Raw genomic sequence first — 144,179 nt, 5'->3', positions numbered from 1 at the left:
AAAATGATTTTAATAAACAAGTTTTTTAATATAAGTATAAATTATCTAAATAAACAAATATTTTAATATAAATTATTGAATTAAAATATTTATTAGGTTTTTTTATTATTTCCGCAGTCCTTAGGTCAGGAGCATTAATATTTTTGTATTGATGGATTAACATATGTAGATTAATAGGACTATAGAAGTCTGGGTATTTACATGGCTATGGTGTTATATGGTGACGTCATATGGTAACGTCACATGGTGGTTTGGGTGATCACTTAATACATGTATAATATTCACCATTTTACCCATGATTGACAAGATAAGGCAACCAAATTCAGCAGGGGAAACAAGTTCGTCCAAGAAAAAGGGCCGAAAAGAAAATAGGAGAGATCTATAACCTGAGGACAAAGAGAGCTGACCCTAACCGTCTACAAAGACGATAAGTTGGAATGGAGCCAATAAGAAGAGGAAGAAAATCCAAGATTTACAACCACACTACTCAATATTTTGAAGTTGCATATATCCTATAATTGGCACCTTTTTTCACATGTGAGTTTTTGGCACCGTCTACGGTTGAGTTGAGTTATTTCAGCATAGATCTTCATGACATATATGTTAAATTCTTCCTGAATTATTTAATATATTAGGAGATGCCTGATAACGTGATTTTCAATTTTTATTTTAGATTTAGATTAGATTTTCTTCAGCTTTGTTTAGATGTCAATATAAATAACTCCTTAGTTGACAAATCCAGATTTGTGACCAAAGATTTGGACATACTTAAAATCATCTTCTTTGTGTGTCATGTCAGGTCTCCCCTAGTCGACTATCAGAGGGGTAGGCAGAGAGGATGGAATGTCACACTCTTCAGTCCTAACATCCACTCCTAGCTTCCTTCACATACATACATCTAGTCATACATGCCCTCCGATTACGCAGACTTTTGACACCACCAGATTTTAGGTTCTGATTGATCCGGTCGTACCAAGTCTGTTTTGGCCGTCCTAATTCTGTTCTCCCAGTCACATTCGCCATATGTATTTTGTTAGTCATTCTCTCGTTATGCATTCGCTCCACATGTCTGATCCCACTTTTTTTTATTTGAAATATTTATTTTTTACTCTCAATATTATTCATATTTAAAGCATTTTCTTTGTGGTTAGTCATTTTAACTTTTATTTTTTTTGTTTTAATTTTTTTGTTTTGAGTCATAAATTAAACCCTGAAGAGGGCAACAGGTTGTTGCCGAAACTAGTTGGTTAATAAAAATGTGAGTGGATCAAAACACAAAGTCTTTTTATTTCTCAAAATAATATATTATTTTTTTTACAAAAATGTTAATAATATTAGTATACTCACCGATTTTTTTATTTATTTTTTACTAAGCTCGGTGTCAATGTTAGATTTGAATAACGGGACATTCACTAAGAGATGTATCATTGAGTGGAAAGCGGAATGTTTGTGGGAAATTGCATGATTGGAAATATTATTGATGACCGTGTCTGTATAAGTTGGCTTGCGAAAAATATTAAATTATTATTAAAATATTAAATGTGTTATTTTATACTGTTAAATTTAAGTTTAAGAAATTTAGTTTATGGTCTTTTTCATGTTTTAAAAGTAATTTTAATAATATCGTTTAAGGTGTTAATAAATTTAAAAAATGAAGTTAGTTGTCGTTCTGTTCCTGTCTATATACTAAAATTCCTGTCCATATTCGGTGAGTGGTTATATACTAATATTATTAACATTTTTGTAAAAAAAAATATGTATAAGTATATTATTTTTTCATCCAATACAAGTCATCGTTCATCATCTTCAAGGGAAAACCCCGTAAACGTGTTGCGAATATTATAACTGACGTCAAAATATAAAACATAAAATAAAAATATGTGAAAAGTCGGGGGGAATTACAGAATTCACACTTATGTGCTCGTATATTACATATATAGAAACATAATCGAACATTAAATAAATTTATGATCTTAGTACAGAGTGATTCCTTTTGAATTTTCAAAATTTCTAACTTTTTTTGTAAAATACAATATAACAATCTTATTTGTCAATTTTTTAGAAGCATGTTATAGGTTTTTCACTTAAAATTTACCGTTTTTTCAACCAAATTGGACGGTATATTGTATTTTATGAAAGAAATTAGAATTTTGTAAAATATTTTCAAAGTAGTACTTACGATTCAAAGATGTATTGAAAATTTTGTCTGAAAACTTCAGAACACATCGCGCACACAGACTATGACAGCGCGACGCGCAGGCTTGCCAACTTGACGACTAATGCACTTGTTAGTCTTAAGAATAAAAAAAACGTGGGCAGGTATTCACTTTGACGGTTTATTTAGTACTAACATGAATATATTTTTTTTTAAATTGACAGTTTTCATAAAATATAATACAACATAACGTCCAATTTATTTTTTTAATGTCCAATTTGATTTGTTAATCGTCCAATTTGAAATGAAAAACCTGTTTCAGAATAACTGAGTTTGTAATGAATCGACGATGAACAGCATTCTACATAACTTTTTTTTTCTTTCTTTAGCTTAGATGCCAATATTAAGGGTATATTCGCAAACAAAGAATTGATTCCACCGGAAACCATCTTAGAGGTAATATGTCGTAGACTTTTTAAATAATGTATATTGGATATTTTCGTTTTTGTTTTTTAGAACAAATATAGAAAAAAAAAAAAAAATTTTTACCTTTCATTGACTTTTTTATTTTATAAATCATATGATTATGTCGAAAAAAAACTTATTTATTCAATGCACAAACAGTGTTTTAAGTAAAAAATCAAATACTCAAAATATTGCCTGGATTTATAGAAAATTAAGTTGCGACTTAACAAATACTGGGCCTTAAAGTTCACCTTCGATATGCTCACAAAATCTTCATTTCATTGTTTTATTTCTATTTGTATAATTACTACTAGCAAGTTAATAATATTTATTTATGAGAAAACTAATAATTCTCGCTATCATGTGACATTTTGATGTCATCAGCCAAGAAGACATTAGGATTTTTGTTAGCAAATCCATACCGCGGGAAAATCCCCAGAATTCAATTATCTTATACCAAAACAAGGATTATATTTAATTACATAAATAATACATCCTCAGTTTTATTGCTTCTCATACGTCATTCGGTCATTGAATGCAGTCCAAATTATTCAAAATCACTCTAAAAAAATTCTTCTTCCTTTTACTCCTCATTACTGAGGATTGTGACCCATGTGGAAGCAATGACTCTTCTCCAGTTATCCCTTGACTGCGCTGCACGTAGCGCTCCAACCACCGAGGTACCTGCTGCTGCCTTAACTTGATCGGTCCATCGTATGCGGATCTTCCTCTCCCTCTCTTTCCTTCTAGGCTACCAATCACAACCAGTCTTTCCAGGCTATCCTCATTTCCACGTGTCCAAAGAACTGAATAATCCATCGTGTACAGACATTGGCCAGAGTCAAGCCATCCAAGTGTACTAACTCCTGACGAATGGACTCGTTGGTGCGTCTAGCTGTCCATGGGATTCGGAGCATACGAATTGACGATTACTCAAAAATTACTTCAAAATATCAAATAAGGAAAAATCACAAAGCTGAGATAAGCACTATCGACACAATTGAGAAATGTGTGTTGAGATGGTTTAGACATATGGAACGAATGAGTGAGGAAAGAACGGTAAAAGTAATATAACATATGAGGATAAAATAGATGGAAATATAAGCATAGGAAAACTTAGTATGATCAAGTATGTACTTTAAAGTGAAATGAAAGTGGACAGGTTAGGAGTCGAAATAGGAGACACAAAGAATGTTTCCAATGATAGAGTGGTGTTGCGTTCAATCCCTTCTGCCTACCCGAGCGGTGAAGCTTCGTGATTGTTTGTAAAAAATGATTTTCAAAAACAGTTTTATAAATGTGTAATTACATAATGCATATGTATAAAATTTTGAGTTTTAATTTTGATTCACTAAGGTGTTATTTACACTTATCAATATTTTAAAATAAATTAATATCTCAATATAGATGAAGAAGAATACGGCAGTCTGGGTATTTACTGTGTAAACCAGACTTCGACAGTTCGTAATCCCTGTAAATGTCCAGTCATTCTAATTCTTCTGCATCTTTTTGAAAATTATTTTTTTTATATATAGAAGTAATAGAAGTGAAACAGGTTTTTGAAAAAAATAAGAATAAGGGAGATTCAGTGTGAGAGACAGAGAGAAGAGAGAGCACATCAAACATACAACAATAAAAAAATTGTATTAAACCTAAATAATCACAAAACACAGCGTTAAATATTACTTACACAACGTGTGTTAACTCACTGTTCATATTTAGCGTCTGACGTCTGACACTATCTTATATCGCTTTGTAACGTTGGATATACATCGCTTTCTTTTGGTTCATCCCCGTGGCGTCGGAATGTAAAACTATTTTTTTCCTTCTCTCTACGTTACTTTCATTCTTCTCTCTCGTGTAACGACATGTGCCTTACAAACGTGACACGTCCTTGAAATTTCACACTCAATTCTCTACCTTATATCGATTATCAAATCTCCGCCTAAGAAGTTTTATTTCTTAAAATCTTGACACGCATTTAATTATCGCTATACGAAAAACGTATTATATATAAGTATGTTTCATTTGTCCTTTACGCATATATTCTTATTGTACGAGTATGTGTACTTACTTAGGTATTTTGTAAGTTTTGGGTCGTTTATCTTAAATAATGCTGCATCCTCTAACCTCGCACCGTTCTTTGTAATCTAAAAAAAATACTAAGTATTGTCACAATATACCGTGGAAAATATTTACCTTTCGCGCAAACATCCTACGGAGAAAACCAAGGATTCAATTATTTATTTAATATTTAACATACATACGTGTCGTAAGATGGCAAGAATCACTGTGAAAATACATCCCAGATAACATATAAAAGTAATTACATTTCGCTCACTCCTTTCAAGAACGTCATAAATCAAAACTTGAAATTTTTCACTTGTGCATGTTTTCGGAATCCCCAAAAAATGTACTATATCCCAGCAAAAGAGGCATATTTTTAATTTACTATTTACCCACTACAGGGCAGAAAATGTTGTTTTAGCATTTTGAAGTTTTAATTATTTTCTTAAATTTACTAAATATTTTTAAAATGGAGAAAAAACCTTCAGGTTTACCGAAAAAGATCTGTTGCATAGTAAAAAGTTCAATAAGTGGCTTGATATTTATTTTTAATACATTGTGTTATATTTTTAAACTTTTAAGACGTTCTCCTGAAAAAACAAGTTTTTTTTTTATTTTATTTATGACGTTCTTGAAAAGAGTGAGCGATTTGTACGAGTATATACATTTATTTATGTGTGGTCATTTTCTCTAAGTATTACCTACAAGGACATTTAATCATTGTATTATTATTTAAGCTCATATTTCCGAAATCTATTATGTCCATCCTCAATCAACTTCCATTTCAGGACATTTAGAGTATGTATTAAATTTAATATACTTATTCATTCCAAACCTTGAGGTAAAATCAACAGTTTTAAGGCCAAGTATTTGTTAAGTTGCAACTTAATTTTCTCTAAATCCAGGTAATTACACGTATTTTTTTTTCTTATAACATCGTTGAAAATATAAGTTTTAATTCGAAATAATATTTTATGGTTTTGAAAAGAAAAGATATATTGAAGGTAAGGAGTTGAAAAATTATAACTTAAAATAATAAAACCATTATCCGCACCCCAATGGTGCATAGGGCACTGCGGTATGGATTTGCTAACAAAAATCCTAATGTCATATAAACGCAGTGTCATCTTGATCGTTTACACATGAAGGAAAGGTGATCAGCCCTCCGCTTCAAGCACCAGTCCAGGGTAGTATTGAATAAATATGACGATGAAAAAATCACTTATATTTATTTTACCCCCCTTGGGAATCGTTCTTAAAAAAAATATATGAAAATATTTTGTTCTATATATATTTATATATAAATATATATATATATATATATATATATATATATATATATATATATATATATATATATATATATATATATATATATATATATATATATATATATATATATATATATATATATATATATATATATATATATATATATATATATATATATTATATATATATATATATATATATATATATATATATATATATATATATATATATATATATATATATATTTGTACATATATATATGTATATATATATATATATATATATATATATATATATATACATATATATATATATATACATATTTATATATGTATATATATGTATGTATATAATTTTTAATTTCAATTTTTAATTTTAATTTTACCCGTTTTGAAATGAAAATTTTGTCAAAAAATGTTGGTCAAAAAGTGGAAAAAATCTAGATTTCTGAACAAGTATTTGGACACCTGAAAATGTGAATAAAATAGCTGGTTAAATGATTAGCTGCATAAATCATGTATCACTCAATTTTGGGTGCAAGAAAAAATAGCTACATAAAAATATTAAGTTATATGTACATAATAACTGTCCGCCTCCGTAGTGTAATGGTCAGCATGCTCGCCTACCGTTCTGGAGGTCCCGGGTTCGATTCCCAGGGGGGTTTAATAATATAAGTGATTTTTTCACTGTAATATTTATTCAATATTACACTGGACTGGTACCTGAAGTGGAGGGCTGATCACCTTTCCTTCATGTGTAATCTATCGAGATAACACTGCGTTTATATGAAGCAGTGCCCTATGCACCATTGGAGTGCGGAAAGGGATTATTATTTTATTATTATATATACAAGTTTTCAGTTTCGGATCTTGCATACATTTAAAAAAATGTATGTATGTAATGTATGCTTAATAAAAGCTTTCTCAAAGTAACCATATTAACGATAAATGTAGTAGATCCAAATTTTTGAGTAGTGTGGTTAATCTGTGTAGAATGTTAAATGATGTATAAAGTAATCACTTAACCAGCCTATGACAATCATAAGCTCAGTAAATACCCAGACTTCCATATTCTTCTTCATATTTATTAAGGTGTTAATATATTATTATTATTTTCAACAAAGACCATTTTATATGACACATAATTTAATATGTTTCTTTTCAGCTGCATACCACATTCAATGATGAATGTTACACGTGCTTACATAAAGTGATCACTTAAATCTACCTTTGACAGATCGTAAATCCTGTAAATACCCCAACATTCAAAATCTTCTTCATCTTTGTTAATATGCCAAAATGTTATTATTATTTTCACCGCAGAACATTTTATACGACCCGTAATTTAATTTTTTTTTCAGCTTCATATCACATCCCATTTCTAAAAAAAGTGTGACAAGTGATCCGAATCACTTGCTACATAATTATGCAAATGATACTCTGTAAAATTATAGCCCGACAATCGACTGTGACCGCATTTATTTCATGTTTTATTTTTGAATTTGGGATAAAGAAAGTCGTCGAGTGAGTAATTAAACCCTCTTTCGCCCGTTTTTTTAACTCTTAAAATATAACTTACTCGTAAAAACTATCTACCTATGTATATAAGAGCACTCTTTACTAGACAAAGGGATCGAATTAATCCAACTTGATTAACCTACGAGTAACGTTGTTACTAAACATTCGTAAAAAATACGACATACAGGTAGCGCAAAATGAAACACCTTATCAGAAGATGTCATAATTTTTGCAAACGGCGTCGTACGTCAATCGTGTTCAAAATTTGTAAACTAGACAGCTGTAGTATACAAAATAATTCAACACTGGTGGCAGCCACATGAAGGATTTCATTTTTTCCACTTAAAAGAAAATTTTATAAAGGTCCAAATAAAGATTTTTATTGCTTAAAATCTTCATTTTTATTTAGTAAAAAAGTTATTCATAGACATAATTGGATGATTGATTTTGCACCACCTTTGATTTGTTTGTGTACTGCAGCTGTTTAGTTTACAAATGAAAAATATAACATGTTTTGACGTACGAAACCATTTGCAAAAATTAATATCTGAAAGGGTGATAAATTTTACGCCATCCTGTATAAACGGGAATACACAAGAAAATCAAAAACTTTTATTTCTATTTTAGAAGTAATTCACGCAAGCATTATTTCATTATTTCATACAAACATTTAACATACATCGTTTTCCCGCATATTTGTCTGAGAGATCGAATTTGGACTGCATTCATTCTACTTTCATCCCACTTTACTTTATCACTCATTACTCATAAACTCATCAACTCCACTTTTTATATATTATTTTTAGTTATTTAGGTTTAGTACAAAAATATTTGATTATGTATTAGTATCTACAATTCTTAGTAAACGAATATTGGATTAAACGCAAGAATAGTCAAAGAATGTGTGGAAAATCATTGTGTGATATAATTAAAAACGAAGATATAAGAAAGGAATGTAAGGCTGAACTAGGAATACTTGAAAATATCAAAAAGTGTTATTTAAGGTGTTATGGACATTTGGAGCTAATGGATAACAAGAGAATGACTAAGAAAATATACGTGGCGAATGTGAGCGGAAAAACAGAACGAGGACGGCCGAAAAAGACTTGGCACGATCAGATCAATCAGAACTTAAAATCTGGTGGTGTCTACAGTCTGTATGACTAGATGTATGGATGTGAAGGAGGCGAGGAGTGTATGTCAGGACAGAAGATCTTTGCTGGCTACCCCTGCGGGGAAACGGCATGATGGTAGTAGAAGTAGTAGTAGTAGTAGTCGAAGAACGTTTTTGGAATGGGAAAGAAAGTCATGTAATCCGAGTATAGGAATTGATGATGGCATAAAACATGATACCATGAAAAACAAATACCGATCTACTTTTTTAATCAGTAAAAAAGCCTTACAATACTTCTTTAGGTAGGAACTGGAGTATGATCTTTTTTTTTTTTAATATTTAAAGTTTGAAACGAACAACTCGACAGTAAAGTGTTAAAAGGCGCTTAATATGTACCAGTATGTAAATAGTTTTTACTCTTAAACGAAAACAAAAGCAAAAGAAATAAACTCGAGAGTTGTTTAATTGATTCTGCATAATAACATACGTGGGTTGCTTCTTATATCGCTCACTCCTTTCAAGAACGTCATAAATCAAAAATCGTCAATTTTCAGTTGTGCATGTTTACGGAATGCCCAAAAAATGTACTATATCCCAGCAAAAGAGGCATGTTTTTAACTTAATATTTACCCGCTACAGGGCAGAAAATGTTGTTTTTGCATTTTGAAGAAAAGGTATTGTTTAATTATTTTTTTTCAATATACTTAATATTTTTTAAACGGAGAAAAGCCTTTAAGTTTTACCTAAAAAGATTTGTTGCACAGTAAAAAGATCAATAAGTGGTTTGATAATTATTTTTAATACATTGTGTTATATTTTTAAACTTTAAAAACGTTCTCCTGAAAAATCAAGTTTTTGATTTATGACGTTCTTGAAAGGAGTGAGCGATATGTATTCTTAGAATGAGATAAATAAGTCGGACGATTTTTTATACTCGTGCTCCTATTTCTTTTCCTAATTACCTAACGTCCAAGTAACTCTGAAATCTTGCTACGTCCTATGCAACACCGCTTATCGTGACCCTCCTTAGGCTTCGACTTTTTAAGTTTTATGGACTATGCCTACTCGTGAGTGGATTTACTCTTTTTGTTTAAAGTTACTATAATTTCATGTAATTCATTAGTGAAAATTCTAGGCAAAAACACTATTTATAGTTATTTTAAAACAAAGTTACATTTTAATTATAAAATGCATTTTGATTTACTCTACAGAAATACATTTCAGCATTTACAGTTATGTATTTTTTTTTCAAGGAAGGATGAAAGTAGACTGAATGCAGTCGAAATGCGATCTCTTAGAAGAATGTGCGACAAAACTATGTATGATAGATGTACGAATAGTGAAATAAGGAAGGAATGCAAAGCCGAGATAAGCATTATCGATAAAATTAAGAAAGGTGTGTTGAGATGGTTTGGACATGTAGAACAAATGAGTGAAGAAAGAACGCTAAAATAAATATATGAGGCGAACGTTAGCGGGAAAAGAAGCAGAGGAAGACCGAGAAAAACATGGCACGATCAGGTATGCCAAATACTTGAAAGTGGTCAGGTTAGGAGTCGTAACAATCGGCGGGTATGTATGAGGAGATGCATGAACGTGGAAGAGGCGAAGAATGTTTGCAAGGACAGAGTGGTGTGGCGCTCTATTCTCTCTGCCTACCCCTGCGGGGAAGCGGTGTGATGGTTAGTTAGTTTTTTTTTTTTCACCTGTCTCATATTTGGTTCCTACTATCCCATCAAATATGACAATCCATTCACCTTTTTGTAATCTAGCTTCTATGTTTATATGTCAATATTACTTATTCTAATCTTTGTTAATATGCAGTGGCTCGCTTGCCGAAATAATTGATGATCGTGGTAGAAGATTAATTACTGTTCTCAATAAATTTGAGATCTGTTACAGCGATGAACCGTAGGTGAATGGAACGTGTTTGCATTTTGTTCCACGTAACGTTTAGTCGATTAAAAATGTAAACGGAAGAAATAACGGAACTAACTACAGTCAGTAAATTATAATAACTTTAGAAGAGTTATTTAACTAAATAACTAACCATCACGCCGCTTTCCGCAGGGGCAGGCAGAGAGAATAGGACGCCACACCATTTTTTACAAATCATACTTACTTATAACCCTTATCCGCACCCAATGGTGCATAGGGCACTGCATCGAATTGACGCAGTGTTTTCAAGATCATTACTTACATGAAGGGAAGGTGATCACACTTGCGCTTCAGGAACCATTCCAGGGTAATATTAAATAAATATTACAGTGTAAAATCACTAATATTTATTTTCAACCCCCCTGGGAATCGAACCCGGGACCTCCAGCACGGTAGCTAAACACGCTGACCATTTCACACAATTCACAATGACGAATATTATTATTTTTAACATCTCGACATAGATGAAGAAGAATATGGTAGTCTGGGTATTTACAGGGCTTATGACCTGTCGTAGGCTGGTTAAGAGTTCACCTTACACACGTGCCATTCGCCATTCTACCCATTGTTGACAATCCCACTACTCAATTTTTTTGAACTCCTAAATATGTGATTAATCTCATGATTCTGTATATATGTATGTAAGTTTACTAGAGTCATCTATGATTGAATTGAAAAAGTTTTCATTTAGCTCAGACCCTTTTATTTGGATGTATGAAATATGCTGGATTATTTTACATACTGGGAAACGCCTACAAACATGATTTACACTTTTTTATGAAGCTTATAATTTGACCAGTTATTTTATTCACAATATTTGAAGTGTGACCAAATACTTGTTCACAAATTTGGGTATCAAGTACTTCAATATTGAAATGTCAAAAATATAAAAATAAAAGTGGTGAAAACCCAGTATAGGTATTTGGACACACAAAAAATGTTCATCTTTAAAATAGTCTAAAGGGTAGTTCAAATTAAACGTCTTTCTGTCATATACCCAATGCAATTCAGAAATGGCAGTAATTATTTTAAAATATTAAAGTGAAAGGTCTTTTCGGCAATAAAAATGGACCGATGCGACCACAGATACCGCCGTAAAATGACCTACATAATCTTATATTCAAAAATATATTAAAATACCAGTTTACGTACCATCTTAACGTATAGGGACATATAAATTATTTTTTCTGTTGTACCTATAAATCGATCGAAGAATAAATGATTTTTATTGATATTTCTTTATGGAACTCCATCGTAAAGATATTTATTTCTACTTCTGCACGAATTCATTAAAATACTTGGCACACTTTTAATGAGAAAAAAAGGACGCCATTTTGTGGATTATCACGAAAGGTTTGCTTAATTTTTAGTACTGAGAATCGATAAATTGACTCTGGGGTACTTAACCGAAAACACAACCGTCGATATATAGAGGATGATGCTAGTGTGTTAGGGTGGTCTAGCTGGGATGTTGGGTAGCAGCGTGAGTGACTAAAGTTTTGATTCGTCAAAAATATTCACAAATCGCTCACTCCTTTCAACAACGTCATAAATCAAAATCGTCAATTTTAGTTGTGCATGTTTTCGGAATGCCCAGAAAATGTACTATATCCCAGGAAAAGCGGCATATTTTTAACTTAATATTTACCCGCTACAGGGCAGAGAGTGTTGTTTTAGCATTTTGAAGAAAAAGTATTGTTTAATTATTTTTTTAAATATACTAGAGATATTATATATTTTTTAAATATTTTTCAAATGAAGAAAAAACATTCAGGTTTTACCTAAAAATATCTGTTGCGCAGTAAAAAGTTTAATAAGTGGCTTGATATTTATTTTTAATACATTTCATTATATCTTTGAACTTTAAAAACGATCTCCTGAAAAATCAATTTTTTTGATATATGACATTGTTGAAAGGAGTGAGCGAAATAAATAATTAATTCTTAGTGAAAATTTGATTTTTTTTTAATAATCTATTGTTTTCGCCATAAAAAAATGTCTACTTAATTTGAAATGGACCATTTTTGCAAAAGAGCTTTGAGTAATTTTAGCATTGATATGTATAAGAAAAAACCCTCGGCACTAAAACGATTAAATACTAATCCAATTTTATTCATCTTACGTTGTAAATTTTTCACAGTTTTGTTTTAAAATATTCCGCAACATTTGGTTGGTAGACTTAATTGTATGTATGTATGTTAACGATAAAACAGGGTGAAAACGAAAAATTCATCTACACCCGTATTCAAAAATCACATTTAAATTTTACCTTGATCGAGGCCTAAGTCTTAAAATATTACAAAAGCATGATTTGATCATTATTAAATCAACGGCCCATACGTAAAGTACTCAAATCTGTTACTTTACAGGAGAGAGGTTAGAAGATTTTTTCAACGTATTTTTTTTTCTACTCATTAACGACTTTATATGAAATTCTAAACTAATATTATAAATTTAAAAACACCATAAAATAATGTATTAAATCGTGTTAAAACTTTATGCTTTGTCAAAATTAAGAAGTTAGCATTTTAGAAGTTCAGTTCATTTCAAAAATTCGATGTAGATAGCGTCTTATACGCCTGAAAACTAGGCGTAATGTATTTTTTATTTATTCATATTTGTACATAACGGTATGTTGAAAACGTACACCAAATATCTCAAAATTGTAGTTAGAGCACTTTACGTAGGGTACTTCGAAATATTCTTGATTATTTTTAAGCATTATGTAGTGTGGTCAGGTGCAGTAAAATTATCAGTAAAAAATTGCTAGTTCCTTTACTTGGGTTTTTTTCTATTGTATATTTAAGTTACTAGAAGCTCTAAGTGAGTGGCTGCTTTTAAGAACAGACTAATCTAGAATGACCCTTGCCAGACTACGTGGGCATTCACACGGTTGCGGGATGTTCTTGTCACCACTGTGTCACCAAAATACCTACATTCAATACATATGACAATACACTTTATTTAACCATTTCAATTTGATTTAAAGTAGTCATCTGGGACAAGTTTTTTAACAACATTTTGAGTGTGTCCAAATATTTGTATACAAATCTGGATAACCTCCAATTAAATGAGCTATTTACCATTTAATTTCTTTGGCATCTCAACATACATAAAATTCTAGTGATTCTTTTACAATATTTCGAAATCGGATCATATATATAGAACTTCCAATGATTTGAGTAGTGTGGTTGTCAATCATGAGTAGACTTGGTGAATGTTACACGTGTGTAAAGCGATCACTTAGACCAACCTATGACGGTCGTAAGTCCCGACTTCCATATTCTCCTTCATCTTTGTTGAGATGTCAAATAAAATATTACGATTGTTGAATTGATTAAATAAATTGAACTGATTTTAAATCAATTTGTTCTTTTTTTTATTATTATGCCGCCTGGTTGAAATCTGCCCGCGGCACTGCATCTGTGCAGTTGTCCGAATATCGGACACTTTTAACGACTACTCTAGTTTCTATTTATTTTTTTCTTAAACGAATAGCGGAGATCCACTTTTGTATATTAATTACATGACCCAGCTATTTCTGGGTACCGGTTACACAGACGCGATTACTACCGACTCCACCCAAAGTTACTTTCACTCCGAGTTGCTTGATCTCTGCTCTTGACAATGGACCATCAATTATGAATCTGGCAGCTTTTATCATTGTACGCGTTCGGTGTGCCAATTTGTGATACCAATTTAAAATTAAACTCGTAAATAATACCGAGATGCGTAATTATTTATTTTTTTCGGATTTGTATAAAAAGTAAAGGGTCCGCCAAATAACATTTTTTTTTTGAAAATGGGGCGCAAAACATCGAGTGTAGCTTCGGCTGTGTGGCACGTAGCGCCGTCTTGTTGAAACCAAATGTTGCCAATATCCTCTTCTTCAATTTTTGTGAACAAAAATTCGTTCAACATGGCCCGATAACGATCGCCATTGACTAACGGCCACTCCTTGCTCATTTTCAAAGAAAAATGGCCCAATTATGCCTCTGGACCAAAATCCGCACCAAACAGTGACTCGTTTTGGGTGTACCGGCTTTTCAATGTATGCGTGCTGGTTTTCTGTGCCCCAAATATGACAATTTTGCTTGTTTACATACCCGCCAAGATCAAAATGAGCTTCATCCGAAAAGATGATTTTTTTGGCAAAATCGGCATCTTCTGTAAGTCGAATGTCGCAATATTTCCCAGCGTTGTTCAAGCGTATACACAACCATATTCGCTCAGCGGAAAAATAAAACTAATTATCTGTCAAATCAGACATGAGTTAAGTGTTACCATTCACGAAATAAGCACTAGTTGAAAAAAAAAACTTTAGATGGCAGACCCTATACTTACCTACCATCAACAAGGTTATTGATATTATCTATCTCAATGGTTCCCAAATACCTTAAGGAGATATAGGCTGTCCAAACTTAAAACACAGTAACGGACATTTTTTTGTAATACGTTTTTTTTTTAATAATCACAGAATTTATTCCACCGGAGACCACCGGAGAGGTCACATGTCTGTTGACGCCGATTTAAATAAAAGTGGATATTGGATTTTTTTTGTTTTTTTAAATATACATGGAAAAATACTTTTTATAATTTTTTTAAACTCCTTACCTATCAAAAACACTTTTCTTTTCAAAACCATGTAATTATTTCAAAGGAAAAATATTTTTTCAATGCTTAAACGGTGTTTTAAGAAAAAAATTCATTACGTAAAATGTTACCTGGATTAAGGGAACATTAAGTTGCGACTTTACGAATATTATAAATAATATAATAAATATTATAAATAAAAAATAAAAAAATGAAATCCGTTATTTAATTAATTTTATCATTTACTACCATCAAATCACAAGCTAGGAGATGCCTGACAAAATGTAATTCAATTTTTATTTTCATGGGTAGAATGGTAAATGTTACACGTGCGTAAAGTGATCACTAAAAACAGCCTACGACAGGTCGTAAGCCCTGTAAATACCCATACTTTCATATTGTTCTTCATCTATCTTGAGATGTCAAATATGAAAAAAACTCCTAGGTGGAGAAACCCAGATTTGTGAATAAGGATTTAGACGCACTTAATCACTGATCTATATAATTTCCTTTTTTTATCCAACCCGATAAATTACTCAATTTACCATATGATTTTTAAGAAATATTTTTACAATGTGTTATTTTTACAACCTTGTTTTACATTGTATTAAATTATAAGATTGGACATATTAAGTAGAAATGTATGGAAATTATATAAAAAATGTTACTAAATTAAATAATGAATAATAAAAAAATCAAATCAAATTTTTCCCTGAGAATCACCAAGCTACCTAGTGTGGTTCGTCAGTGGAATTATTTTTTTTATATATTTTTTATTTTATTTGTAATATGACCATTAAATATAAACCCAAGAAGAAATAATACACTTTTATAAATTTCTTAACATATTTATTTCAACACTAACATAATTCATCTTCTAACGCCTAATAATGCATAGGGCACTGTATCGTATTGACTCAATGCTATCTTGATCGTTACTTACATGAAGGCAAGTTGATCACTCTTGTACTTCATGGACCAGTCCGTGGTAATATAAAATATATGTTTCAGAGGAAAATCACGTGTATTTATTTTCACCACCCCCCCCCCTGGGAATCGAACCCGAGTCTTCCAGCACGGTAGCTAAACACGCTAACCTAAATTACAATAATGTGCCCTTACTGACTTTTACCGTGCCGATTTATATTTATTTATAAAATTATAATAAAATCTGTTAATCCGATCAAATACGACATGGCCGATATGATCTATTTCGATTAATATAAATTTATTATGCTATGCAGCCTTCCATATGAAAATAGAGACATCTATTGTTGATACCTTAAAACTCTCAGTAGCAATCCATGTTTCAAACCAATGAAATGAAGAAACCTTCTATTGTTCGAAACAACATTTATAATTTAATTCTTGGATTCAAACAGAGATGGCTCTGCCGTACAACTTGTAACAAACAAAATTATGCATCACAAGAATGCTGAGATATGACTGCGTGAATTCCATCACTCAAATTTCTTAGTAATTTATTTTTACTGTGAAGTTATGAGCATCAAACCTTGATTCAAATTATTTTTACTTGTGTTACATACAACTTCTTCGTTTTTATCACTTCAATTGATCAATTGTTCATTTGCCTAAATTTTATGAAAGTTCTCCAATGCGAAAATAATTTTTTCACACATTTTTTTTATCATAATTATAAATATTAATAATTTTGTGGAATGTCTCGTACATATTAGCTGAGTGCAATATGTACAAGGAACAAGGTAATATAGGTATGCAACCCCAGGTGCCCTTGTCATTCCATTCCTGTCATTGAGTATTTATTTTTCTCCACCATTTCTTTTCCAATATGGCAGTCATGTTATTCACCCCGACCTCCTTTACTTACGTATTCTATCTCATCAAACATATTCCAGTCCTGTATCCAAAAATATGATCACCCTGCGTTTACAGCTTTTAAGTATACACCGCATCAACCCGATGTGGTGACCTATACACCACTTGGAACCGGATAGGGGAAAGATGACAAAATTTTAAAAATATTAAAATGGAGTCACCGTTATGCACCAAGTAAACGAATTTAAGTTATGATTGTCTAATTTTCTCTATTCGAAAGAAAAAATCTCCAATGTTATAATTTTTTTCAAAATCGTTTATAATTCTAAAATCACCGTAATTATGTTTTTTTTAATGCAAGTATTTTTTACAGATATATTGTAAAAGGGAAAGTTATACAATATGTAAAAAAAATAAAAATCAGATACCGTATATACGTACATTTTCAATTAAAAATCCAATCTAGAGATTTAAGAAAAGATTCAGACATTTGGGGAATTATTTTATTTTTAAACACAAGAAATATTTAAAGCTAATTTATAATTTATATTGCAAATATTTTTTAACCCTTTCAATACCAGTGTTTTTTTTTGTTGTGTTGTAACATACAAAGCATTTCAGAGTTAATCAAAATTAAAACACTAAAATCTTAAAATTTACGAAATATTTACTTTTACCATATATTTAAGGGTAGGTACCTAGTAAATTAATGCTGAATTGCCTTTTTATCATGATTCAAAAATTATAATAATAATATTTTTTTTTTAAATACAATTTATTGTAAACGTTATAAAATAAAATTAAAACTTTATTTTTAATCACTTATATTTTAAGATTTATTTTCCAACCGGTTTCGACAAAGCACCTGTACATTTTCAGGGATGGAAATGTACTTTATCTATCCCTGAAGATGACAAGGTGCTTGTCGAAAGCGGTTGGAGATAAATGCCAAAAATTAAAGTGGTTAAAATCAAAGTCTTAGTTTTATTTTTAAAAGTTTATAAAATGTGCAACAAAGTATCAGCAAAAAACATTTGATTTTATTTATATTTATAACTTTTGTTCTATACAGATTAACAAACCCACTTATTTTCTTTATATGTCTATCATAATCATTTTCATTATAAAAACGTATAATATCTTTTGTTATCTATGCTAAAGGTTGACAAAAAATATATATTTATCATTACAAAATTAAAACTTTGATGTTTATAAATAGTATTTTCATTACAAAATTATAACTTTGATGTTTATAAATAGTATTTTCATTACAAAATTATAACTTTGATGTTTATAAATAGTATTTTCATTACAAAATTATAACTTTGATGTTTTCTACCAATATCAGAAAGAAATACTAAATATTTGAGAAAAATATCGATTTTGTACAAACTAATAAAAACGACCATTTTTTGCAAAAAAGTATATACTTACCTAAGAAAAAATCTCGGTACTAAAAAGATAATGTTTTTTAATGTTTCTGCATTCACTTTGTGGTAAGACATGTTTAAATTAAAAATAAAACATTTGTTTTTTACTACTTATATTGTATTTAAACGACTAGTTTCGGAAGCCACAGAAGCTTCGATCTACGAGTTTGAATAAGATGTTAACTTTTTGTTTATATTCAATCCCGCAGATAGAAGCATCTATAGCTTCCGAAACTAGTCGTTAAAATATAATATTTAAGTCGTGAAAAACAAGTGTTTTATTTATAATATAATATAGTGAAAATCGAGTTATTTTACCTAATCTATTTTGTCCAATTCCTTATCTTCGCGTAAACTGGCATTACGTTATAATTTTCTGACAGCAAGAATTGATGTATTATGAAATATGTTAGCATAGTACTTGAATTATACTTGTACCTATTGAATTTTAATTATATTATACTTGTAAAAACCCTCCGGGCGTTTATGTAAATAAAAATAAAAATAAAACAAAATTAAATGAAAGTGAAACAAAATATAGATAAATACACGCTCTCAAATAAAATTATAGGTTATGTACCAATAATAATAAGCGAATTTAGGCAGATCAGCCACTTATATCTGGCACTAAAACTATACAATGTTGCGCTACATAAAATAAAATAAAAAATAAAAATAAAACATTGTTTCAAAAAATATGTTGAAAAGTGGTTTCTAGATACGGGGCACAAGAGCTACCAAAAGTTCATGGCAATTTTCACTACAGACATCTATTGGTGATATAAAGAAGGTTTTTTATTCACTTCTATCACCAATAGATATCTCTAGTGAAAATTCCAGTGATTGTTGTTCAATGTTTCAAAATTGGGTCATAAATATAGAACTTCTAAGAACTTGAGTACTGTGGTTGTCAATTACGGGTAGAATCGGTGAATGTTACACGTGTGTAAAGTGATCACATAAACCAGCCTATGAAGTTCGTAAGCCCCGTAAGTGCCCAGACTTTATTCTTCTTCATCTATGTTGAAATGTCAAAAAATAATATGAAAAATAACTCATTTAATTGACGATAATCCAGATCTGTAAACAAGATTTTTATCATACTAAAAATTCTTTAAACATTTATTCTAACTAATTTATTTTGAACATTAAACACTTCATTTCTATTTTATGATTTAATATTTATAATTTTAAAATAATTATTCATTTATAATGAAAATGAACGTCTCGTCACGGGTTCTGCCTAGTGAAACGTTCATCAAAATAAAATAAAAACACGTATTGTAAAAATAAATAACAAATAAATAAATATAAAAAGGTTAAATGAAGTTTCGCAAAAAGGTTTGCGTCCAGAACCGTACTGTGCGTAGATTCCAGAACAATTTCAACATAACAAACATACATTTCGGCTGTCCAAACTCAAAACACAGTAAGGGACATTTTTTGTAGTACGTTTTTTTGCATTTTTGGATATTCTAGTATATTCTACTTAGTCCAAAAATGCAAAAAAAAAACGTACTACAAAAAAAAATGTCCCTTACTGTGTTTTAAGTTTGGACATCCGATTTGTTTTACGACCACATTCCTGTTCTTTCTTTACATTCATATTTTTAACCTGTACTTTTACTTGTTTCTGTAAGTTTGTGTTGTCCTCATCAATTGATGAAAACATTAATAGTTAAATTTATATTTGGAGCAATAACTTTGTTATTTTCCATTTTTGAATAAAAATGTAACTTTGTTTTAAAATCAGTATAAATACTTTATTATAATCTAATTATAATGTCTACCAGTTTCGAAGCTAACCGCTTCTTTTACAAAACTGGTTTATACTATATTTATAATATAATTATAGCACTATAATACTGTAATTAATACTATAGTATTAATCAGTCTTGAAAAAAAGCGGTAAGCTTTGATACGGTAGACATTATAATAATGTTAAAATTAAATATTTTAAATGATTTAAAGACAAAGTTATATTTTAATTATGTAAACATTTATTTATTTTATATTGCACTCTATTTCATTTCATTTTATGTGTTTTTCATTGTTTGCTAACCGTAAGTAAATAATGTTGTAAATAAATCTTAGCACAAAAAGATTAAAGAACTTTCGCAAAAAGGTTCGCGTCCACTGCGCGTAGATTCCAGAACGATTTTTTAACGTACCAGCGCCACCCATACCATAACCTTTTCTATCATATCGTATACTCCATTCTCTCTCCATTCCAGTTTCGGCGTCCGCGTAGCGTGTCGCGTGTAGTGTGAGCCCGTCCTAATTTCGGGCACCGGCAGCAAGCCACCATGTTGACGCTTTGAGTGGATCCGACGGTTTTTATTGGTGTTTAAAATACAAATCGCTCTTGTGTAATATCCACGCGAGTTGCACGTGCATTTGCTACAGTTTTCTGCAGGCTGCTTGTCAAGGTCAGGGTGTAATACTTCCTCCAAACCGGTTTTTGGTAAGTTTTTTTTCTACATCCGATTGTCAAATGTTACGCCTCTATTTTGTTTACGCTATGAACACCTACCTACGTACAAACTATTATAATTTCAAGTATACCCACGTTTAAATCATTTCACCAAGTTATCTTAAAACCATAAGCGTTTGATTTTTATATTCTTTTATACAAAATATATCCTTCTTGATGCATAGGGCACTGTATCGAATCGACGCTGTGTTATGTTGGTCATTTTTAATTTAAGTTTTACATTGTAAATACCACTATTTATACCGTATTTACCAAATAAAACTTTAATTTAAATGGATATATATTACCACAAAGTGACTGCCGAATCAATTAATGTAGTTATTTTAATCGTTAATTCTATCTATACGAAGGCAATGTTCAATCCTTCGTTTCAAGCATCAATCCAGGATAATACAATTTTTTTATAATAATATTTATGTTGACTTCTTCAGGGATCGAACCAGGAATCTCACGCACTATAGCCACAAAATACAGCATTTAGAATCTAATAACTGAAAACAAATTGCTGTAATTTTACGCTTTATAAAAACGATTAAATTTAGTCTTACCATGTGGCTGTTTAGTAAGCTATTTCCACCTTTGTCATAGTGTCGTGGTAAGCGTGCTAGAATAATGTATTGGAGTTCCCTGGTTCAATTCCCAAAAGGATCAAAATAAATATTAGCGATTTTTCACTGCAATATTAATCAAATAAAAGTACCAGAATTGTACCTGTCGCAGGACTGGATCACATTCAGTTTGATTATTTAATGATCAAGATAACGCTGATTATATACAACGCAGTGCCCTATGCACCATTGGGTAAAGACAAGGGCTGAAAGGAGAATAAACTATGTATAAAAAATTCTCCTTCGATTTAAGGCGTAGTCAATCATAAATATAAAACGGCTATTATTTAACATTTTATTTTATTGTTTCTTATTATGGTAATCCTGGATGGTTTTCGTAGCTATTGCACTGTATTTTGGTTATGTACATAATATACGACTGCATCACTCCAATACAGTGTTATATGAACTATTTGGTATACGTTATCTAGAAGTTAATATCATGTTGACATTAGGCTTGACAGATCAGTAATACCGTTGTATTTACTTGGATTAAGATAGGTCTCAATAACTCAACATACGAGTACATATCGCTCACTCCTTTCAAGAACTTCATAAATCAAAAATCGTCAATTTTTAGTTGTGCATGTTTTCGGAATGCCCAGAAAATGTACTATATCCTAGAAAAAGCGGCATATTTTTAACTTAATATTTACCCGCTACAGTGCAGAAAGTATTGGTTTTGCATTTTGAAGAAAAGGTATTGTTTAATTATTTTTTTACTAAATATTTTTCAAATGGAGAAAAAACCTTCAGGTTTTACCTAAAAAGATCTGTTGCACAGTAAAAAGTTCAATAAGTGGCTTGATATTTATTTTTAAAACATTGAATTATATTTTTAAACTTTAAAAACGTTCTGCTGAAAAATCAAGTTTTTTTTATTTATGACGTTCTTGAAAGGAGTGTGTCTGCGAGTTAGACCGATTTATTGTCCGGTGAGTTGAAAACAGTTCTATCTAACTAACTAGCTTACCATCACCCCGCTTCTTTGCGGGGCAGGAAGAGAGAATAGAACGCCACACCAATCTGACAATATTCGCCTCTTCCTCATACATACCCGCCGAATACTTCGACTCCTGACCTAACGATTTTCAAGTACTTGAAATACTTAATCATACGAGTCCAAAATTTCCCCATTCACTACTATCTTACACCCAGGTCTACATTCATCTCTTTCAAAAACCATGACTTTGGACTTGTCAATATTAATCAACAAATCACTTTCCTTGCACACATTGTTACCAACATCAAAGTAAAATATAAAATCTGTCTTCTGGCAGATCCTGTGAGGCTTTTCTTGACAGTGTATGCCTCAACATGCTACCCGATCCTCAGATCGAGTGGCATATATCCAATCAAAACCTGAGCTGAAACTAGGGAGATTTTCCTGTAACCTTTGCATGACCTGATGGCTATATGGCTATGGTCTTTGCATGTAGTCCAGTTTCTTTCTGATGACTTTCTTTCGAACAGCTTCCATGCACACGCTCGAGGCATAAGTTATCAGAGGTTCTACAGCGCTTACATATATTTGCTGCAAGTCTTCTCTACTATCGGCAAGAAATACACCATCGTCAGGAAACAAAATCCAACAGGCACTCAAATCCATAGGGTCCTATCAATACAGGTAGAGACTATATTGATAGAACCCCTTAAACTAATATTACGTTATGACGCGAGTCGACAGCTGTTGACTTCGACGCTAAAAAATACCAATTATCTGTGTTATCATGGACAATATTTAAAATTCGGTAGATTAGAATAGGCAAGGTATTGATTTAGGTTGAAAATAATTTAATGTTGATATTATTTAGCTACTTTTAATGGATTTCGTGGGTCGTGTGCCTTTTACTCGTGAACTAGCGCTAAAAAGATCGTTAAATCCTCTTTTTTATTTATTTTCCTAAATCATGCAGCGAATGATAAAAAAAATTATTTAATAATGTAGTTACATGTTTTTTTCCCTTTATGATAAACACAATCGATTATATAAAGAAAGGTGTGTTGAGATGGTTCGGACATGTGCAACGAATGAGTGAAGGAAGATCGGTGAATACAAATTTACGATGTGAATTGAATTGGAAAATAGATCAGAAGAAGAACGAGGAAAACTTGGCATGATCAGATTCGTCAAATAATTCAAAGCGGTCCGGTCAGGAGTTGGAATAATCGGCGGGTATGTACGAGGAGATGTTTAAATACAGAAGTGTCTAAGAATGTTTTCCAGAGTACTTTGGCGTTCTATTCTCTCTGTCTATCCCTGCGGAGAAGCGGTGTGATAGTTTGTTAGTTAAATTAAAGATTGTATGGAATGGATGGTAAAGATGTATCTATGAGGAAATAAATGTATATGAATAACGTTTCGAGAATGACTGTGGAAGATTGTTTAAATTAAACTCTTAATTCCAAAAATGGTATCTGAATCGTCAACGTTTTCATATTTGAAAAAGACACCCACGATTCTAGAAATGTCCATTTCTAACGCTAGAATCAAGGGACTTTCAAGTATGAAAATATTGACCATTTAGATACTATTTTGGAATAAAGAGTTTTTTTTGCGTTGTGGTCCTTTTGCATTTAACCAGCGACATACTCGTATACCAAAAGTTGAATGATTTTATGCCTAGAGTCAAAAAAACATTTTGAAACGTGTACGCAGCAGACGATGTCAAGGTTGAAAGTAAACAAAAATATTATGAAAGAGTTGAATGGAGTTTTTGTTGTTGTTAAGTACCTACCTACCTAATCGGAGTCGAGTGTTACCTTAGCATTATCTAAGGTTCTCCCAAATTGTACGATGATGTCATCACACGCACTGAATACTAGACCAGAGTGTACTGGTCCGAATCTAAAGACGGCTTTGGTCGGAGACTGGCGTAGGTTGCTTGCACGATGAAAATAACACCACTAATTCAAAAGGTGTTTCTCTGGTCCCTTTCCGCATCAAATGGAGCTTAAGGCACCAGAACTACTTGGTGTTCGATCGATTGTTCCTTATATGAAGGCATGGTGATGAATCCTGTTCTTTTAATAAAATTGTAAATATTACAGGATGCTCAGACCTCCATCTTCTTTTATATGTAAATATACGTTTGGTTGGCTTTAGCGGTCACTTTAACAGTCATATTGTATTAGTTTTTAGAACTTGTATATATGCAATTGTATTGGATTATGGATGATTTGGAAGCATGGATGATCCTTTCAAATATATGAAGAAACAAAACGATAGATATTTCATCTGTATACCTGTAGTATTCATATACAATCCGTAGAGCGAATAATCCAGTGTCTGATGGAATAAATACTTATAGTAAAAAAGTACATACAATTTAATTTTTTTAATGCGACTGAATGAGAAAAGACATCAGAAACATAATCACTCTCATGTTTCCTCTACTTCTCCCCTCAACTTCTTACTTGATCTTACTCCCTTTTTATCCTTATTTTCATAATTTAACAATTTCCTAAATACTTATGCAATATTGCAATTATATCGCTCACTCTTTCAAGAACGTCATAAATAAAAAATCGTCAATTTTCAGTTGTGCATGTTTTCGGAATGCCCAGAAAATGTACTATATCCCAGCAAAAACTACATATTTTAAACTTAATATTTACCCGCTACAGGGCAGAAAGTGTTGTTTTTGCATTTTGAAGAAAAGATATTGTTTAATTATTTTTTTAAATATACTAACAATTTTTTAAATGGTGAAAAAACCTTCAGATTTTACCTAAAAAGATCTGTTGCACAGTAAAAATTTCAAAAAGTGGCTTGATATTTATTTTTAATACATTGTATTATATTTTTAAACTTTAAAAACGTTCTCCTGAATAATCACGTTTTTTTTATTTCGACGTTCTTGAAAGGAGTGAGCGATATGAGTATTCATACTGCAACACTTTTATTCGTTTCCACTCACTTACAAGCACTATCTGCCCATAAATTTGTCCAGTATTACCAGCCTGTTGTAGTTGGTTGTAAGATATTGCTTCTTGTCAACATACCCACCAATTCATTGTGTACAAGAAAATTTAATAAAAATGTCACAACCTGTTTCCTAACAGACTATAATTTTCTAAACTATGACCGATTACGGTGATGTTAACACATACCAAACACATAAAAAGGCGTCACTTACGCTCTTGTTACATAGTGTGGTCGTAGCTCGTGGTCAATAACACATGTCATGTCCGCCGGTGCACATGTCGATGGTGTCTAGATAACAATATCACCCAGATGTTACGTCATACCACCAAACAGCAATACCAATCATTCATTTATTGATTTGGCGTTTAATTTGTAGAACTCCATTTTAATTTATGTATTAATTGTATTAAGCTTTAAAATATTAATTCTCCAAAATATGGCCATGTCAATAAATTCTTCCTTTCCCAGAAAATAAATATAAGGGTACATACCTACATCCCCCATTAGCTACTGTTGTCTCCCATAAATTATTGCTGCACGTGTTAAAACTGTCACTTAGAATTGTATAGCTACATAAGGACCGTAGTCCATTTGATCTTCACATTCGTTTGATAATGCCCTAAAAGGCGAAACAATTGTCACAATATAATTTTTTATGTGTTTTTGTTAATAAAATACAACTAAGTAGACTCAAAAATCTGTGTTTGATTTAAAATTAATACATAAATACCAATCATGATTGCAACAATTTCATTGGTTATTTAGTGGTTGTGTTGTCTTAGTACTAGTATCACGTTAAAAATTATGTTTTTTCAGTATTTTAATACAATAGTTTTCAAAAAATGCATTAAAAGGTTAAGAAAAATGTTCTCAATTTATCTTCACCGTCATTTTTAGTCCGTTGTATGTTTTTTTTTCAATTTTAAGTCCGTTTTGACTTTTTTAGTCGGTTTTTTGTCGATTTTATCAATTTTTAGATAGATAGATTTTTAGATAGTTTTCTGTTTTTCGTCCGTTTGTTTTTTGTCACTTTTAAGTTAGTTTGGTTTTTAAGTATTCCATATTATTTTTTGACATCTCATCAAAGATGAAGAAGAATATGGAAGTCTGGGCATTTACGAGGCTGACGACATTCACCAATTCTACCCATTATTGACAACCAAACTTCTCAAAATCTTGGAAGTTCTATATCTATGAACCAATTTAGATACCTTGTATAATACAAATAATTTAGATACCTTGTATCTAAATTGGTTCATATATACAACTTCCAAGAATTTGAGCAATGTGGTTGTCAATAATGGGTAGAATTGGAGAATGTTACACGTGTGTAAAGTGATCACTTAAACCAGCCTATGACGGTCGTCAGCCCCGTAAATGCCCAGACTTCCATATTCTTCTTCATCTTTGATGAGATGTCAAAAAATAATATGAAAATAACTCTGTAATTGAAGATAATCAAGATTTTGTATAGTATTTTGACACACTCAAAATGTTTTAAGTATTTCGCTAATTTAAGTCAGTTTCCCCAATTCTCTACAAGAAACTACTGTTAAGTTAGCTTTCATTGTATTTTGAATGTTTTTAATCGTTTAAATTTTAAATTCTTTTTTCTGTTTTGAATATTGAAAGCATTAACTTTGTGGATCATATTGATATATTATTTCGAGAAATAAAAATACTTTGTGTTCTGATCCACTCACATTTTTATTAACCAACTGGTTTCGGCAACAACCTGTTGCCCTCTTCAGGGTTTCATTTATTACTAAATGAAACCCTGAAGAGGGCAACAGGTTGTTGCCGAAACTAGTTGGTTAATAAAAATGTGAGTGGATCAGAACACAAAGTATTTTTATTTCTCGAAATAATACATTTTGTCTGTTTTTAGTCAATTTTATCTTTTGACCCCATTTTCTTTTCAGTTCATTTTATCATTTTTCATACAGTTTTTTTCCAGTTTATATTCAATTGTGTCAGTTTTTAGTCGTGTTTTACCTATTTCTATTCACCTTTAATCAGTTTCTTCTACTTATTCTCTACAAGTCCAACGTCACGAATACAATCATGTCTATAAACCAAACGGAGCTAATTTTATTAATATATTTCTATAAATAGCTCGCACCATCTTCTTGCGCTCGTTCCTTCACCAGATCTTTCCAATTTGTATGATTGGCTCATTTATCAAATCGCTTAAGGCCCAACATACGTTGAACTTTCTTTAAACCCAGGTTTTTGATATTTTTTTCTTGAAACACTGTTTTTGCATTCACAAAATAAGCTTTTTTTCTAAATATGGTTTTGAAAAGAAAAGAGTTTTTGAAAGGTAAGTAGGTAAATACCACTATTTCTTAAAATCTATTGTGATACGTGTTTCGATGCATTCTGAACATCATTTTCGAACATCGTGTATGCACTGAAACACGTGTCACAAAAGATAAAATAAAATAACAATACCTCAATTGAAAATGTTTACATTTTACCACAAAATGACTGCCGAATCAATTAATGAAAAATAAAATATAAGGTGTTAAAAATGATCCAAAACATGTATTTTCAATAAATAAATTAATATTCTATAAAAATCTAATTCTGATATGTATTCTAAAAAAATATTTGCCGACAAAATGTTTGGATTCTCGCACAGCCGATTGCGTACTGACTTTTCATTTTTGAGAGTGTACCTTTAACATAATGAAGTATCACATTGTAGCTGTTTTCGACTCCGTTTGTCAAGAGCCCAGAACGGCTACCGCAAATACACCTGTAAACATTAGGATAACACATTTATTACGTTTTGCTTGCATAAAAATTAAGCTGTATTTTATTAACAACATAAAATTATGTATGGCCTCGCGTCAACATAACAATGCCAGCGTTGTGCTTACGTCATATTCTCACCGAGCGAAGTTTTTGACCTCGAAATGAAATTTGACCTTGTAACGAAAAGTCGTTTTAAAAGGTCGATCCTCACCCCCTATATCTTACCCTCATCTAGTCAAAACCGCTTTACTCCCTCTGCCAAAAGTCTGCGTAATCGGAGGGCATGTATGATTAGATAGATGTATGGATGTGAAGGAAGCAAGGAGTGTATGTCAGGAGAGAAGAGTGCAGCGTTTCATCCTCTCTGCCTATCCCTACGGGTAAATGGCGTTATGGTAGTAGTAATAGCTTATTACTTTATGCAAAATATATTATTGTAGTTAGAAACGTATGAGTATATATTATACATACCTGTATACAAATACGTGCGACAAATTTGTAGCTTGATTGGCGTTGAATGATCAAAGCCAAAACTAAATTATGTAACGACATTTTGTGAAGAAGTCGTTACGTCATCGCCCATCACAATACATCTACATTCACCTACAATTGTGGACGTCCTCACCAAAACGTTACATTTTCATTATAAATGATTTTAAATAATAAGGAATTCTAGCTCGTAAAACTGTTACGTTTTGGTGGGATTTAATGAAATCATATTGGTTAAGCACAGAATTGTTCAGGTTTTGTCACAACTTTAATTAAGATTTCGATAGAATACAGTAAACAGAACAGATTTGCAATTAAATTATGTTTTTGTGCAATATTGGAAATGTGACTTTTTGGCGAGGACCTCCACAGTTCATCTACGTTCCTCTCTCTCTTTCCTGGACCAACAAAACAGCGTTGAATGAGGACCTCTTAAATTCCTTTATTTGGTCGGTCCATCTTATGGAAGACCAGTCTTTTCTCACTAAGTATCGCTTGCAAAGTAAAATAACAAAAACGTTCTCCTGCGTATACCTTTTGGGATCATGTTTCAGAGAGCGATTTTCCTTTTTAGACGATTGGTATCCCATCAAAAATCATGTGTGTAATTTTTACCCGAATTATTCCCGAAACTGGCACTCCTATCTCTAGTTATCCCGAGGTGCGCCTGATCGCCCCACCTGCCTACACAAACACAATTATTATTAATGTATTGTTCGATTATTTCCGTCCCGTGTAGTGAACATAAGTTCACGATGATATGTTGGTTTCTCTCGTAAAACTACCAATAAATCCCACTCATAAACTTCACCTGTGGCGATCGGTGGATACATATAACGAAAAACAGCGTAGGCGAGTCTTTAAAGTTTTTTTATAGTTCATTCAGCTTCATAATTCGATTATGTAATGTAAAATGTGTGCAACTTTGAACTAACAAACAAGGACAGAAGACATTTCCTTTGCATTCTATCATTACATCAATCAAAACGTTTTTTAACCTTTAATCATACCGTCGAAAAATACCGCACTGGGTTTTTCGCGACAGCTTTTTTGGACTTCTCACTCTTTTCGTCTATTCTAAGTAGGTACCTACTCATAATCCTATTAGGCAATGTATGCAACTTTGGATGGATCAAACGAGGCTAAAAAGATATTTTCTTTGCATTTTTTCTCAGTTTGTCGACCTGTTCTTGTCATAATACCGATTGGTATTGTCAAAACATTTTTAAACCTCCATTCATACTGTCGAAAAATACCCCACTGGGTTTTGCGCGATAGTTTTAGACTTCTTTTGGGCCTCTCACTCTATTCGTCTACTCTAAGCACACATAATCGTACTATGAAGTGCAAAAAGTATGCTACTTTGAACGAATGTAAAATCAAGGAAAGAAGATATTTTCTTTATATTATATCGTTAGTTTGTTAGCTTATTATTGTCATAATACCAATTGGTATTTGTCAAAACATTTTTAAATCTTTAATCGTAGTGTCAAAAATTCTGTACTAGGTTTTTAATGACAATTTTTGACTTCTTTTAGGCTCTTTCTCACTTTTTTCATCAACTGTAACAACATAAAACCGCTCACTCCTTTCAACAACGTCATATATCAAAAACCTTGATTTTTCAGGAGATCGATTGTATATTTTAAAAAAATAATAAAACAATACCTTTTCTTCCAAATGCAAAAACAACACTTTCTGCCCTGTAGCGGGTAAATATTAAGTTGAAAATATACCGCTTTAGCTGGGATAAAGTACATTTTCTGGGCATTCCGAAAATATGTACAACTGAAAATTGACGATTTTTGATATATGACGTTGTTGAAAGGAGTGAGCGATATGTTTGTTATACATATCGCTCACTCCTTTCAAGAACGTCATAAATAAAAAAACTGCATTTTTCAGTATAACGTTTTTAATGTTTAAAAATATATTACAATGTATTCAAAATAAATATCAAGCCACTTGGTAAACTTTTTACTGTGCACCAGATCTTTTAAGGTAGAAATAGAAGGTTTTTTCTCAATTTGAAAAATATTTAGTACATTTAAAAAAATAATTAAACAATACTTTTTCTTCAAAATGCAAAAACAACACTTTTTGCCCTGTAGTGGGTAAATATTAAGCTAAAAATATGCCTCTTTTTCTGGGATATAGTACATTTGTTGGGCATTCCGAAAACATGCACAACTGAAAAAAAGACGATTTTTGATTTATGACGTTCTTGAAAGGAGTGAGCGATATGTTAGTTTGTAATGATTTTAATTTGAAATTCTGATTTTAAGCTGTTGGCGCTAGCACAGTTATACGATGTTATCAATTCATAGAAACAGCTGTCATACACTAATTTAAAAGAATATTTAGTCGACTTATGGATCTCGGCGTGAAACGCGTTATTCGCACTTTTTCCTAGAATATGTTCATTAAAAACTATTAATTGATTTTTAATTTTAATTTCATCTGATTAGCAGTTTAAGGATGGGAAAGGTATTTCTACCCGTTCAGTCGATTGATGCTTAAGTTCGGGAAGGGTATTTTTACCTTCTGCGCCGGCATCATTTCAAAGGTAGAAAAAAAGAACTAACTTACCATCACGCCGCTTTTCCTTTGGGGTAGGCAGAGAGAATAGAACGCCACATCACTCTGTCTTTGCAAACATTCTTCGTATCCTCCACGTTCATGCATCTCCTCATACATACCCGCCGATTATTTCAACTCCTAACGTGACCACTTTCAAGTATTTGGCATACCTGATCGTGCCAAGTTTTTTTCGGTTTTCCTCTGCTCCTTTTTCCAACGACGTTCGCCTCATAAATTTGTTTTACCGTCTTTCCTCACTCATTCGTCCCACATGTCCAAACCATCTCAACACACCTTTCTTAATTTTATCGATAATGCTTATCTCAGATTTGCATTATTTTTATTATTTCACCATTCGAACATCTATCATAAATCGTTTTGCCGCACATTCGTCTGAGAGACCGCATTTTGTCATTTTGCTAACTTCATGTCTTACTTCCACACATAAGGGTTGGGATCAGGATTCTGTTGTATGCCGTTATTTTTCAATTTTTTTCTGTTCATAACAAAAGTATGTGATTTTTTGATAAAAAAAATCATGTTGTAACTATGGTATAAAATAAGCCCCATTTAGCAAGTTATCAGGGGTATGCAACGTGTGGCTCGCGAGCCTCATGTGGCTCTTTAAGCAATTTTTGTGGCTCTTTCTTTGTCAAATTCAAAATGACATTATTCACAGATTAAAAAAAATATATATTCTGTGCATATTCATTTTTGGTTCAGTTTAGTTTAGTTTAAATCTTGGTCACAACTGTCGTCAAGAAAAGGCGATTCAGTTGGCTTGGCCATGTACTCCGCATGCCTCCCGAGAGCCGCCATCAAGCTTGCCTCTTTTACAAGGCATCAGGTTCGCGCCGCCCAGGGCGACCACTGCTGACAATCCGTCGGCAGTGGACCTGACTTTGGAGGATGCAAGGGAGCTGGCGGACGACAGAATAGCCTGGAGACAGTTTATGGACTCCATATGCTCCACATAGGGAGCGGATATGGTTTAATTTATATAATAATATTAGCTCAGATTAGGTTAGGAGGGATGGTGCCGTTTAAGCACAAATTAACCCTCATGAAACCTTATTCTTGTTATTTTTGTCATCTCAACATAGATGAAGAAGAATATGGAAGTCTCTGCATTTACGGGGCTTATGACCGTCTAGGCATGCATAAGTGATCACATAAACTAGCCTATGACGGCCGAAAATGCCCAGACTTTCATATCATTCTTCATTTTGTTCAGATGCCAAAAAATAATATGAAAAATAACTCCTAAAATTGGAGATAATCCAAATTTGTGAACAAGTATTCGGAGATCTCAAATTTGGAGATCTTCGAGATTTGAGTTTCTCTTCGCTTACTTAATTTTTATAAATCTATTTCACACTGAAATTGCACACCTTAACTGATTTTCGAGATTTTTGAGATCGCCTTAAATTGGCAATGCTGAAAAGCGTGCGAACGTATATTCACTGTTTTTTATAATAACATCCATGACTTGGCTCATAGATAATGCTTGAGGGCATATCGCTCACTCCTTTCAAGAACGTCATAAATCAAAAATCGTCAATTTTCAGTTGTGCATGTTTTCGGAATGCCCAGAAAATGTACTATATCCCAGCAAAAGAGGGATATTTTTTAATTCAATATTTACCCGCTGCAGCGTAAAAAGTGTTGTTTTTGCGTTTTGAAGAAAATGTATTGTTTAATTATTTTTTTAAATATCCTACATATTTTTCAAGTGGTGAAAAAACCTTCAGGTTTTACCTAAAAAGATCTGTTGCACAGTAAAAAGTTCATTAAGTGGCTTGATATTTATTTTTAATACATTGTATTATATTTTTAAACTTTAAAAACGTTCTCCTGAAAAATCAAGTTTTTTGATTTATGACGTTCTTGAAAGGAGTGAGCGATATATGATATCACAAATATATCACTGGTTTAGAAATATGTATATTCTTCATAAATGACCGCAAGCCGCGGGTTGGCTACCCGTGATATAATGAATAGGGCTTTGTTTCATCGGCTTACATTGAAATTTTACATCAAGGTCAAAGTTACTAGTATGTACGGCTTGGGGTTATCGTTTGTTATTATGTTTGTACGCGAACCAAGTAATCATAGCCAACAAATTACAAACGTGAAAATGGTAGGTACATAATATAATGCCCATAATAGACAAAGTATATAAATGAATGTATGCAAAAGTAGCAAACAAGTTTTGAAAGGAAACTTCTAAGATTTATCGATCAATTGGACGAGATTTAAGAGTGAAAGATAGACTTATTATTAAACGATAAATAACAACATTTTGAGTGTGTCCAAATACTTGTTCACAAAATCTGGATTATCTTCAAGTACAGCAGTTATTTTTATAAAAAAAATTGACATACAAATAAAAGAGTTTCTGCTCAATAAAAAGCGTCTTTTCATCTCACCAATTGATGTCTCTAGTGAAGTTTTAGTGATTCAAGAATAATGTTTCAAAATTGGTTCATATATATAGAACTTCCAAGAATTTGAGTAATGTCATCATCTTATCGAAACCGGTTGGATAAAGTGTACCAATAAAAAAGTGGTTAAAACAACGTTGTTTATTTTATAAAGTTTATAAAATGTGCCACAAAATATCTGCGAAAAACATTCAAGAAATGAACGAATTTACGCGCAACGTGTTCACGCACCGATCCGAGGAAAGATGGACAAGAGCTTAAGCCAATCCAAGCCAATCATCGTTTTAAAACGCTGATTGGCTTGGAAGTGACGTGCCGGACGGTAAAATTCCGTGCAATTCCGTGTAGTGCACAAACGCCCTAACCGTTGCCCAAGCTTCAGGTTGAGATGTTTCTTTCATGTTTTTTGTTTACTTTCGTCTTTCCCAGAACTAAATACACATTTAATTGGCAGATTCAGTGAAGATTGACACGTGTCAAACGAGATCCACACGTACACATACCGCCAACCATTCATTAAGTAAAGATTAAAGGCGATCGCAGACTGAAATTGACAGGAGATTTAGATTTAGATTTAGATTTCGAGAAAATAATAGTGTAAAAGAATTTTTTTTTAAAAACATTGATGGAAAAGACAGCCTGTCTATAATATCATGAACGTTAGCTTCATTATTTCATAACAGGTGCTCAATTTGAGATAAAACTTTTCATTAATTGATTCGGCAGTCACTTTGTGGTAAAATCCATCCATTTTTAATTAATGTTTTACTTAGTAAATACCACTATTTCCTTAGTAAATAGTGGTATTTACTAAGTAAAAATTTTAATAAAAATTTAAATAAAACACTTATCGTTTCCTTTACACGAAGAAATAAGGAAGTCTGAGTATTCCAGGGCTTACGGCCTAGCATTTATCTGGCTTAAGTGATCTTAAATGCTTACAACAGATGGCACCACAATCAGCCATGCTTCCAAAATGCACCAGCTTTGCATATATAGATGTTTCATAAATTAATGCGATATGGATTTTCAATCATGGTAAAAATTACACAAGTTTAAAAAGTAATCACTTAAGCCAGCCAAATGCCAGGTTGTAAACTATATTTAATGGAATATGCATTCATTTACATGTGTGTATTAAAAACATAAACGAAAAATCCCATATTAGTATAACCTGCACGGGGGTGTACAAGATAATACAATATACACTTAGGTATGAAGCTAATTGTCTTCCAACCCTTATCCGCACCCATTGGTGCATAGGACACTGCATCGAGTTGACGCAGTGTTATCTTGAGCATTACCTGTATAAAGGCAAGGTGATCACTCCTGCATTTCAGGCACCAGTCCCTGATCACAAATATTTATTATCACCCCCCTGGGAATCGAACCCGGGACCTCCAGCACGGTAGCTAAACACGCTAACCATTATACCACGGAGGCGGAAAATTTTTAACCAGAAAATAGAAAAACAGGATAAAGAGTTTTGAAAAATTAGGAAATATTAGTTGAAATATGTAAAATAGAAAAAAAAAATATATAAATATATAAAATAGAAAAGGCGAAATAAAAATAAATTTTGTTAGAAAAGTTTGAAAAATGAACGCGAAATTACCGAGTCATGTGAATTTGAATTTCCTCAAGAAATTAATTTATTCTTCGGACTACCCATCGGATAAACGTCTATGACCTCCTCCTGCTAACCTGTGATAAAAAGATTAACGAATCAATCGTCTTGTCAGTTCAACAAGTCACAATCTACAAGAAGAGATCACTCAAATCTAATACAATAATAATAATAATAAAACCCTTATCCGCACCGAATGGTGCATAGGGCACTGCTTCATATAAATGCAGTGTTATCTTGATCGTTTACATATGAAGGAAAGGTGATCAGCCCTCCGCCTCAGGTACCAGTTAAGGGTAATATTGAATAAATATTACAGTGAAAAAATCACTTATATTTATTTGACCCCCCCTGGGAATCACCTCCAGTACGGTAGCCGAGCTTGCTGACCATTACACTACGGAGGCGGACTAATCTAATACAATACAAAGGAGTTGTTTATTATTTTAAGAGTTACATTGTTTTCGTTGATGCCTATTTTAATACTGCCGTAACCTTTAATTTCGTCACAATGAATCATCCTCCATTACATCATTTTAGTTTAGTGTTTAAAACTAATTCATCAAAAATTATATTAATCGACGGAAGTATAGAATTTATATTTGTTTTTTTTTCGTCTTTCCTGTTCGCTAGTCACTTATTCATTCATTTGATATTATGTTTATGCTAGCTCATGAGTTGGTAACGTGTGGTCGACTATCGCACACCCAATCTTCTTTAAACATTACCGCACTGTTTGAGTTATACACACATGCCTAATACCTATGTTGACACAGTCTGCATCATGTTCGTATATGAAGCGAAAGCCTAGCGTTTCTGTTGATTTATTATCTGGCCTGAATGTCATGCTAAATCCCGAGTCTTGTTTTTGGGGTCTTCGACCTCTCAGGATTATCTTCTTTCTTCTTATTCTGAAGTTCAGCAATTCTTATTTTGTCTGTGACCTCTCTAAACAGCGACTTAAACCACTCTCCAAAGGTTTTTTTAGTCCAGTTTATAATTCATCACTCAACAAGTATCTGGTCTGACACATATGTACCATATATGACAAACTGCCATGGGCAAAATGATCTTACCAGCTCGCAACCAGCGCACTAATTTGGAGAGCGTGCTTTTGCTGTTGCTTGATGGTGTGCAATGCTCTTAATGGCGTGGAATGCTCTTCCACCAATAGTCAGAAATACAAAAGATTATCTCATAAAGAGTGATTCGCATTACGAGCAAAAAATGCAAAAAAATTTGCTGCCTTAACGAGCGACATTTCGCGTAACGAGTTACACAGAAAGGACCCTTTTCAACGACATTTACTTGTGAGCCGGGACTTCCGCGCTAGTCAAAACATAAAATGTTTTGCTTAACGAGTAAGGTTCTGGAAGAAATTATGCTTTTAATTAGGGGTTCCACTGTAATGAGAGTGAGAAAATCTTTACAAAAAACTTGAAACGCGTTGTTTGCTAAATCATTTCCACTATCTCCTTTTCCGCAATTCACCTACAGTGAAGCGCCCTTGAGGTAGTATTTTACGAAAATGGCTCTACAAAAATTATCCAAATTATTGTCATTACACTGTTGACAGACCCATGTCTTGATTTCTTGGTAGTACCAGTCTTCAAACGTAAAAATTTCATGGCATTCTAACGGTTAGGTAACAGGTTGTATAGGTTTTAGTGACATCAGTTTTATGATTTTCAAAACAATGGTATAAAATCATGTGTTCATTGTTTTTTGAGGAGAGGAAATTCCTGTGCCTACACCGATTACCCTCTCATATGCTCTCGTATTATACGAATATCAATTTAGGTAAAAGTCTTTAGAACCAAAAAATCAAAATAGATAGAAGCGGTATTTATAAAATTTCTTGTGGTGACTACGATAAAAAATAAATTGGCCAAACTGCGAGAAATCTAAAAATTAGAATCAGAGAACATCGCCGTGGACTTCCTTGTAATTATTTTTCAGAATTTGCGAATCACATAATAGAAACTAACCACTCATTCGACTCACATACACAGAAATTATTACTCAGTTACAAATAAATTTATCACCCTATCATTATTACCCTATCAATCTCTTTATATATTTATATTTAAGTATACCCTGAATATTTTTTACTCGTTAATTTTACTTTTCATCTGTAGATGAAAACGTCTATTTCTTTTCGAAACTAGTCTTGTGTAATGAAATAAAACTCAGTAAGTAGTATAATACAAGTGTTTAATATGTTTTAAATATATAGGGTCCGCCATCTAAAGTTTTTTTTTTCAACTAGTGCTTATTTCGTGAATGGTAACACTTAGCTCATGTCTGATTTGACAGATAATTAGTTTTATCCTTCCGCTAAGCGAATATGGTTGTGTATACGCTTGAACAACGCTGGGAAATATTGCGACATTACTTTGAAAATCATGGTAATGTTGCAGAATGTGTGCGAAAATTGCGTACGGTTTTTGGAAGAAGAGAAGCACCGTCAGCTCCGTATGTTCGTTATCTTGTGAAAAAAGTGAAAGAAACTGGCATCCTCATCGATAAACCAAAGCGTGAAAAGCCAAAAACAGTGCGTACACCCGAGAATATCGATGTTGTGGCAGAAAGTGTGCGTGAAGCGCCATCAACATCAATTCACCGTCGTTCTCAACAATTGAACATTTCGGAGACATCATTGAGATGAATTTTGCATAAAGACCTTGGTATGACGCCATACAAAGTCCAATTGGTTCAGGAGTTGAAGCCAACTGACCATCCAATGCGTTTTCGCTTCGCTGAGTGGGCCTGCGATCGACTTACAGAAGATGCCGATTTTGCCAAAAAAATCATCTTTTCGGATGAAGCTCATTTTGATCTTGGCGGGTATGTAAACAAGCAAAATTGTCGTATTTGGGGCACAGAAAACCCGCACGCATACATTGAAAAGCCGGTACACCCAAAACGAGTCACTGTTTGGTGCGGATTTTGGTCCAGAGGCATAATTGGGCCATTTTTCTTTGAAAATGAGCAAGGAGTGGCCGTTACAGTCAATGGCGATCGTTATCGGGCCATGTTGAACGGATTTTTGTTCACAAAAATTGAAGAGGAGGATATTGGCAACATTTGGTTTCAACAGGACGGCGCTACGTGCCACACAGCCGAAGCTACACTCGATGTTTTGCGCCCTGTTTTTGAAAAAAAAAAGTTATTTGGCGGACCCTTTATAATAACTCCGTACACGTCACTGCGTTTGTATTATATTATACGTATTATTCATATACTATGCTATTAAAGGTTCAAAAGTTTTCTTCCGTTTATGACCACCGACATCTATGGCGTTTATAATAATTAATTCAACAGTTTTGCTGTTTGATATCAATCAATACGTTTCAATCATTTGATTACATACGTGCATAAGTACGAAAAAATCTTTTTTTCACGTCTACACTAGTCTTTTTTCGGACGTCCCCGCTCACATTCGCTAAATATACTTTCTTAGTCATTCTTTCGTTATCCATTCGCTTCACATATCCATACCACCTTAAATAACTCTTCCCAATATTTTCAATTATCCCTAGTTCATCCTTACATTCCTTTCTATTTTCGTTTTTAATTCTGTCATACGCTGTTACTAAATCGTCTCTAGATACATTGCATTCGTCAATTATCGGGCAGCATCAAATGTCAAATTCTCGCGAATGCTTTTAATTTGCATTTGGTGATAAAAACAACCACAGCTATAATGAATCACCCACATCAAGTACAATTACGTGATAACATCACACCACCTACCGTCAAAAATTAGAACTCAACGTCTCAATAAAAAAAAACTGACACCACCAAACGTTACCAAATTACAAGACAATTGTTCCAATTATTCTTATGACAATATTAATATTATTTATTAGGATTATTCACCCTACGGATGAGATGTCAATTTAAAGGTGTTTATACCTATGTTCAAAAGGAACAAGCTTAATGAATACTGCACCAATTCCTCAACTGATGGCGCTACAATCTTCCATACTTCACAAATGGTTTGAAAACCCCATATGCGAAAGGATCTAAGACCATTGTTTCAAGAATGAATGCAATATGGATGTTCAATAATGAGCAGAATGGTGAACGTTACAAAGTGTAAAAGGTGATCGGTCAAGCTAGCCAAATGCCAGGTCGTAAGCCCTGGGATGCTCAGACTTCAATCTTCTTTCATATACAAGAGAAGAACGATATATGTCTGATATCAAGTTGAGACACCTTTAAGTATCCTTATAACCCTCAGCACACCGAATCTTTACCCATTATTACTGTACTTCTTCTAGATCTTGTCGGCACCCAATGGTGCATAGGGCACTGCATCGCATTGACGCAGTTTTGAACTTTAAGGCAAGGCTATCAATCAAGCGCCTCAGGTACCATTGTGAACCATTTATTTTAACCGCTTGGACCTTCAGCACTTCACTATGGAAGCGAACAATACAGTTTTCAAATTGTCTTAAACGTTGTGATTTGCTTTGGTATATTTGGCTTCAAAGCCAGCGTTGGCTGGCACACATTTTATAATAATACTTTTCTTATCTGAAATCTAACCCTCTATCAGCGTTACAAACGACCGATGGACAACTTTTCCTTGCGATCTAAATTATTCATAATATCGATTTTAGTACCTACTTACTGGAGAACTTCAGCTTAAAAACTTGGCATTTCGAATGCCAATCAATATTCCAACACAGTGGGGGACATATTACGGCACATAGCGGAGGAGTGCCTCACTAGAAAACACTCTCCTGGCATCAAAGACCTTCACGAAGCTACGCCAAGAGTGATCAAGTAGACTCTGGACCTGCGCCTGTAACGCGGTCCATGGCTTATAGAATTCTGTACTTTTTGCCATACACTATACGAAAAGTAAAGTAAGAATATTTTGGAAAAGGCAGACAATATAAGAAGAGTTGGAGCGATGTCTTCAAGAGTCCCATAGCTCGTAGTGCCGTGAGAATAGCAGAGAATCAATCCATATGGAAAGGAATCATCTATCGCGCGTGCAGCAGCTTACCATCTTTAATTTTGAAGAGCAAAAAAAGTCACGATACTGAGTTCCCCAGCGGAAGCTGCTCAAAAAGAGACCTAGAATGAAGTGGATTTTCTACGCTAAAGAGTATCAGAATAGGATTTAAAGGATCGGGGTGTGAAGAAACAATATGATGACTTCCTTTGTTTTTTTATATGATTTATGTATATATTTTCTCCGTCTATATTTTTGCCCTAATTCTAGTAGTTTACTATGATATTGCCATTAATACCAAAATACTGGTGCCATCATTCTTTCACAAAGTTGGCTTGGTGATCTTTAGAGATAGCGATCTACCATAATGCCGCTATTTTGACGACTTTCAGACTAGTTAGTAGCAGTTGAAAATCATTCTAATATTAAACATACTCATATTATTATATTCGATTAGGTACCCAGTTCCGCTGGCCTTTAAAAACAAGTCAGTCAAGGCCTTGGAACACAAAATTCCATTATTGTTCCAAAGTTCCGAAACAAAATTTGTAAAAAATTGGTGAATTTGTTTCCAATTGTTTTTAAAATAAGTAAGTAATTGGCGATTAGTCACGCAAATTTATTAATTATCGCTTTTTTTACGAAAACTCTCGAGGTCGAAATACTCGTACAGTATGTGGAAAACTTGTTTTATCTGAGCGTGTAGATAACTCCGAGAAATCCGAAAATATGGACGTCTTTAAGAAATGGCGAATACTGAATAAATTGATTTAAGTCGCCTTTAAGTGAACGTTTATTGAAGAGTGCAGAGCATCGATGGGAGAAGTTGATCAGAAGGAAATTATTATTTAGAGCGGGAATATTTTATTTTCTTCTTCGTGGCTAACAATTTGTATGATGATTGATTTACTTCTCTCATGGTCAATATCCACTAGTCTCTTCAACTCGGCGTACCCGCAACAACGCATGGCGGAGATAATTTGGTCCATGTATTTTAAGCGAGGTCGTCTTCTGTAGTTTGTGCCTTCGCACATACCCTCCGCAATCGTAAGAAGCAGGCCTGGGTGTCTTATATTATGGTCTATCCTTTGGGCTCGCTAATTTGTTACTTTATTTAGTAAGCATCTAGACTCCAGCCCTGCTTAATACCTCATCATTCCCTACATGTTCCAACCAATGAATCCCCAACATGCGCCTGTATTGCCAAAGATTAAACCGTACCATTTCATAACAAACCTCAACCACCAGCAGTTTTTGGTGGTTTTTGGTGTCCGCCTTCGTAGTGTAATGGTCAGCACGCTCGGATACCGTTCTGAAGGTTCCGGGTTCGATTCCCAGGTGGGGTCAAATGAATATAAGTGTTTTTTTCACTCTAATATTTATTCCATATTACCCTGGACTGGTACCTGATGCGGAGGGTTGATCACCTTTCTCTCGTGTGTTAGGGATCAAGATAACACTCCATTTATATAATGCAGTGCCCTATGCACCATTGGGTGCGGATAAGGGTTTAAATGAATGAAGAAAAAATATGTACAACTTCTGGTATGTGCATGCAAGCAGATTAAGGTAACGCCAAGATTGCATGTTTTGTTTGGTGACTTGCCTTGACGAATATAGGGTCTGACGAATACACGAGTTTCACCTTACTTTAGTTATCGGCTAACGAATTCCTTCAATAGGGCATGCAACATGCAATTTGAGGATTACCATTGCTATTCTGAATGAGAAGCAATGTCCGGCGAACTTTCTACTTACGAAATGTTATGAAAAGTCATTGTATTCTTTTGATCCAATGTATTACGTTTGTGCGGTTTGTTTCATCGTCGCTGCTAGAACCGCCTCGTATTTCCACATGGTTCGCACGCTTCACAGCTTTTGGAGACACGCTACAGATCGTATCGTTGAAACTATTGCATATTTAACGATTCAAGAGTCTACATTTGTTTTTTCTTTGTTGCGTCAATTTATAACTGTTAAAAGGGAATATCTGGAATAAGAAATACATCTGTTTCTTTTGTATCAAACGGTTTATTTGCTTGATACATAATCAAAAGATCAAAAGATATTATTAAAGAGTGTCAGAAATGAAGACTCTAAGAAGCATATCAGGCAAGATTCTTCTAGAATAAGAAACGCCAGGATCAGGGAAATATGCGAGATCGAAGATGTCGTTAGGTAGGGAAGGCAACGAAGGAGACAATGGTATGCGCATGTGAGGAGAATGGAACTATCCGGACTCCCCCACATCGCACTGTACGGCCAACTCCATGGTAGACGACTCCTGGGCAGACCACCAAAGAGATGGGTCGATAGCTGGGAATCGACATCGCAGGAGGCTAATAATAAAAACAGGCCACAAGGCACAAGATGAAGAAGAAGAAGACATAATCAACCAATCGATTGATTATAAAAAGAAATAACAGATTGGGAAGCATATCTGTTTCATTTGTTTCGTGGCTTGATAAATAATAAATCATTTGATTGATTCAGAAATGTAATAGAATGAAAAATATACTCGTATATTCTTTTGTAACATGGCTTGATACATAATAAACTATTTAATTGATTCACAAATAAAAATGAATCAGAAATAAATATGTTTCTTTAGTATCATGACTCGATACATAATAAACCACTTAATTGATTCAGAAATATATTGGAATAAGAAATATGCTTGTTTCTTTTGTAACGTGGCTTGATACATAATAAACCATTTAATTGATTCAGAAATACATATAATAGAACGAGAAATATATATGTTTCGTTTGAATCATGACTTAATACATAATAAACTGTTTGATGGATTCAGAAATATAATAGAATGATATCTGTTTTCTTTGTATTATGGCTTAATACATAATAAACAATTTGATTGATTAAAAAATATAAAAGAACGAGAAATATATATGTTTCTGTTGTATCATGGCTTAATACATAATAAACTGTTTGATGGATTCAGAAATATAATAGAATGATATCTGTTTTCTTTGTATTATGGCTCAATACATAATAAACAGTTTGATTGATTAAAAAATATAATAGAACGAGAAATATATATGTTTCGTTTGAATCATGACTTAATACAAAATAAACAGTTTGATGGATTCAGAAATATAATATAATGATATCTGTTTTCTTTGTTTTATGGCTTAGTACATAATAAACAGTTTGATTGATTAAAAAAAATAATAGAACGAGAAATATATATGTTTCTGTTGTATCATGGCTTAATACATAATAAACAGTTTGATGGATTCAGAAATATAATAGAATGATATCTGTTTTCTTTGTATTATGGCTAAGTACATAATTAACAGTTTGATTGATTAAAAAATATAATAGAACGAGAAATATATATGTTTCGTTTGAATCATGACTTAATACATAATAAACAGTTTGATGGATTCAGAAATATAATAGAATGAGAAATATATCTGTTTTTTGTATCGTGGCAATATATATAATAAATAATAATCAATATATAATTAACTGTTTGATTGATTTAAAATATAATAGAATGAGACTTTTATTGCTTCACAAATTTTGTGAAATGAAGCATTAGAAAGGTGTGCTTTCTATTTTCTTTATTTTCCATCTAACCGAATGAGCCACAGCGATGAGCGATTGGGTAGAGACAGTAAATAAACAAGTAGTGTCGCAATCAGCGCAAATATTCGGATTGCCTCTGTAATTTATTCGAGTGGGAAAAGTGTGGTAACGAAAACAGTTCTATTGATGAGTCAATGCCTCAAATTACTGAGGTCATCTACTCGTCACTCTACACTCCAATTCCTATCCCAATTACACAATCTGCCGACTATTGTGGACTTCGTCAAATATTTTCATCAATTTATTTGTGTTTATTTCATCAAACACATATTAAACACTTGTATTTAATAATTAAAATGTAACTTAATTTTATAATCACTATAAATATTTTACTTTAACTTAATTATAATGTGTACCGGTTTCGAAGCTAACCGCTTCTTTATCAAGACTGGTTTATCAGTATTAATTCGTCTTGATAAAGAAGCGGTTAGCTTCGAAACCGGTAGACATTATAATCAATTTATAATAAAAATATTTATAGTGATTTTAAAACAATGTTACATTTTAATTATAAAATAGAAAATCACAAAGTTAGTGCTTCAAATATAAATTATACTTGTATATAATTTCTTGAATGTTTTTCGCAGATACTTTGTGGCACATTTTATCAGATAAACTTTATAAAATAAAATAACTTTGTTTTAAACACTTTTAATTAGTACACTTTTTCCAACCGGCTTCGACATGAACGTTGTTATACTCCAGGGTTTATCATATTTTCATATGGTGTACGGAGTGCATGGAAGTTTTTGGTGTTGTAAAGGAAGAGATATTAATTGTAACCTAACAATGAGTATTTCATTGTTTTAGAATTAGTATATAACCCTGAGGATGACAAGGTTCTTGTCGAAACGTGTATATATATATGTATGTAAATATATATATATATATATATATATATATATATATATATATATATATATATATATATATATATATATATATATATATATATATATATATATATATATATATATATATATATGACACGTATTTGGACACACTCAAAATATTGTGAAAGCATATTTTGTTTTATGACGTCAGTGTACGTATTGAGTGATCAGGCCACCATATGTAATACCGCGCGTCTATTGTCGTAATTCGGCTACGTGATTGGTCGATTCCTTTGATATCATGACTTTTCCATTCGGCAATCAAACACCGTAACCTTTCGTGCCAACACTCAACGCTGCAAATTCACAGCAACGTAACAACTAATAAATGATTCGTTGCATCGAAGAAATTTCAACGCAGGTGCAGAATACTTATACTTCATTTATACTTGTGGAGGTCCTCGCCAAAACGCTACATTTCCATTAAAAATGATTTTAAGCAATCAGAAATTCAAGCTTGTAAAATTGTTACGTTTTGGTGCGATTTAATAATTTCATATTTAGGATTTAGTTTTTGGTAAGGGAATGTAATTAATTATGAGTATTTTAATGTTTTTAATATTTTAGAATTTAATAAACTCTGATGATGACAAGGCTTTTGTCGAAACTGGTCGGTTAAAGTGTACTAATAACAAAAAAGTGGTTAAAACAAAGTTGTTTAATTTTATAAAGTTAACAAGAGTACCAGACTTGTGAATGTAGCAAAAGCTTTCAAAGATGCTTCATCTCAAATTACGACATCTATTATAAATATTGATATAACATCCATAGGGCAAATATAATCAGTAGAACCTCTTATAACGAGCACCTCTCATAACGAGTAATTCGCATAACGAGCAAAAAAAATTAAAAAAGTTTCTTCTTTAACGAGCGACATTTCGCACAAGGAGTTACAGAGAAGGCCAAGTCCCTTTTTCACGGCATTCACTTCCGTACTAGTCAAGACAAAAAATATTTCGCTTAACGAGTAAGATTCTGGAACACATTATGCTCGTTATGAGAGGTTCCACTGAATAGGGTATATCATCCGGTGTCTGATAGAAATAATAATTATTATTTAAATTTTTAATTAAAGTTTTACTAAGTAAATACCACTATTTCTTAAAATCTACTGTGACACGTGTTTCGATGCATTCCGCATCACGGCTGTCCAAATTTAAAACACAGTAAGGGACATTTTTTGCAGTGCGTTTTTTTTTGCATTTATGGACTATGTAGACTCTACTTAGTCCAAAAATGCAAAAAAAAAAACGTACTACAAAAAATGTCCCTTACGGTGTTTTAAATTTGGACAGCCGATCATTTTCAAACACGTGCCACATAAAAGTGTTATTAACTAAGTAAAACTTTAATAATGGATAGATTTTACCACAAAGTGACTGCCGAATCAATTAATGAAATTATGAATTTAAAGTCTACTCACGAAACCCAATGCAACTCTAACGGATATAAATTTCCCATTCTATTCATCAAACGTCTTTGATCTTTGATATGAGTAATTTATATCAATAAACTTTCCACTCGAGAGAATGGCTCTAAAGTCTGGAATCAATTGATATTAGATTCAAAAATACTTTTCAATTTAGAGACATTGTATGTTAAGAGTTGATGACACCTTCACAGAAATCTGTACAGCTTAAAAATAAGTCGTAAGCACGGTCTATGCAAGATTGTCAATGAGTTTCCGCGATTGATGGTTTCAATTGAATAGTGATCTCGGAACGTTAAATCAATGCGTCAATGTTTATTAGTTTCTATTTGTTTTCAAGACGTATGTGCGGCAAAACGATGTATTATAGATGTTCGAATAGTGATATATGGAAATAATACAAGGCTGAGATAAGAACTGTCGATAAAATTAAGAAAGGTGGCCATGTGGAACAAATGGTTGAAAAAAGAACAGTAAAGCAAATTAGTGAGGCTATTATAGTTGGAAATACAAGCAGAGGAAGACTGTAGAAAACTGTGGAAAACTTGATTATGTATATGGTATGATCAAGTATATAAAATACTTGAAAGTGGTCATGTCAGGAGTTGGAATAATCGGCGAGTGTGTATGAGAAGTTTTGTGAATGTGGAAGAGGTGAAGATTGTTTGTAAAAAGACAGATTGGTGTGGCGTTCTATTTACTCTGCTTTCTCCTGCGAGCAAGGGGCGTAATGGTTTGTTAGTTTCTTTTTTTTCTTTGCAGCTTAAGTTTTTGATGTGAAATTATGAAATATATTTAAAAATTTAATAAGTTTCACTTTGTATATACCACTATTTCTTAAAACCCATTATGACACGTGTTTCGATGAAGTCCGCATCATTTTCAAATACCACACTAATTATAAGATGATAATAATATTAAATGTCACTATAGATTTTAATATATAGTGGTGTTTACCAAGCAAAACTTAAATTAAAAACAAATAGGTTTTACCACAAAGTACTGCCAAATCAATTAATGAAATTATATGGGAATCTAGAAATAAATAGATAAACGCAACAAATTTGTGCATTGATTGTGCGTGAGTGGCTTTTAATGATCGAATAAAAAACCTGATTTATTAAAGACTTATTAAAGAAGTCGTTATTTGATTCGGTTTTTTCCAATGCAAAATCTACATCCAAACGAGAAAAATTTAATAACCGATTTATGCTGTATTCATTGAATATTTTAGCAATAATTTCTGAAATCCTGGTGGATATCTTTGGCGTAGAAAATTAAATTACGAACTTAAGAAAATACAAAAATATGAATATCAAATCATAATATTTCTGTGCATAATAAACATTTTAAACCCGACGGAATTTTTATGTCGTTCATATATTATTATTTATGTCATTTTTGTTCATAACTTAATATTAACATAAAAATACAACTAAATATATTTTCTGTGAAACTCGAAAAACATACGTCTATATATCGCTCACTCCTTTCAAGAACGTCATAAATCAAAAAACTTGATTTTTCAGGAGAACGTTTTTAAAGTTTAAAAATATAATATTGTACAATGTATTAAAAATAAATACCAAGCCACTTATTGAACTTTTTACTGTGCAACAGATGTTTTTAGGTAATACCTTTTCTTCAAAATGGAAAAACAACACTTTCTGCCTGTAGCGAGTAAATATTAAGTTAAAAATATACCTCTTTTGCTGGGATATAGTATATTTTCTGGGCATTCCGGAAACATGCACAACTGAAAATTGTCAATTTTTGATTTATGACGTTCTTGAAAGGAGTGAGCGATATGTTTATAACCTATACTTTAAAATCTAATAGCCACGGACGTCACTCGTATTATTCATATACTTAAAGTAAAAACTCGTCACTTATAACTGGAGTGGGGCTAGGATTTCATACGAAAAGATGAAACGTCCATTTTTTTTATGAAGGAAGATGGAAGTCTGAGCATCCCAGGGCTTACGACCTGACATTTGGATGGCTTAAGTGATCACTTTATAAACATGTGTAAAGTTTACCATTCTGCCCATTATTGAAAACCCATATTGAATTAATTTTAGAAACGTGTATATATGCAGTGCTGGTGAATTTCTTTCACATGCTTGTCCTTAGTTCATATTTATTCATATATTTATTTATCTTTCATTACACATATAATTACAAAATTGGGCCCTTTCTGAATTTTCCGTCTGAGTTGAGAAATTAAATATCAAGAGTAATGTTAAAGTTATCGTCATTACAAAGTTAACGATTTAACTACATACAAGATAAAAAGTAGATATTTTTTTTAATAAAAACAAAACTTTGTTTTAAACAACTTGTACGAGTATTTATGATTTTTTTCCAACCGGTTTCGAAATGCACCTTTTCATCTTCAGGGATAGATATGTACCAAACTGAAAACTGAAAAATATTCATAGTTAGGTGAGTAGGCGAGATAAATCCCGCTTACTCACCAAACGTAACCAAACCTATTCTAACCTAACTTAACCTAACCTAACTACCATATGAATATTTCGTAGTTAAGTTAAGTACATACTTATCCAGGTGCTTGTCGAAACCGGTTGGAAAAAAAGTACCAAAAATAAAAGTGGTTAAAAAAAGTTAAAAGTTAATTTATAAAATGTGCCACGGAGTATCAGCAAAAAAAAATTGTAAATACATAATTCTGACTTCATTCAGTAAAAAATATATGCTATATTTTCATTTAAATCTCTGCAGCTGTGATCCTAATACCCAGTGGCGTGCCTAGGGTTTAGCAGTAAGGCAACCCCTTGTTTTTCACTTTCGTGAATACATGACGTACCTATAATTTCTTCACTTCTTACCATTCCTAGTACAGTAAGCCCCCAAAAAAACATTATAAAGATAAACAACGTATTCTTATCTCGGCTATTCACGGCTAGATGATTCCAGTACTACGAACAACAATTTAAACGATAATTTAAAAACAATCATACACTAATTATGTATTTTTAATCATTTGATGCAGATTTGGTAATTTTTATTCGGAGTTGTTAGGCAAGCCAGGCTTATGGGCTTCTATGGAAGTACCGCCACTGCTAATAACACATGTAGCTACTTTGCTATTAATTAAAATAATTAATTAACAAGGCGTATTTTATCGCTGCCTCGCGCGGGAATTAAATTTCCCCTTCACATATCCGATATCACAAAACCTTTTAATTTTCTATTAGGTTCTTGGAAAGTGGCTGTTACATAATATCACAAACACCCCCTATAGTGTACATGAAATGGCTTAACGATTAATTCCATACAGGGTGGAAATTGTAAGGGAGTATTATGATATTTAATTATATGAAGTGAATAATTCAATAATTTAACATGGAAAATGTCAATAATCGTTGAAATATTATTTATTTAATACCTGTAGCGATATGGGGAAATATTTGGGTTGTATATAAAAGAAATATTAGTGATTTTACACTGTAATATATATTTAATATTACCCTGGGCTAGTTCTTGAAGCGCAGGTGTGATCACCTTGCCTTCGGGTAAGTATTTTTTTTTTAAAGAAATTTTTGTGTTTTTGTTATTTACACAAACATTTCAATTTCATACTATTTCTGTGAGCCTAAGCGGCTCATTATTAGAAGTAGGTATCAAATTGTGGTAGAGTGGGTTCGAACCGAGGAACTCTGACTTAAGAGTCCGCGACACTACCACGGGACTACAACTCGACACTTGATTAAGATAACGCTGTGTCAATATGATGCAGTGCTCTATGCACCATCGGGTGCGGATAAGGATAGAAGTAAGATATAAAGCACCTCACAGCAGAGTCCACATATCACAACAGTGTCGGGTTGTAGTCCCGTGGTTAGTGTCGCGGACTCTTGACTCAGAGTTTCTGGGTTTGAATCCACTCTACTACAATTATTTCTAATAATAAGCCACTTTAGCTCACAAAAATAGTATGAAATTGAAGAATTTTCGTAAAATAACATAAACAAAAATATTTCTCTTAAATACGCTTTATAGTAACGGACTTAGAACTACAAGATCCATAATACAGACACATCAAAAAATATAGACAACTACCTTTTTTGATCAAAAGAACTTTGGTTATTATTATGCAATAAAATTGTACAGCCTGCTTCCATTATCTATGAAGTCTCAGAAAGTCTCATTAAAAAATATAAACAAAATATAAAATTACTATTCTTGAGTGAAAAATGGAAGTAGGCAGTTCTGAAATAGATCGCATCATTTAGCCATGTCGTATTTAATTGCAAATACAATTTTCTTGCATTATAATTTAATAAATAAATTTTGTAAAACGGAAAACTCGGTGAGGGCACATTATTGTTAAATGTTCATTTTTTTATTTAAATTATCATATGATAATTAACTTTGCCTTCGGGTAAGTATTTTTTTAAGAAAAATATTTGTTATTTACACAAATATTTCAATTTCATACTATTTCTGTTATTTCAATTTCATATTATTTATTTCAATATTATTTATTTCAATTTCATGTTATTTCAATTTCATATTATTTTACGAAGTTCATATTAAATAAATAATGAATCCTCGTTATTACACACATTGATCGCCATAAACAATCCCCTTACTCTTTCCACAAGAATACCATTTTTTTTCCTCGGATTGATTGATTGAACCCATTTTTATAATTACATGATTTATTTTTCATCGAATGTCAATACTCTACGCATTTTTCAGTATTTGTACATCGTTTAGTATAATAACAGTGGTTGTGTGTTGTGTACATAATAAAAAAAGTGACATTTACTGATTCCAATTCAAATATCACGAACTGGATAAATTTTTCAGTGCGTTTCCTGAAAACAACCCCTACTTCGACACCATGTACTTAAAGCATTTTCACCCCCTAGTACATAAAGCTAGGGCAGGGGTGAAAAGCAAGGCAGAACATTGTTTTACGACCAATATCCATTAAAAAGATGAATTAATTTATCTTTTTTTATTAATAAAACGCTGTTGCAATGACGAAATGCCTCTGAAATGTTCAAAAAATATCATTTAAATGTACACACTTTAAATCAGGGCTTTTTTTCATGTAACGCGGTGGAACAGCATTCCAGTACCTATTTTAATGATTTTTTCAAATTTTAAAAATCAATTAGAAGAAACAATGTTAGTGCTTTATTACAATGCTTTTTATTACAATCTATATTTTTATATATTATTTTGTGACATAACATCAAAGATGAAGAAGAATATGAAAGTCTGGGCATTTACGGGGCTGACGATTGTCATAGGCTGGTTTATGTGATCACTTTACACACGTGTAACATTCACCAATTCTATCCATTTTTGACAACCACTCTACTCAAATTCTTGGAAGTTCTACATATATATATGAACCAATTTTTAAACATTATCTTTGAATCGCTCATTATTATTCTTGAATAACTCCTGTAATTAGAGATAATTCAGATTTTGTTAACAAGTATTTGGACACACTCAAAATGTTGTTAATATATATTTTTATAATTCTTCAAAATGATAAAATATGGTATTGTAATGAAGTATTTTTTATTGTAAAATACTTGACATGAAGTGAGTTCCGTGACCTATTTTAGTTTTGTTTTATACGTATTTTTTTTAATTTATAAAAAATCTTCAAAGTTGAATTTAAATAAAAAAATATTTTAATGTGCAAAGGCATTTTTTTATGTATTACAGAAGGGTATTAAGAAGTATTACACGAAGTGAACGACGAATTAAAAGGAGAGTGTCATACATATATTGAATATTTGCTTATCGCAAGGCTTTTCGCAACCCTTGGTAGCTAGTCGTCTGAAAGGGTAGTGAAGGGAGAGCACCCCCTGCCGACGCCCGCCGACACCCGTCGCCGACCGGACGCCAGGCCATCGTGACCCAGAAAACTAAATTGCTTGGCAATCTACGTTCTTGTACACTTTATGACTACGACAATATACGTTAACGTGACGACCCTACTAAATGCGTTTCTGGAAAGTGCTGTCTAATTTTGCTGAAAACAAAAGTACAACAACATTTTGAGTGTGTCCAAATACTTGTTCACAAAATCTGAATTATTTCCAATTACAGGAGTTATTTTTATATTATTTTTTTATATCTAACCAATAGATGGCTCAAGTGAAGTTCTAGTGATTCAAGAACAAGGTTTCTAAATTGGTTCATATATATACAACTTCCAAGAATTTGAGCAATGTGGTTGTCAATAATGGGTAGAATTGGAGAATGTTACACGTGTGTAAAGTGATCACTTAAACCAGCCTATGACGGTCGTCAGCCCCGTAAATGCCCAGATCTCCATATTCTTCTTCATCTTTGATGAGATGTCAAAAAAGAATACAAAAGTATAACTTTCAAACTAGTTTATTAATTCATCGTCAATATTTTGAGTGTGCCCAAATACTTCCTAATTAATTTTCTGGCGTTTCTCATTTATGTGAATATAATCCAGGATTCAGACCTTACATAAAAATAAAAGAGTTTCTGCTCAATAAAAAGCTTCTTTCATCTAACCAAAGACGTCTCTAGTGAAATTCTAGTCAGTTCAAACAATATATTTTCGATATTATTTTTGACATCTCATCAACGATGAAGAAGAATATGGAAGTCTGGGCATTTACGGGGCTGACGACCGTCATAGGCTTGTTTAAGTTATCACTTTACACACGTGTAACATTCACCAATTCTACTTATTTTTGACAACCACACTACTCAAATTCTCCATATTCTTATTCATCTTTGATGAGATGTTAAAAGTAATATTAAAAATACTCCTTTGATTGGAGGCAATCCAGATTTGTGAACAAGTATTTGAACGCACTCAAAATGTTGTAAATATATTTTCGAATTTGAACAATACTCGTATATTATATATAAGAGTTCCAAGAATTTGAGTAGTGTAGCTGTCAACCATAGGTAGAATTGTCTGGGTAATACTGCAGCTGTCTAGTTCACAAATATTAAATATGGTTGACGTACGACGTCACTTGTAAAAATTATGACATCTTCCGATGGGGTGATTAATTTTGCGCCAACCTGTACAGTGACAATGCGATACTTATGAGTAATTTAGACAGAATATTTATCCCTGAAACTTCGTGTCACTGACCTCCCAGCTCTATGGCTATGACCTCTGAACTCTGAACATATAATTTCATTAGCACTAATTGGTAGATCAGTATCGAAATTTCTGATTCCGTGTTAACGCGATGTTCGCCTTGTAATATTTTATGATTCATATGTCAAATGAATACCTTTCAACATAATCTTACCTTTTAATCATAGTTACTACTGACCCTGATCCAATTGTGCACAGGGCACTGTATCTAATATTATTGTATGAGGTAGGTAGTAAGGTAAACTATGTACTTTGTGTAAGGTGTAGGTACTTATTGCGTTTTTATATGTCACGCGGGGAAGTTAGGATAGACACTGCTTTTCTGGCTACATGGAAGGGACTCCCCTGACCATCAGTGAGTTTATCTCAGAAAATAAAGAATGGAGAAGGAGGATATTTAATACGCTTTCTTAGATTTCTCTTGTAATCGACGCCGACGCCAATTTCTCAGTCAGGCGTCTGCCCAGCCAGGCGCCGGCGTCTGTTTGACTCTTCACACACGTTCTGACCATTTATATAACGTAATGACCATTTCGATATATAAGCTGCTGATAAATTATTTTATTTACCAATATCTAAATTGGGAAGATCACCGATCTGTTGAATGGCTACCAAGAAAGGCGGATCTAATTTATTAAGGGATTATTACATTTTGGTCCTTTCTCTCTGATAAGAGAACAGGGTAACCAAACTTTTGATCACTGCGAGTGAACTGATTTGAAAAATATTTATATGTACTTTTAGTCAACCGGGAACGTCGGGGTCAACCAATTTAGTCAACCGGGAACGTCGGGAGTCACCAATTTGGTCACCTTGTGTGTGTGTGCGTTATTAACGGGAAGCCAGAAAAGGATATTTAAAGAATTCTTACTTACAGATCGTTTATTTATATAAGTTCTTACACTTCAATTACTATTGATATTAACTATTATAATTTAATCTTATTAATTAATGAAACTTTGAATTAAAATGTGAAGCTAGTTACACGTCCTTTAGAACCAAACGATGCAGGTGAATCTCGCTCTCTTCTCTTCGGTTGGCTGCTTTTGTTGAATTCGTTCGGGAATCTCCGTGGCGAATTCGTATTTTTCAGTGTTGCCAACTTGGCAGTGTAGCTACACGCCTACATACTCATAAAAAATTTAGGAATTTGAAGCAAAAAATTAATTTAAATTTTAAATGAACATTACTACTGATACCAACCCTTATCCAGTTGGTTAAACTACTACTACTACTACTACTACTACTACTACCATCACGCCGTTTCCCCGCAGGGGTAGGCAGAGAGGATGGAACGCCACACTTTTCTGTCCTGACATACACTCCTCGCCTCCTTCACATCCATACATCTAGTCATACATGCCCTCCGATTACGCAGACTTTTGACACCGCCAGATTTTAGGTTGGTTAGAAATAAGTATCAAAAATAAAAGTGGTTAAAAACAAAGTTTTAGTCTTATATTGTTAAGTTTATAAAATGTGACACAACTTATCAACAATGAACATTTAAGAAAAATAATATATATATACAATATATTTATTAAAAATCATTATTTATTCGATCTAATTTTACAATATTTTGTTACATACTCGTACATACATTATACATATATTATTATTTCGCTAAATTTACGATATTCATTTATAAAACAAATTCAGCGGTTTGTGAAAAAAAAAAAGAATTAGGTTTTCATCAAATTCATCCAAGGGCCTCGACTGACCCAACAACTGCTACTGCCGGCCCTGTTTTGATGATTCCATCGCGAATATGTTGACCAAGTCTCTCCTGTCGAAAGGAAGAAGAAGAAATACATTGTAGCATTCAAACTAGATATGGACGTGTATATAAATATATATATATATATATATATATATATATATATATATATATATATATATATATATATATATATATATATATATATATATATATATATATACATAAATATATATATATATATATATATATATATATATATATATATATATATATATATATATATATATATATATATATATATATATATATATATATATATATATTACGAAATGAATAAAATCTTACAATTTTCTTGAAGACTTTCCATCTTGGTTCTGGAACAGGCACAGGAGACGCCGTTACTTCAGAGACAACCAAAATCGCCACCAAGAAAATAAGTACCAACTTCATTTTTCAACTCGAATTTCACTTTGTCGATCAATATAACTTTCTACTGCTCTTTGCGTTGTATGATTTGTGACTGAAGTTGACAAGTATTTATACTTACAGAAACCATTGTTTTAATAATCGAAAGTGATAAAAAAAATGTATAGATAAAGGAATCCCCGAGAGAAGAATATAATAAAGAGTATATTTTTAAGTGGAATACCTCTTCACAATCGTCGCATGAATTTAAAATGTACCATCTAAAAAATCGTGAAATTACAACATTTTGAGTGTCTGCTTCTTCATTTCACCAATAGATGTCTCTAGTGAAATTTGTAATGATTCTTGTACAATGTTTAGAAACTGGATCGTATGTATAGAAATTCCAAGAATTTGAGTTGTGTGGTTGTCAATCATGGGTAGAATTGGTGAATGTTACACGTGTGTAAATGATCACTTAAACCGGCCTATGACGGTCGTAAGCCCGTTAATGCTTAGACTTCCATATTCTCCTTTATCTTTGTTGAGATGTCAAAAAATAATATGAAAAATAACTCCTAATTGGAGATAATCCAAATTTGTGAACAAGGATTTGGACACACTCAAAATGTTGTAAATCGTTTTTTTTTACTTTCAATTTCAATTTCAATTCAATTTATTCAATAATTAATATATACATTACAAACAAACATTTAAGGCGTATATATTAAAAAAACAAATTAAAAATTACACAAGAAGACTCTTGTTAAATGTGTAGAAGAATCTCGCTTCGGAAAACTCCTTCGGACACATGGAACAGATCAATATCCAATGTGATATTGTTCAACATAGCGGTAGCTCTTCCTACAGGCATAACCATCGGCAGGTTGGTCCTGTGTATAGGAATCTGAAACAATCTATGCCGACGCTGTCTTAGGTAACTATCGGGAACATACAGACCAATGCTCTGGATAATTTCAGGATTATCGATCATACCGCGCAACAATCGATAAAAATGCGTAATCAAATACGCATTCCTTCTAGTCTCTAAACTATTGTAGCCAAGCATACCCTGGAGAAACTGGGTCGGGTAGAGCCAAGGATAATAGCCGTACTCTCTCATGTAGAGATACCTCAAAAACTTCTTTTGGACTTTCTCTACCATAAGAGAGTACTTAAGCTCGTGTGGCCCCCAGATCATCGAGCCACTCTCGAGTCTACTTCGCACCAAGGAGTTATAAAGAGTTCTCAGCACGCGGGTATTTTCGAAAACCCTGGCAGTACGCAGAACAAATCCTAGCATTTTCAATGCATTACTACTGACTGCCTCTATATGATCGTGAAATGTCAGGGTGCTCACAAATCTAACGCCCAGATCCCTAACATTCGATGCTCGCATCAGATTTTGGTCGTTCATTTTGTAGCGATAAAATAATGTTTTTTGGGCCCTAGTGAAAGACGTGATCGAACACTTGGAAACATTAAACATTAATTTGTTTCGTCTTCCCCATTCACATATATTTGATATATCTGCTTGGAGAAGACGAAAATCGTCAAAAGTTGTCACCTTTAAGAAAAGCTTTAGGTCATCCGCAAATAACAAAAACCGTGAGTTTAAAATTACATTCTTGATATTATTAATGAAAATAGAAAACAATAATGGACCCAGGTTAGAACCTTGCGGGACACCCGAGAAAGTATTGAAGGACTCTGACGCAAATAGACCGTAGGAGACGTATTGGTTTCTGTTTTGAAGGTAGCTCGCCATTAATTTTAGCATACCATCCGAGAAACCGATCTCATACAGCCTCTTCAATAAGACATCATGGTTGACTGTATCAAAGGCCTTGGCGAAGTCATTATATGAACAGTCGACCTGATGTCCCGCGTCTAGAGCTTCTGTGACGTAATTCGTAAAAACCATCAGATTTGTTTCAACCGATCGGCCTTTCCTGAATCCATGTTGTTCATCAATTATAAACGGCTCTACTCGGGAAGCGACGATTTTACTTATTATGATTTCAAATACCTTAGCTGGTGCAGAAAGAACAGCTACAGGTCTATAATTTTCTACGGATGACTTAGAGCCACTCTTATGTATAGGAGTAACCTTTGACATCTTCCATGTTTCCGGGAAGACCCCTGTATTCACTGAAAGATTATACAAAAAACAAAGTGGTCTTTTAATCAAATCCACGCAGCCTTTTAGGAAGAAAGTTGGAATGAAATCTGGACCAAGAGAATTAGTGTTACTTAATTTTTTTATAGTGTCGGCCACATCTTTCTCATTGATATTACAAACATCAATAAACTGCGCACCGGTCGGCGAACATTTCTTGGCAATGCTAATATCAAGAAGCGGAGGTTCATTACTATATACAGTCTTAAAATGACCTGCAAACGCCTCGGCAATGTCTGCACCCCGTACTATTTTTTCACCCCACGTCATGGAGTTAATATTCCCACCATCCGCCTTTTGAGACTTTATGTAGTCCCAAAAAGTATTTGGATCCTGAAGAATACCATTTTCCATGCTGGTAATGAACTCCCGGTATGCTAATCGAATGCTACGTCTCACGACAGATCTGTAACGTCCAAACATCTCATAATCACTGTGGCAGCCAGAAGCTTTCCATTTCTTATGATAGAAATGCTTAGTCTGTATGTCTCTAATAATATCCCTAGAAAACCACTTCGGATATCGCCTTCCACCAGCAGCCTGAGATCTTCTAGGGAAGCAGGAATCAAATACACATTCAACAGTATAATAAAAATATTGTACCGCCTCGTTTACATCCGATTTGTTATACAGATCTCCCCAATCGATACCGTCCATGAGGTAATATAGCTGGCCGAAGTCGCCTTTGTGGAAGTTCCAGCCCCTCCGACGAACCGTACCCTCCCCGGGAACTCTGGATCGATTGGGGCGATCTGCAATCGGATTGTAACAAAATTCAAGTGCGGGGTGGTAATTATCTTCTCTCGTAAGAGGTGATAATGATCGAAGTACATCAATCGCCCTTCTACTAAACACTAAATCCAAAGTTCTACTTTTAAAGTTCAAAATATTATTATACTGTGTGAGACCCAACATCGAGCACAGAAAAGTGAGAATACTTACATCTGTATGAAACTACCACCACTCATTTTCCGCAAATTTTATTTTTTATGTAAGTTTTTTATGTTTTCTGCTAATTTTAAGTAATTGAACAACCTTTATGCTGTGTTATCAACTGGGAAAACAGGTCAAGTTGAACACTATATAGGTAAATACTATAAATAATTACCTAATTATTAGTAATCTTGTTATCATATAAATATATATAAAGTAGAATAACGACTATATATAGTTTTTTCCACATATATTTTATTTGACCAGTGACTGGGTTTCGTCGTTACCCACATCATGATAATAGTGATGTCAGTAACGACAAAACTTGGTCCTTGGTCAAATAAAATATATGTGAGGAAAACAGTATAGTTGTTATTTTATTGTACAGGTTTTAACTTTAAATTGGACGTTTTACAAACCAAATTGAATGTTATATTGTATTTCTTAAAAAAGCTAGAATTGCCAAAAATATATTCAAAGCAGTACTTAAAATCTTGTCTGGAAACATGAGTACACATCGCGCGCACAGACTATGAAAGCACACTGCGCAGGCTCACCAACTTGACGACTAACTCACTTGCTAGTCTTAAGAATAAAATATGTAGGCAGGTATTCACACTGACATGTAGATCTATTACAAACATATTTTACCAACATTTTTACTCATTTATAAAATGCAATATAAAGTCCAATATGGTTTTGTAAATGTCCAATTTGATGTGAAAACCCTGTATGAAATGCAGTTCCATCGAAAAATGTCAGTAAAAAACATATAAATATATATGATCCATATTAATATATTATGGTCCCTGATTTGTTATATCCGAGAGTCTATTGGTGTAGCACAAGGTATTAAAACTCAAGTATGTATAAAAAGAAAATCTTCATTTTTCTATTTGATTATTATTTTTCCTTGAAACACTTGTTGTGGTGATAAGAAATTATAATTGAATTATTATCTATCAATGTTTTGAGTTTTTCAATTGTGCAATGAATTCCGCTCTACATATGAGTAGTTCATACAGTATACATAAACACATTCAAGAAATTGATTGTTCACCGGTAATATAAATATATGATCAGGAACAATATACAGTGGCGTGGATGTTTAAATGTCAGCCGTTCAACATTCTATTATTTTTTATTTTACATTTATTACACCCATATTATTCCTTTGAACAAAAACAATATTTGTGTTCTTACCCTTTCTGGGAGTGTGAACGTAAATGAATGTCGGTGTGAATTTTCCTCAAAGGAGTATCGACGTTAATGAACGTCTAAGTCTATCTGTCCATTGGTATGATCTAATTTGTATTGTTTTGATATATAATTTGTGGATATTTGTATTTAACATTGTCATAAAATAAAACCTAGAGATCATGAGCTTAATTTTTTATTTTAATTAATTTTACATAATTTCAATCTTCATAATATTTTGATTTTATTTTTAAAAAAATACATATTTCATGTAAAAAAACCCACTCCCTAGAGAAAGTCACACATCAATTATTGTACTCCTGAAAATGTTAAATATTATGTACACAAAAATTTCAGTTTCATATCTTCACACTGTTTTTGAAGATCTAAGCGGCCAATTATTAAAAATAGAAATCAAGTTGTGGTAGAGTGGGCTCGAACACATAGACTCTACGACACTAACCACGGGACCAACATAATAAATAATAAAATAATAAAAACCCTTATCCGCACCAAATGGCGCATAGGGCACTGCTTCATATAAATGCAGTGTTATCTTGATCGTTTACACATGAAGGAAAGGTGATCAGCCCTCCGCTTCAGGTACAAGTCCAGGGTAAAGCGAAAAATCACTTATATTTATATTACCCCCCCCGGGAATCGAACCTAGGACCTCCAGAATGGTAGCCAAGCGTGCTGACCATTACACTGCGGAGGCGGACAACATAATAAATACGGACGAAATACTAAAATATTTTGTAAATTGAAAGCATTGTTAACTTTGTTGTATGGTAATATAACACTCTCCTTATCATTCAACATTCTTTTTGTGTGAAACCACTTAAAATAAATGAAAAACTAAAATATTTTGTAAATTAAAAACATTGTTAACTTTATGGTAGGTATGGTAATATAACTCTCTCCTTATCATTCATCATTCACTTTGTGTAATACCACTTAAAATAAATGAAGTGCTAAAACTCTTGATTTAAGAGACTGTGGTGTAGATATTGGTCTCTAAACTAGCCAATAACAGGTCGCAAATGCCTAAATTTCAATATTTTTGTCTCAAAAATTTAGTTATTGTGAAGAAACGTATGAAATCTTGTTAACAATCCCTTACCCAAGCTTATTTCATAAAGATTTGAACATATATAAATACTCTTATACAAATAAGTATGCAGAGTAAAAAAACTTAATAAACTCCATTTCAAACAAATGTTTTCTCGAAATATATCACATTATAATTATAACATATTTCTTTATCTTTACAGATCCGGTATTTAAGAAAGCTGCGTTAAAATCTTCAAAGCAAAAATGGCGCCAGATTCAACAAATCCCGCATCAAATGTGAGACAAGTCTGTGCCGTTATTGAAACAATAGAAAACAAGTCACAAACAGAAGCCAAAATAACAAAAGATGCTGATAAAGCTGTAATAGACGAGTTAGAAGTCCAACAAGAACTAGATTTGTTACTTAGTGAAGTTCAAAAATTATCTAATAATATTGAAGAAGATGAGAGAAATGATGCCAACAATATCAGGCATCGCAAAGCAGAGACAGACAATGTCAAGAATACAGTTGAAGATGCCTTGGAAGATCATAGTACCAGATCTGAACCATTCAAACCTCAGATCAGATGGTTAGATTTAGTGGTGCAGATATTTTTGCATGTTGGTTTCGTATACGGATTCTACCTCATCCTCACAGCGGCTAAACTCTACACGTCTTTATTCGGTGAGTCTTTGAAAAAATATTTATCTTATTATATGCCTAGTCTAATCTGTACATTAAAACATGCATAAAATTAAATAGAATAATGAATGGGATCATCAATGACATATGGGATCGAATACAAAGCGGACACCGCAGTAACTACTGCGAAGTCAGAAATTACTGTTAAGTGTCTACAAAATAGAATAAGGAACACAAGGATAAGAGAAATATGCAAAATCAAAGATGTCGTAAGGTGGGGAGGCAATGCGTAAAAGACAATCGTGTGCGCATGTGAGGAGAATAGAACAATCCAGATTCCCTCACATCATCAATCCCAAAGTAGATAACACCCGGGCAGGACACCAAAGAGATAGATTGACAGCTGGGAATCGACATCGCAGGAGGCTTATGTCTTTGAAAATAGGCCACAGGGCCTACCTTCATCAAGAAGAAGATGTATTATTTTTTTTATTTAAGTTTTACTAAGTTTTGTCCGCCTCCGTAGTGTAATGGTCAGCACGCTCGGCTACCGTTCTGGAGGTCCCGGGTTCGATTCCCAAGGGGGGTAAAATAAATTAGTGATTTTTTCACTGTCATATTTATTCAATATTACCCTGGACTGGTACTTGAAGCGGAGGGCTGATCACCTTTCCTTCATGTGTAAACGATCAAGGTAACACTGCGTTTATATGACGCAGTGCCCTATGCACCATTGGGGTGCGGATAAGGGTTTTATTATTTTTATTATTAAGTTTTACTTAATGCATTCCGTGTTTTGATGCATTCTGTATTGTTTTCAAACACCAAATCCGTATACGGTGTTCGAAATTGTTTAAATGATGTGGAATGCATTGAAACACATGTCACAATAGATTTTAATAAATAGTGGTATGAATTTACCAAGTAAAACTTAAATTTAAAATGGATAGATATTACCGCTATACAGGTTGCGTGCACAGAGAATTAGTTAGGATAGGCAGTAGAGGTAGGTATTAAGGTAAGCCAGGTACTACTTAGTAAGGTAGGGTAGGTACTGTTTGCGTTTTTATATGTCCCGGGAGTAAGCTAGGATAGGCACTGCTTTTCTGCCGTGCAATGGAATGCACCCCCTGCTACTATTTATATAGCACTAATGGACGCCTACGTTAATCTTATTTCTCTTTACTTCCCACTAACCTACATTTTAACAGAGTAAATTAAAACCTTTTAACAGTAGCTGGGTAACACATGATGTTTTATTTTTCTCACATTTCTACAGAGAGAATTAAGACCATTTTATAGAAGCTAGGTACCACCTGATTTTCAAAAAAAAATCCTTAATTTTTACAGAGTAAATTAAGACCGTTTAACAGTGGGTAGATACCGCATGATTTTTATTTTTCTCAATATATATCACCTATATAAATATTCATAAGTGATGTGCAAAATTTACAATGCAAACACATGTTTATTTTTGTATTCAAGTGTTTTTTCTTTAATTATCACAGGAAATGGGTCTCGATAAATATTCATCGCAATATTTTAATACTTATCTCTTACTATTGTATTTTAATTTTATATTATATTCAAATTCTAAATCACTGAATTACTAATTATTGTCACGAATATTTTACAGTATTTTTTGCATATTGAATCTGAAAAATGCATTGGTTTCAGGAAATTAAAATGATTAATGCAATCAGCACGCTCGGCTACAGTACTGGAGGTCCCGGGATTGATTCCCGGGGGGGGATCAAATAAATATAAGTGATTTTTCACCAGCAGAGGAGGGCTGATCACCTTTCCATGTGTAAAACGATCAAGATAACACAGCGTTTATATTATAGTGCCCTATGCACCATGCGGTTAAGGGTTTGAAGAAGGATAAATGCAAAATAATAATAACACTACCCTATTTGGACCAGTAGGTTTGAATGGATGAAGCGACGACTGAATGTTTAGCATATTTTCATCATTTAATTAATTTGTTTAGTTACGATTACTTTTTTATTTTGTTTCAGCAATGGCAACAGTTTATACAACAGGTTTTGGGATAACTGCGGGAGCACATCGCCTCTGGTCTCACCGGGCGTATAAAGCTAAATGGCCGCTGAGACTTCTCCTTATTATACTGTTCACTGTTACTGGACAGGTACAAATTTATCCTTAAATATTATTATTTTTATATTATTTTTTGACATCTCATCAAAGATGAAGAAAAATATCGAAGTCTGGGCATTTACGGGGCTTACGACCGTCATAGGCTGGTTTAAGTGATCACTTTACACACGTGTAACATTCACCAATTCTACCCATTATTGACAACCACACTACTCAAATTCTTGGAAGTTCTATATATATGAACCAATTTAGAAACCTTGTTCATGAATGTTACACGTGTGTAAAGTGATCACTTAAACCAGCCTATGACGGTCGTAAGCCCCGTAAATGCCCAGACTTCCATATTCTTCTTCATCTTTGATGAGATGTCAAAAAATAATATGAAAATAACTCCTGTAATTGGAGATAATCCAGATTTTGTGAACAAGTATTTGGACACACTCAAAATGTTGTAAATTATTATTTTCAATTAATACATTGTTATCAGGAGGTTTTTTCATCAACACTGACCCTAATTATACTCAGACAGTCTGCCACCCGACCCTCAGTGTACTAATCATAATTAACCACAAACCCAATTCCCATCTCTATAATATTTAGTGGCGTCTCTCGTGCTCTACCAAAAGTAAGCATATAGAACGATTATAAGCGTCTCCTGCTCTCTACCAACAGTATGTAAAAGACACCTTATAACCTCTAAAAGACCAAGTGCCTTAGGCATTGCTGCTATTGTGCTTTTTATTTTTCCTCCATTTACCAGTAATTTCCTTCGCGTAAAATGCTACGCATTCCATGGATTGATATGGTCATCAACGCAAATACACTCCAAAGAGCAAGAGCAGAGAGACAGTTGCTGACTGATATCAAGGTCGGGATGCATCCTATCTAGTTTATGTGCTAAGAGAAGAGAAGTACGACCTATTGCACCTAATCATAAAATGCAAAATAGAGTGTCAACAAGGTGAGGGCAGAAGACAAATCTCCTGACTCCGGAATATAAGAGACCAGACAGAGAGAAGGACCGTTGAGGCGCTGTTTAGAGCTGCCCAAGACAAGGACAATTACTCTCAAGTGATCAGGTGGACCTGACATGACATGCACAGAAGAGAAGAAGTAGTAATATCTAAGAATCTAGGGGCACAGAACTAATCAGTCCTTGTATTCATATTATCAATCTTGTGCAGTATCAATTTGATTTAGTGCCCTTTATTCCATCTGAATAGAAATCAAAGTTGTAAATCTTCAATTTTAATTGACTTTTTGCAGATCTAACATTATTCTATATTATTTTGAGAAATAAAAAGACTTTGTTTTTTGATCCACTCACATTTTTATTAACAACCAACTAGTTTCGGCAACAACCTGTTGCCATCTTCTGGGTTTAATTTATGACTTTTTCCTCAAACATAGTCATAAATTAAACCCTGAAGAGGGCAACAGATTGTTGCCGAAACTAGTTGGTTGTTAATAAAAATGTGAGTGGATTAAAAAACAATGTCTTTTTATTTCTCAAAATAATATATATGATCCACAAAGTTAATGCTTTCAATATTCAAAACCTAACATTATTCGTTGGACTTATCAGTCAGTGGCTTTGCAAATGAACATGTCAATGATATATTATGTGTTATTGAATTATTTGCATTGTGTTTTTTCTAGCGTGATGTCTACACATGGGCATTGGACCACCGCGTACACCACAAGTACAGTGAAACCGACTCTGATCCTCATGATGCCAGGAGAGGCTTCCTGTTCTCACACGTGGGTTGGCTTGTCCTGACGCCGCATCCTGATGTCATCGCCAAAAGGAAGATTATCGATATGAGCGATCTCGAAGCTGATCCAATTGTCATGTGGCAAAAAATGTAAGGAGTTTTATAATTCAGATGTTGTGTATTACTTTTTAACAGCTAAACCTCCTTTTTGTGCGCCTCCATAATGTTATGGTTAGCGAGTTAGGCTACCGTGTTGCTATGAAATTACTGATTGGCCCAGACTAGATCATCCCTGATCACCTTCCCATCAATCAAGATAACACTGCTTCTATACGATGCAATCCCTATGCACCATTGTGTGTGGATAAGGGTTAAAAGAAGGAATAAAAACCATATTAACCTCTTCGTGCGTACAGCCCCAACCATGGGGCAATAAATATCAGGTCAGATAGCGTGTGGTCTCGCGTTTGGTGCAAAGTAATTATTTCTAAAATATATCCAGATTATGTCAGGATTTGGACTACCAACTCCATCTATTGATGATACAACACAATTAAATAATTTATCGGCTAGTTACATGTTTTACTGACTGAACAAACGATGTTTAAAAATGTCATTAATATCTTACTACTTAAAAAAACTTACATTGTCGTGGGGAAACTCGGTGAGGGCACATTATTTTAATTTGTTATTGTGTGTGTGATGAAATAAATAAAGCAGGATTATGCCTTCACTCATAGAAATGCGAATGGCGTGGTGCATTGATAATATTAAATATTTTTCGATGTATTTTAGAATTTTGTATTGAAAAATTTGATAGCAGAAAAATTGCATTACTAATGTAATATTTTTTTGGTTTGGTGCACTTCTTGCATCTAAGTTAAATATGTCCTTAATAGATATACTAATTTTCTTTTTTATTTTCAGATTATACGTTCCCCTGTTTGCACTGTTGAATATATTCCTTCCGGTAATAATTCCTGTTTGGTTCTGGCAAGAATCTCTTTGGATCAGTTTCTGGGTGAACTTCAACTTCCGATTCACATTCACTCTCAACCTCGCTTTCTTCGTCAACAGTGTTGCCCACATGTGGGGACAGAAACCGTATGACAGGTTAGTTCTTATACACTTTACCAATTCTAACCTAACCTAACCGGACCTAAGAGGGGAATTTAAAATACCTCTAAAATATTATTTCACTACTATATACATAACTTGATAACCATTGATCTTGATAACTTGATCCATATGTTTCGTTATCTTTAAAATAATACTCGGGAATACTTTGAAATTTTTGTGTTAAACAAATTTATGAGGCGAATGTTATTGGTAATAAAAGCATAGGGAGACCGAGAAAATTTTCAAAAAAAAAAGCATGATCAAGTATTTTAAATACTTGAAAGTGATCAGGTCAGGAGTCGAAATAATCGACGATATGTATAGGAAAAACATGAATGTGGAAGAGGCTTAGATTATTTGCAAAGACAGAGTGGTGTGGCCTTCTATTCTCTCTGCCTGCCCCTGCGTGGTAGCGGTGTGATGTTTACTTAGACAATAGTAATATTTCTGATCATATGAGAAAGTCAATAAAGTCAAGATGCAATATATTTTTGAAGTATCTGAGGAAACCAATAGATGGCGTTGATGTTAGTTTCTACATCTATAAAGAATTTCCTTTGCTATAATAAGAAATCATTTATGTTTTAGGAATATCAGCCCAGTGGAGAACATTGCTGTGGCCATAGCAGCTCTAGGAGAAGGCTGGCACAACTACCACCACGTGTTCCCGTGGGACTACAAGACTGCAGAACTGGGCGACTATACCTTCAATATCACAACAGCTTTTATTGACTTCTTTGCCAAGATTGGATGGGCCTTTGACAGTGAGTTCATAAACACAAAATACAATGTAATATTGTCAACCCTAGAACATAAATGACTTCTACTCTGAGAAGATACTAAGATTGTTTATTTATTTATTTATTTGAACTTTTTGAACAATATGTGTGTACATTGGCGGGCTTATTGCTATAAAGCAATATCTTCCAACCAACCAGATTGTTATTGCCTCAGAGCTAGTTAAGAGATCAAGGGTTTTCACTATAGTTTCTAGCATTCATAATTCTGTGTTAAAATTAATCACACAGCCATTGTACGTTCACTGAAACGCATTTGAACCAATTATGGAAAATCTGACTAATGTAAACATTACTGATAGTAGATACATAAACTAGCCTTACATAGTATGGAAATATTTTTTATTTTTTGACATCTCATCAAAGATGAAGAAGAATATGAAAGTCTGGTCATTTACGGGGCTGACGACCGTCATCGGCTGGTTTAAGTGATCACTTTACACACGTGTAACATTCACCAATTCTACCCATTATTGACAACCACACTACTCAAATTCTTGGAAGTTCTTTATACATGAACCAATTTAGAAACCTTGTTCTTGAATCACTAGAACTTCACTAGAGACATCTATTGGTGAGATGTAAAGAAGCTTTTTACTAAGCAGAAACTCTTATATTAGTATGTGAGGTCCATATCATCTTTGATGAGATGTCAAAAAATAATATGAAAATAACTCCTGTAATTGGAGATAATCCAGATTTTGTGAACAAGTATTTGGACACACTCAAAATGTTGTATGGAAATATTTCATTTCATACTTATTTTAATGGATTTGATAATGTAATTCCATATTTGTTTATTATTTAAAATTTCATATCTTAATGTAAATATGTATTTCAATTCCACAAAGAGATCTGTCAAAATCAAATATATTCAATTATTATTATATTCATATTTAATATATTCAAAAATATATTAAATATGAAATATATTCTATTGCAATTAGGGGGTTTGTCCACTACACGGAATTACTCGAAATGTTACCGTTCGGCACGTCAGCTAGCGTTTTAAAACGACGATTGGCTTGGGTTGGCATGTGCTTATGTCCATATTTTTCGGATCGGTGCTCTTGATCGGTGCATGACAAGTTGCGCGTAAATTTGATCACGCTAAACTGTCGTAGTGGCTTTAATTTTTCAAAACCGGACTGCCGGACAGTCAAATTCCGGGTAGTGGACAATCGCCCTTAAACCCTTGGTAAATACCACTATTTCCTAAAATCTATTGTGACACGTGTTTTGATGCATTGAATTTATTAATTCGTCAGTTTTGACATGTTTGCTTCTAAACCGGTTGACATTATAATAAGGTTATATAGGATAGTGTGCAGTGATTTCAAATAGTTATTTTGTAAGTTATTTACTGGAAAATTACAAAATTACCGCCTGAAATATAAATATACAGTAAAACCCTGCTTAACGCGAGTAATCCATGCCAGCAAAATGGCGCGTTTAACGAATCAGCGATCAGCGGAATCAATTTTTGACATACATAAATGATAAAAGTACAGCAAAATAAAACATCCAGTAAAAATTATTAACTTATGTCAAAACTTACTCAAATTAATATTTAAATAAAACAATTGGTCAAAATAAGCATGTTTATTGAAATGGCTTACTGCAATAACTAGCTCAAAATGTATACAAATCAAACAGTTGTTGTTGAATAGTATTAGGAAATCCCCAAGTAAAAGATTGCATTCTGCGGTTCCTTGGTGAATCATTTAACCGCGCTATTAAAACAGCGTTGAAGCAAAACAGCATAAATACTTCTTCTTCATCTTCTTCAAACCCTTATCCGCACCCGATAGTGCAAAGGGCACTGCATCATATAAATGCTGTGTTATCTTGATAGTTAACACATGAAGGAAAGGTGATCAACCCTTTGCTCAGGTACCAGTCGAGAGTATAATTTTACACGTAATTTTGAATAAAGATTAGAGTGAAAAATCACATATTTTTATTAGACCCCTCCCCTCCTAGGAATAGAACCCGGGACCTCCAGTATGGTAGCCGAGCGTACTGACCATTACACTATGGAGAGTATTGTATATGGACATACAGTATTGCATATGCATATTTTTACAGTATTGTATATTTCTCTCTAACCCTTATCCGCACCTCAATGGTGCAAAGGGCACTGCATCATATATAAACGCAGTGTTATCTTGATCGTAAACACATGAAGGAAAGGTGATCAGCCCTCCGCTTCAGGTACCAGTCCAGGGTAATGTTGAATAAATATTAAAGTGAAAAAATCAGTAATATTTATTTGACCCCCCCGGGAATCGAACCCGAGACCTCTAGAACGGTAGCCGAGCGAACCATTGACCATTACACTATGGAGACAGACATAAATAGGGGTGGCGTTAAGCGGGGTATTACTGTACAGTATTGTATATGGATGTACAGTATTGCATATGCATATTTTTACAGTACTGTATATTTAAAGTATTGTAATTCTTTTCCAGGAAAATCTGTGTCTTCAAAGATGATTGCCAGGAGGGCAGTAAAAAGCGGGGATGGAAGCTTTGTCATAGATCATCACAACAGTGATGTCACCGCGGTCTGGGGATACGGAGACTCGGACATTCCCAAAGAAGACATTCTGGAACTGGAAACTATGAAAACTTAAATTCCGCATCCATCTTGAACTCCTCCATTCACATGTGTTTGTCATGTAATATGCTTGATATCTTTTAGCGGGATACTAATAATCCGTCTTGGTTTTAATGGAAGCCTACAAATATAGATATTATATTTAATAAGTGAAATGCAGTATTCGTATCATCAGTCATTAAAAACTTAATTTAATATCTTAACATATTCTCTTTTTAATTCATAACACGACTCATTTTTCATAGATGATCGTTTAAAAACAAAAAAATTAGGAATTAAAAAGTAGTTTTTATTTTATTTAGTTAAATTTCGTATTTAATTCTAAACTTTTGTTAATTTTGTTACCTGAATCCAGAACTAACCCAAGTCATTTAAATAGAAAAAAAAATTTTTTTTTACAACATTTTGAGTGTGTCCAAATACTTGTTCACAAAATCTGGATTATCTCCAAGTACAGGATTTGGACACACTCAAAATGTTGTAAATAAATTATCTGGTCAAATTATAAGCTTAATAATAAAAATGAAAATGGTATTTTCTGGCGTTTCTCATGTGTGTGATTATAATCCGGGATTCGGATCTCACATACTAATATAAGAGTTTCTGCTTAATAAAAAGCTTCTTTACATCTCACCAATAGATGTCTCTAGTGAAGTTTTAGTGATTCATGAACAAGGTTTCTAAATTGGTTCATATATATAGAACTTCCAAGAATTTGAGTAGTGTGGTTGTCAATAATGGGTAGAATTGGTGAATGTTACACGTGTGTAAAGTGATCACTTAAACCAGCCTATGACGGTCGTAAGCCCCGTAAATGCCCAGACTTCCATATTCTTCTTCATCTTTCATGAGATGTCAAAAAATAATATGAAAAAAATTCTAATTAAAAATCTATTATTTTTCAATTTCGAATTAGTAAGCTTTTACTGTATTTGCTAATCTGAGAGTATATAAATTTTTCTCAGATTCTCTGCATCAATTGGTAATTTATCAATAATCATTATTGAAATCTGAGTATCTTTTGATAAGTACATGTCAGATCTGTCACATATTGAAAGTGCCTATTTGATGATTGCCTTGGCTTACACATATTATATATATTCTTACAATTATTCCTCAAGCCTTTAATAATATAAATAATAATAATACTTTTGGACAACTTATATAGTGCCATTTTCTTAAAATACTACCTCAAAGGCGCTAATAATATTATCATTTTTTAATTCTATCTGCTTGCACCATATTTTTGATAAGATTATTGTGGAAAAGTAATACAGCTGTTAAGAATAAAGGTGGATAATTTTTTGTTGGTGCATTTTTATAAAAGTTGAAACATGTGCCTGGTCAAAATATAAGTGGTTAAAGATTGAATGTTTCTTTGTAAAATATTATTCAAATGTAACTCCACCATAATACTTCGATATATATATATAACCTAGATATATCTAAGGGGTAAGTTTTGCTTTTTCAGTTACCTGATTGGGATGATATTCGTTAATAAATAATAAATAATAAAACCCTTATCCGCACCCCAATGGTGCATAGGGCACTGTGTCATATAAACGCAGTGTTATCTTGATCGTTTATACATGAAGGAAAGGTGATCAGCCCTCCGCCTCAGGTACCAGCCCATGGTAATTTTGCATAAATATTACAGTGAAAAAATCACTTATATTTATTTTACCCCCTTTGGGAATCGAACCCGGGACCTACAGAACGGTAGCCGAGCATGCTGACCATTACACTACGGAGGCGGACATTCGTTACTTTTTCTAAATATTTTTTCTTTCCAGCATTAAATTTTTAATGTCAAATTTTCAAATATATAAGAAGCTAGTATTACGCATTATACAACCAAATTTGTAAACAAATTGATGTCATGAGTGAAATGATTGAATCCTAAAACCAAATTGTTATAAATAATGGAAATAATTTATTTTAATAAGTCATTTTAAATTTGATTCTCTACAGGCGTTTGTGCACTAAACGGAATTTTAGCATCCAGCACTTCAGTTGGCGTGATAAAACAATGATTGGCTTGGATTGGCTTGTGCTTTCGTCCATCTTTCTTCGGATCGGTGTGTGAACACGTTGCGCATAAATTCAATTACGCTAAACTGTCGTATTCACTTTTATTTTTTAAAAAACGGGCTGCCAGACGGTAAAATTCCTGTAGTGCACAAGCACACTATGTCTAATGTAACCACTTTCATTCTTGACAGCTTAAATTAGAAATGTGTATTTGAACCTTTGCGGGACCAAATGAGTTTTATGTGTACGAAAATACAATTATAATTATTTTATTCTAGTTTAATTAAGTACTTCACTATTATGTTATTTACCTGTTTTTAAAAAAGGTTACTTATATTGGTGTTGAATATTTATTGCCTGTTATGAAATTCAATAAACATACATTAAACCCCCCTACAGCGTTTAGATAAGTAGTTAGAGTTTTTAAATTGTATTTTAATTTTAAATTATTCATTTCAGTCATATGCGCTGGTTATACTGTAATGTAAAAATACAATTGAAAACATTAACCCTCATAACATTCCCTCCGATAACGAGGTACCTATCTCAACATTATAGGTGGGTTTACTAAAATACAATGTATTTAAAGAGTTCATTTAAAAATTAATTTTTAAGCAAAAGTAATTTTTTAACCCATAAACAATTTAAGATCTAGCATTTATTTATTTTTTAAATTAATAAATTAGAATAGCAACTAAAAACATATTTTACAATTAACGCTGATAAAGAGTTTTATATAATTATGTATTATTTTACTGAACTTTTGGAAAAGAGATAACCTTTTTTAATAGTATTCAGTACCCACTCTGGTAAAAAAAATCTGTTTTGAAACTATTTTTTTAACAGTCTGTAATTTGACTGCATAAATTACTTGCAATATAATATTTTCATTACACAGTTTTTAATACTATATTTATATATACTTATTTATGTAATATTTTTATACCATAGTGTTTTGATGCTGTGCGTCTACATACACACATACATACCTGAAGATTTCTTTGGTCAATAAGCACCTTTTTATTGTTTTTTTTTACTAAAAGAAAATTAAAATATCAGCTGATAAGTAGAATACATACATCGCAAATGAAATTTGACAGTTCTGCTGAACATTTGACTAGCTAACTTTAAACTTTAGTGACATCTTTGTGCCAATTTTGGAACTAACTATCTTTTTCCTGAGAAATTGAAAAGAATACTGGGGTTAATTGTAGGATAAATTATCTGATTCAACATCAAATATACCAAAGCAACTACAACCATTATGTCCTTGGAGCACTGAAAACACAAAAGGGCTGTGGCCAATTTTTCCCTAAACGAGGCTTTATTATTGCTACAAAAGTCTCATCCATGAACGTGGTAATATTATTTTAAGTAAATTAGCCGGAATTTAGTAATTAGGTTCAGGCATGGATCAATAATAACTACTGCCATTTACAATGTATGTATTCTTTGATATGATCTTATAACAATTTTATTATTTTAACCAGTCAGTTATTCTTTAGCGAAATATGGTAGATCATGTTGCTGCACCCTGTATTACTTACATTATTATACATATCGACTGTTGTCTGCCAAAAGAATCTAAGTAACAAAAGGATACTTTTTAGGACATGCAAAAGGACTGTTATAAATTAGTCTGGTGTTTGTATACATTAATGTATTGTCAATCCTTCATTCCGTGTAATTACTGTTTTTTTTTAAAGTAAGTAACGTGGCTACTCGAACATACTTATAATGCTTCAGATGTGTCCCCTAAAAAGTAGCTATTTGTTGCGCACATCCTTTCGACAGGCAGCAGTGGATATTCAGATGCATTTTAAATGTATGTGAATGTGTATGTGTGTGTGTGTGTGTGTGTGTGTGTGTGTGTGTGTGTGTGTGTGTGTGTTTGCTTTATATCTCTTATTTTATAATAAGTATGAATTATCTTATTGAAAGAATTTATAGATGTTGTTATCAAATTTTGATTGTATTGGTGATATTGATATTTTCAAACTTTGTATAAAAATTTCTGTACCTGATTAAGCATTCTATTTGAAAAACTTATATTTATGTAACGTGTATCTTAACCCTTGCAAAATAAATAAATTGAAGGTATTATTTTTAGAAACATAGTAGAACCCCTTTAATCTGTCACCTTTTGGACTGAGGGAATGTATGGTGGGAATGTAAAAAAGGTGAGATTATCAAAAGATAGATAAAAATACGGGTTTACAATAAAGTAAAAAATCTCTGAACTCTAAAATTAGTGTTTTTTTATTTTTTATTTATTGGCAAATCACCTAAAATTGGGTGATACATGCCATACTAGTGATTTTACTTAAACCATTTTTTTTAATGATTTTACTTGGGGTTACACGTTTTTGCCATACTTTTTTACGTGTTTAATGACCGCACTATTAATATTTTTGAAGTTAATTGATAAAAGGTGTTGGACATTCAGCGGGAAGGACAACCCTCCGATCAAATGTCCTGAATGAACTCAAGTAAGGGGCAGTTAAAAAATATGTGGTCAGCAGAATTACTGTTTATATTGTTCTCTATATTAAAAACATTGCAATAAACCGCACAAAATCTGTTATTATTATTGAAAAAGAGCAATAAATATAATACTGACTTTACTTTACCTATGGGACTTTTGAAGGCATCGCTCTAACTGTTGGGGAGTTTGCCTCTTCAATATTGTCTCCCTATCCCAAAGTAAACTTACTCTACTTTACTTTTCTTACTATGGCATATAGCAAAAGTACATTTTATAGGCTGTTGGAATACATTACAGGCGCATGTCCAGACTCTCCATCCACTTGACCGCTCCTGGCGTAGCTTCGTGAAGGTCTTTAAGGTCAGGAGGGTGTCTTCTGATGGGGCACTCCTCCACTAACTGACGGACAGTTTGTTTCTCAACCCTACAGTCGAAATACAATACAATACAGTACGATACAGATTGAGATTGAAAGTAGCCCATACTAAAAAAATACACTTTTCTTTCAACATGTTTGGCTCAAGCATTGTCAGATCAACCGGAGTGGTGGACATGCCAAGGCAGACTAGTGGGGTTCTATTGCATAAACATTTTATTATTAAGTTATAAAACTTATATTATTTTCAATATACCTGGAACTGCCATCGAAAGGAGAAGTGCGGCATCTACTAAAAGTTCTGAGATAATGAACGAAAAACAATGTTAACTATTTTGATCTTTACAAATCGTATAAATAGTGATGCCTAGCATATCAACTTAATTCATTTCAGTAGCAACTTTATTGTGTGGAATGCGTTTTCCATAACAATTCATGTTGAAAATAATATTCGTTTTTTTTAGTCAGACTCAGTTTTCGGAGAGTCTACCAAGGCTTGCAGGGTCAAATCCTCTTGTTTCATCCATTGCTTATTGACTGCTGGCTTCTTGAAAAACCTTTCCAAGGTTTTCTGTTTCACCTTATTTTTTAACACCTGCCGGAAATAACAGGCAAGGATGCCATTGTAGAGATAGTTGATCCTGTTGATCTCAGCTGTGTTTAGATAGTGAGTAATGGTATACTCCTGAACCTCTCACCATTTGACCAGGATGTCCTTGATGCAGTTTAGATTGCTTGATTTTATTGCTCCTCCTTGTTGTCAGATGAAGCTTCCTTTTAAACTTCATCATGTTGCTGGGCTATAAGTGTTCGGAGCTCACAGTTGAGCTCCACATAAGGTTATACAAATTCATTAGCTATGTGCTACTTTCAAGCTTTTGGACGGCAAGATAAAATACGATACAGTCCACTGTGTGAAGCAAGGTTCGTTGTGTGAGTCGCGTAATAGAGGAACAAAAAGTTTTTTGGCTATGTGAGACATTCGTTATGAGAGGTATCATTGTATGCTACATATATCGTGTATAATACATATATTGTGTTTTGAATAGATAAGTTATATTGCAAATGATACCACAGTCCTACAAATAGAATTTAAATGGAATAACGTATATACTGTATTCTTATCTACATACGATGATAAAAAAATAATACTTTCTCTTACAAATTCAATAAAAAAATATTTATTTTATACATGCTGCACTTGTTCTATTGAGGGCGGTATACACACATACGTTATATACCATGTAATTTTAATATAGATGTTATTTAAACTTGAAACAATTGGAAATGGTGACACAATTTATAAAATTTACGCAAATTAACAAACATGGTTTAAGTCTATAATTTTTTTTATAATATAGTTTGGTATTAATTTTAATCAATAACAATAACTTATCAATACTTAGGAGGATGCATAGTTTGATGTTACCTATAAGATGTATGCGATTACTTTTTTGTGCCATTATAGTAAAAGCTCCTTAATTTGAAAAATATTTAGAATTTCTTTTCCCTCTTATATACGAGAACGACCAAAACTTGAGATTTAAAAAAGAAATATTCATGTTTCCAATTTCAAGTTTTTTGATGCACATTCGTCTGATAGAACATATTTCTGTTGGTTTTAATTTACTTTCACCCTTCTTTTGCCAACACCATGCTTCACTTCCATACATTAGGGTTGGAACCAAGATTCAATTGTGTACTACCAGTTTAACTTTGGCTGATAGGGTTTTATTTGCTATATCTAAATTCAGTGTCCGCCTCCGTAGTGTAATGGTCAGGAAACTCGGCTACCGTACTGGAAGTCCCAGGTTCAATTCCCAGAGGGGGCAAATAAATAAAAGTGATTTTTTCACTCTAATATTTATTTAATACTACCCTGGACTGGTACCTGAAGTGGAGGGCTGATCATCTTTCCTTCATGTGTTAACGATCAAGATAACACTGTGTTTGTATGATGCAGTGCCCTATGCACCATCGGGTGCGGATGAGGGTTGAAAAAAAATTCGGTGTACCATTCACTCTGTTCCCAGCACTCGCCCTCCTTTCTATATCATCATCAATCTTTCCATCCCTAGAAAACATATTTCCTCATTCATAAATATATGAAATCATCTACCTGTTCCAAAATTTCTCCATTTACTACTCTTTTACATCCAGATCTACATGATTTGATTGAATATCAGATAGTTTGAAATTTAAAAAAAAAATATTTGCCCATTCACATTTTGAATTATCAAGCTTTTACTGTATATCATCTATATACATATAAGTATATTGGTGCCCTAAGGAAAACTAAAAAATATTTAAAGTAAATATTATTTTATTAATAAGCATATTACCTAGCTATTTTTAAGCTAGCATTATTACCAACTAAACGTTGTCAGATTTAAAACAGTGTTTCTTAGAGATAGCATTTGGATTTGTGTAATGATTAATTCTTTGAAATTTGTAACAAATGGCGCAATTACTTGGGGTTGATTTTGATGAGAGTTTTTCTTAAGTGATGAATAGTTTGGAATAATTATGTAAGTTGTTACATTTAAATCAAGCTTATCATATATGCCTGGCATAAATTTGTTCGTAAGGAAATATGACAGAACTTTCCAGATAATACAATACATATTAACATATTGTTTTATCATTTAATTTAACATTAACTTTTAAGTAATTTTATTCTTATTGTTTTGCACTTTATTTAAACGTAAGCAATTGTTTACTTTAAGATTTAACACTGTGATTGCACTATTTTATTATTTTTCCAGTAACAATAATACTTTTTCTTGATTTATGTTATATGAACATTGTATCTATATTACTAAGATATAAGTGTATTTGTAATACAGGGTGGGGTAAGGGAGTTTATTTTTACAATCATAAAATAGTGAATTTGTTCTTGAAATAATTTTATTTGCAGAAAAATATTCACTATGTCTTTTTTATAATAATTTCTTCTTCTTCTGTGCGTGTCATGTCAGGTACCCTTCGACGTCGACTATCTGTTGAGAGTAACTGTCTTTGTCTTGGGCAGCTCTTAACAGTGCTTTGATGGTCCTGATCCTCGTTCAATTTGGAATATTCCGAATCGGGGAGATCTGTCTTCTGCCCATATCTCGTCGACCTTCAATTTTGTCTTTTATGATTAAGTGCAAAAGCTCTAAGCACATGCCCCAGATAGGACATCTTCTGGACTTTGATATCAGGTAGTAACTCCCTTTACTCTTGCTCTTTGGAGCACATTTACGTAGCTGACCATATCGGTCCATGGAATGCGTAGCACTCTTCTATGTAACCACATTTCGAATGCCTTTAATTGGTTTATAGTGCTGATCGACGATTCAACTCCGTATAGAAGTACTGACCAAACGTGACTCCCAAGCGTTCTTTCCTGATGCTTCAGATGTAGGCAATGTTACGGAATATATTTCTTATTTTATTGAATATTTATTTACATACGGAAAATCACATCCTGCAAATTATGTTCATTTCCGTTGACATATTGTTGTAGATGTCTATGGAAATTGGCCTCTACTTTTTCATGAATTTCGCAGTCAATTTAATCAAGCACTACCGTCGAGAAAGTATCCTCTCAAAAATTGGAGTATAAATTATTTGTATCACACTTCATCTGTCATAAACCCATAATTTCTTTCTTAGAGTGTGAAGTAATAGAAATTAATGAATAAAATAAATATTTCATTTGATTAAGAAAGATTTTCTTCAATAGAATTCCACATAACCATTTTCTGATCTTGAAATAATATAATTCTCAACAAATGCAAAGAGGTCTGGTCTATCTAACAAGTCTATCTTAGTAACAGTTTTCCTGCAGGTATAGAATATTATAAAGCTTTATTCTTATTCATATATTATATGTGTTGCTTTAGTATAAGTATGTATGTAAATGCACACACTCCTGGCTTCGGACATGCAACTTTCAAGAACATGTCACATCTTTGTCAGCCTTCCTCAGTTTCTTAATCAATCTGTATCAGCAACACAAATCTGTTTTACCGCTCTTTTTCTCTTTATCGTTCAAACCTTTACCTTAATATAATTAGTTATTTTTTTTATTTACGCATTAATTTGTATTACAAGTACACATTAAAAATAAATAGGTAATATACCAAAGGTACAATACAATAGTATGTTAGGTTCATTTATCGTCATATGTTCCATCAAACTATGTGAATAGTGAATGAGGAATTTCAGTACTACCTTTGATATGTCGAATGTTATGACGTTGCATTTTAATACGCACATATTTTCATAGAATTATTAAATGCATATTTTTATCTGTGACAGCCAATTTATCTATTTTAATAGTTTTTTACCGCAGTGACAACGGTTAATATAACACCTAAAATATATTTTTTTTAAATATTGGAGTTATAATCTATTTGGAATTGAATATAAGAGCTAAAATAAAATTTAAAAAATTGGTGTTATAATAAATATATTTGGATTTTAATATAACATCTAAAATAAATAAAAATATTGAAGTAATAATCTATTAGGATTTTAATATAATTTCATTAATTGATTTGGCAGTCACTTTGTTGTAAAATCTATCCATTTTTAATTAATGTTTGACTTAGTAAATACCACTATTTCTTAAAATCTACTATGACATGTGTTTCGATGCATTCCTGTTTGAAAATGATGCGGAATGCATCGAAACACGTGTCACAGTACATTTAAGGAAATAGTGGTATTTACTAAGTAAAACATTAATTTTAATATAACTGCTAAATAAATTAAATTAAAAAATATTACCCTTATAATGTTCGGATTTTAACAGCTTAAATTTAATTAAAATAATAAAAATGGAGTATTAATCTTCAGGATTTTAATATAACAACAAAAATAAAATAATTGGGGAAATATAATATTCAGATTTTTTAAAATAAAAAACTGAAATTCCTCATTCTTAGACAAACCATCTTCTCCCATCATTTCTCTGACATTTCCAAGAAAATTGAGTAAGGAAATTGTTCTTAGGTAGGCATATGATAACGGTCATTGCATAAAAACTGTGTACCTGCTTAGTCAGTCATCTCAATTTTATTTTTGTCCTCAAAAATCACATTGTTCATAATGTATTATTAGTATTAAGAAATTTGGGCCAGCTTTCAATGTGTATTTATTGTCAAGTTGGAATCTACATTTTGTGGTATTTTTATAAATGTGTTATTTTACTTATATTATAATAAATGTTCAAAATAACAATATTATAGTTTTTTTATCATCCTGTTGATCCAAAACACCTTAACCCTTTCTCATCCAGTGCTCTTTTAAAGGTACATAAACTTTTCGATTTAGAAAATATATATTATCACACTAAGATAAAAGTTATTTATTTAATATTACCCTGAACTGGTACCTAAAGCGGAGGGCTGATCACCTTTCCTTCATGTGTTAAGGATTAAGATAACAAAGGTTTTATATGATTCAGTGCCCTATGCACCATTGGGGTGCGGATAAGGGGTTTTCTCTTAAGATAAATGTAATTAAATAAAATGTTAGAATGTGATAAATCGAAAATGGATAGATAAATAATAAAATAGTGGTCATTTTTAAGTACGATACCAACATAACAGGGTTATTCATAAAATTATGCGAAATGTATCGAACACAATAGATATTAAGAAATAGTGGTATTTACTAAGTAAAACTTAAATTAAAGATGCATAAACTTCAATAAAAGTGACTGCCGAAACATATAATGAAATAATAATTTTTATTTTACTTTCTATCTGGAAATTGGTTCGGGTAATGAAAGGGTTAATATTAATAACGGTCTGTTTGCGCTCAGAAGAAATAAAGGATTTAAGTTATTTGATGTGTAATGGGGTTTTAACATTTTTTTGCTAATGCTAACCTATGGAAAATAAGTTGGGATTTTCAAAATTCGCTTATTTCAGCAAGCATTTCAGTAAGTTGGCAATATATTGCATCATTCGCATACGCATGGCATATGAAAGTCGGTGGCAATGTCATTTCGTTATAACCAGTGGGTACAAGTTTCAACAGTCGTGAATTCCTCACTTCCGATAGGAAATACATTAAAAGGGTACGTAAACTCCGCAGTAGCAGCATCGAAAGTTGACTTTAAACCAATGACGCCTTTTTACATTTGAATCCTTCGTTTTCCTTGCAATTTAAATAAATATACGCAATTTAACAGTCTGTATTCAATTACATACATATTTAAAAAAAAAAACCTTTTCCGCATCCGAAGGTGCATAGGGCACTGCATCATGAAGGACATATGAAGGAAAGGTGATCAGCCCTCTGCTTCATGTCCAGTGCAATATTGAATAAATATAAGAGTGAAAAATCACATATATATATATATTTGACCCACCTCCTGTGAATCGAACCCTGGACTTCCAGTACGGTAGCCGAGCGTGCTGTCTATTATTTCACTACGGAGTCGGACAATATATTTATTTAAGTTAAGTAAAATATATATTTATCATTTTTTTAAATATAAATGTTTCGTGATTTATTCTGATTCCCAGGGAATCATGAAGGTCGGGAGATAAAATAACCGAACTGAACGAAGCGACAGTGTGTACACTTATCAGCTACGTCATATTCTACCAGGAGCGCATAATCAAATGGCAGAATACGGAATCGCGGTCAGTTAGTGAACGCTTATCGCGAGGGTTGGACGACGAACGGTGTTTGTGGTGTGACAACACGGTATCTCTTCTATTTCATGTTTTCCTGACTCCCGATTGTGATAACATACCACTTTACAACGGATAAGGTAACAAAAACAAAACATTTATTAATAAATAATATATGAATGAGATATACAAAAATTAACGCAATTAATTTATTTAACTACGCCATACAAAAAAAATGATCATAAAATTTTACTTGAAGTTTGTATACTTTATTGATAAATATATTTTTTTAATCTTATATTTAAAGTAAGCAATCAAATTTAGAAGATTTTTTTAAACAATTGATTACGGTGATTCAAAATGTTGGGAAAATTCTCTGTTAGTACATTGAAAATCGCTTAATTTCTTAATTTTCTTACTGATACTTTGTGGCGGCACATTTTATAAACTTTCAAAAAATAAAAGTCCAACTTTGATTTTAACTACTTTTATTTTTGTAGGTACTTTTTTTCTAACCGGTTTCTACAAATACCCTGTCAATTTAGGGATGGATAGATACTTTAAGTTGTATTTTATTAAAATCGCTTAATTCCTTGTTAATAAATACTTTTATTGAGGCATTTTCAGTATTTCAGACTATATTGATGGTATAAACAATTTAATTTAGTATGTTTACTTTTTTTAATTCTTTCTTCGGAAAATATTAATAAACGAAAGTGTAATTAATTTTTTCATGAGAGTTTCTCAGAAGTTCTAGAAAACCCATGGAATCAATTAAATAAAAACCTCCAAGTCGATTTTTTTTACACAATGATACCTTTCAAAATACTTTCCATTATTCAATACCAAAATACAGTTTTTTTTTTATTCCTAAGCATGTTTAAAAAATCCCTGAAATAAAACGTGGCAATTTTGTATATATATATTTTTTTTTAAGCTTTCATAAGTTTTCTTTGTTCATACAATGATTTGTCTGGCATGGGTTCAAAAATTAATATTCAGCCTGTATTAAATTAGATGTAACTCCAAAGATCCTTAACAACGAGTTAAACCTGAAAATAAAATATAAAAAAATATACAACTAACTAACTATCCATAACACCGCTTCCTCACAGGGATAGGCAAAACCAATAGAACGCCACACTAATCTTTCTTTGCAAACAATGTTCACCTCTTTTGCATTCATTGATCTCCTCATACATTCCTGCCGAATATTCCGACTCCTGACCTGACCACTTTCAAGTATTTGAAATACTTGATCATGCGAGTTTTCCTTGGTCTTCCTTTGCTTCTATTTTCAACTACATTCGCCTGATAAATTTGTTTTTCTTGTTCTTTCTTCAATAAAAGAAGAAAAGATATAGCTATACCCGTTGAAATTGTCAAACACACACGTTACCTGTGCGAAAAAAAAGTTAAAAAAATTAAGGTACTTTGATATATCAAAGACGAATGACATAACATAGTTGATTTTTTGCTATTTTTCCTTATGTTATAAATTTACGTTAATAACTGGAATAATAGAACTATGTATGTATATGAAGGCAAAGTAATAAGCCTTCAAGATTCTTAGATTTTAAAATTTTAGCTCTTTACTTATTTCGAAAGTTAAGGAATTCAGAGAGAAAAGATATTACTGCTATGAGGAAAAGGTAATTGGGAAGGAATAATAGGTATGAAAATCGAGAACAGCAGTATTGACTAGGGCACCCGGAGTTACATACCCGTTTGTCCGCCTCCGTAGTGTAATAGTTGGTACTCTTGGCTACCGTACTGGAGGTCCCGGATTCGATTCCCAGTTGGGGGGTCAAATAAATATGTGATTGCCAGTTGGGGGTTCAAATAAATATGTGATTTTTTCACTCTAATATTTATTCAGTATTACCCTGGACTGGTACCTAAAGTGGAGGGCTGATCACCTTTCCTTCATGTGTTAACGATCAAGATAACACTGCTTTTATATGATGCAGTGCCATATGCACCATCGGGTGCGGATAAGGGTTTGAAGTCTCGCACGTCCTTGTATAACAAAATTTGGATGTATTTTTACAATATTCTATTTCAATAAACGAAAACTGGTGTGTTATAATTGTTGATGTAACAAATAGTTTAAAAAAATAAAACTTGTGTGTTATATTGTTATAATATATGTAACAAATAGTAAAACAAACCTGTATTTTTCATTGTTATATTGTACGAGTATACTCATATGTAACATAAAGTCAAACAAAACTTTTGTGTTGTTGGTTTTTGTATATGAAACAAACAGCAAAAAAAACTAGCATGTTAAACAAAAAACTTGTGTGTTATTGTTAAATTTCATATTTAACAGTCATAAAAACTTGACTGTTTTATTACTATATTGAATATGAAACAAACAGTCGAACAACGTTTGAGTTTTCGAGAAAGTGTTGGTAAATGACATGCATTTAGATCGATATTTCCTGAACTTAATTTAAGCAGTCACCTTTGACCTAAACAATGAAAAGCGAAAATGTATTGAATTGATTATCCCTTTGTTACATAAAAACTTTACAAACGTTATTACGTATTCTTTTTTATTGGTGTCATTCTTACACTTATATTTACTTATATTTTTATTTATAACGACGATAAAATTGCGATTCAGTCAATGGTTTTTATTTATAGATTTGGCGTTTAATTTGTAGAACTTATAACATATATAAAACATATATTTAGAACTTATTTAAATTTATATATTTATATTATTTTTTGACATCTCATCAAAGATGAAGAAGAATATGGAAGTCTGGGCATTTACGGGGCTTACGACCGTCATAAGCCATTTTCATTTTTATTATTATAAGCTTAATAATAAAAATGAAAATGGTATTTTCTGGCGTTTCTCATGTGTGTGATTATAATCCAGGATTCGGATCTCACATACTAATATAAGAGTTTCTGCTTAATAAAAAGCTTCTTTACATCTCACCAATAGATGTCTCTAGTGAAGTTCTAGTGATTCATGAACAAGGTTTCTAAATTGGTTCATATATATAGAACTTCCAAGAATTTGAGTAGTGTGGTTGTCAATAATGGGTAGAATTGGTGAATGTTACACGTGTGTAAAGTGATCACTTAAACCAGCCTATGACGGTCGTAAGCCCCGTAAATGCCCAGACTTCCATATTCTTCTTCATCTTTGATGAGATGTCAAAAAATAATATGAAAATAACTCTTGTAATTGGAAATAATCCGGATTTTGTGAACAAGTATTTGGACACACTCAAAATGTTGTAAATAAATTATCTGGTCAAATTATAAGCTTAATAATAAAAATGAAAATGGTATTTTCTGGCGTTTCTCATGTGTGTGATTATAATCCAGGATTCGGATCTCACATACTAATATAAGAGTTTCTGCTTAATAAAAAGCTTCTTTACATCTCACCAATAGATGTCTCTAGTGAAGTTCTAGTGATTCATGAACAAGGTTTCTAAATTGGTTCATATATATAGAACTTCCAAGAATTTGAGTAGTGTGGTTGTCAATAATGGGTAGAATTGGTGAATGTTACACGTGTGTAAAGTGATCACTTAAACCAGCCTATGATGGTCGTAAGCCCCGTAAATGCCCAGACATCCATATTCTTCTTCATCTTTGATGAGATGTCAAAAAATAATATGAAAATAACTCCTGTAATTGGAAATAATCCGGATTTTGTGAACAAGTATTTGGACACACTCAAAATGTTGTAAATTTTATATATTTAAATGTTAAAATCAAACTCCGATTTTTAGAGTCTACTACGTTGTATTTAGTTGTAGAAATAAGGATAAAATAAGACTGCCATTGTTGAAAAAAACGAGTCACAAAATTGTTTTATGTATAAGGGTTTGAAAATGTATGATGAGATGCCTGAATGTATGAAGAATGAAAAGAATAAATATATAAAAAAAAATTAAAAATAATAATATGATTTGTGTTTGAAGCACTTAGTGATTTTCCATTTTATAATTATAATGTAACATTGTTTTAAAATCTTTATAAATTTATAGTGATTTTGAAACAAAGTTTCATTTGAATTATACATAAAAATAATTTTTGTGACAATTGTTTCACCTTGTTACAGCATTTTCTGCCATAACAATCAAAATATTGTGAATATATTACCTTATATAAGCCAAAGTACCTTGCCATATTGTATTTGACAATCAAGATAACGCTGCACCATTTGATGCAAAGGACAAAATGATAACATCTACGATGAAAAGAAAATAAAATATATAAGATCGTTTTTACGAATTTCAATCATTCTTCAAACCCTTATCCGCACATAATTGTGCATAGGGCACTGCATCATATAAACGCATTGTCATCTTGATCGTTAATACATAAAGGAAAGGTGAGCAACCCTCCGCTTCAGGTACCAACCAGTCCAGGGTATTAAATAAATATTAGAGTAAAAAAATAATTATATTTATTTGAATCGAATCTCGAATCGAATCGGACTAGGACTCTAACGCGGGACCTTCATAACGGTAGTCGAGCGTGTTGACCATTACACTACGGTGGCGGACAAATTTCAGTCTTTAACCGCCCTGCACATACGAACGTACGTGATACGCGCGGTTTTTGTTCACCATTCCGCGCTTAGCCGTATGACCTACGCACACGAGAAAAGATATCTGTTCCAAAAATATTTAATACATACCGGATACACTGACAAATTTTTGTCAGGTTTCAAACCCGACAATATTTTATGACAACAAACGTGATTTTTTGCGTGTTTATAAAAAAAATATGCCTGAAAATAACCTGAAGGTAGGGTGGTTTAATAAACTAAATTTCTCGCTTCGTGTGTACGAGAAAATGTGTTTTTTAGGTCTATAAATTGACCTGTTACGAACTTGTATCCATGTATCCGTATTGTATTTGAATTGGAAATCAGTTGGAGGAGGTCATCAGTCAATTTAAACAAAGACAATTGAAATTGACTAAATGCAAAGTTGTTTGCGTTTGAGTCGACCGTACCGTGTTAGAAGTGAAACTTTTAACTCTTAACCGCCCAGGCCATGGAAACCCTTCCAATGCCCATGGGGTCCATATGGGCCCGAATGTAAAGTATTATATTTTTAATTTTTGCTCGACTACCGTTTATTTTTTTGGGCTAGCAACACTTCTTTTGTATCACTGACAATGCTGCTTCATACCAGTTTACATTTATTCCGTTATTTGTAATTTCCAATAAAAAAATTTCCGTGGAAATTGGAAAAAAAAATCCTGGGCAGTTAAGCAGTCAAAAATTTCTGCCCCATATGGATCCTAAGGGCAGTCGTGGGTTAACCTCTCCGGGAGTACAAAAAATTATGGGATTAAGTGGGTTGTTTTTACATGTTTTTTTTTTATTTGACTAAATCTATGTTTTATGAAGATTATGTTAAAATAATTCAAAACAACAAAAAACACTTATTCGAAATATTTTTCAATGACAAAATTACACACAATTTACTATACAAGTTACATCATACTAACTGCCAGACGGACTTCGACGTTCATTCACGTCGATACTCCTTTAAAGAAACTTCGCAACGACGTTCATTTACGTCCATACTCCCGGACAGGTTAACAAATAAAGAATAATAAAGATTTTATGTGAGAGACAGAGAGAGAGAGCAACTCAAAAGAATTGCTTGTATAGGTAAAATAAAATGTATATCTTTATTCTAATACGACAAAACAAATGCAATGAATATGAATAATATTATAATTTACTGATAAAATGATGATAATTCTAGAAATAAACAGTTTTTATATGGGTGAATGGAAATCATCACAACATTCTGGGCACAATGGTTCTTATAATAAAATAACAACTATGTATTTTTTCCACATGAATTTTATTTGACCAGCAACCGGGTTTCGCCGTTACTGACATCATCAGACTGGTCTGGTGATGATGTCGGTTACGACGAAACCCGGTTGCTGGTCAAATAAAATGTATGTGGAAAAAAATTACATAGTTTTTATTTTATTATATAAAATTCAGTTCCACCAAGAAATGTCACTTAAATGTCAAAACTTAAATCTAACAATGGTCCTTAATTACATTCCGACTTCTGACTGCTTTCAAGTATTTGACATACTTGATAGTGCCAAGTTTTTCTCAGTCTTCCTCTGCCCCCGTTTCCAACTACATTCGCCTCATAAATTTGGGTTTGTTTATCTTATTTTTTAATATGGTTATGCGCATTGTAATAAGACTGTCAAAACACAGAATTTTTAGCTTATTTTATACATTTGAAATATCCAACACTACATTTGAAAATAATTGAAATTTTTAATACTGGCATCATCAAAAATTTTAAATAGGTACTTGAAAGTTCTATTCTCTCTGCCCCTGCGGGAAAGCTATGTGATAGTTAATTAGTTACATTCAAATTTGTACTATGAAAAGTCGAGAAATGGAGAAACAACAAATACATAATGAATACTTTATGTATTAACTGTAAATTCAATGCAACTCAGAAATAATTTTACTTCCAAAATACCATAATTAATATAAATTATACCCTTAAGCAATTATTAATATATTTATCAAATAATTACGTTACATATGACTCGCTTTCACAAACCAATGGTGAAATAATTATTACATATTTTTTTCGGAAATAAATTAAATTTTATATTACAATATTAACACGCACCTTTTAATTTGTAACATTACTTCAATTAGTATGAAGAAAAGATGAGTTAAAAATATTTTCATTCTGACCCTTTTCCGCAACCAATGGTGCATAGGGCACTGCATCTCATTTGCACAGTGTTATGTAGATCGTCAATTACGTGAAGGCGAGACGATACTAGAATATCACTTATTTTTATTCTGACCCCCCTGGGAATTGAACCCAGTACCTCCATTTCGATAATAAAATGCTCTAACCACTACATTTTGGAGGTGAACAAGCTGGAATATAGAAGTTTGTGAAAAGATAATGAATTCTGCATCGTTTTCACACAAAAATGATGCGGAATGCGTTGAAACGCGTGTCACAATAGATTTTATGAAATAGCGGTAATGAGCAAGTAAATTTTTAATTAAAAATGGATAGATTTTACCCCAAAGTGACTGCCGAACCGATTGAATGTCACGATGATCGCTCTTTTCGTTTACAGGTGACCAGATATCAGCATGGCAGCCACCAACCCGAACGCGGCCAACAGACGGGAGGCCAACTGGCCTCACGTCCTGTTCTTCATACACATCCACGTGCTTTCTGTGTACGGCCTCTGGCTGGCATTCACAGATGCCAAAATCCTCACAAACATCTTATGTAAGTTCACATTTAACCTGTACATACATGTATTTCACAACATTTTGAGTGTGTCCAAATATTTGTACACAAATCTGAGTTTCTCCGCTTAGAAGTTATATTCACATTTTTGATAGCTTAACATAGTTGAAGAAGAAAATGGAAGTCTGGGTATTTACAGGGCTTATGACCTGTTAGAGGTCCGTTCCATTCTGGTTAAGTCTGGGCATTTTTAATGTATTTTTTATGATATTCACAACAGTTATGACCTGTCGTAGGCTTATTATTCCACCCATAATTGACAACCATACTACTAAAAAAATAAGAACTCGTATATATCATTAATCTCGTGACGCTTCATCATTGAGTTCACAACAGCCATCTATGATTGGATTTAGAAAGCTTTTTTAGCAGAGAAATAAGAGCTTTATTATTATCTTCTAAATAAAAGCTGAAACATTATCAGGTTTAAAGCCCTGTAAATATTTTTCAACATTCTACTTCATCTATGTTGAAATATCAATTTTTTATTTGCAATTAAAATAATGTGTCACTGGGTGCGTCCATGTGCGCGTATACATATGCAGAAACAGTAAATTTTGATGATTTTTTTAAATTTTAATTGATTTCATTTAAATACTGCATTATAATGATAATTACATTTAAATAGTGGTAAGGGTTTAATCACAATTTTTTAATCGAGTACAAAAAAGTAAAAATCTGCTTAAAACCCTTACCAAATTTTTGATGTAATTTTTATTATAATACACTACTTAAGTTCGTTCAATTTAAATTTATTTTGTCAGAAGAATGATATAAAATCATAGTTTTCCACCCCTGTCTTATCCCCTCACACCGGTCTGATGCTGCCAGTAACGATGAAACCCTGTCATTGGTCAAAGAAAATAAAATTGGAATGAACTATATAGTGTGTTGAGATGGTTTGGACATGTAGAACGAATGAGTGAGGAAAGAACGGTAAAACAAATTTATGAGGCGAATGTTAGCGGGAAAAGAAGCAGAGGAAGACCGAGAAAAACATGACACGATCAGGTATGCCAAATACTTGAAAGTGGTCAGGTTAGGAGTCTTAACAATCGGCGGGTATGTATGAGGAGATGCATGAACGTGGAAGAGGCGAAGAATGTTTGCAAGGACAGAGTGGTGTGGCGCTCTATTCTCTCTGCCTACCCCTGCGGGGAAGCGGCGTGATGGTTAGTTAGTTAGTTAGTTAACTATATAGTTTTCACTTTATAAATTTGTATATCAATGTTATCGCATAAATGCAATTCCACCTAGAAATGACAGTTTAAATTATTATATGTTAAGTCTCATCATTAAACGTTGTGGCAAAGTAGTTAACTTGTATTCCCATATAGACGTAAAGGTTTCGAGTGTCGCAAATCCCGGTTAGTGGAGCCCGCCGTACTGCATCGCGCTGGGACTGGTTTGTCGTGGGCATAGCGTGCGCCTTACGCAACTGCAGCGCATGATATAAGGCACTGCAGGCTGTTGCAAGGTCACTGCAATCCTTTCGTAATGGGCGCAGATTCGTTTAATGAGATACCTCAATGTGCCATATACAAAAGTTGCGTTTTTAATTTCACAAATTCATCTCAGGGAAAACAATGACAACGATTTTAGTGCTAAACATTTTCAAGTGAAAACATCACAGTCTAATAAATTAAGAAAACTATTATCTTTTGACATCACATCAAAGATGAAGAAGAATATGGAATTCCGGGGCTGGCGACCGTCATAGGCTGGTTTAAGTGATCACTTTACACACGTGTAACATTTACCAATTCCACCCATTATTGACAACCACACCACTCAAATTCTTGGTGGTTCTATCTATATGAACCAATTTAGAAACCTTAAATCACTAGAACTTCACTAGAGACATCTATTGGTGAGATGTAAAGAAGCTCCTTATTAATTATCAGTAATTGGAGATAATCCAGATTTTGTGAACAAGTATTTGGACACACTCAAAATGTTGTAAGAAAACAATATTTGAACAAAAAAAATTCTAATAAACTAAGAATACAATACGCAGAAAGCATTACAAGAAAAATAAACTTAGAAAACAATACGAAGAAAACATTACAAGAAAAATAAAGTAATAATACAATACAAAGAAAACATTACAAGAAAAAAAAACAAGAAAACAATAAACTAGTAACTTACCATCACGCCGCTTCCCCGCAGGGGAAGGCAGAGAGGATCGAACGCCACACCACCCTGTTTTTGCAAACATTCTTCGCCTCTTCCACATTCATACATCTCCTCATACATACCAGAAGATTATTACGACTCCTGACCCGGCCGCTTTCAAGTATTTGAAATACCTGATTGTGCCATGTTTTCCTCGGTATTCCTCTGCTTCCTCGGTATTCCATATAAGGAAAATATATCACGAGTCTAATAAATTACAATGTGGACATCAAAAATACAACTTTTGTTGTTAAAAAAGTTAGCTAGTTAATTTTTTTGTCTTGTAGGTACTTATTTTACTTATCGTATGGCAGATATCCTCAAACATACCCATTAAAAGTCTATTTAGATTAGAATATCTGACTGAGAATAAATAATATTACAGGGCTTAAGATCTGTCATTGGTTAGTTTAACCCTTTCGTACTTTTTTTTTAGAAATAGGGATAAAAAATCTATAATGAATGTAGAATTTATGCTGACAATTAGACACGGAATCTGTTTTTTGTATTTTTTTCTGAAGGTTTATAACTTCAAAAAAATTAGGATTAGAAAAAACAAACATTTACTTTTTTATATATCGCTCACTCCTTTCAAGAACGTCATAAATCAAAAAACTTGATTTTTCAGGAGAACGTTTTTAAAGTTTGAAAATATAATACAATGTTTTAAAAATAAATATCAAGCCATTTACTGAACTTTTCACTGTGCAACAGATCTTTTTATGTAAAACCTTACGTTTTTTTCTCCATTTGAAAAATATTTCGTTTATTTAAAAAAATAATAAAACAATACCTTTTCTTCAAAATGCAAAAACAACACTTTCTGCCCTGTAGCGGGTAAATATTAAGTTAGAAATATGCCTCTTTTGCTGAAATATAGTACATTTTCTGGGCATTCCGAAAATATGCACAACAGAAAATTCATGATTTTTGATTTATGACGTTCTTGAAAGGAGTGAGCGATATGTTATATACATAAAAAATAAATTAAAAATTCAATGAATAATTGAGAAGAATTCTTTTGATATTTGAGTTAGTAAATTATCCAGAAATATTTAATATTGCGTCATATTCATGCGTCAAATCTTATTTGCGGTTAAATCATTATTCAGCTGCAGATATAATTGAGAATTCAACAACTAAAGGTTAGAAATATACTTTACCTACAAATTAAATTTTGCGTTAACCACGCATTGTTTACACATTCCATTTTAAGTGGTTAGTTAGCATAGACAATAAAATGCATTTTATTTAAATTTTAATGCTAATTTATATTATGAGTACCTTTGTAAGGCACGAACTGCAATAATATGTATGAAAACATTTGAATATGCTTGTAAATTTAACAGTTTATTATATTTGAATGACCCACAATGTGAATATAGGAAAAAATCAGAGAAAAAAATTAATTTCCAACTTTGTATATTGAAGGTGATAAAGATTAAAGGACAATTATATTATACATTTATCCGTAGTCATTAAAACAATTAAATAAGTATAAAAGGCTTGAAAACATTTTGATTGTGTCCAAATACTTGTTCACAAATCTGTATTATCTCCAATTAGAGGTAATTATTTTACATATTTTTAATATTTCAACATAGATGAAAAGGTTAATTAATATACGGGGCTTATGACCGTCATGGGCTTGTTTAAGTGATTACTTTACACACGTGTAACATTCACCAATTCTACCCATGATTGACAACCACACTACTAAAATTATTATTATTATCATAGTTATTTTTTATATTATTTTATCAAACAATTTTGAGTGTGGCCAAATACTTGTTCACAAAATCTGGATTATCTCCAATTACAGGAGTTATTTTTTTTTTGACATCTCACGACCAATAGATGTCTCTAGTGAAGTTCTAGTGATTTAAGAACAAAGTTTCTAAATTGGTTTATATATATAGAACTTCCAAGAATTTGAGTAGTGTGGTTGTCAATAATGGGTAGACTTGGTGAATGTTACACGTGTGTAAAGTAATCACTTAAACCAGCCTATGACGGTCGTCAGCCCCGTAAATGCCCAGACTTCCATATTCTTCTTCATCTTTGATGAGATGTCAAAAAATAATAATGTTTTAAAATTGGTTCATATATGTAGAAGTTTCAAGAATTTGAGTAGTGTGGTTGTCAATCGTGGGTACAATTGGTGAATGTTACACGTGTGTAAAATAATTCCTTACTCCAGCCTTAACGATCGTAAGCCTCGTATTGTATTATTAATTTTAATATATTTTTGTATAGTGCGTTTCGGTAATGACTACAATTTATTCACTAGCTTTAACTATGGGTTTCTATCATTGCGCTTATAATAGCATCGTCTCTTTCCCTCATTTAGAGATCCCTTTTTTCTCTTTCACTCAACCTATCAGAAGGTCGCAGAAGGCATATTATTTTCTGTCCATCGATGCAACTCGAATGCTATGGATAATACAACTTTGTCGTATTTCGTATCGTCATGAAACTGAGATTATTTTATTTATTGTTTCGGCATTAACTTTGTGGTAAGACATGTTACAATGATTAAAAAAAATAGTTATTATACAGACCTGAATGATGGAAGTTTAACTTCTAAAACATGTAGTCTATAATAAAACTTAAGTGGTAAAAAACAAGTGTTTTCTTTAATAATAATAATCCCTTTCCGAGCCTCAATGGTGCATAGGGCACTGCTTCATATAAAGGCAGTGTTATCTCGATCGATTACACATGAAGGAAAGGTGATCAGCCCTCCACTTCAGGTACCAGTCCAGTGTAATATTGAATAAATATTAGAGTGAAAAAATCACTTATATTTATTAAACCCCCCTGGAAATCGAACCCAATTTAATTTTCTGTTGACGACCGTCATAGGCTGGTTTAAGTGATCACTTTACACACGTGTAACATTCACCAATTCAACCCATTATTGACAACCACACTACTCAAATTCTTGGAAGTTCTATATATATGAACCAATTTAGAAACCTTGTTCTTGAATCACTAGAACTTCACTAGAGACATCTATTGGTGAGATGTAAAGAAGCTTTTTACTAAGCAGAAACTCTTATATTCTTCATCTTTGATGAGATGTCAAAAATAATATGAAAATAACTCCTGTAATTGGAGATAATCCAGATTTTGTGAACAAGTATTTGGACACACTCAAAATGTTTTATATATATATATATATATATATATATATATATATATATATATATATATATATATATATATATATATATATATATATATATATATATATTTATAAATATACATATACTACTACTACTACTACTACCATCACGCCGTTTCCCCGCAGGGGTAGGCAGAGAGGATGGAACGCCACACTCTTCTGTCCTGACATACACTCCTAGCCTCCTTCACATCCATACATCTAGTCATACATGCCCTCCGATTACGCAGACTTTTGACACCGCCAGATTTTAGGTTCTGATTGATCTGATCGTGCCAAGTCTTTTTCGGTCGTCCACGTTCTGTTTTCCCTCTCACATTCGCCACATATATATATATATATATATATATATATATATATATATATATATATATATATATATATATATATATATATATATATATATATATATATATATATATATATATATATATATATATATATATATATATATATATATATATATATATATATATATATATATATATATATATATATATATATATATATATATAAATGTAAATTATATTTATAATATTTCACTTTGGCTTTTAGAATGCAGATGTAATTAATAACACAATAAGATATAGTCAATTCCAACTCAAGTTATGTTGTTAAATACAATCATGTATATTGATTACGTGGTTTGGAGACAATTCATGATTTTATTGTTATTACTGACGTAGAAACATCTATTTCCACGAAAAACTTGTTATTGCCATCACTAATTGTATAATAAACTAATCATCAAACTTGACAGGTAATGACTTGGTAACTAATCATTTTAACTCCATGAAACTGTACAGAATATTAAGTTGTTTTTCATATCGCTCACTCCTTTCAAGAACGTCGTAAATCAAAAATCGCCAATTTTCAGTTGTGCATGTTTTCAAGATGCCAAGAAAATGTACTATATCCCAGCAAAAGAGGCATATTTTTAATTTAATATTTACCCGCTACAGGGCAGAAAGTGTTGTTTTTGCATTTTGAAGAAATGTACATATTGTTTAATTATTTTTTTAAATATACTAAATATTTTTCAAATGGAGAAAAAACCTTCAGGTTTTACTTAAAAAGATCTGTTACACAGTAAAAAGTTAAATAAGTGGCTTGATATTTATTTTTAATACATTGTATTATATTTTTAAACTTTAAAAACGTTCTCCCGAAAAATCAAGTTTTTTGATTTATGACGTTCTTGAAAGGAGTGAGCGATATGTATCATTTATTTGAGCGAAATATCCTATATAATCCTGGTTCCAACCCGAATGTTTGGGAGCGAAAAATGGACTTGGAAAAAGAAGGATGAAAGTAGACTGAATGCAGTCGAAATGCGATCCCTCTGATGAATGTGCGACAAACGATGTATGACAGATATTCAAATGGTGAAATAAGGAAAGAATGCTAGGCTGAGATACACATTATCGATAAAATTAAGAAAGGTGTGTTGAGATGGTGTGGACATGCGGAACGAATGAGTGAGAACCGAGCTGAAAAAACAACATTAATGAGGCGAATGTAGTTGGAAATAGGAGCAGAGGAAGGCCGAATGAAAACTTGGCGTGATCAAGTATGTCAAATACTTGTAATGTGGATAATCGGCGGGTATGCATGAGAAGATGCATGAATGTAGAAGAAGCGAAGAATATTTGCAAAGATAGAATGGCGTGGTGTTCTATTATCTCTGCCTACCCTTGCAGAGAAGAGGAGTTTTGGTTAGTTAGTTGGTTAGAAATATGAAATGTGTGATCCTTAATTAATTGTTTAGATAAACCTCCTATCAAGCTAATGGTCCAACGGTTCATATATTTATATTATATAAATATAAATATATATATATATATATATATATATATATATATATATATATATATATATATATATATATATATATATATATATATATATATATATATATATATACATATATATATATATATATATATTTATATATATATATTTATATATAGTCGAAATACGATACCTCAGATCGGCATAGATTGTTTCACTTTGCTATATACAGGACCTACCTGCCGATGGTTATGCCTGTAGGAAGAGCTACCGCCATGTTGAACAATATCACATTGGATATTGATCTGTTCCATGTGTCTGCAGGAGTTTTCCGAAGCGTTATCCTTCTACACCTTTAGCAAAAGTTCTTGCATATTTTCGATTTTTATGTATCCGCTTTAATTTTTTAGTTTGTAATAAAAGTATATGTCAATTGAAATTGTAAATTGAATAGTTGTATAAAATCATAATGAATTTTTCAGGTTTAACTCTGTCGTTGTTTGGGATCTTGGGAGTTACGTGCGGAGCTCACAGATTATGGGCCCACGGCGCCTACAAGGCATCCACACCTCTAAGGATAGTATTGACGTTATGTCAGACATTAGTCGGTCAGGTAAATAAAAATATCTCTCACAATACCTGGAATGTATACAAACCTTTGTTCACATATCGCTCACTCCTTTTAAGAACGTCATAATTCAAAGAGCATCAATTTTCAGTTGTGCATGTTTTCGAAATGCCCAGAAAATGTACTATATCCCAGCAAAAGCGGCATATTTTTAACTTAATATTTACCCGCTACATGGCAGAAAGTGTTGTTTTTGCATTTTGAAGAAATGGTATTGTTTAATTTTTTTAAACTTAATGTTTTTCAAATGGAGAAAAAACCTTCAGGTTTTACCTAAAAAGATCTGTGGCACAGTAAAAAGTCCAATAAGTGGCCTGATATTTATTTTTAATATATTGTATTATATTTTTAAACATCAAAAAAGATCTCCTTAAAAATCATGTTTTTTGATATATGACGTTGTTGAAAGGAGTGAGCGATATGCAATCCCGAGTTATTTTGTTCTTCAGTTTTGCTTTCGTGAAATAATTATGTGAAAGTATAATACATACATTGATTTCATTTTCAAAGACGAGTTTATGAATACAATATGGCGTTCCTTCTGATAATGTAATCAGTGGAAAGTGAAATCATATCTGTTTTGGGCTTGTCAATAAGTTATGAATCAAATTCTTTACAGTTAATTCCTGAGGTACATATACGAGTATGTATGGTATGTGGATGTAAAGGAAAAATTTCGCTACTTGAATATTTGTAATAACGGGTGTTTGCAAATCAGCTGTCATTTAAAGATTTCATTTTTACAGAGTTTCATTTATTTTATATATTCATAAAACATAAACATACAATCAAAAATACATATATGTACATATTTTTGACGCATTAAGCCACATAATCGGTGGGGTTCTTTTTCCATATTTTTATTTTTTTTTATATCTTTAAACATAATTTTTAACATGTTGCAGATTTGAATAAAACATGTTGTTTTTTTCATTCTTTTTTAACTTTTTCTTCTTCAAACTCTTATCCACCCACGATGGTGCATAGGCCACTGCATCATAACAAAGGAATTTAATCTTCATCGTTAACACATGGAAGAAAGGTGATTAGCCCTCCGTTTCAGGTACCAGTCCAGGGTAATATCGAATAAATATTAGAGTGAAAAATCAGTTATATTTATTTGACCCCCTCCCCTGGGAATCGAACCCAGGACCTTCAGTACGGTAGTTTCTAGTCACCCTGTATTAAAATTTGATTCAATCCAATATTGACATGAAAGACTTTTCATATAATTAGTACCTACCAAGTCAATTTTGCAGTTTTAATATATGGGAATGTTTTGTAATATGTGTGTAATCATTACGGAAATAAACGATTATCTTCTTCTTCTACTTTTTGGTGTAGGCCTTATGGTCTGTTTTTAAGAGGGATTAGCCTACTCCGATGTCGATTCCCAGTTGTCAATCCATCCTTAGTTGGTCTGCCCGGGAATGGTCTACCTTAGGGTTGGCCGTGCGATGGAATGTGTGGGTGTCTGGATGGTTTCGTTCTCCTCACATGCGCATACCATTGTCTTCTTCGTCACCTTCCAACAATTATCTACATTTATTAAAGAATTTTTCAATCTAAGAAAGAAAATGAGATTCAATGACGCTATGCTATGACGTACTGACGTAATGGTGCATAGAGCGTTGAATCACATCGATGCAGTGTTCACGTGATGCTAACCTTTTGGGTCAAGTTCAAATCATTCGTTTAACCTACTGTTAATTGGGCGTATAGTTGTACAAACGTAATGAAATTGTTTAAAATATTTTAATATCATTTCAAATATCGCTCACTCCTTTCAAGAACGTCATAAATCAAAAATCGTGAAATTTCAGTTAAACATGTTTTCGAAATGCCCAAAAAATGTACTATATCCCAGCAAAAGAGGCATATTTTCAACATAACATTTACCCGCTACAGGGCAGAAAGTGTTGGTTTTGTATTTGGAAGAAAAGTTATTGTTTAATTTTTTTTTAAAGAAACTATTTATTTTTCAAATGGAGAAAAAACCTTCAGGTTTAACCTTAAAAGATCTGTTGCACAGTAAAAAGTTCAATAAGTAGCTTGATATTTATTTTTAATAAATTGTATTATGTACTCCTGAAATTGTACTCCTGAAAAATCACGTTTTTTGATTTATGACGTTCTTGAAAGGAGTGAGCGATATGGTTCCTGAAATTGTACTCCTGAAAAATCACGTTTTTTGATTTATGACGTTCTTGAAAGGAGTGAGCGATATGGTTTATTTTCCAAATTAATAGCATCCAAATTAATAGGAAATATAATTTTATCTCGATTCGGACACGGTGATAAAAGTAATGGAATATGAAATAATATAAGAATGTATGTCATCGTTAATGGAACCATAAAGTTTTCTTGAATATCATCATCTCTCAAGTGCGTGAGTCACTTGAAGGTCAACTGTAATTACTGTAAAATTGAGTCGTTTGAAGATAATGCAACGCAATAAAAGTATTTCTATTGTTAATGCATTAGAATATTTCAGCAAATATTCCGAGTGGTATCGGAAGCTAAACTGGCAGTGCACAACGGAGTGCTGCTTCCAACTCTAATGAATGGAAGTGAAACATGGAGTTGGCAAACGAAGGATGAAAGTAGACTGAATGCAGTCGAAATGCGATCTCTCAGAAGAATGTGCGACAAAACAATGTATGATAGATGTGCGAATAGTGAAATAAGGAAGGAATGCAAAGCTGAGATAAGCATTATCGATAAAATTAAGAAAGGTGTGTTGAGATGGTTTGGACACGTAGAACGAATGAGTGAGGAAAGAACGGTAAAACAAATTTATGAGACGAATGTTAGTGGGAAAAGAAGCAGAAGAAGACCGAGAAAAACATGGCACGATCAGGTATGCCAAATACTTGAAAGTGGTCAGGTTAGGAGTCGTAACAATCGGCGGGTATGTATGAGGAGATGCATGAACATGGAAGAGGCGAAGAATGTTTGCAAGGACAGAGTGGTGTGGCGCTCTATTCTCTCTGCCTACCCCTGCGGTGAAGCGGCGTGATGGTTAGTTAGTTATTTTATCGAATATTGATTAATACTGTAACTATGAACGTTTGAATCGTATATTTGAATATTTGTATAAGTATCTGTATACAGTGGAATCCCGGAAATCCGAACTATTGGCCTGTTCGGATTTGGAAAAGTTGCGAAAAACTCTTTCGTCGCATTTTCCTTAATCTCTGGAACCGTCTCAAATCTCTTTCTTTTCAAAAGTCTTCATTTTATTATTTTTTTTTTTTATTCTTTGTGTACATTTATTTAAATCACAATTTATACATATTTAGAACATTTTTTTTGCAGAGACACACCAAGCCACCTTGTGTGTCTTGTCGGTGGAGTCCTTTTTTAAAACATTTTGTATTGTTTTTAACGATTTTGACCTAATATAGACCCAAAAAAGAGAAAAAAATAAGAATATAAACATTTTACAATTTTCATAAAATTAACTCTTGATCATTTCCCATTCCTTTATTTTGCCTTTGTTCTATATTTTATTTTGACCTCTAACATCCGTCGGCAACAAATTAAAAATGTTCGGAACGATGTATTGCAGTGTTCGACTTCCATATTATTGTTAATTCTTGGGACTATCAAACCTTCGTTGTGTGTAAATCGTGTATCATGGTTGTAAACTAAAGGATTTCGATAGTTTTGTCTAGTTTGGTAATTGCAAGTTTGGTAAATTAGAAATCACATGTTCATATAACCAATATATTTTATTGACATTGGTTTCCTAATTCCAGGGGTCTATATATAACTGGGTGGTGGATCATCGTCTCCATCATGAGAACTTCGGAACAGACTTGGACCCTTACAACCATAACAAGGGATTCAACTTTGCCCACTTCTTCACACACCTTCAGTCCCTGAGTCCGCAGCAGCAAGAATTGGCCAAGAAAATTGATGTTTCCGATCTGGAAAAGGATTCCATTGTCATGTTCCAGCACAGGTACTTGATAATTTATATTGTATCATGCATCGGTTGTATTGTATCAAGTGTCGGAGGTATTGCATCAAGTATGGAATCATGTATCGGTTGTATTGTAAAATGTATTGTACATATCACTCATTTTTCATAGCTCCAAAACTGTTTATTTCATCTCATAAGGACGATATGATAGACACCAATAATTTACTTCGATTTCGTTGAAATTATTTATTTAAAAAAACAGATCTAAGTAGCTTCTTCTTGTAATTTATAACTCATATAGTATACACTTGAAATTATTTATTGAAAAAAACAGAGCTAAGTAGCTTTTTCTTGTAATTTATAACTCATATAGTATACACTTATCGTTAACTTTTTTCGTTCTCAGTTTATTTCTGTTAAAATTAAATATTTGTATTTAATTTTAGCACTTTTAATGTATTTATAAATTTGATATCTATTGTATTCTTCATATACCCTTTATTATAACCTAAAATAAAATGTGTACCCAGACAAAAATCAAAGCCAACACTGTTATTATTTCTATTTTAACTAGTACTACTACTACTACCATCACGCCGTTTCCCCGCAGGGGTAGGCAGAGAGGATGGAACGCCACACTCTTCTGTCCTGACATCCACTCCTAGCCTCCTTCACATCCATACATCTAGTCATACATGCCCTCCGATTACGCAGACTTTTGACACCGCCAGATTTTAGGTTCTGATTAATCTGATCGTGCCAAGTCTTTTTCGGTCGTCCACGTTCTGTTTTCCCTCTCACATTCGCCACATATATTTTCTTAGTCAATTATTAAGAAATAAATTATTATAATTATTATTTTCTATTTTAAGATGGATTTAATTTACATTTCCATCCGTTCCTCTATGGCTCCAATGAATATGCTGATTATAACCATTTTAATTAATGTTCTTGATGTTATAATCCAGTTTCTAGATCGATTTTCTCCATTTTTGTTTTTTATTCCTTAAAATTCATGTCTGCATTAAAATGACTTCCAGGTTTTACTCGTGGATACTTTACCCTGTGATATTCCTGCTGCTGCCCATCAACGCCCCCGTGGAGTACTGGGGAGAGACCATCACTAACTCGGTCTTCATCCTGGGCTTCCTCAGATACGCCATCGTCCTCCATGCTGCCTGGTTCATCAACAGCGGAGTCTTGGTTTGGGGCCTCAAGCCTGGTGATAAGTCAGTACCCCTTCTTTAAAACAACATTTTGTAATATTGAATTGCACCCATTATTGACAAACACACCATTCCAATTTTTAAAACTTTATCGGAGATATATGTATAAACTAAATTAAAACAGATATTTATGTAAATATTCCATGAAATTCAATAAGTTTGAAGTAGAGTACACCTTTTTACAACACTTCAATAAAATTCAAATACTATTTCATGTGTAACCTTTTTATTTTTTGTGCATTTAGATATCCTGCGGATACAAACATGGTCTTCATCCTGACCAAGAGCTACTGGCCCCAGTATCACTACACGCTCCCCTGGGATTACAAGAGTGGGGAATATGGAACATATGGTAAATATTACATCTTCGTTTAACCAAGGAATTCTATTAATTTAAAACCGAAGAAAACTTGACACGATCAAGTATGTCAAATACTAGACATTTAGATATCCTGCGGATACAAACATGGTCTTCATCCTGACCAAGAGCTACTGGCCCCAGTATCACTACACGCTCCCCTGGGATTACAAGAGTGGGGAATATGGAACATATGGTAAATATTACATCTTCGTTTAACCAAGGAATTCTATTAATTTAAAACCGAAGAAAACTTGACACGATCAAGTATGTCAAATACTAGAAAGGTCAAAGGTGGGCAGGAGTCGGAATGATCGGCGGGTATGTACGAGGAGATGCATGAATGTGGAACAGACGAAGATTGTTTGGAATGCCAGAGTGGCGTTCAATTCTCTCTGCCCACCCCTTCGAATAAACACTAAATGATCGTTACTCACATATTTGAAGGTGATCAGTCAAGCATATATACATATACATATACGAGGACGACAAAAGATTTGGCACAACCAGATCAAGTACCTAAAATTTGGTGGTGTCAAAAGTTTACGCAATATGAATGTGAAAGAAGCTAGGAATGCTTGTCAGTACAGAAGAGTGTGGCATTCCATCCTCCTTGCCTACCTCTACAGAGGAACGGCATGATAGTCTTGATATATCATCCATAGGGTTAAAAATGTAGTGTCTGATAATATACCGTTATTTAAATTTAAATTTATTTCTGTTTAAAATTCCAGCCACAGGTTGCTCCACGACCTTCATTCGCATCTGGGCCGCCATGGGTTGGGCGACAGGGCTGCGAACCATGGACACGGAGTCCGTGAAGCAGGCGCTGGCGGACGCAGTCACCTCGGGCAAGTCCATCCAGGACTGCCTGCAGCAAGCCGAGAGCAGTCAGGTCCTGCCCGAAGACCACTTCCTCGACAGGAGCGACATCCTCGAATAGATGATAAGAACAATACAAAAGTACGCAAGGACTTCAGACTAGCGGATTTACATTTATCAATACATCACAGATCGTGGATTTATTTACTTTACGAGATTGGGATGATGTAAATATATAAAAACTTTTTTCCATTAGTACGCTTTATCTACAACATTTTGAGTGTGTCCAAATACTTGTTCACAAAATCTGTACTATCTCCAACTACAGGAGTTATTTTCATATTATTTTTTGACATCTCATCAAAGAAGAAGAAGAATATGGAAGTCTGGGCATTTACAGTGCTGACGACCGTCATAGGCTGGTTTGAGGGATCACTTTACACACGTGTAACATTCACCAATTCTACAATTTGTAGAATTGGTGAATGTTATACGTGTGTTAAGTGATCATTTAAACCAGCATATGACAGTCGTCAGCCCTGTAAATGCCCAGACTTCCATATTCTTCTTCATCTTTGATGAGATGTCAAAAAATAAAATGACACTTTATCTACACTAAATAGTAAATATTATACATAGGTGGAATGTTATTTTGTCCTTTTATAAACATATATATATATATATATATATATATATATATATATATATATATATATATATATATATATATATATATATATATATATATATATATATATATATATATATATATATATTGAAAAATTATTTCATTTTTTTGACATCTCAACATGGATCAAGAATGCGTATGTCTGGGTATTTACAGGGCTTACGACAAGTCACAGATGGCTTAGTGATACTTTTACACTTGTGTAACATTTCAACCATGATTGACAGCCACACTACTCATATTTAAGAAGTTGTATATATCCTTTAATTGACACGTTCATTCACGTGTGTAAAGTGTGAGTAGTGTGGTTGACAATCATGAGTAGAGTGGTGAATGTTGCACTTGAATAAAATGACCACATAATTCAGCCTATGACAGGTCAAATTATATGCTGCATAAAAAAATCATATTTTGTTTTCAGGAATTTGGATCTTGCATACATCTATATAAAAGTGTCTCAAAATAACCATAGATGACTCCAGTGAGTTCACTGGAGTCATCTATGGTTATTTTCAGACCCTTTTATATATATGTATGCAAGATCCAAATTCCTGAAAACAAGATTTGATTTTTTTATGCGTGAATAAAGCGTCATGAGAGTTTTAATATGTAGGAGTTCCAAAAAACTGAGAAGTGTGGTTATCCATCACGGGTGAATGTTATCAGCCTACGACAGGTCATAAGCCCAGAAAATACTCAGATTTCTATATTCTTCTTCATCTATGTTGAGATGTAAAAATGTAAATACACCTCCTAAGTGGAGAAAACTACATTTGTTAACAAGGATTTGGAACAAGGGAGACCCAAAAATATTGTGAATGTATAATGATTGAAATCCTGAAATTATTTTTATGCAAGGAAATCTAACCAACATATTTTTGTAATTATTTTGTAAACATTTTACACACTTTTTTTACACGGTATTGCGTAGGGCGTATCTACCGTGCAAATGAATAGCTACGTTCAGTACCTATACATACGTTAAAAATGGCAGATAGTAAAAAGGTATATTTTCCAGACGTAAGCTTAATGATGCATTTGAAGAAAGATGGTTACCATCAATTAAACAAATTGTTTTATGCATTTATTTATTTTTTATCAAACACAGATTTTTTGACTCTACTAAATTGTATTTGATTAAAAAAAACGCATAAAAATTTATATTGTGACAATTGTTTCACCTAGTTATGGCATTTTCAAACGATAATGTTTGAAAATGCCATAACTAGGCGAAACAATTGTCACAATATTAATTTTGATGCGTTTTTTAATAAAATACAAAAAATACTCAAAAAATCTGTGTTTGATTTCAAATTAATAATTGAGTTTCTGCTACACACACACCTATAAAAACTAGATGTATTTATGAAAAAAATTGTAAAAATATTAGTAAAATAAATCCACGATTTCTGTTGTTTTTCTTTTACCAAAGGCACTTTCTGTTATAGGTAAGGTGACATGAGATGGTTCACATATTTACTGTCACGAGTGTTGTTACGATATTCGCATTTTATTGTATTACTTAATAAAATAAAATACTTATTTTTTCTTTATTTTGTATTTGATTAACCCTTATTATGGATGCCTATTCCCAATATTATGATTTCCCTTTAAATACTTATTTTAGTTAACACTTTAACCACCGCATATTTTGGCGTCCTATTTTAGCCAAGCGTTTTCAACCGCATATGCTACGTTAGCCTCCTCGACTCTACACAATTTTCTTCTACTTATGGGTTATCAAATTTATATGAATACCTATGAAATAACGATTAAAATTACTGATATCCGACGAAAACATGGATTTTTTTCAAAAATATTCTAACATTGATTGATCTATATTTCATATTTTTTGTTTTTCGTGTTTATATTTAAAGTATATCCTGTCATCAAGTAGTGAAATTTCGAAGCATAAATTTAACATGTTGTTTTTTTTTATTGAATTTTTTTTTACAAAATACATATTTAAATAATACAAAATAGTAAGTAAATATACAATAAATTTAAAATATAACGTTTCCACCTCTCTAATAAAGGAGATACTTGTGTTGAGAGAGGGAGTTCGTTTTACAATTTATTTATTTTTAAAACAAAGTAAATTAAAATTTAAAAAAATTCTTTGGTATGGAGTCTAGGTGAGTCTTATATATTTTATTTTTATTTTAGTTTCTGTAAGCAAAGTTGCGTACGTATAGTCAATGTTGCGTACGTGGTAGTCAAAAAGCTAATTATATTCTTCACAACTTCACAAGGCTATCAACAGATGGCGATTCCATATTCAATATGTCAATTTCAATTGAGAAACGAAACCAGTTGTTACAATACTGTATTTACCATTTACAATACAACTTCAATAAAATGAGCAATATGGATGTTAAATAATTGGAAGAACGATGAATGGAACCATCCAGACTCCACCGCATTGCAATGCATCCAACCCCAAGATACACGAATCAAAAAATAATATGGAAAATAACTCCTATAATTTGAGATAATCCAGATTTGTGAACAAGTATTGAGACACACTCAAAATGTTGGTTCATCTCTGTTGAGACACTTAAAATAATCGTAAATAAATATTGTAAGAGAGTACGTGATCAATAACACGTGTATTACAAATAATGACACTCAATTATGGCATAATTTTATGTAATATGTGACGATGTGTGATCAACTAGAAATTAGATCATCGCTTGGGGAAACATTTACGTTTGTGAAGGTACACAAGAATTTTCAAACACCATAAATGATGCGGAATGCATCAAAACACGTGTCACAGTAGATTTTAAGAATTGTCCGCCTCCGTAGAGTAATAGTCAGCATGCTCGGCTACCGTTCTGACGGTCCCGGGTTCGATTCCCAGGGGGGTTTAATAAATATAAGTGATTTTTTCACTCTAATATTTATTCAATATTACACTGGACTGGTACCTGAAGTGGAGGGCTGATCACCTTTCCTTCATGTGTAAACGATCGAGAAAACACCATTGGGGTGCGGTAAGGGTTAAAACAAACAAATGATGCGGAATGCATCAAAACACGTGTCACAGTAGATTTTAAGAAATAGTGGTATTTACTAGTAAAACATTAATTAAAAATGGATAGGTTCTACCACAAAGTGACTGCCGAATCAATTAATGAAATTCCATATTCTTCCTTATCTATTTTGAGATGCAAAAAACCAAATGATACCAGGATTTGATGAAAATCAAGTTGCGGGCAATTGATTCTTGGCTCTTAATTGCTCATTTTCACTTTTTCTTCGATTGCGATTTTATTCGTTGGGCCAGTTGGCTGTGGCGAAATGATCTCCTGGATATTGCAAAATGCTGCGTCTAGACGCGACCGCCGATTGCAAACCTTTCATTAACTTGTCAATGATTTTGACAAAATCAAATCGTCAGGAAATTTATCGCTATAAACTAGTACATTTATGTAAAATATGGTTTTTATACACACCGGATCAAGAAATTATAACCTATCTTGCAACCATTGGCAGAGGTACAAAACGTTTTTTTATTATTTTTTATTTTTTCAAAACTTGTTCACAAATCTGAGAATAAAAATACAAACACAAAATGTTGCGATTAAAAATAATTGATAAAATATTCTTCTTCTTCTTCTTCATACGCTCATCTGCACCCGATGGTGCATAGGGCACTGCATCATATAAACGCAGTGTTATCTTGTTCGTTAATGCATGAAGGAAGGGTGATCTGCCGTCCGATTCAGGTACCAGTCCAGGGTAATATTGAATAATATTACAGTGAAAAAATCACTTATATTTATTTGAACCCCCCCCCCCTGGGCATTGAACCCGGGACTTCCAGTACGGTGACTAGTACACTACGTAGGTGGAAATAATTATAAGCTGCATTAAATTGAAATTCAGGTTTTCAAGCGTTTCTCAGTACGTGAAAATAATCCGGGGTCGGATCTTGCATACATCCTAATATAAGAGTCTCTACTAAATAAAAGCTTTCTCAATAAAACATAGATGGATTTGCCCGTACCTGATACGGGCAACCCGGTGAAGAAATAGTTTAAACTGATTTTATGGTTTTCTTTTCTCATAAATTAACTACTATGGTTTTCAATCGCAGATAGAATGGTAAACGTTACACAGTTCCATGATCCTAATACGGTGTTAGAAGGCTAGAAACCATCATTCTTTATTTCAGCCAAAAAGTGCAAAAATAGCATCTCATCATAAATACATATCGCTCACTCCTTTCAACAACGTCATATATCGAAAATCGTCAATTTTCAGTTGTGCATGTTTTCGAAATACCCAGAAATGTACTATATCTCAGCAAAAGCGGCATATTTTTAACTTAATATTTACCGGCTACAGGGCAGAATATGTTGTTTTACATTTTGAAGAAAATGTACTGATTAATTATTTTTTAATGTATTAAATATTTTTCAAATGGAGAAAAAACATTCAGGTTTTACCTTAAAGGACCTGTTGCAAAGTAAAAAGTTCAAAAATCGGCTTGATATTTATTTTTAATACATTGTTTTATATTTTTAAACTTGAAAAATAAAAAAAACGATCTCCTGAAAAATCAAGTTTTTTTATATATGACGTTGTTGAAAAGAGTGAACAATATGTTGAGTTGATTTAATCATTTCTAATTTAAGACCAAATTTTTAACTCATGTGAAAAAGAAAGGAAAATAATAAGATATAAAATGTTTAGTTATACAAAAAGTGCTGGTTGTTTGCCCCTGAAACAGGTAGAGCGCGAGCCCTTGCAAACGACACATAAGAATAATTTATTTGTGTAATATTCGAGCAATACCCGAATCTTGTGTAAAATGCACTCAATTGGTTGCATTCGTGTTTTAAGGTATTACAATATTACATATTGCACCTTGTCCTAAAAACCCCAAATAAGTGTGCATTGCAATTATGTTTATATATGTATTTATATAAATATATACATATATATACATATATATATATATATAAATATATATATATATATATATATATATATATATATATATATATATATATATATATATATATATATATATATATATATATATATATACATATATATATATATATATATATATATATATATATATATATATATATATATTTATATATATATATATACATATATATATCTTCTTCTTCTTCTTAAACCCTTATCCGCACCCCAATGGTGCATAGGGCACTGCGTCATATAAACGCAGAGTTATCTTGATCGATTTACACATGAAGGAAAGGTGATCAGCCCTCCGCTTCAGGTACCAGTCCAGGGTAATATAGAATAAATATTACAGTGAAAAAATCACTTCACCTCCAGAACGGTAGCGGAGCGTGTTGACCATTACACTACAGAGGCGGACTGATATATATATATATATATATATATATATATATATATATATTTATTTATATATACATATATATATATATATATATATATATATATATATATATATATATATATATATATATATATATATATATATATATATATATATATATATATATATATATATATATATATATATATGTATAAATGCACACCAAGTCCTACAAAATTATGAGCTAAATTACGATATTTATAGAAAATGTGAAACGAAATTAGGATTAGAAAAAAAAACACATTATTTCTTAAAATGTATTATGATACGTGTTTCAACTCATTACGTATATTTTTCAAAAACGGTATTTTAAAATGATACGAAATGTATCTAGACACTTTTAGAAATAACAAATTTAACAAATAATGTTTTATACAAAAATGCACACCAAGTCCTACCAAAATTCATTTTTAAATCGAGTCTGCGATATGCAATGTAATGCTTAATGAAACAGACATCAAAAATGTTTCTTTTAATACGTTTAAGAGAAATATTCTTGATGTCTATTTGACTATTTGATAAAGAAGATTTCTATTATTTGATAAAAACGTGTAATGTAAGTTTATTATATAGTTATACTTTTATGCACATGACAGTTTATTTTTATTTTTGGATTACTTAAGTGAAAACCTCTAATGGGAGTGTTTTTTTTTTAAATTTTATTATATTTTGTTATTTTTATTAAATATTATGTTGGTTTTCCCATAATGAAATAAATAATAAATAATAAAATAATAATATACTCTCATTCATTAGAATCCTAACTCTTCATCAAACCTCATCCCTTAGCTTCCTTCTTCCTTAAACTACCCATTTCCTTTGTGTTTTTTTACCATCATCAATTTGTTATTTTTATAAATATTTTATAAAGTAGAAAGCAGTTATTAATTAATGTTTTACTTAGTAAATACAACTATTTCTTAAAATCTACTGTGACACGTGTTTCGATGTATTCCGCATCATTTTCAAACACCGTAAGAAATAGTGGTATTCACTAAGTAAAACATTAATTACAAATGGATAGATTTAACCACAAAGTGACATTTTAATTATAGCTTTGTAATTTTCTGGGCATTCCGAAAACATGCAAAACTGAAAATTGATGATTTTTTATATATGACGTTGTTGAAAGGAGTGAGCGATATGTAAAGTCTGTACGCGACCGGCTGCACGAGAGAGCACATTTTTAAGAACATACATTGAAATTTGGTGAATTAATATATTTTGTCATTTTTTTGAACTCTTTACATTTCAATTATTTTCTTCTCAAAACCATATATGTATATCAGAAGAATATGGAACTCTGGATACTTACAGGATTACGACCCGTCTTAGGGTGGTTTAAGTGATCGTTTATGCGCGTGAACATTCACCATTCTACGCATTATTGAAAACCAAATTGCTCAAAATTTTGGAACTCATTTACAGTTCCAAGAATTTGAGATTTTATTTGTGTGGAAAGGGAAAATTTTAAAGGAAAAAAATGATATGTGAATTGATTCTATCGAAATAGGCTTTTTTATTCAACAAAGACCCTTATTTTAAAATGTTTGTAATATCTTTCCCGAATTTATTTACAAGGAGATTTATTTACGCCTGAAAACATGATTTTCAATTTTCACTAAGCTTATCAGTTTTATTATTCACAACATTTTGAGTGTTATAATACAAATTATAAAGCAGTTTTTTGTAATTTATGATTTCTATATTAATTCTAGACGAGATGAGATCTACCCTCTGATTGCCAACAGCCATATGAGGTATCAAACGTTTCGACCAACATCTCAAGTCTGTTTTTGATTGGTTGGAAGATATTGCTTTTTAGGAATAAGCCCGCCAATGTACATATTTTTTTGTACCTACATGAAGTTTAAATAAAATAATATTCATAAAATATTAAGAATTTTTATTAAGATATTATTTTATAATAAATACAAGGAAAACAAACTTTGAACTCATTGTATTATTTTGTGCAAACATTATATCAGTAATATTCTCTTTCTTAAACGTGCGTCACAAAGTGAAGTTACCCGCATATTGTATTTTACAATCCTTGAAGTACTCTTAGAAATATACTTAGTACCAAGGCATAGAAGACGTTACTTCAACTGAAAAGCATGCTAAAAAACTTAGTAGCCATGATACAAAATAAAATAAAACAAATGCAAAATATTAATTTACTTAATTTCAGCACCTCGATATTTTTCCTCAATCTTTTAAGATAACGGGTAATGTCCGCCTCAGTAGTGTAATGGTCAGCACGCTCGGTTACCGTACTGGAGATCCCAGGTTCGATTCCCAGGAAAGGTCTAATAAATATAAGTGATTTTTCACTTTAATATTTACGGCTAATTCTTATTCCAACATTTGGGGCGTGGTCAGCTTGCATCATGTTGCATTCAATCAAGTTCGTTTGATATATTTTATTATTTACTCACATATTTTTCACTCTTATAAATTCTTAACAATTGGATAAATTTAAGTATGTAGCATGTCCACCTCCGTAGTGTAATAGTCAGCGCGCTCAGCTACCGTACTGGATGTCTCGGGTTTGAATCCCAGGGGAGGTCTAATAAATAAGTGATTTTTTCACTCAAGTATTTATTCAATATTAACCTGGACTGGTACCTGTAGCGGAGGGCTGATCACCTGTCCGTCATGAGTTAACGATTAAGATAACACTGCGTTTATATGATACAGTGCCCTATGCACCATAGGGTGCGGATGAAGGTTTGACTAGATAATAATAATAATTTCGATAATTGATTCGGCGATTACTTTAAATCAGTGTAGTAAGAGCGCTTGTGCACTACATGGAATTTTACCGTCCGACAGTACGGTTTTTTTTTAAATAAAATCGACTACGACAGTTTAGCCTGATCGCACGCACCGATCAAGCGCACCGATTCGAAGAAACACGGCCAAAAGCACAAGCCAATCATTTGTTTTATCATGCTAACTGGACTACCGGACAGTAAAATTCCGTGTAGCGCACAAGGAAAACTTGGCACAATCAGGTATGTCAAATACTTGAAAGTGGCCGAGTCAGGAGTCGAAATAATCGTCGGCTATGTATGAGGAGATGCATGAATGTGGAAGAGGCGAATGTTTGCAAAGACAGAGTGGTGTGGCGTTCTATTTTCTCTGCCTACCCCTGCGGAGAAGCGACGTGATGGTTAGTTAGTAAGTTTTATTTGACCAGTATCCGGGTTTCATCGTTGCCGAAATCATCAGACTGGTGCCTGAGGATGGTGTCATCACTAATCTATGTTTACTACATAAAATCCATTTCCACCAAAAAATCTTAGTAAAAACTAAAATCAAGAATGAAGAGACGCCTGAAAATCATGTTATTAAAAAGGGTCTCTGCTTAGTAAAAAGCTTACTCAAATTAACCATAGACATTGTCCCAAACTCACACATGAAGCGACGTATGAAATACAAAGATGATAAATTTATTAGTTCCAAAATTTGAGTAGTGTGTATTATTTACACAGAAGTAAAGTGATAATTTAACCAGCCTTTGAACCTACAAGCCGTATACCTTGTAAATCCCCAGACTTCCATATTCTTCTTCATCTATATTGAGATGTCAAAATGTTCCTTTTTCTTCTTCATATATCGCTCACTCCTTTCAAGAACGTCATAAATCAAAAAACTTTATTTTTCAGGAGAACGTTTTTAAAGTATTAATATAATACAATGTATTAAATATAATACAATGTATGTTTTTAATATAATACAATGTATTAAAAATAAATATCAAGCCACATATTGAACTTTTTACTGTGCAACAGTAAATCTACCTAAAAAAATACCTAAAAAATCTTTATAGGTGAAACCTGAAGGTTTTTTTCTCCATTTGAAAAATATTAAGTTTATTAAAAAAAAAATTAAACAATACTTTTTCTTAAAAATGCAAAAACAACACTTTCTGCCCTGTAGCGGGTAAATATTAAGTTAAAATATGCCTCTTTTGCTGGGATATAGTGCATTTCCTGGGCATTCCGAAAAAATTGAAAATTGTTCATTCAAAAAAAAATTATTCAGTTTTTTTGGGTTCTTTTCCCAAAAGTTAAGTAACTTTTTAAAGTGGACTTGTGCCATTTCGACAAACAACCAGTTGCCTCTTCTTTATCCACCAGCCATTTCGCAACGAACGTAATACGCTGTTGGGAGGCTTTTCTTCAGGTCATACCGTGTCCACCCGCGTCAACGTGACGACTCTCTAGCATCTCCCTTCAAATCAAAACGGAGACAAATTTGTGAAGTGCTTTTGGGACTTAAATTTACCGCTTAAAACAGTAAGTCCCAATTATCTATCATACAAATTCGATGGCTGATTTTGAATGAATTGTTGTACATAGTCGAAAGACAGAGTTTTTTTTTGACATTTCAACATAGGTGAAGAAGAATATGGAAGTCTGGGCATTTACGACCATCATCTATGACGGTCGTAAGCCCCGTAAATGCCCAGATTTCCCTATTCTTCTTCATCCATGTTGAGATGTCAAAAAAAAGATAAATTACCTACTCCTATAATTGAAGATAATCCAGATTTGTGAACAAGTATTTAGACACATTCAAAATGTTTTTTAAAGACTTTTTCTATATCTCTTACATATTCAATGTAATATTATCCCTTTCATGGTTTAATTTCGGTGCATGTGTACACGTAACTAATAAGGTAAACTTATTTGCCACTTAAAAACGTAAGTTAAATATATCTCACATACACATATATTCGATAATTGATTTGAATGGAATGATAATTGAATGGAATGTTATACTCAGTCGAAAAACAAAGTATTTTTGGATATTTACAAAGTAATATGATAATTTAATTCGGCGTATAGCTACACAGAACTAATAAGGTAAACATATTTGCCGCTTAAAAATGTAAGTTACATATATCTCTCATACATATTCGATGACTGATTTTGAAGTAATCATCAAGAGGCGAAGATTGTTTTCAAAAACGTAACAAAGGTGTATCGTTTATTCTCTCTGCTTATTCCTACGGGGAAGCTGCGTACTCTGTTACTGCGTACTTTGTTATGCCGCATACTCTTGACTCCTTCCGCTACTCACCTACAATACTTTCATCCTTCTTTTGCTAACTACATGTTCCACGTATATAGGGGTTCAAACTATCTTCTATGATAATATAATATTTAAACTGATAAAATATTCTTTTTTATTATTTTTAAATCGTCCATGTCCACTTTACATCGATAGCGTTCATGATTCCAGTCCATATACTTATAAAATATTATTTAAAAACTTCATTGATATATATTTAATATCACAAGAAAGTGCAATTCATCGTGTAACGAAGTCAGGTTAAAATAATCACTTATTTAATAAGCACAAAATCATATCAATATCATGATCTGTCAAATTCGATAAGTCTCTGTCGGCTTATCGTTGTCTGATTAAAGATCTCTTCATGATGCTGGTATCCTGGTAACTTGCTCATGTCAACAGCCTTCAACCTTACTCGTACAAGCGAATAAATAAATACCTCGAAATTAAATTCAAGAGCTAACTTAAATAAACTGTTATGACACGCGTGGTTCTGTTGCAACTTTTAATGCAATGAAGCTTACCGTACTGAATTTCTGTGTTGTTTTTGTGTTGTATTTAATTCTGACGTAGTTAAGTGGATTGCCAATTTTGCCTCTTGATAGAGAATTACCTTCTTAAAAGTACACTAAAATGATGTGAAGAATAGTTATAATGCTAAATAATAATTATAATGCGTAAAGCCTCTACTTTTTGATGGCTTATCTGCAGGTAAAATAGTAAGAGTAGGGAAGGCAAGTGTGAAAAATACATCACAAACACCCAAACCATTTGAAAAGAAATCTTCCTTGAATTTATTGTACAATTGTCCGCAATCGAACCCGGACTTCAGTTTCTCAGTCGAATGTCTACCCAATTACGCCACGGCCCTGTATATACAATATACATATTTATATATTATGTTAGTGTGTCTCTAAGAGACAGAATAAAGGGTCCATGGGCACAGGGCACATAGAACGCAGAGAACCTGAACATATTGTGAACCAGGCAAACGCCATGTTTCTTTCTGGAAACATCCAAAGAATTCATGGATGCTACGTTACAGAAAGATAACATAAGGAGGAGTTCAAACAAAATAAATTAAATAGAAACATAAACTTTTAAGTAGTAAATATATGGACAATACAGGTGTGTTGTGAGTAATTTATTGTTATATTTTTTTTAAATAAAAAAAATTATATTTTTATAAAATATAAGTTATTTTGAATAGTAATAATATTGCTTCATGTACGTAAAAATTTACCCTGGACCGTTTTTAAGGGCATCCGACCATCTGTGATGTGATGGCTGTGATGTCTCGCGCATCCACGAAGGGCGAACCCTTCGTGGATGCGCGAGACATCACAGAAAGATAAGGAATGGAACACAGATAATAAAGTTACATTTTTTTAAAAATAACTAAAACTAATACATGGCAATATATAAAAATAATAAACAGGTATAAATAAATAGGCATAAGAAGCATATTTAAAAGAAATAAATGAGAAAAACATAAGGTAAGAACCATATTCAAAATAAACAAGTGGGAAAATATAAAAAACATAAGGTAAAAACAAAAAAAGAAAATGTGACTAATCACTGCATATATATCTTTCCGAAAAATATTTTTTCCAGATATTATTTTTTATTGTTCGGCCCTTTTTCAATCAACATGTATTGAGTTATTTATTGTTATATTTTAAGGCTGAGAGAGCAAAAACAACCGATGTACTCTCCTTGTGCACAGACATACTCGCAAGATCCCGTCGGACTCGAAAAACTGGCTTGCAATACACATAAAGGGTTCTCAATTCTATAAATACATAAGGCATTGGTCGTAAAATTAACTTAATCTTAGCCAAGAAGTCCTTCACTTTTATTCGCAGATTAACGCATCCGATTCCAAAACCAAATCGGGTGTTTCAAGAAAACTTTTGAGGGATATATATGTATATATATATATATATATATATATATATATATATATATATATATATATATATATATATATATATATATATAAATATATATTTATATATATATATATATATATATATATATATATATATATATATATATATATATATATTTATATATATATTTATATATATAAACATAAGAAATGTGTGTTGAGACGGTTTGTGCAAGTGAATAGAATGAGTAAAGAATGAATTGTAGGCACAAAAATTTAATTGGTGATAGAAGCAAAAGGATGACCGAGGAAAACTTCTCAATATAAGTATATGCATGTATGTGGAAGAGCCGAAGATTGCTTGCAAAAACAGATTAGTTTGGCATTCTATTTTCTCTGCTTTCCTGCTTGATGCTAAGTTGTAATATATATTTCTAAATATGTATGTATAAGGGTTAGGATAGTACACTCATAATTACTTATGAATGATATAAAATCTCTATAATAATACCGATAACCCTGTATTATATTTTTAAATTTTAAAAACGTTCTCCTGAAAAATCAAGTTTTTTTGATTTATGACATTCTTGAAAGGAGTGAGCGATATCATAAGCGTTCTTTTAAAGTCATTGATATATACAGTATAAACAATTAAAGGTATTTATTTCTTATCTAAATGTGCACCCATCAAAATATGAAACAATCGTCAGGAAAATAAGTAGAATACCCAAATGAATTCAACGTCTGTGATTGATTTTATAGTACGTTCCTGAATTTGTTCACAAGACGAGTTATCCACATAATTTCACGATGAACTTGTGACAAGGCAATTAGGTACATACTGCTGTCGTGTGGAAGAATGTGGAACTCCTGATCACAATTATTCCAACAGGGGAGATACATATTTGCCAATTATCTTGACTGCATTGAGAACAAGTTTATTTTTACGATAACAAATCATATAATGAATTATTCACCACAACCCCTGATTGGAATAAATGGAATATTATAAGTGTCTCAACTCGATATAAAACTTCTATCGTTCTTAATATAGGATGTTTTTTTTAGAGGTTAGGTTTTTAAACTGGTAGAATTATTTCTACAGACTGTCAATTTGACAGTTGACAGTCAATTCGTTTTGCCATTTCACCATGAATGGACTGAATAACCATTATGTGCGTCGTAGGTTCGGTGATTGGCCGAAAACAATATTCATCGTGATCCTCTTTTTCAACGTAAACTTATATTTACAACATTTTGAGTGTGTCCAAATATTTGTACACAAAATCTGGATATCCAATTATAGTTATTTTCATATTATTTTTGACAAATCATCAAAGATGAAGAAGAACGTGGAAGTCTGGGCATTTACGGGGCTGACGACTGTCATAGGCTGGTTTAACTGATCACTTTACACACGTGTAACGTTCGCCAATTCTACCCATTCTTGACAACCACACTACTCAAATTTTTGGAAGTTCTATATATATGAACCAATTTCATGTATGATATATGTAAAAACATTTCGAGTCTAGTTTTCATGAATTTTTGTACATTTTTAAATACAACATTTTGAGTGTGTCTAAATACTTGTTCACAAATCTGGGTTATCTCCAATTATAGGAGTTATTTTTCATATTATTATATTTTTATATATATAATTTTTTTAAATAATTCCTATAATTGAAGATAATCCAGATTTGTGAACAATTATTTGGACACACTCAAAATGTTGTAAATAAATTAACTTAAAATGAAAATGATATTTTCAGGCGTTTCTCATGTATGCGATTATAATCCAAGATTTGGACCTCACAAACTAATATAAGAGATTCTGCTCAATAAAAAGCTTCTTTTCATCTCATCAATAGATGTCTGTAGTGAAGTTCTAGTGATTCAAGAACAAAGTTTCTTAATTGGTTCATATATATAGAACTTCCAAGAATTTGAGTAGTATGATTGTTAATAATGGGTAGAATTGGTTAGTGTAAAGTGATCACTTAAACCAGCCTATGACGGTCGTCAGCCCCGTAAATGCCCAGACTTTCATATTCTTCTTCATCTTTGATGAGATGTTAAAAAGTACATTTTAATTACTTAATACAGCTATTCAACTAAACATAAAAATTACTTAATTTTTTTCATTTTATGCAAACATAATTAAACATAAACATAATTAAAACCAGTTTCATTCAATCAAGCGAGACACTTTGGCGCCAAGTTACATCACAAAAAAAGTTGAAACCGATTTCATAACGACAGTAGCGTACATGACTTTATCTCTGCTTCATAAATATGATATTATTTTTTTCGTAAAATTTATGCTTGAGATATAAACCATGTAAATCTCTTCTTTTAAAAGACATTGACCTTTTTTGAAATTATTAATGTCATTCGGATTAGATTGCGTTTTCTGGGCCATTATGCCGAGTGTCTCAAAAGGCGTGTATTCATTTAATTTTAACATTTTTTTTAAAAATAAAGCCATATTAAAGAGATGCGTTACAAAATGTGTATGTTGTATAATATGCAATGAGCATTATTTATTAATTATTTTAATGGCTCGAATACAATAGCAAATCATTCAGAAGTAAATAATGTGTTCAATTTACTATCTACATTAGCTTCTATTTTGAACATTTTTATATAAAAATACGAATTGTACAGGATCAGTTTTTTTAGTTTATTTATGTAAATACGACTAGTTTTGAGAACATCTGTAGTTCTCAAAACGAAACCAGTCGTACATAATTTATGTATGATTTTTAAAATCAAAAACAGATTTTTTAAGTCTAGAAAGTTGCATTAAAAAAAAACACATAAAAATTAATATTGCGACAATTGTTTCGCCTAGTTATGGCATTTTCAAACGAATGTAAACATGCGTTTGAAAATGCCATAACTAGGCGAAACAATTGTCACAATATTAATTTTTATGTGTTTTTTCATAAAATACAATTTAGTAGACTCGAAAAATCTGTGTTTTATTTATTTTATTTTTTTAAATCAATACTTAAATTAAAATGGAGTTCTACAAATTAATCGCCAAATCAATAAATAGTCGTATTTACATTGATAAACTAAAAAAGTGGTCTTATACAATACAAATGCTTACAAATACAAATCACCACGTTATTTCACAAGGTTAATGCCAAATCGATTAATAATATTTGTTGGATTTTGAACACAACGAAATTCTTTTAAACGCATCAATGATATGTTGGTCTGTGACCTGTGTATAGTCAACCAATGATAACACCTTTATAAAAATAATTAACTTTGTTTTCACCACTTTTTTACTAATACAATTTAACCTACCGGTTTCGACAATACCTTGTCATCATCAGGGTTTATTTTAAATCAAAAACATTAAAAACATTATAGTACTCTCACCAAAAACTTCCACACACTCCATAAAAATCCTAAATGTTATTTTTATTATTTTTTATAAAGATATTATAAAATGTGCCACAAAGTATCTGCGGTAAACATTCAAGAAATGATAACACCTCTCATTTTTCATGTATTTTGTGGTCCCTATGAATGTTGGATTTTTTGTCCGCCTCCGTAGTGTAATGGTCAGCACGCTCGACTACCGTTCTGGAGGTCCCGGGTTCGATTCCCAGGGGGGTCAAATAAATATAAGTGATTTTTTCACTCAATTATTAATTATTACCCTGGACTGGTACCTGAAGCGGAAGGCTGATCACCTTTCCTTCATGTGTTAACGATCAAGATAACAATTATATGATGCAGTGCCCTATGCACCATTGGGGTGCGGATAAGGGTTTTAATTAATAATGAATGTTGGATACACATTTTTTTTTAAATTTCATATATTAGGCAGTATTCATATGTCGGGCAGACACTCGACTGCGAAACTGGGATCGCGGGTTCGATTCCAGTTTGGGATTTTTTTTTAATATTCGCTTTCCCAGTCCTTACCATCGTACATGCAGACAATCGTTAAATTAGTATAAGTATATACACCTGTTTTTGGTGTAGCCTCTTCATTACAATGTCAAATTAAAAAAAAAAACTGTTGGGAATACGTAAATGGTGACATTATGATTAAGGATATAATAAACGGTTGTTCACATTATTATCTGATTGAAATAACTTGATAACTTGATTTTGCGGTCTGGTATAATTATTTAAAATAATTATGCATAAACTTATTTTGTACACCCTGATCACGAAGTCATTAAAATATCATTATAGCTTTAATACAACAGTAAAAATAATACAACAGGAAAAAATAAAAAAAATTGTTATTGAAACCGGAATAAAAGAGACGCTTCGATCGGCTACAACATCTGCAATGGGCAAAGTTATCTTACCAGCTCGCAACCAACGCACTAAATTTGGCGAGCGTGCCTTTGCTGTTGCAGGACCGACGGCGTGGAATGCTCTTCCACCAATGGTTAGAAATAGTGAGAGTGAGATGATCTTTAGAAAAAGACTAAAAACACATTTGTTTGCTAAATCATTTCCACCATAATATTTTCCCCAATTCATTCACAGTGAAGCGCCCTTGAGGTATTTTTTTACGAAAATGGCGCTATATAAGTTATCCAAATTTATTATTATTATAGGCCGAATACCGGATAGTAACCGGATATCCATTTTATCTGACGCTTTAATCTCCAGTAAATTAGCGATTCACTTAGATTATTTATTGATATCAATATCTCCACCGCTTAAGGCGATATTAGCAAGCACAGAATTCATTCCAACGGAGACCTCACATCGCTCACTCCTTTCAACAACGTCACATATCAAAAATCGTCAATTTTCATTTGTGCGTGTTTTCGGAATGCTCAGAAAATGTACTATATCCCAGCAAAAGCGGTATATATTTTACTTTATATTTACCCGCTACAGGGTAGAAACTGATGTTTTTGCGTTTTGTAGAAAAGGTATTGTTTAATATTTTTTTATTATCAATATACTAAATATTTTTCAAGTGGAGAAAAAACCTTCAGATTTTACCTAAAAAGATCTGTTGTACAGTAAAAAGTTCAATAAGCAACTTGACATTTATTTTTAATATTATTTTTAACATCTCATCAAAGATGAAGAAGAATATGAAAGTCTGGGCATTTACGGGGTTGACGATAGTCATAGGCTGGTTTAAGTGATCAATTTACACACGTGTAACATTCACCAATTCTACCCATTATTGACAACCACACTACTCAAATTCTTGGAAGTTCTACATATATATATGAACCAATTTAGAAACCTTGCTCTTGAATCACTAGAACTTCACTAGAGACATCTATTGGAGAGATGTAAAGAAGCTTTTTATAAAGCAGAAACTCTTATATTAGTATGTGAGGTCCGAATCCTTTTTTATAATCACACACATGAGAAACGCCAGAAAATACCATTTTCATTTTTATTATTTAAGCTTATAATTTGACCAGATAATTTATTTACAACATTTCGAGTGTGTCCAAATACTTGTTCACAAAATCTGGATTATCTCCAATTACAGGAGTTATTCTCATATTATTTTTTGACATCTCATCATAGATGAAGAAGAATATGGAAGTCTGGGCATTTACGGGGCTGACGAGCGTCATAGGCAGGTTTAAGTGATCACTTTACACACGTGTAACATTCACCAATTCTACCCATTATAGACAACCACACTACTCAAATTCTTGGAAGTTATACATATATATATATATATATATATATATATATATATATATATATATATATATATATATATATATATATATATATGAACCAATTTAGAAACCTTGCTCTTGAATCACTCGAACTTCACTAGAGACATCTATTGGTGAGATGTTAAGAAGCTTTTTTTTATTTATTTTTAATAAATTTCATTATATTTTTAATCTTTGAAAACGATGTCCAGAAAAATCAAGTTTTTTTCCCTTAGATCATTCATCGATGTTAATATATCTATCGCTTCCCATACGCGATACAGTTCAAAGCACTTTTATAACCTTAGGCTATTGTAAAATTTCCATTAATGTATAATGTCATTATCATCGATTTGTTGTTGGTAGTTACGTAAATTATTTATTATAATGATTCAATCGTATTTTACATAATACAACAAATATTTAATATGTTATAACAATTCGTCCGCCTCCGTAGTGTAATGGTCAGCACGCTCTGCTACCGTTCTGTAGGTCCCGGGTTCGATTCCCAAGGGGGGTAAAATAAATATAAGTAATTTTTTTCACTGCTATATTCATTCAATATTACCCTGGACTGGTACCTGAAGCGGAGGGCTGATCACCTTTCCTTCATGCGTAAACGATCAAGATTACACTACGTTTATATGACGCAGTGCCCTATGCACCATTGGGGTGCGGATAAGGGTTTTATTTATTATTATATTATGACAATTGATGATGTATTTTGGACTGAATGCATCGAAACGCGTGTCGCAATAAATTTTGAGAAATAGTGGTATTTACCAAGTAAAATTGGAATTGAAAATAGAAAGGTTGCCGAATCAATTAATGTACTGTGGATACTTGATTTTTTATAGTTTTTGGTTTTAACTGTGGTTTAACATTTTTTTGAGTTAAAATGTTTTTTAAATAATTAATAATGGATTTAACCCTCAACTTCAAACCTCACCTCCTGTAAAAACATGTTGCCGATTCTTCTTCTTCATACCCTTATTCGCACCGCAATGGTGCATCGGGCACTGCATCATATAAACGCAGTGTTATGTCGATCGTTAACACATGAAGGAAAGGTGATCAGTCCTCCGTTTCAGGTACCAGTCCAGCATAGAATTTCGACTGTTTTCCCACCAGTCTGATGATGTCATATGTGGAAAAAAACATTCATTTGTTACATCCATTATAACATTCCAAACATAACCCTTTAAATCGAACTACACTCTACAAAACTTGCAATAAGAACGACAACAAAGTTGAATAATTACTTGCTTTTATAAAAAGTTGATGCAGGTATTTTATCTCCTACCCTTTCGATTTGAAGTTCATGCAATTGAAAATACCGCATTTCTTATGTGACGAACCATAATTAAGACGGTATTTCCAATCGTAAAAGTTGTTATTTTATTATTAAAATTTAAAATAATTATATTTTTTTACATCTCAAGAATATGGAAGTCTGGGCATTTACGGGGCTGACGACCTTCATAGGCTGGTTTAAGTGATCACTTTACACACGTGTAACATTCGCCGATTCTACCCATTATTGACAACCACACTACTCAAATTATTGGAAGTTCTATATAAATGAACCAATTTTGAAACATTATTCTTGAATCACTAGAACTTCACTAGAGACATCTATTGGTGAGATGAAAAGAAGCCTTTTATTGAGCAGAAACTCTTTTATTAGTATGTGAGGTCCGAATCCTGTATTATAATCACACACATGAGAAACGCCAGAAAATATCATTTTTATTATTTAAGCTTATAATTTGACCAGATAATTTATTTACTACATTTTGAGAGTAACTATGATAATATGAAAATAAATAATATGAAAATAACTCCTGTAATTAGAGATAATCCATATTTTGTGAAATAATATGATAATAACTCCTGTAATTGGAGATAATAAATAAAGGTTTTGTGAACAAGTATTTGGACACACTCAAAATGTTGTAAATTAAAATAATTTGTTTGCAGAGCTGAAAGATGCCGCCTTACGTCCCGAATGACCAGAAGACTCCCGTGATGGCATGCCAGGAAGACAAGCCATTGAATGATCCTACCAATCAGACAATCCACACTGTAACAGAGTTCGATCCCCTAAACCCAGAGGAAAAGCATGATGCTACAGTTTTGGATAAAATAAAAACCGCATTCACCTTTAAAACACCTCTCATATGGGGGAATATCATAGCTATTGGATTATTCCACGTGATAACCGTTGTCGGATTAATCTTCTTCAGGAATCCGAAAATATTGACGCTTCTGTTTGGTATGTATATTCTTAATTTAGTTATTATTTTTTGACATCTCATCAAAGATGAAGAAGAATATGGAAGTCTGAGCATTTACGAGGCTGACGACCGTCATAGGCTGGTTTAAGTGATCACTTTACACACGTTTAACATTCACCAATTCTACCCATTATTGACAACCACACTTCTCAAAATCTTGGAAGTTCTATATATATGAACCAATTTAGAAACCTTGTTCTTGAATCACTAGAACTTCACTAGAGACATCTATTGGTGAGATGTAAAAAAGCTTTTTGGTAAGCAGAAACTCTTATATTAGTATGTGAGGTCCGAATCCTGGATTATAATCACACACATGAGAAACGCCAGAAAATACCATTTTCATTTTTATTATTTAAGCTCATAATTTAGTTAATATTTTATAATAATAATAATTATAATTAAGTTATAATTTCTTAATTAAGTTAGCTAACTGTACTTTCAACTATAAATGTTAGGTATTGCACAATTTCGTGCTGATCAAATTGAGTAGGTATGAAGAGATCCCTTTATCATTAATCTTTCAAATCAGCATCCGCCTTAATGACATGATATACGCTTTTTTTAATTCAAGTTTTACTTATTTTTTAAGTAATTGAACACTTGCAATAAACCACTTCATGAGTTTTATTTCATTAAAGACGACTAGTTTCGAAAACTAAAAGATGTTTTCATCTACGTGTTCAATGAAATAAAACTCATTAAGTGGTTTATTACAAGTGTTTTTTTTTATAATTAAATGTTATTCCACAATGTTAATGCCGAATCAACAAATAATATAAGTTTTACTTGGTAAATACCACTATTTCCTTAAATCTTTGTAACACGTGTTTCGATATATCATTCCGCATCAAAATATGTGTCATAATAGATTTTTAGAAATAGTAAAAAATAAATTAAAAATGGATAGATATTACTACAAAGTGACTGCCAAATCAATGATACACGCAATCTAAATAAAAGGGTCTCTGCTCAATAAATGCTTTCTCAACCTAACCATAGATGGCTCCCGTGAACTCAAACATAAGTGAGACACATTAAGTAGACGCCTGAAAATCATGTTTTCAAGCGTCCTTCGTGTGTAAGTGTGTAAGTGTGTAAGTGTGTATTTTGCATGCATTCAAAAAATAAAAAGTTTTCTTCAAATAAAAACCTTACTCAAATCAACCATAGATACCGCTGCGAACTCAGACACACATTTCAGTGTGTACAGTTTTGTTGTGGTTTAATTATTTTTACTTCTGTTTTATTCCAGCACTTACAATAGGTGGAATAAGCGGGTTCGGAGTAACGGGAGGCGCTCATAGACTCTGGTGCCACAGGTCGTACAAAGCCAAACTACCACTACGAATTATCCTCATGCTTTGCTACTCTATATCTGGTCAGGTAAGAACCTGTATCATAAATACATATATGACATTTCTCATTAATTTTACATGATATAGTGGTGCATTCCCGATAATTAGTTTTCATGAAAGTAATCTGTAAAAATAAAAATGTAAATATAGTAAACCCCCCTATAACGTTGAGATAGGTACCGCGTTATCGGAGCGAACGTTATAGGGAGGCTAACGTTTTTAAATTATATTTTAATTTTAAATTACTCATTTCTGTCAATACCGCTAGTTCAACGTTAACCCCGTATAATATTCCCTGAGATAAAGGAATACTTTTACTTAGTAAATACCACTACTTCCTAAAATCTATTATGACACGTGTCGTTTTATTTTCAAACACCGTTTGTCATTTTTAATTACCGAAAATGATGCGAAATGAATGCGGAATGAATGAAGATAAAGTGGTATTAAGTGGTACTAAGCAAGTAATAGTTTATCTAAATTAATTAATTTAATTCAATAAATTTAACTTAATAGCAATTAAACGTGGATAGATTTTACCACAAAGTGACTGCCGAATCAATTAATGAAAAAACTATTGTTTTTGCCTATGCTGTGTTTTTAAAGGGCATATTGATTAATCTGATTCAATATTATGCCGTTTTTATATTTAAAAAAAATCAAGTTAATTTGGTATTTCTTCAAAACCAGAACACCCTGTTCGACTGGGTTCGTGATCACCGCGTCCACCACAAGTTCAGTGAGACGGATGCAGACCCCCACAACGCCAACCGGGGCTTCTTCTTCTCCCACGTGGGCTGGCTGATGATGCGGAAACACCCTGAAGTCCTGAGGAAAGGGAAGGCCATCGTCATGACAGATGTCCTGGAGGATCCAGTAGTACAATTTCATCTCAAGTAGGTGGCTTTAAAATTCATAGTTCGTACTTTAAATTAAATATTTAAATCAAACAATGATTTGAGTCTACTAAGTTTTTTTTTTTAAACATAAAATTAATCATTCTGTGGAAATTGCTTCGCGTTATAAGGACATTTACAAGCTTATGTGATTGTAATGACATTAGTTTTAAAATGCTCTTACAAGGTAAAATTATTGTCACAATTTTTTTTATTTCATGTTAGTAAAATTAAACTAAACATTTTAGTATACTCTAATTAGTGTTTAATTGAAATATTTAATAAATTCATAGTTGTTTCCAATTCCGTACCTTCGTAGTCTTGTAGTTATCACATTTGGCTACCATTCTGAAGTAGGGGAGGGTCAAAATAAATGTGTTTTTGTGACTTACATATTTATTTATAATTTAAAAATCAATTTATAAGTCAAAAGGAATAAAAATCCGAATAAGGAGCCAGAATAATCTGCGGGTACATATGGAGATGAATTAATGTGGAAAAGACGAAGATTGTTTGCAAAGAGAAATTTGTGTGGCGTTCTATTTCCTCTACCTACACCTACGGGGAATGGGGCAATAATGTAAATAAAATATTTTATTCATAGGTACTTCAAAGTGACCAAAGCTCTGATGTGCTTTATTCTGCCGACCGTGATACCAGTCTACTTGTGGAACGAGACCTGGACGAACGCTATCATCTCGCAGCCGTTGATCAGATACGTTGCCAACCTGAACTTTACATGGTTTGTCAACAGTTTGGCCCACATGTCAGGCACTAAGCCCTATGATAAGTAAGTTGGTTTACTAATATTTTCAGTGTGTCCAAATCTTTATTCTCAAATCTGGGTTTGTCCACTTAGGAGTTATTGATAATTCATATGGAAGTCTGGGTATTAACAGGGGCTAACGACCTGTGATAGACAAGTTTAAATGATTACTTTGCACGCGTAATATTCACCATTCTACCCATGATCGACAACCACACTATCCTTGAGTCTATGTCCCAAAGAACGATTTTGTCAAATGTAGTTTTTAATGCACGAATAGGAAAGTGGGTTTAAACTAAATTCAGATTTTAAATTCAACTTATACTTGATTGAGTTAGAATAGGTTATAAGGATGATATTTAAAAATAAACATTTGTAAAGACCTTTACTTTAGTTTATTAATATAAACATGAAAAGTTAGAAATGTTCTCACGAACAGGGGAAAATACAAACTGTTAATAGAAATGTTTAGATTTTAACTTTTTGGTGAGAACACCTGTAGTATACGAAACTACTGTAGTCTTGTTTGAATCAATCAACAAAAAATATGGTATGTTTATAAATATTTTATATTAATATCTAAATCATTATATTACTCCGCAAATATGCCAAATCAATAAATAATATTGATTTTTAGATCTTTTGTTTTTATGGGTCTTAAAGTTTTAAGGTAGACAAAACAAGAATTTTAATACTTAAATATACATAGTACTTATCCAATTTAAGAAATTAAAAGGGAGCCTTATCACAATTGGAGAACGACAAAAAATATTTTGAAATACGTTACAAAATTTAAAAAGGTACTATATAAGTGTAATATTTAAACAAATAAACTATCATTAAATCATAGAAGAAGAAGAAACAAGCTTTTTAATACTCCAACATACATAATTCATATTACATAAAAGAAATTACACTCACCTTATCATAGTAGGACGATGAAAAAAAATTAAGTAACAAAATTCGAAAAACACTTCATAGAATCTTTCTTTTCCAGAGGTATCAGTCCTGTTCAGAACAAGTTTGTAGCCTTCTTAGCCATGGGTGAAGGCTGGCACAACTACCACCATGCCTTCCCGTGGGACTACAAGGCGGCCGAACTGGGAAACTACTCCCTGAACATCACCACATTCTGGATAGACCAGTTCGCCAAGATCGGCTGGGCGTACGACCTGAAGCAACCCTCGAAGGAGCTCATCAGAAAGGTCGTCGAGGCGACAGGAGATGGATCTCACGCAGAGTTTGGAAACGAAGAATTTCCTGACTCTACAGACAACGTGACGCTAGCACACAACAAAGAAAAGAAATATTGATTATATTATATTGTATTTATACAAACAGGGTGGCACAAAATAAATCACCCTATCGGAAGATGTTATAATTTTTAATTTAAGTTTTACTAAATAGTAAATACAAACATTTCTTAAAATCTACTGTGATACGTGTTTCGATGCATTCCGCATTCATTCATTTTTAAACACATGGGGAATTACACGTAGATTTTAAGAAATAGTGGTATTTACTAAAAAAAACTTTAATTCAAATTGGATAGATTTTACCACAAAATGACTACCGAATGAATTAATGAAGTTATAATTTTTATTGTAACTGCAGACAGTTGGTAGAATTCCATTTTGAATTTTTGAGTAATTTATTCTAAATTGACTTGAATTGAATTTAATTTATTGGATTGAATTCTACTTTTATTTACACATACATGTATGTGATAAAATGTGACGCGTTTCATCTTATTAAGACATTATCGAACACTCAAAGTGTTTGATAGTGTCTTAATAATGAATACGTAAAAAAAGTAGAATTCAATCCTTTTTTAATTTTGAATTTATGAGACTCAATTTTTTTTTTAAAAATGTAAATATTGCAAATGACGTCGTACGTCAATCATTTTTGACATTTGTGAACTAGATACAAATAGATTGATAAAACGGGCACAAATGTACATTAACACTGGCATCAGCCGCTTGACGCATATCATCTTTTCCACTTCCAAAATAAAGAAATAAATTAAAAACAAAGTTATCCATCACTCAAAATTATGTTTTTTATTTGGTAAAAAATATTTAAAAAAACACATTGGATCATTTTTTGGGCTACCTTGAATCTGTTTGTATACTGCAGCTGTCTAGTTCACAAATGTCAAATATTATTAACGGACGATGCCATTTGCAAAAATGGTAACATCTTCCGATAGGGTGATTTATTTTGCGCTAACCTGTATACAGTGGGCTGTTCAATTAATACGTAGACTGACGTCATAAAACTATATGTATGTACTTTATTTAAAAGTCACCTTTAAATTATTCATCTCCCTTTTATTTTGCGTTTGGTTCCGGTTTCTTCTTCACGCATATGGGTTTGTGTCTTATGGGATTTTATAGTCTTGGCTCCAGTTTCGTTAGCCAGTCCATCGCCTCCAGGGTCACCTCAAGGGTATCCCGAAGGTCACCACCGAAAACTTTGATCTGGCAGTTCTGCACCATGTATCTTACGGTCTGCTCATTTCCACACTCACGGGTTGTTTCTTTTCCCCCACCTCTAGAGTAAGAAGTTGCAGCAACCCTGCTCCGTTCTTAGTCTTCCCGACGCACATACTTATCCCGTTTACTTTTGGGAACAGCCCTGGAACGCTTCTTTTACGATGTTCTTCAGATCCTTTGTCAAATTTGCCTTTGTCTCGGGAATCATCTCAAATCTTCTTCAAATCACACGTGGAGAGTAATAAGAAACAATTTAAGAATATTTTATTCAATTGAATCATTATAAAAGTGAAATATTAACACGTTAAACGCCATGAGGGCATCGGTGACCTCGCCCATGTTGGATCGCAGCGCGATGGGGGGCACCAGTGACCTCAATCAAGAGCTATATTCAAAATGATTTAACTGTGGTACCCATTGTCGAATAAAAAAGTAATAAACTAAATAGGTACATTATATTATTAAAATACGTAAATTAAAGAAAAGTTTTTTTTTGTGAATTTCAAAATAGACTAATTTTAGTGTTAGCGTTTAACGTGTTAAAAACAAAAAATCCATTACCAGTTTAAAAAAATCAAATTCTTATAATAGGATTACAAAAAAATAACAGGGTAAAAAATGTATAAAATATGCCTTATTTACTTATATTGATATTCTGATCAATATATCTGGTTAATTATTTACGTCTGGAATATAATGTACATCTTTTTATCGTAATATTTCAATATGTATTTTAAAACATTAATGTAAATAAGACAATATGGGTAATGAATAATTTTTAAAAAAAATTGTGCCACAAATTTATAGTCATAAAATACTATAATTTATGTACTGATTTATATTGGAAAGGGTGTACTAACAACATTATTTAAATATTATAAATTGGATAAGGATAGACTAATTCATAATTATTAAAATTAAATACATTTTTACTTGTAAAAAAATACTTGTATAATATAACTTATAAAATAAAATTAACAAATGGTATTCGTTTTTTATATTTTCATTAATTAATTTTACACCTATCCATTTTTAAAAAATAAAACATTTCTCGGTAAATACCACTATTTCTTAAAATTTATTGTGACACGTGTTTCGACGCACTCAACATCATTGCGGTATTTTTTTTATTATCAGTCAGGTATGAAAATAATATCGCGAAACATTATAATAGTTAGTTGTGAATTAATTTTTTTTTAATCAAAAGCAAAAATCTTTATAACAAATATAACATTTGCTACAATAATTTTAGACAAAACTGTGGATATCATGTCAGATATTAGTTAAGTAGGTACCACGTTTACATTTTCATTATTTTATGTTCCTGTTAGATTTTTTACCACCCTTCATACACCCAAAAATGATTTTTTTAAATGCTGCATAATAAACGAAGATATGTTTGCATTTTTTTGTTAATATTTTTACTATGTTTTTCTTTCTGGTGAGTTAATGTATTTTTTTGTGAATTTTGAATTGATTTGGACACTCAAAATATTGTGAAAAATCACTTATTTATTTTGACTCCCCGGAAATTCAAACCAAGGATCTCCAGCACGGTAGCCAAACAAGATAACCACAACACTACGGATGCGGACAAACTAAAATAATTAATGAAAGTGTACAACCTGCTTCCATTTTCCATAAGGTAATTAAAAATGAAAGTTAGTGCAAAAGATCTATTCATAAATGGGGGGAAGTAAATATGAAATAGATCGCATCATGTCGAATTTGATTGCACAAACAATTTTCTTTCATATAATTTTATAAATAAGTATTGTAACATGTGCCCTCGGCACGGGAAAACTCAGTGAAGGCACATTATAATGTGTAATTATGTGTATGATGAAATATAAGTAATTACACATTCAAGGAAAATTTATTAATAAGCATATTAATGTAAAGTTACAATAGTAAAATAATGCAACATCGCGTAAATTGATAAAAATTAATTGTTGTCAAAATTGCATTTCGGCATTCGACGAATTGAGTCAACGTCAATTTGCAAACGCCATCAATAATATTTAGGCAAGTAGGTACCTCGTAATGCACTTATTAATTTCTGCACTAATGAGAATTTCGAAACCGGGAAATTGTTCTGCAGTTCGGCTGTCGCCCGAGCAGTTCTCGCTGCACCTTGGGCCGGCCACAACCACTAAGTACACCAGTTTTTCCTTAGCCTTTAGCTCTTTGAACATCTTGTATAGTGATTCTTAGTGATTGTGTGTGAACACCGTTTTTGTGTATGGAGTTAAACGAAAAGCAGAAATGTACGAAGAATTCAAGTGTTTTTTAAGGTGATCTATTGGCTTGTGAAATAAATTTTCCACTCACTTAAAATCAGATTAATTTTCTTCATCACGAAGAACCAATTAGTTCACAATTTTGCTACAGTATCATAATGGAAAATGCTCTCGAACACAGTCATAAACCATAAATTTTATATAACTAAAAAATAAAATAAAACTTAAGATAGGCAGAAATGATAAAACGCCACACTAGTCTTTCTTTATTCGCCTTTGTCGATCGGTCAGTTTCGAAGCAAACAGCTTATCCTTAAGTCTTATTAATATTTGTCAATTGGGAATAATTCATATCAACTAATTCGGTAATAATATGATTTATGTATAAAGATTGAAAAACAAAGAAATTTTATAAAAGATATAAATTTAAACATTGTTTTTAACCACTTTTATTTTAAGCACTATTTTTCCAACCGGTTTCCATAAAACATGGACAGTGGAAAAGATTCCTGTTTTCAAAATATCTTACAAAATGTGCCACAAAGTATCAGCAAAGAACATTCAAGAAAATAAAGCAATTTTTATATTCTTCTTCATGGTGTAGGCCTTGCGGCCTGTTTTTAAGAGGGGTTAGCTTCCTGCGATGTCGATTCCCAGCTGTCAATCTATATCTTAAGTGATCTGCCCAGGAGTCGACTGCCTTGGGGTTGTCCGTGCAGTGCAATGTAGGGGAGTCTGGATGGATCCATTTTTCTTACATGCCCATACCATTGTCTTCTTCGTTGCCTTTCTCACCTAACGACATCTTCAATCTCGCATATATCTCTTATCCTGGTATTTCCTATTATGTATCGTAGACTTTGCAATCTGCGTAGAAAAAATACTACATTCTGCAAATCATAATGATGGAGAAAATAGAAGGACTATGAGGAGCTGGTAGAAAGAACAAAATTATTATGCAAGGCACACGAAGAAGACTCTTGCCAGATTCTTATTGTCTTCATTTCTGACACTCTTAAAGCGTTTTTTGTCACTGTGGTGTCCGCTCTGTATTCGATTCCATCTGATGATGGGTCACACACAGGTTTTATACATTTCAATTTTGATGCCGATCTTCATGTCAGGGTTTTTCCCATATAGATTTTATAAGTCAAAGATTTTCATTAAATATTTCAAATGAAATTTGTTTTTAGTTTTTACAAGAAACCAAAATTAATTAAATTAAAATGAATTCATTGAATAGAATTAATTGAATAGCTATGTATCTGTTGCGTATGTTTTCTGTTTTATGTAATTACTGTTTTTTTTTTGCTGTTGCCTTACAACACTTATTATTACTTTATTGCTCTTCTTAACTTGTACATATTTTTACTGTTTATGTTTTTTTATTACTATTTTTACTTTAGCTCTAAATTAAGTCTGCCAATTAATCTTCCTAACTTTTGCTATATTTTATTCTTTCTGTTTACTTTTAACTCATTTAACATTTGTGAAATTTTGTAATTGGAATGTTACAATAACCTGTTTTATTTTTTATTTATTATTGTAAATGTATCAATGTAAATGTTCTGTTAAATTTCTAAATAAATAAAATAAAAATAAAATAAATTTGTATTTTCCAAAAACTATTGATTGAGGATCTTAATTATTTATGGTAACACATAGATATGTTGACTAATCTCTAAAATGACTGACTCAAATACTTAAGTAAACGTCGGTGAAAACTTTTTTCCCGTTTTTCAGGGAGGCGACTCTGCCTTCTTACATTCCAAACAATGAGACGACTTCCGTGGTGCAGCATCAAGAACCCAAGTCGTCGAGGGATTCCAACCAGCAAACATTTCACACAGACAAAGTGTTCGATGCGTCGCATTCCAACAAAAGGCGGAATGCAACAATCTGGGACAGACTTGAGGACATCTTCACATTTCAGACTCCGCTCATTTGGGTGAATATTATAGCCATTGGGTTGTACCATCTGGCCGCCGTAGTGGGTTTCATAATGTTCTTCAAGGGCGGAAGTATTTCATCGGTTCTGTTCGGTTTGTACCTACCTTCTTGTTTCTGATTACCTGGTTTTTATTTTATTTTTATTTCTTTATTTTAATAACATTATATGTATATATATATATATATATATATATATATATATATATATATATATATATATATATATATATATATATATATATATATATATATATCCCTTATCCGCAACTAATATTTACCCGCTATAGGGCAGAAAGTGTTGTTTTTGCATTTTGAAGAAAAGGTAAAGTGTAATTATTTTTTAAAATATCCAAAATATTTTTCAAATGGAGAAAAAACCTTAAGGTTTTACCTAAAAAGATCTGTTGCACAGTAAAGAGTTCAATAAGCGGCTTGATATTTATTTTTAATACATTTCATTATATTCTTAAAATTTAAAGACGATCTCCTGAAAATAAAGTTTTTTATATGACGTTGTTGAAAGGAGTGAGCTACATATATGTAAATAAAAGTAGAATTAAATCCAATAGCCTTGTTTAATTTTGGATATATTACCCAAAAATTTAAAATGGAAATCCACCAACTGTCTGCAGTAACAATCAATTTATTTGTTTTTTCAGCTTTATTGATGGGTGGAATCGGTGGATTTGGCGTAACCGGTGGAGTCCATAGGCTCTGGTGTCACCGGTCCTACAAAGCAAACCTTCCTCTCAGGATAATCCTAATGCTGTGCTATTCAGTCGCTGGTCAGGTAAGGACCTATCCAACTATATCTATATACGAGTGCAAATTACACTTCTGCTAACGAGTAACATTTTGCCTGTCCAAACATCCCAGCGTTAATTTTAACGTAAAACTAATTAAAGTGTTCCAATTTCATAAATATTACGATTCACCTCATGCAATGTTATCATGGATAAGTTAATTGAATATGTCAAAGCATTAGGGCTGGGCTACACTATAGGAGATAAGAACATTGACGTCATATGCTATGCAGATGACGCTGTCCTAATTGCCAATTCCGAAGACGATCTGCAGAGGCTGCTGTATAGATTCCATCTTTCATATCAAAGAATCAACATAAAAATCTCCATAGACAAAACAAACAGCATGATCGCTTTGAGATATCTAGTACAATGCAAACTTGCAATCAATAATAGAATCATAGAGCAAGTTATGCAATTTAAGTATTTGGGTGTCGAAGTGTCCAGCAGCAATAACCTCTACAATGAAGTAAGAGAGCAAGAAAACAAGGCTGCTGCTGTAGCTAGATGCTTGAAAAAATTTGTACGGAGAAATAAACACATGCTGAAAGAGAGTAAGGTGAGAATTTATAAGACCTGCGTAAGACCGATCATGACATACGGCACAGAAACAAGAGCCGACACCGCGAGAACAAAAAGCCTTCTTAGAACAACCGAAATGAAGACTCTACGACCCATTGCAGGCCTAACACTGAGTAAGAAACTCTGAAATAAGAAAAACCTGCAATGTTGAAAATGTTTTGTAATGGGGAAGAGAAAGATGACGTTTCTGGAGAAATCATGTGGGAAGAGCGAGTTCGGATCGAGTGGTGAAGACAGCAGCAGACAGCTGCACAAGAGGGAGTAGACACTCAGGAAGACGACCTTAACGATGGAGAGGTTTTCCCCCTCCCAGGAGTGGACCAGAGAGTGACAGGACATAGTCCTAAATAAAAAGAAAGAAGACGAAAAATACCTCATGCAATATTACCAGTATTGTGAAATCCTGAACCTTTCTTGTTTAAAAAAAAAGCCCTGTATATACATATGTATATGTATATCAGCAATAGTAGAATTCCAATAACCTTAGGATTTCAAGGCTAGATTTGAATGCAAGTACAATATTAAATACATACACACACCGAGAAATCTCCCAGGATGTTGGCCTCCGTGTTTACACACAGTGGCGGATCTGAAATACAAGTACATAAACAAAAAACAAATAAGATTGAAAGAATACAGAAATAAAAGAACATAAACAAATCAGAACTCAATGATACCGACTGTTTTCTGACAGTACCGCGACTACCACACTGCTCAATTTTTTTGAACTCATACTAACATCAAAAATTTGTGTTAGTTTTTATTTATCAGAGACCCTTTATTTAAACGTGTGCAAGATTTTAATCGAATTACTTTACATACTAACGACGCATGAGACTTTATTTTCACCTTCGTTTTCATGGGTTTGGGAGACGCATGAAAACGTGATTTTCAATATTTTATGCGTACATACCTATCTGACTAGTTCACATTTGGGTGTGTCAAAAAATCCTTGTCCCTAAATGTAGGTTACTCAACTAAGGAGTTGTTTTGACATTTTAATATCTCAGCATGAAGGAGAAAGTCCATATTATTTTAAAGTGGAAAAACCCAAATTTGTATACATGGATTGGACACTTCCAAAATATTGCAAATAAATATTATTAATAAAATTCCTACCGTCAATCAAATGATCTCAAAAAATAAAAAGAGCTATTCTTAATTTCAACCTACTGTTATTGGAAATTTCTTTAACCTTAACGATACTTGCCTTCTTTTTAGATAGATTTTCAGCACATGGATACAGAGCGACGGTAATTTAATTTAAAAGATATATAATAGTTTTATATTAATAAGCTAGGATACAGGAGGGAGGGTCATAGTAAGCTATGTATTTATAAAAAGGACATATAAATGGATAAAAGTTCATTTATCCATATAATTGGACTTTTCAAATATTAACGGGATTTCTAAATGCGGATATAAGACTATTGTTTTCAATAAATAAATTTAAAATCTAAATTTCAAATTTAAAAAGTCTTTGAAAGATTCGATTAAATTTCATAAGTCTAAATCCGCAACTGTATGCAAACAAGATATGCATATATTTTGAATGTATGTTTAAGGAGCTTTTATTATAGGTAAGTGCCTACGTAGGTAAAGCTTGCACTTTTTATCCACGAAAGAGAAGCTAATCTACACTCAGATAATACCTGATGTCAACTACAACGTAAATGTTATATCAATTTCTTAAAATACGCCTACCTGATAAAATTTGCGTATTAACCCTCCAATTTCATAAAATTTAGTTCCTACCTACGAAAAATTAAATATATTATTGAATACCTATATAGCATATTGACATCGATAAATATATTTTTTTTATTTATTGGAAAACCAATAGAATATATATATATAAAAATAACATTATATAATATAATTTAAAACATTTAAATTCCATTTACAGGTTTTCACTTAAGTCAAATAAAAAAATAAAAAATAAACTGTCATATACATAAAAATATGTCCATATAATAAACTTTTAATTTAATAATTTATTATAACTATATAATAAATTTTGTCCGGCTCCGTAGTATAATGGTTCTGGAAGTCCCGGGTTAGATTCCCAGGGGAGGTCAAATAAATATAAGTGATTTTTTTCACTCTAATATTTATTCAATATTATCCTAGACTGGTATCTGAAGCGAAGGGCTGATCACCTTTCCTTCATATGTTAACGATCAAGATAACACTTCGTTTATGCGGTGCCCTATGCACCATTGGGGTGCGGATAAGGGTTTTATTATTATTATTAGTTCATAAAAAAAATATGCTTTGTAAGAGAATGTCAATCAGGAAGCCTAGGTGCTTCTGTAGAAGATCTAGGAATGCGGTGGGACAGCAAAAAAATACATAAAGACACTTTTTTGTGTTTTATACAAAATACATAATTTTTTTGTTTTTGCCCAGAACACAATATTTGACTGGGTTCGTGACCATCGCGTTCACCACAAGTTCAGCGAAACAGATGCTGATCCCCACAACGCCAACAGAGGCTTCTTCTTCTCCCACGTGGGCTGGCTGCTGATGAAGAAGCATCCCGAGGTTCTGAAGAAGGGGAAGACCATCGACATGACTGATGTTCTGGAAGATCCTGTTGTTCAGTTCCATCTAAAGTATGCCAATGTTATTATTCGGATTAAATATTTTAATTCGGATTTAATGTTTTATGGGTGCATCCAAGGAAAAGCCAACAAAAGATATTATCCAGGGTAAAGTGGAAGAAATATGAGAAGGAAGTAGAAGAATGTCATAGCTACATACCTAAGGGAACTTTCGCCATCTCAAAATAGATGATGAAAAATGTGGAATTTCTTTAGTGTTTTTAGTGCTAATAGTTCATAGAACATTTTATATTTATAAAATGAATTTAACTTTTGTTTTTTTACTCCTTTTTTCATTTAATTTTAAGACTTTTTTTCCAACCGGTAAATATCTATCCCTGAAGATGACAAGTTAATGTTTAAAACTGGTTGGGAAAAAGTACTAAGAATATAAAAAAGTGGTAAAAAACAAAGTTGAAATTTTGTAAAATAAAGTACGTTTATAAGAATAAAGAATATGGAAGTCTGGGTATTTACAGAGTTTACAACCTGTCATATAGTGGTTTAAGTGATCGCTTTAAATACGTGTAACACTCACCATTCTTCCCATGATTCAAACTTATACATCTTTCAAACACTTGCATTTAGTTTTTATCTTGTTTTATTAAAATGATTTTAACCATATATTTGCTTTAATTTGGGTACAGGTACTTTAAGACAATGAAAATGCTGATGTGCTTCATTCTGCCAACACTGATCCCAGTCTACATGTGGAACGACACTTGGACAAATGCTATCATCTCCCAACCGTTGGTCAGGTACATATCCAACCTGAACTTCACTTGGCTGGTCAACAGCCTGGCGCACATGTCAGGCACCAAGCCTTATGACAAGTAAGTGAGAACGTTGACACTAATCAAAAATTGAACTTAAGCTACAATAGGACTTCTTCTTCGTTGGTCTTTAAATTTAGCGAGCATAGAACTTATTCCTCATTGGTCTTACCTGCCTCTCAACGAGACCATCATCACATATTTCAGCATCTTCCATCTACACTTGTAGATGGAAAGTGAGAGATGGTATCATTTATGATAAAAATAGTAAAGGAAATTGGTACCATAAACCAAGCTAGGACACAAAATGCCGAACCCTCTTCTAGTGGAATGGAAGGCTTGTTGACGACAGTCAACAGTCCGGCTTCTCTTGAGGAGTTTTAACTGGTTTTCTCACAGCATGAGTAATTGCTGAGATTTTCCTGTTTGGCCCACACTAGTTTACCCTTTATGTTTCCAACACAGATGTTAGAAGGAATAAATAAAAATCCAGTAATTGATCTTGAAGGTTTATAACCTTGTACCTAATAATCAAGAAAGTAATAAATACAATTCCCATCTAAACAAATACTCATAGCAGTACTACGATATCTTTGCTTTTGTTGATATATTTATTAGTTGTCTTAGAAAATTCTCCTTGCCTATTTTGTATTTGAAAATGTTTACATGTCTTAAAAATGATAGTGGATGTGTATAGTTCATAAGAAATTAATAATGTTTATCCTTAAAAACAATATAAAAGATACAAAAATACAACAGACACAATGGATTCAATATCTTATATCAATCAAGATTTGTCACAGCTCATTTATTTGTCTTATTCGTCTTGTCATATTTTATAAATAAGACACCACTGAATCCGATAGATCTTTATGTCCTATTGCCTCATCAATTTTTGTCAACAGAATACCTTCTTTTGCACATCCTGTTTCCAATGTAAATCTTTCTTTTAGAAAAATTGGACATATCCACACTAAATAAAGGATATCTTGTGATAATATCGATTGTTAGGGATCTGGGCGTTAGATTTGTGAGCACCCTGACATTCCACGATCATATAGAGGCAGTCAGTAGTAATGCATTGAAAATGCTAGGATTTGTTCTGCGTACTGCCAGGGTTTTCGAAAATACCCGCGTGCTGAAAACTCTTTATAACTCCTTGGTGCGAAGTAGACTCGAGAGTGGCTCGATGATTTGGGGGCCACACGAGCTTAAGTACTCTCTTATGGTAGAGAAAGTCCAAAAGAAGTTTTTGAGGTATCTCTACATGAGAGAGTACGGCTATTATCCTTGGCTCTACCCGACCCAGTTTCTCCAGGGTATGCTTGGCTACAATAGTTTAGAGACTAGAAGGAATGTGTATTTGATTACGCATTTTTATCGATTGTTGCGCGGTATGATCGATAATCCTGAAATTATCCTGAGCATTGGTCTGTATGTTCCCGATAGTTACCTAAGACAGCGTCGACATAGATTGTTTCACATTCCTATACACAGGACCAACCTGCCGATGGTTATGCCTGTAGGAAGAGCTACCGCTATGTTGAATAATATCACATTGGATATTGATCTGTTCCATGTGTCCGAAGGAGTTTTCCGAAGCGGGATTCTTCTACACCTTTAAGTCTTATTGCTTACTTTTATTATAATAAATACGCCTTGAATATTGTTTGTTATGTATATGTTATTTTTTTATTAAATAAATTGAAATTGAAATTGAAATAACATCTCATCATATTCACAAGTAGAGTTTTGTATAATTTTAAGACGGAAGAGGTATTCTCGAAATGCTCCATCACCCGTGAGTCAATACATAGTTCAATTTATGTTTTTTTTTTATTTTAAGTTCAAACAATTTTGTATGGCCAGGAAGAAAATTTTCATATTTTTTTCCTGGTCTGTTTCTAAATATCGATTTTTCCAAATATTTAACATTTTCTCTGTCTTTGCTTGGCAACTAAACAGACTCTCTTTTCCAGGAGGATCAGTCCTGTGGAAAACAAGACCGTCGCTTTCTTCGCCATGGGTGAAGGCTGGCACAACTACCACCATGCCTTCCCGTGGGACTACAAAGCAGCCGAACTGGGAAACTACTCTCTGAACATCACCACATTCTGGATAGACCAGTTCGCCAAGATTGGCTGGGCATACGACCTGAAGCAACCCTCGAGATCGCTTATCAAAAAGATTGTCGAGGCGACAGGAGATGGATCTCACCCGGAATTCGGACAAGTGGAATTCCCTGAAACATCGGAAGACGTGATGCTAACGCACAAAATAGAAAAACAAAAATAAATTTAGTTCATTTTTTGACATCTCATCAAAGATGAAGAAGAACATGGAAGTCTGGGCATTTACGGGGCTGACGAGCGTCATAGGCTGGTTTAAGTGATCACTTTACACAAGTGCAACATTCACCAATTCTACCCATCATTGACAACCACACTACTCAAATTCTTGGAATTTCTATATATATGAACCAATTTAGAAACCCTGTTCTTGAATCACTATAACTTCACTAGTGACATCTATTGGTGAGATGTAAAGAAGCTTTTTACTAAGCAGAAACTTTTATATTAGTATGTGAGGTGCAAATCCTGGATTTCAATCACACACATGAGAAACGCCAGAAAATACCATTTTCATTTTTATTATTTAAGCTTATTATTTGACCAGATAATTTATTTACAACATGTTGTAAATAAATTTATTTCTACTATATCAGTCAAGAATGCTCTGCGTACCTTGTGAGGCTATGAACAATATGCAGTTTAGCTCTAAATAATCAATGTTCTTCTTCTTTTTCTTCTTCTTCTTGGTGTAGGCCTTATGGCCTGTTTTTATAATCAATGTTAATATCACAAATTTAACTTCTAAATTAACTTTTCAAAAGCAGCTAAAGTGGTGTCAACTCCATTAGCGATCTGAACGATCTGCCATTGCTGGATCACACATTGGCGTGACATTTTTCTTTCTCTACCTACCCCAGCGGGGAAACGACGTGATGGTTAGTTAGTTAGTGAGTTTTTGTATGAAACTTGAAAAATGTCGTACGTAATAACAACATTGCAATGCATAAATGTAGTGATTTTATTCTTTCTAAAAAAACATTATTTACACGATATAAAAAAATGACAAAAAATTATGTTAAATTAAAAAATAATAATAATAAACAAGAAAACGACGTGATGATATTAATTATTTTCTTTATTAAAAAAATACAAACATATTTACGTACTACTGAAGCGATAACGTTTTACCAAAAAAAATATGTTAGGTATGATGTTCGCATAGCATCAAAAATATTTTTCGCATTCGAGTATTTCCTTCGTTTTTTTTTATTTTTAAATATATTTAACCTATTTATTTTATATTCGTTTTTACAACTGTAATAAAGTTTATAAAATTAAAATGATTACATTTTAGTGTCATTGACCTTATAAGTAGAAAAAAAAGAAACATCAAAATTATTATGTAATCTACAATAATTTTTAAAAAAATCATTTTGTGTTTTTTTTTAATACCAACATTGATAACCATAAGGTTATTATTAAATCCTATTACTTATATATTTCCTAAACATGAATGTATTGTATTTATTTCTTGTGATATATGTAGTAAGTATATATCGTAATATCCGTGGAAAACTGATACATACTTATTGGTTATTTTTTAATCCAATATTTTAAATTATAGAGAGACATCTATAATAAAACATAAAAAAACTTTACGCGGTAAATTTAAAGTTGGAATTGTTTAGTGAAGTCACGTTCGAAAAATGTCATTATACATTTTCTCGTAACTCCAAAGTCTCACGATAGATGGCGCTAATAGGAGGTTAAAGGCTTTATAAGCACGTTTTGGTATTATACAAAAAATGATATGCGTTACAACAATTTGCATCAATAATGACGTCATTTCCTCATGATAAGAAATTGTTAGTTTTGTTGTAATGAGAGTGATATTAGAAAAAGCTCTAAAACTGTGATAAAGTGCATTCCTTATTTCATACCTTTTTCGAATTATTCATTTTTTTTTTCTCATTTTTTGTACATTATAAAAAATATTTTCGCAACGTTTGTGTTAAATAAGGTTGCCATTAATGTATATTTGTCAGACGGAAGGAATGTCTAATTTAATATACAAATACGCCTTCCAAAAAACGTCATTTTCGTAAGTTGGCAATGAATGACGTCACAGAAACGATGGACTTATTTTAATATTGGTAACATTGCTAAATTATTGGCGGGTCTATTTGTTGCTGTCCACCTCCTACCCCCGCATCCCTCATGTTTGTATTACACAAATGGTAATGTAGTGCCAAACAAACAATCCACACTACTACTATTACCATAGACAATAAACCATATGACGTCATAAAACGTTCGATGACGGAAATTTGATGACGTATGCGAACGCACGTTTTTCGTTTTATAAAAATATCTAAAGTTTATCTATACTAAATACCTTCATAGTATATCCCTATTTCTCTACATATTTCAATAAGAATGTTACCGATATAGTCTTGTAATTTTTCATATCAATTTATTAGCCAATAATTACACATCGTTATATTTATCCATTCCGTGTGGATTAAGGGCACTTGTGCACTACCCGGAATTTTACCATCCGGCAGTCCGGTTTTGAAAAATAAAAGCGACTACGACAGTTTAGCGTGATCGAATTTACGCGCAACGTGTTCACGCAACGATCAAGAATACCGATCCGAAGAAAGATGGACAAAAGCACAAGCCAATCATCGTTTTATCACGCTGACTGAAAAGCCGGACGGTAAAATTCCGTGTAGTGCACAAACGCCATAAGGTTTATTTTGGGGTTTGACCAAAGGAATTAGTAAGACTTTGTACATGATCTTTGGTAAGACTTTTCTAGAATTGACTAATGTACCTATACCATTTTTTTAGTAACGACGATACCAGGTAGCAAGTAAAATATTATTAATTAAGTGGCAAATGCTATATGGTAAATTAGTGTTCTACAAAATATAGGGTAAACAAGAATATCATTGACACTTCCTAGTTATCAACATCACCGATTTCATTTGAACATTTTTTTATTAGTATATTAAGTGAATATATCATTTTTTACCTCGGATATACTGTCTATATGAGCGACGATAATTTTGTCTTAATGTCTATAGCTATAGTCAGAAGGTAAAAGATGGTGTAAATAGTGTGATTTTTAAAGCAGCGACACCAAACGAAAACTCATCAGCAAAAGCTAAACAAGCTGTGCATAATGATGACCTGGTACCATGCCTAAAGTGTGAAAACAAAGCATGAGTTGGCGAAATCGAGACGAAAGCAGACTGAATTAGGTCGAAATACGATATCTTAGGGTTATGTGTGGTAAAACGTTGTATGATAGATGTCTGAATAGTGAAATACAGAATTTAACTCAAGGCATTGTATAAGCATTATAAGAAGAATTAAGATGGTTTGGACACGTGGAGCAAATGAGCGGTGAATAGACGGTGAAATACATTAAGTGAGTCGAGGCGAAATGGAAATCGGGGAAGGTCGAAAAAGACGTGGCATGATCGATTACTTAAAATCCTTAAAAGCGACAGGTCGGCAATCGGAACAATAAGCGTTCATGTATGTATTAATTTGGAAGAAGCGAAGCAAGCCTCAGGGGCAAGTGAGTTTGGCGATCTATCCTCTCCGCCCACGCCAACAGGAAACAGCGTGAAAAATAGTTTAATTAGTTGCAGCTATCTAAAAGAAAACCGTTTTAAAAAATGAACTGATCATAAATGTATTTTTCATTCGAACCCTTATCCGCACCCCAATAGGGGTGCGGATAAGGGTTGACCCTTACACTGCTGTGGGTGCTGACCATTACTAAGGTGCTGACCATTACACTACGGAGGCGGACAAAACT

At 32.5% G+C, this 144,179-nt stretch overlaps 4 protein-coding genes across 4 annotated transcripts; all 4 read left to right on the top strand.

The window, feature by feature from the left end:
- Window positions 1-20,582: 20,582 nt before the first annotated feature.
- Window positions 20,583-72,676, top strand: LOC148304767 (acyl-CoA Delta-9 desaturase). The gene is made up of 7 exons (XM_088267781.1): window positions 20,583-20,812; window positions 61,034-61,497; window positions 63,477-63,607; window positions 65,236-65,441; window positions 66,219-66,404; window positions 66,999-67,174; window positions 69,679-72,676. Exons 2-7 carry the CDS (start codon window positions 61,077-61,079, stop codon window positions 69,840-69,842), a joined length of 1,284 nt encoding a protein of 427 aa, XP_088123907.1. The 5' UTR covers window positions 20,583-20,812; window positions 61,034-61,076; the 3' UTR covers window positions 69,843-72,676.
- An 8,682-nt stretch (window positions 72,677-81,358) lies between these two features.
- Window positions 81,359-103,048, top strand: LOC148304766 (acyl-CoA Delta-9 desaturase). Its single transcript, XM_088267780.1, has 7 exons — window positions 81,359-81,493; window positions 88,491-88,648; window positions 96,305-96,435; window positions 100,212-100,417; window positions 101,419-101,607; window positions 101,850-101,956; window positions 102,697-103,048. The coding sequence occupies exons 2-7, from the start codon at window positions 88,507-88,509 to the stop codon at window positions 102,903-102,905; spliced, it is 984 nt and encodes a 327-aa protein (XP_088123906.1). The 5' UTR covers window positions 81,359-81,493; window positions 88,491-88,506; the 3' UTR covers window positions 102,906-103,048.
- Window positions 103,049-113,030: 9,982 nt separating this feature from the next.
- On the top strand, window positions 113,031-128,862 carry LOC148304765 (acyl-CoA Delta-9 desaturase-like). The gene is made up of 6 exons (XM_088267779.1): window positions 113,031-113,159; window positions 123,490-123,784; window positions 125,062-125,192; window positions 125,855-126,060; window positions 126,665-126,850; window positions 127,824-128,862. Exons 2-6 carry the CDS (start codon window positions 123,499-123,501, stop codon window positions 128,137-128,139), a joined length of 1,125 nt encoding a protein of 374 aa, XP_088123905.1. The 5' UTR covers window positions 113,031-113,159; window positions 123,490-123,498; the 3' UTR covers window positions 128,140-128,862.
- A 5,295-nt stretch (window positions 128,863-134,157) lies between these two features.
- LOC148304764 (acyl-CoA Delta-9 desaturase-like) lies at window positions 134,158-140,570 on the top strand. Its single transcript, XM_088267774.1, has 4 exons — window positions 134,158-134,304; window positions 137,309-137,514; window positions 138,150-138,335; window positions 140,255-140,570. Exons 1-4 carry the CDS (start codon window positions 134,182-134,184, stop codon window positions 140,568-140,570), a joined length of 831 nt encoding a protein of 276 aa, XP_088123900.1. The 5' UTR covers window positions 134,158-134,181.
- Window positions 140,571-144,179: the final 3,609 nt, after the last annotated feature.

The sequence above is a fragment of the Brachycentrus maculatus genome, unplaced genomic scaffold, assembly GCF_059751285.1.
Source record: "Brachycentrus maculatus isolate JH-2025_06_01 unplaced genomic scaffold, ASM5975128v1 h1tg000305l, whole genome shotgun sequence".
NCBI classification, from domain to species: Eukaryota; Metazoa; Arthropoda; class Insecta; order Trichoptera; family Brachycentridae; genus Brachycentrus; species Brachycentrus maculatus.
Note: the sequence above shows the minus strand (reverse complement) of the source record. Positions and strands in the feature narration are given on the sequence as shown.

What these genes read in the sequence shown, in the direction of transcription:
- LOC148304767 (XM_088267781.1), top strand. Translation starts at nt 61,077, where the DNA reads ATGGCGCCAGATTCAACAAATCCCGCATCAAATGTGAGACAAGTCTGT. An exon ending in ACTCTACACGTCTTTATTCG is followed by an intron (nt 61,498 to 63,476) that starts GTGAGTCTTTGA and finishes ATTTTGTTTCAG; the next exon opens with CAATGGCAACAGTTTATACA. An exon ending in ATTGTCATGTGGCAAAAAAT is followed by an intron (nt 65,442 to 66,218) that starts GTAAGGAGTTTT and finishes TTTTATTTTCAG; the next exon opens with ATTATACGTTCCCCTGTTTG.
- LOC148304766 (XM_088267780.1), top strand. Translation starts at nt 88,507, where the DNA reads ATGGCAGCCACCAACCCGAACGCGGCCAACAGACGGGAGGCCAACTGG. An exon ending in GTCAGACATTAGTCGGTCAG is followed by an intron (nt 96,436 to 100,211) that starts GTAAATAAAAAT and finishes TCCTAATTCCAG; the next exon opens with GGGTCTATATATAACTGGGT. An exon ending in GGCCTCAAGCCTGGTGATAA is followed by an intron (nt 101,608 to 101,849) that starts GTCAGTACCCCT and finishes TTGTGCATTTAG; the next exon opens with ATATCCTGCGGATACAAACA.
- LOC148304764 (XM_088267774.1), top strand. Translation starts at nt 134,182, where the DNA reads ATGGGTGGAATCGGTGGATTTGGCGTAACCGGTGGAGTCCATAGGCTC. An exon ending in GCTATTCAGTCGCTGGTCAG is followed by an intron (nt 134,305 to 137,308) that starts GTAAGGACCTAT and finishes GTTTTTGCCCAG; the next exon opens with AACACAATATTTGACTGGGT. An exon ending in GGCACCAAGCCTTATGACAA is followed by an intron (nt 138,336 to 140,254) that starts GTAAGTGAGAAC and finishes TCTCTTTTCCAG; the next exon opens with GAGGATCAGTCCTGTGGAAA.
- LOC148304765 (XM_088267779.1), top strand. Translation starts at nt 123,499, where the DNA reads ATGCCGCCTTACGTCCCGAATGACCAGAAGACTCCCGTGATGGCATGC. An exon ending in AATATTGACGCTTCTGTTTG is followed by an intron (nt 123,785 to 125,061) that starts GTATGTATATTC and finishes GTTTTATTCCAG; the next exon opens with CACTTACAATAGGTGGAATA. An exon ending in GTAGTACAATTTCATCTCAA is followed by an intron (nt 126,061 to 126,664) that starts GTAGGTGGCTTT and finishes TTTTATTCATAG; the next exon opens with GTACTTCAAAGTGACCAAAG.